Below are 109982 nucleotides of genomic sequence, written 5' to 3' on the forward strand. Positions count from 1 at the left end.
CGATGTGGTTTAAAAAAATAAATAAAAAAAAAACGATTCAAAGGGAAAACAAGTTTGATATGTAAACAACATAGTTCAGTTTCATATCACCCATCTCTGCAAACCAACACTCACTGCCTGTTTGCACCAGGAGCAGCTGATGGCCACAATATCTTTACTGTGGAAAGAGAACTTCTGCTGGAAACCCTGTAGATGGACAGTTAAATTAAGCCATAAATATATTTTTGATGATAACATGTCTCATATTTTTATGAGTGTTGGACTGATGTCGGTAAAAGACCTTTCCACATTGCCGGCATTTTCCATCTTGCCGTCTCCTGTGGACCCAGTGATGTCTCATGTTTGGGGTCTGAAAAACAAAAACAACTTAGTTGCTAACCAAACTTGTTTATATATATATATATATATATATATATATATATATATATATATATATATATATATATATATATATATATATATGTGTGTGTGTGTGTGTGTGTGTGTAACGTAAGCATGTTTTGTTTTTTGTTTGTTTTGCTTTGTGCCTTCTTGCCTCTCTGACGTTTCTCATCCCTGGATCCTTAAATGATGGCTTACACCTGAAGTTAATCTGTAGAGAACAGTACATTTGATTTTTTTAGCTAAAAATGTAACATCATTCTGTGATTATTCAGTATTACAGCAAACTTCTAACCTTCTCCAGTTGATCCATACATATAGTGTGAACAGATATTTTGCAGGATGCACATTTGTGACGAGGAAGAGACTTTTGCTGAAAAAAATATTAAATTAAATACAAAATAAAACAAACAAAATCTGCCATATTTGCAATGCCTATGGATCTGTAATTACAACCTCTGAACAGTAGAGGGAGCGCTTGTGCAGGTTTTTGTATAAAATGCAAGCAAACTATTAAACACTACTTAATTTTCTGTCACAAAAACATTTTGTTGTAAGAATGAGAACATAGGTCTACCAGGGACTTTGCAAAGCAATACGTCTCTCCAACGTAACAGAAGTCTCCAGATGGACTGGTCTCAAACCACACATGTTGACCAAACTGGGCATTTTCCTGTGGGATGAAAGTTAACGAGTAAGACACACAGAAGTTACAGTACATGAGCTGGAGTTTCATTTTAAAGAACTGTTGTTCATAACAGGTACATCAGAATAAAAATAAATAAATAAACCGATCATCAAGTTAAGACAGCAAAGAAAACCATACAAAAAGATGGACAGATTTCAACCGGCAAGTCAGTACACCCAGCGGCGTACCACAAAATATTTTCTATCTTTCAAGATTTCTGTCATTTAGAAAGTGCAAATCTAGTGGGCTATAGCAAGTTTACTAAGATTTAAACTTTGATCCAGTCAGTAAATAACTGATTGTGACTTAAACGAGAGAGAAGCGATTGTGCAATTCCAATCCATGTGTAAATACATTTAGGCCGCCTCTGAGCACCATTAAAATGTCTGTGTAAATACACAGTATATTTATTGCATTGATGTTCCTTCTATGCACAGTAAAGTTGCTCTAGCTAATGTCACAGTAATAAAATTGGCCCATAAGGCCGTGAGGGGCATCCCCTACACCACTGTGTGTCATTATGAAACGTTCGAAAGTCAGCAAAGGAGTGACTTACAGTCCAATCGACAGTGCTGCAGATCCCTTTGCTTGGTTCACTTTTGCCGGGTATTGTGGCACTGGACTGGGCAGCAGTATTTGGCACACCAGCCTTGGCGATGGCTTTCCTGAGACAAACACAATCAGAGAGACATTAAACAGACTGAACAGACTGCCTGTGTCCATCATATCTTAACTTAGCCAATCATAGCATTAATCAAAGCCAATAAAATTATGAAACGTTTGTCGTGAAAGGATGGCATGTCTTTCCTTTATCTGATAACAGGTATTTAAGACATAGGCCAAATAACATGCACACAAAACAGAAAAGAAACAATAAGAGCCTCGGTTTGTAAAATTAACAGGTGTTCCCATGCTTCAGATACAAAATTTGTGTGATTTAATTTCAGTTTTCAGATGGTTATTTCTATTAATCCAAATGGTAGCTTTTCACACAGAATGCCTTGGGGTCTCTTTAGGTTGCATCTGTTTAACGCCCATATCAATCAATAAGACTATTTTCACCAGCCACCTACACAGAGCATTATAGAGCATGCAGATCCGTTTTTAAAACTGTAAGAAATGGATGCGTGCATTGCTGATAGATACAGCTGGGTCCACTAGAAAATACATCTATTTAGCATTTTTGTAACTTAATACAACATTTTCATTACAAATGATATTATCAGCATAACAAATAGTGAAAAGTTAAATAAAAAAAAACAATTAATATGAATATTAGAAATTCTTAGTATATAGTATGTCCTGTCCCCCTTTTGTTTTAATAACAGCATGCACTCAAGCTAGCACTGACTCTATTGACAGCATTGAAGTTTGTGGAAAAAATTGATAATCCATGTTATCATGATTTGAGAATAATAAAAGAGCATCTTACGTGCTTCAATGGAAGCAAGGAAATCTGACTTTTTGTATGAGTTAAAATGATCCATGTCACAAGTTTTTCAAAATCTTACTTTTTCTGTTTATTTCCAGGTTTAAACCGGATTATAAATCCCAGATTTTCAATGTGGTCACAAATGTTTGGAGCCCCCTGTATTGGTTATATTAACAATATGTCAGGTGCAGAACACAAAGTTGTGCTAAACAAAACTACACTGACTAAAAGGTTTTATTCAGATCTATGATAAATCAGAGAGTGCCATCTCTGTACAGCTAAATTTTAAAACAAGGTTAACACCCAAGCAAGTAAATGGCCACACAAGAAACTTCATGCAAAGCCAACAAATAAAAACTGCAAGAACACAGAAAACACATTTATAAAAGGCATAAAACCACAGTTAGCTTTGAGTGGGGTATTTCCAAAAAAAATTTTTTTTTATTCTTTTGTAATCAAAACCTTGCTCACCCTGACCTTTGTGTCCTAATCCCTACAGAGTGAATCAGTGAAGCTTAGCAACGTGTTGGTGCGAAGCCCACTGTGTGATGAGTGGCGTTGATGAGTCACATTACCTCGCTATGGTAGCAGCAGCACTAATGAGTGCACGCCATGGAGCTTGTATCCACAGGATGGATAATGAGAAGGTCAATGCAGTGAAAAACCCGCCATTACGACTGCCTGCTCTTACGTGCCATCTAAATGTTTGATCACTTGAGAAATGTCTACAGATATTGCCTTTAAAGTGCAGAGATTCTTAAAAGGTGAAGTGTCATTTTTTCCTTGTACCCAAGCTTAATATGCAGAGACAACTACAGCCAAGGCCAAAAGTATTGGCAGTGACATACATTTTGTGTTTTGCCAAGTTTGCTGCTTCAGTATTTGTAGATTCTTTTTTCACATGTTTCTATGGTATACTGGAAAACAATAAGCATTTCATAAGTTTTAAAGGCTTTTATTGGCAAAAACATTCAATATATGCAAAGAGTCAGTATTTACAGTGTTGACCCTTGTTCTTCATAACCTCTGCAATTTGCTCTGGCATGCTGGATATCAGCTTCCAGGCCAAATCCTGATTGATGGCGATCCATTCTTGCCTTATTAGTGCTCAGAGTTGATCACAATTTGTGGGCTTCCGCTTGTCCACTCGCCTTTTGAGGATTGACCACAGGTTCTCTATGGGATTAAGATCCAGGGAGTTGCCTGGCCATGGATCCAAAATGTCAATGTAATGATCTCCGAGCCACTTCATTATCACTCTTGCCTTGTGACATGGTGCTCCATCATGCTGGAAAACTTAGAGATCATCACCAAATTGCTCCTGGATTGTTGGGAGAAGTTGCTCTTGCAAGACGTTTTGATACCATTCTTCATTCATGGCAGTGTTTTTGGGCAGAATTGTGAGAGAGACCACTCCCTCGGATGAAAAGTAACCCCATACATGGATGGTCTCAGGATGCTTCACTGTTGGCACGACACAGGACTCATGGTAGCGTTCACCTTTTCTCCGGACAATTGATTTTCCAGATGTCCCAAACAGTCGGAAGAGGGTTTCAGAGAAAATAACTTTGCACCAGTCTTCTGCTGTCCAATCCTTGTACTTCCTAAATAATTTCAGTCGGTCCTTGAAGAGAAGTGGCTTCTTTGCTATCCTTCTTGACACCAGGCCGTTGTCCAAAAGTCTTCGCCTCACTGTGCGTGCAGATGCACTCACACCCACCTGCTGCCAATATTGAGCAAGCTCTGCACTGGTGGTGACACGATTCTGTAGCTGACTCCTCAAGAGGAGACGGTCCTGGCGCTTGCTGGACACTCTGGGACATCCTGAAGCCTTCTTCTCTGCAGTTGAACCTCTCTCCTTGAAGTTCTTGATGATCCGGTAAATGGTTCTTTCAGAAGCAATATTCTTTGCAGTAATTTCCTTGCATGTGAGGCCATTTTGATGCAACGCAATGATGGTTGCATGTCTCTCTTTGGAGGTAACCATTGCTAACACGAACACAATGATTGGAAGCACTTCTTCCCTCCTTTTATAGCAATCAGTCTGCTTTTATAATCCAATCAGAATGATAGAGTGATTTCACCTGACTAGTACTCGTTCACACTTTCCCAGGTGTTGCTGATATGATTAGTGAAATGATGTTAGCTGGTCATTTTGTGCCAGGGCCAAAAAAACAGTGAAATTTGGGTTTTTGTGATAAAGTTCATTTTATTGGCCAATTAAGCTTTTTGCAATAATTTAAAATGCATCTGATCACTCTGCACAATAATCTAGAAACAATGTGAATCAACACCATAACAACTGAAGCAGCAAACTTTGCAAAATGCAAAATTTATGTCACTGCCAATAATTTTGGCCATGGCTGTATACTGTAAGTAATATTTGTAAATTGATTAATTGAAGTATAAAACATTTATTTACAAAGAACATTTAAACACAGCTCTGCACATAGAGTTACAGTTGGTCTTTACTAGATTATAAATGCATGAGGGCCATTTACACTATTCATTTTCAAAACAAGTTTGCGATATGAGGTCACGTACATGAGCAACTGTTTGGGATTCAGAAACAAATGTGTAGAGTTTAATGTACTGCAAATGTGCAGCAACGATATTTAGGGTGCAGACAATGAGGTGCCACCAGTTTGATAAAGCAGTAGGATTAGCATTAGCATTTAGCAAACAAAAGTAAAACTACTTTGCAAACTCCAGTAATTTAACTGCTGTCAGGGTGAATCCAAGTTAAAGTTAAGAACCAAAAGAAACCTATTTTATGCTTTTGTGTTACCAGGGGTGTAAAGTAAAGAATTACAAATACTCTTGTTATTGTAATTGTGTAGCTTTCTCTGGAAATTAGCATAATAAGAAGCCAACAGTATAGCAACCTCCGGAGATTTAATCACTGCCAGAGTGAAAACTATTTTAAAGTTAAGAGCCAAAAGAAACCTATTTCATGCTTTTGTGTTGTCAGAAGGTGTAAAGTAATGAATTAAAATATATTCTTACTTCTTACAGTAATTGCATAGGTTTTCTCAAGAATTTTATTAAGTAGTTTAAAAAGGTTATACTTGTACAGTACTTGAGTATGTGCTGTAACGGTACATTTACTGAGATTTTTGCCTTCCAATTCTGTTTGCTTCCTAAATGTCCTGATTTCTTTTAGGGTTGTTGTTTTTTCTTTTTATTCTTTCTGGAAAACAGCCATAAAAGGCAATGTGAAGTACAGTGTCTAAGCTACAATTTTAAATACTATACAATAAAATGACTCAAATGGTCTTGATTTCCATCTACTTTGAGAGCACAATTCAAAATAGTGACTTTTAGACTCAACTAAAGAAAAGATTTTACATACGACAGGAATCCACTCCAAGTCTCCAGGCTGGGATCATAATAGGCCCCCATGAGAGGACTGAGAGATGATTGGCCCCTGAAGCAGGTGGAGCTTCTTCGGTTGGGAAGTGGCAGGCCTCTCCCTGGCCAGGGGCTTCCCGCTTTAGAGATGGTCGAAACCCGTCTACGACGCCTCCTCTGGCTGCTGCGGCAGTAGCGGCCGCGCTGGCCTGGCTCTGCATGCCCATAATGCGACGAGTTCCTCCGAAGGCAGCGTGGAACTCGGATCAGTGGGTGGGCCTGGATTCGCTCTGCCACCACAGCCAGAGGAAGGCAGTCCTGCTTACACAAGATGGTGGATTCTTTCATTTCCCAGTCCAAGACATCGGCCTCCTCCAGTCGCTCCTTGCAATGCTCTGAGTGGTGACTCTCATCCGAGTCGCTTCTGGAGTCCTCGCTATCGCTGTCCCCCTCTGAGAAAAGCATATCTGTTTGACTCCTGAACTTTGGGCTGCTTCCCTTGAGTTCCACCTGCCCTGGCAGTGGGCTACGGCCTTCCTCTTCCTCCTCTTCTTCCTCTGTCATCTGGATCAAGCTGGCCAGCAGCATGGACGGGCCCAGGAGGTGCGTATCGATATTGCGGAGCTTGCCTACCTTCTTGCGGCGAACGGCAAAGCGAGGATTGGCCTTTGGGGTGGTGGTGCTGGATCGGCGTCTACCATTACTTTTCTGTGCTGGTTGACTGGCAGTGATTCGGGGTAATGACTGTAGATGGACGCTTGAGCGTCGTCGTTGGGCCAACGCAGTGGATGGAAGGCCTATGCTGGAGCGCCGACGGGCGCGGCTAGTTGGCACAGCAATGCTCGGCCTCCTGTGCCGACAGGCTTCAGTTAAATGCCCATCGTTCGCAGCTTCTCCGGTCTCTTTCCTCTTAAAATGCCGGCGGAAAAAAGTGTCCATGGTGACTGGAAGGATACAGTTCCCTTTTTAAAGTTCCCCTGAGGCTGTTGGTTGAAAATTGAGCCCGTCAGAATAGATAAAACATTTCAAGTTCCAAAACTACTGAAAGCTTGTCACACTAACCCAATAGATCAAGACTAATCCTTGTAGGATCATTTCACCCAAAAATATAAAATTTAAAATTTAAATATTTAAAATTGAGAATCTTTCTAAACTCGACACATTCAAAACACACTGCCATAGCTTCACAATATCAGTAAATCTAGACAACACTCAACAATAGACTTTACAGCCCTGCTGGAAAGGTCAATTTAGACCAGCATAAATTTCTAGGCTGGTCTAGGCTGGTTTATGTTAGTTAGAGCTCATTTGGTGCTTGTCTAGAAGGTGTACCAGCACAGCACAACTTAGCTGGTTAAAAAAAAAGCCTGATGGGGAAACCAGCACACCGGCATCTAAAATACAACACATGCTGGTCTTCCGAGCATGGGATACTGGAAATAAATATGGAAAACTACCTCTGCCTAGCCTAGCACAGATTTTCCAATGGTTTAGACCAGAACAATTTGCCTTCTAAATCGTGTTAGTACTAAAAAAGCCAGTTGTCTACAAAAGTGCATTGTGAATCCATGAGCATTGACATCATGTCATAATGACGTGCAAGACAATTAAGGAAATGAAGCTCTACTCGGCTCATGGATGTCCTGATTAACACACAGGGATGTCCAGGGCAGATTATAAGAGCTTTCTAACCCTTCAGTTGTGGCTGCCTGTACTAATTATAGCAACCTAACTAGTCTCTATCTCATTCAGAGGCGGGCATGACCCAGACAAATCTACCAGGATAAAGAATGATACTTATTGCTGATTTTCCAAGTATTTCATAGCATTATTTACAGTTAACCTGTTAGCGTTGTCTAGATTTAAAAATATTTTACCTTAAAATATTAATTGCTATACAAAAACAGCAAACTGTAGCTAAGAGAATTCTTGTACCATCAAAACATGTCTCTATGGAAAAAGCATAGTTCTTTACCAGGCAGGCAGGGTTAGAAAGTGTCAATCACACAAGACTAATTTATTAACTGATGCACTTAAAAACACAGCCTGTGTTACATTAACTTCACCGAAATTTTCAAAGGGGGAAAAATTACATCACTCAGTCATGATTGAACATTATGTTTGTCACTGATTAGCTGAAGATTAGTGGTTCTGCTTGCTTACACTGCAAACAACTTAATTAAACAGCAAAGTCTTTGAAAGATTTTAAATGCTTCTATCCTGCATCCCACATGCCTGATAAACATTAAGCACATATAATCAAATCATCTAATCAAAACTCCATAAAGGTTATGTATTTTTTGTTCTGTTATGTTTTGTTATGTCAAATTATAATATTGTCGGCAGTTTGTAAATGTTGTCGGAAAACTGACATCATTCAAAAAAATTATTCTTGGCATAAATAATATTTAAACAAATTATTTAAATTAGATTTATTTAAATAGGCTTAACTTTAAGTACAAATAAGTTCAATTAATGCCAAAGCAAATGTAGTTGTGTTGCCATTTACCAAATTGAATTGTTTAAAACGTACATTTAGTTTACTACGTTTTTAAAGCTTATACTCCTCATTAAGGTTAAATACTTCACATTTAATCTGAACTAAAAATCTGCACACTATTTACATATTACTCAATTCAGTTTTCGGGAAATTTTTCATACAACTTAAATGTGTAAATGTTAAAAATAGACTAAAATATGTTTTTGTGATAAAATCTGTAGGAAACATTGATAGACCAACATATCAACCAGGACAATTAATTGGCCGATATTTGACACATCTGCCCAACCGATTAACAGAACTGTGCCAGTTTCAATATCCTCCAAAGCCTTGTTAATGGAAAATGCAAATTTTCTGTTTAGAAATATTTTTCAGTGTATACTAAGTATATGTATCATAAAATAAAGTGAGAAAAAAAATTTATTTCAGTGATTTTGAATTCAACACATTTGCTATTAAATTGCAGTACATCATATATACTGGTATTGTATCGATCATTGGCCACTTTGCTCTATTTACATTACATATCTGTCCTGTTATTAACCAATATCCAATAAAAAGACATAAGACATTATACGACCTGAGAGATCTGCTCCCTGTCTCCCTCCCTGAGTGTCTGCTCACAATGAATTGACAGAGGAAGTCCAAGTGTTAAACAGGTGAGTGTGAGATAGCCCACAAACACAGAGGAACTACACACAATTCAAGCCAACAGGAAGAGAAGCCTCAAATTCACACAGAAACACACAGCCCACTGGGAGAGCAGCGCCACACATCACAGAGGAAAGAGGCATCAACTGGGCAGGAGGTAGACAGCGGGGTGGGAGGGGGGGTGCATCGAAGACTCTGGTTTAAAATAACGACCAATTATCAGCTTAATGCTGGGAGACACACACCAGCACAAATGACTCCTGCTGGAACTGTTGCCTGTTTTCACTTCCTAGACTCATATTTCATGCTATACTGCCTTGTTGGTACACATTAGGTACATGTGGTTGACATCAGGTGCTTTTTACACTGCAAAAATCATTATTTTAATCAGTATTTTTTTCTTGTTTTCCTGTAAAAATGTCTAAACATCCTTAAAACAAGATACATTTACTTTATAAACATACATGCACATGATTAAATATAATAATTAATATTAAATATTTAATGTAAAAAATACAAATGTAATGTTAAAATATATAAAATAATATATATATATACACAGTATATAATATAATATATATCTTCTATAAATAAATGAAAATTCTATTTTACAAATTCTATTGGCAATTTGTTCTTTTTTTTTTTCTTGTTTTAAGCATAAATGTAATAAAAGGTATGCTTATGACAAGAAAAACATGCTATATATTTTTACTGAAAAACAAGGCGTTTTTTGCAGTGTAAGGAACACAACTAAAGGCTTCATGATAATTATTTTCCTCATGAAAACTTTGCAAACCTGCTTCTGCTTTTGAGCAAACCGTTCAGCATATTGCTTATGAAAAAGAGGACATAGCACCAATTCTGGCACCAAACAACCTGCGGCATGCGACACCAACAGCTGTGAAGATGATGCATGTGGTTTAACCCACGAGACATACATTTTTAACCACTGTAAAGCTAATTATAAAGATGACAGTAAATTTGGCTTCACTGAGGACATCTTAGTGTCTCGGTCCCCTTATTGTCTATTCACATACCCTAATAAGAAGACATGGCAATACCACTCCACCCCAAAAGCACAATGCGTGTCATTTCCATTTCAAGGCCCTTGTGCTGTTGCATTATGGATCAGCGCGAGAGAACACGGGCGAGGGGTGAATGCGCTTGAATATCAATTCAACAACCTGTCTTCTGGACAAAACAGACCAAAAATATTGATGACTCATCTTGTATTGACAGGCTTATATCAGTTTTTTGTCCAGTAAAATGCTCTCTAGAATGAGCAAGTCCCACCCCCAAAACCCACTTTATTCCGTCTAGTAATAGCAAGTAACAAATGGTAGTTAACGGCTGTGAGCTACTTAAAAAAGGAAAAAGCATGATATGTCCTGTCCCAATTTCCTGTATGAATAGGAAATAAGTCAATAGAGGAAAGAAAACTGAGCTCGTCAAGCAATTTAATGGGGTCTGTAAGTGATTTTTGTTGTTTTTACTGCAGACGGATCTCACTGTGAATTCCGTAACAGCAGATCAAAAGTTCTGCTGCTGATATCAGTCTGTGCTTACTGAAATTTGACTTACTGCGCCCAGTGGCCAAAGCTGGAAGTGTTTTTGAACATATGGGCACGTGTGAGCTCCAGTTTCTGGGTGAAATGTCCATAGAGTGGCGCCAAAACGTGAGTATAGTAAATTGTTTTTAGTTGTAAATGATGTAATACAGTCAACGGGATATGCATTTTTTTTATGCAACAGCATGCATATTTTTTTTAACTGTACCCCCTTACCCAAATCCCAACCCTAAACCTAACCGTTAGTGGAACGAAAATGCAACCTCCAAATCCCGCTCATTGCATATGTGAATGTCATTATTACTTCCTGGTTCCTATGGGATCAGAACCCATGTCTCGGAGGTTGCTCATGCACTGCGCTACCAATAGCACAAGAGGGAAAGGTTTGACTTGTTAGTAATTTGGCAGAATGGGGTCTGTGTGACCGTGTTGGCAGCAATTGCAGATACGACAGTGGTCTTGGACTTTATACTGACAACTACTGGTGATGCAACATAATACAAAAAAATATTTTAAAAGATTTCTGTTACTAATGCCATTTAAAAAATATTTTCGGAGGCATATTTGTCACCCAACATTTATTATTCTACAATTTAAATTGTCCCATAATAGGCAGGTAACAGAGATAACGGGAGTAGCATTCGTCTAGACATGTGACTAACATGGTGGCCACTATGAGGTGGTAAACTGTCCCATTTAGCTCATGGATCAACCCTTGTGGGGTTTGAGCCTACCTGGATCTATAACCACTAGGCCACATCACCCCTATTATTATGAGCGATATTTAACATATAAAAAGATTAGAATTAGAATTCTATTAGAAATTAGAATTGTAATCATTTGTTTTGATTGTATGTGACATGACTAATTTTGGATGCATTAAACAGACAAAAGGAAGAGGTAGATAACATAATGAAATGTAGGCTGGATTCTAAGGCTGACTGTAAGTATGAATGTCTGGATCAATAAATAAGTCTCTGATGTTGCAGCTAATGTTTGATCCAAGGGGAATTGGATGGCAATGCCACCACCTGCTGGATACAAAACACTGAGACTGTGAATTAAACACATCTAAAGGTGGTATATCCACATACAATGGAGTCTAAACCTCTGAGTCCACATTGAAAATCAAAATCACAATTTAATTTAAACCTGACAATAAGTCAAAAGTTTTAGGATGTAAACCAAACTATCAATAGAAACAAAAAGAACACTCAAAAAATATTTCAGTCTGTTTTTAAAATGTAAACATTTCAATTATATGAATTTTTCATCTTTTTTAAAACAAAATATATAAATTAAGCATAAATGTGAAGTATTTAAGTTTATTTAAATACTTCAAACTATGGCTAATTCATAATATGTAAACTCTGGTTAAAGATGACTCAATTCAGTTTGATGGAAATTGCTCATACAATTGAAATGTGTACATTTTAAAGGAATATTCCAGGTTCATTACAAGTTAAGCTAATTCAGCAGCATTTGTGGCATAATATTGTTTACCACAAAAATTGATTTTGACTTGCCCCACCATTTCTTTAAAAAAAGAAAAACAATCTGGGTTACAGTGAGGCTCTTACAGTGAAAGTGAATGGGGGCCAATTTTTGAACATTAAAATACTCACTCTTTCAAAAGTACAGCCATAAGACATAAACAATATGTGTGTAAACATGATTTTAATGTGATAAAATCACTTACTAACCTTTTCTGTGTAAAGTTATAGCCAATTTTACAACTTTGTTGTCATGATGATCTCAACAAACCCTAAAATGACTGTAAAAGTGTACATTTAAACAACTTTACAGCTCAAATAATACACTAGTTTTAACAGAAGAATTAATGTAAGTGCTTTTATAAAATTATAAGCTTCACATTTCTGCCTTAAAACCCTCCAAAAATTGGCCCCATTCACTTCCATTGTAAATGCCTCACTGAAACCTCCATTTTTGCTTTTGTTTTTTTTTTAAGAAAAGGAGGGACGAGTCTAAATAAATGTTTGTGGTAATAAACATTATGCCACCAATGCTGTTGATTGAGCTTAACTTGTATTGAACCAGGAATATTCCTAAAGAAATAGATTATTTATTATATTTAATTTTTAAAAAAAAAAATTTTGTGAATGAAAGGGGAAATTTAGATTGTCCTCTGCTTATGCAAAGAACTAAAAATGTTTAGAGACATTTGCAAAATGTCAACAGTCATGCCAATTCAGGATTGGTCAGAGGAAAATCCCTCTTTCTGTCATATGTATCTTTTTCCATTCCATCTTTGTTCTGCAAAATCGATTAGTTCCTATCATTGTACTTCCTCCACCACAGTGGTCAGACCACAGACACAATACCTCATCTCTACAGACTATATCTTTACAACAGTGGTTCTCAACTGTTTTTGCTTCAGGATCTGGATTTTACATTGGGCTAGAGGTCGTCCGATAGTGGATTTTGTCAATACCAATAACTAAAGTGGAGGGAAAGGCAGATAATAGATTATTAAGCCATTCGTTTTTTTAATATTGATTTAAAGAAGGTAAAATGTTTTCTTATTGTATCCTTACTATGACGGGCACAGACCCAAGAGTCCAATATGAATAAAATCCAGATTTACTTTATTATGCAACCAAAATCCAATAATAACAAGAATAAAATTGAAGATTAGGTGTAGTTTGTGGGACTTTTAACTATAAAAAAAGACCGAAACGCACAGGGGACTCTTATTATGAAAAGACTTGGCCCTGTTTCAATGCTCTATGTGAGGTATTAACCGAATTAAAAATACCTCATGTATTACAATAGACTAGGCCTCAACAATATGCAAAATTATTAACATATGACATAGGATGAATAGGATAAAATTGACAACTTAAATGGCAGTTCACCCAAAAATAAAATTTCTGTCATCATGTACATCCCGTATGACTTTTTTCCTCTTCAGTGGAACACAACAGGATATGTTAGGTAGTACTATGTTAGACACAGTCATCATTCACTTTCATGAAATTCAAAGCTCAAAGTTTTTTTTTTTCTTTTTTTTTTCCATCATGTTTTGGCATTGAAATGTAGGTTATGTTTAGAGCCTATTTGAGATTCCAGTCTAATTATAGTTGCATGACATCACTTCCTTTCACTTCCACTAATCTCTCCACTGGCCCTATTACTGTAAATGGTTGGGTGTATCCTGGTACCCCAAAGGCTCTCACAAAAGCCACACACACACACACACACACACACACACACACACACACACTCACTACACACAAATTCAATCACCCACATACAGATCTCCACTAACCCACACAGAGACACTGACCCTGATCTATACATAGCTCCAGCATATAACAAGACATTAAAGATAGCTGCAGAAATGGGTCTCTTCCTCCACGGGGTGGAACAGCCATGCAATTGAGAAAGTTGAGGGAGCTGGGACGTTGGTCATGGGAGAAATCTGCATCTACCTACAACCTGAGAAAACCTGGTGAAAGGCTTCAGTTGATGCAATCAGGGCTGTTTTAAAAGGTCGTTAGGATGTGCAAAACTTCCTGGACGTGTGGAATCCAGTCGGAACTCTTTGTACCGTGGTGATACACAACCTGTGGGCCTCAGGTGTCCAAGCTGTGTGTGGCATTATCAGATTACAGACATCAACACAGCCACTAACAGGTGCCTCATCAGCACATAGAACAGGTTGAGCAAAGATACACACACACACACACACACACACACACACACACACACACACACAGTGTGGATGGAGGAGTTTATATATGTTTTGAAATATTGACAGAATAATGATTATCTGTCCTCTTTATGAGGGTGTGTGTGTGAGGCTATGGCAGCATGTGCTTTCACACTACGCACTTGTGAGTATTTTATAAAGAATCTTCTTTAAAATCAGTTCTATCCTACGCAACTAAATATTGCACTTATCTATTCAAAAGCTTATAATCAACCAAAAGTATTTTATATAATGTATCTAGCCCAAGTCAAACTCGATTTTTTTCAAACTCGAACATGAGTTTTGCATGTCTGTGTAAAAGTCGCCGGGACATTAGGATGCTTTGGGCGGTTGCCAGGGCGTTACTACAGTATGCAGCTGCAAGGGTGTTTTGGTAATGTTGCCCTTTTCTACTCTCCTGATAGCCATGAATAAAACACTGCGTTTATGTTGTGTTGGAATTATGAGATGGGAACTCAGAGATTCTACTATGAGCTGTTCTATATGTTCTCGCAAAATGTTTAAGAACAAAGAATGCGCTCCAGGAATCAATGGCATAATAAAATGTCCCTTGAGCATTTCGCTTGTTGTATACGGCAAAAAAGAAGTCACTTACGGGACGACATAATTTCTGCCAAAATACCGGACATCCTGGCTAATTTGGGAAAGCTACCATCCCTAAATGGGATATCAAACAGAAATGTGTTCACCATTCCCTTTAACCATTGAGGCCGCTACCATATTGGTACTTTTTACTTGTCACGACTGTCAAGTCGGACATTTTGTAGAATTCTGAGTTTGCAACATGTAATACGAGTTCTAAGAAGTCGGAATTGTGGAATTATATCCCGACATGACGTGAACACACAAAGTAAATATCAAAGATGCCAACATACATAACACCAGCAAGCTTAATAACAATTGCTGATGCTTTATTAAATAAATTAGTCCAATCAAGGCATGAGTTCATGTGTCAGATCTTAATTAACCAACAGCAGCTTTGAATTGTTTTATTTTTTATTTTTAAGTTGAATTCTAAATTGAGTCGCAAAACGAGGGTTGCCAACTGTCTTATGTTTTTTGGCTGAAATTTTGTGGTTCGGTAAAATGTTTAGAAGGCTTTGTGTCCCGTACTGAAGCCACGAAAAGATGAATGTGTGAATGTTCATTTATAGAATGTGGTTGTCAATCATTTTTATATCCAAACTGTGAGTGAGCGTAATCGTAAGCAGGACTCTAAAACAACCAACAACTGTATTTTCCTGCTGTGTGAACACTGCCTTAGAAAAGACATAACAAACCTCTAAATCGCATGATTTGAGGTTTCATTCGTGTCCATTGCACAAATGGTGCGGGACTAGTTAATGTACATGCCTAGTTTAATACTTATGGTTAGGGGTTTGTTCACATCCTTAAACCTAATTATCAGGCAAGCTTATAAGCTAAGGCAAGCATCACTAACTAGCCAATTACATTATCAGTCAAAGCAAATCAAAACCTCACACTTAAACACATCCTTCATTCCACAAATGAATGAGCCCCTCACCCAGCCAGACTACAAGTGGATTCTGCTCAAAGTCTCATTTGGAAAAACTGGTTTTTCATGTTCATAAATAGAGCAAAGGAACTTCCATTGTCTGTAGTGCATTTAAAGCCAACTGCAAAACCTGAAAACATTCCAGAGACAAACTTAAAACATTATCTGCTTCCGGTCCGAGTTACTTGATGTGTTTAAAATGGATTGGATACTTGTTAAATCTTGATTAGGCATTTTGTGTAATATTGTGTTTGCTACAAAACGCTCTAATTAGAGACAGAAAAAGTACTCGTATGTCAAAGGTCTGTGAAGCACCAAGCTTACTTTAAAACAAAATTATTAGACTGACACGAGGACTGACACAATCCTGGGGCTGATGGACCAACTCTGCCCCGCCCCTAAATACCACACTTAAGCATGCCAGTCAATCAATCAAACTAAAAAAAATACAAGGTCAAGAGTTGAATGTATAACAAAATACAACAAAGCTATGCAAGAGAGGAAGTCTTCGAGGTTAATTACTTTTTTCTCTACCTAAAAGAAATTGTGTGAAACCACCAATAAAACTCGACCTAGCAGAGCCACGCATTTACTAGCAAAATGGGCACATACCATAAACTTCAATATAAAGACAATTATAATTACAACATGCCAATCCAAAGCCTAAAGGAAAACATTTTGATTTTCAAAACAAAACATTATTTGCTATATGAATCATTTTTACCTTTGTGGGTGTCCCCAAAGGGATGTTTGTTAAATTCAGCTTACTTCCAGAAACACTTTTTCCCCAAAGTAAAAAGAACCACAACATACATACTCACACACATTCACACGAATACACACTGAGGTTTGGGTTATGCAACAATCATTATCCTCATCCATGATACAAGACAGTGGTGAAATGAACAGATGCAAAATAATAATAATAATAATAATAATGTTCTGTTTTCTCTGGTATTTCATATCCTCATATTATTAATTCCTTCTCTCAATCTTATACACAAAGCATAGAAAAAGTTGATATCAGATAGATCTTAGCTATAAAGTCAACTCAAGGTGCACGAGGTCAGAAGTGCAGAGCACAGGTACACGGTTTTCCCAACAGGTTGGACAATTATAGTGCATAATTAATTGCTTCTCCAATCCATTAAAGGCATCTATTTTCAGATAACCACAAGAGATTGTAGATTAATTTAGCAGTCTGATGAAATTCGAAAGTACACGTCTTAAAAATAACCTGATGGAAAAAAAACATGCCATGGGAATTGTGAACATGTCAGCATTTTTTAAACTGTTCAACTGCTTTATCGAAGGTTTTGAACAGACACAGATTTAAGGACCTTAGGACAACAGGTGGTGTCTTTTGCCACAGGGTATTTGCAAGCAAAACACAGTTTTAAATTGCAAATAGACAAATTCATGCATGCTGTTTTTCAGTCACAAACATTTGCATTTTGGGTCTCAAAGTTGGTCAAATGAAACTATTAGGCTACTTATTTTAACTCCAACATCGATTTCTGTATTTAATAGAAGTAGAAGTTGAGGATTACATTGTCCATGAAGTTCTCACATACCCACACACATCTCACCCACCTTCTACCAAAGATCCGCAGCCCTGAGAAGCTCTTGCTGCTGTTGGGACACGGTTGGGCAGCAGAGGCTGAGATGGACAGGTCAGAACAAGATGAGGAGGCTGAATCTGGACCTCCGGCATCCTCACTATCCAGTAGAGCCTCCAGTGGTCGGGATAGCCCCTCAATCTCTCCGTCCAACTGCCGGTCTGACTGCTCCATCTCAGATGTCCAGGTTGTCTTCACTTTTCACAACTTTAGACTCTATGATCGCAAGAAGCCAGTCCATTGAGGTCTTCATAGCAGACAAAAGGAGTTGATGGGCAAAACGAAAAGTAATACAAAGATAAGAATAGTGGAGAGCCTTCTAAGAAACCCATCAGAGAGGGAGAAGGCAAATATGTAAGAGGAACCAGAGACCCTTTAGTTGAGTAACCATCCAAGGTTTTGTGGTGTGGATGAGTTCCACAGAGTGCAGTTTACTTCAGCACAGCTTAGTCAAGCAGTCGTGCAGAACAGCACAGCACCAGGAAGTAGATCTTGAAGTGTGTTTACAGCTTTGACAGTTAACAATCCTTTTCCCTTGTCCATGTGCTACAGCCAGTTGACTTCCTCCTCCACGAGTCACCTACTACAACTCTGTTTGTTTGGCAAGAAGCTTCCCCTTGGCCAACTCTCTCTCTCTCTCTCTCTCTCTCTTTCAATTTCACCACTGACAGTTACAAAAGGCACTCTATCCAGGAAGTGTCAAACCCAGTGGAGACAGGTGTAGGACTCGTAGACATGTAGCTACCTGCCTTTCTCGTTTTCGCCCCTACAGTGAGATCTTTACCGCCCCTCTCCTGTGGTGCCAGCACTACTGACTCAATAAGGTTGAAACACACACTTTTATCAGGTCTTCTCTCTCTCTAACACCTCCCCCACATGCTCACCCAGCACTAGCCCAAGTTAGGACAGGAGTGTGTTGCCATCTATTGGTAGACCCTGGGAAATGGTAAACCATTTGATGGCTGCCAGTTGTCAATGCACACAATTTTACCTCTAACCTTGTTTGATGGTATAACATAAATTTCTTCTGGTCAAGAAGGTTGATATGAATGTTTTTTTTTTTTTTTTTTTTTTTTTTTTTTAAATAAAGAGGATAAAATTGAGAAAGAAGTGTGAAATAGAGCCAAAAAATTAGAAGACAGGAGCTTTTCTGCATTATATCGTCAGAGTGGGTGGATTCGTTCACATTGGACTAAATCATCCTTGGCTTTAGTGGTATTTCTGCAGTACTGTTCTAACTCGGGAACAGCAGAGAGGATCAGGCCTCCCTCCCACTCAGACTTTACATAAAGACGGGTGGAGTGAGGCCCACGCCATGCTCACTAAACTATGCAGAGATCAGTTCATATACGATTTTGTTCCATACAAATGCTTTTGAGCTGCCAATGCATTTATGGTTTAGCTCAGTTATCTAATAAATAAATGTGGAAATGAGCATTTTTTGGGGATCGCTGTCTTCATAAGTAACCCCCACCACCACCACCCCAAAAAAAGAAAAATAAATGAAAAATAAATAGTATTTTGCATAAATGTACAAAAAAATTTGCATTGCCATTTACATCCCTTCCCCCATTTCCCTGTAGAAAATAATCTCATTCTCATAACTGTAATGTTAAAAAATGTTATAAGTATATTGTATATACGGTATATTTGTTTTACTGACTTAAATTTAAGCTAAAATTAAAACCAAAACAAATATTCACTCAAAAGTAAAACATACGGATACATTACAATAATAAGATTTTTTTATTATTATTATTATTATTATTTTGGGGTGAAATATGACCCAGACATGTTTTTTGTGAGATTTACTCTAAAACTGAAAAAAATAATGCTCATGAAGCCACTGAAATATTACTATGAAATTTTGGCAGAAACTTTAAAATTCTTAAGGTTTAAAACAATAGATAACAGAACAGAAGCCGTTGCACCATGCTCTGTTCTTCTCAACATGTGAAAGGATCCAGCAACAGATAACTTTGTCCTAGATACCGTGAGGTCAGAGTTCACCGTATTTCACGCATGTTCAAACCTCCACTGGCATGAAGCGCAGCAGAGGAGAAGAGAAGAGCCCTTCTGCTATGCACCATCCACAGAGATAATATTCATGAGCACATGGATATCATTCCCCTCCTACACATTGGGTTGTGTTAGATAACATACTGGGATGCTCAGGTAAGGAAAAACAGACAAAAAATGGGGAGGAAAAAGGGAAAAAGAGGAAAGAAAGAAAGATAGGAAGAAAGAAAGAAAGAAAGAAAGAAATGAAGGAAGCAAGGAAGGAAGGAAGGAAGGAAATAGTGGGAAGGAATGATGGACAAAATGTACGGGAGGGAGGGAGGGAAGGAGGGAAGGAACGAACAAATGAACGAAGGAAGGAAGGAAGGAAGGAAGGAAGGATGGAGGGAAAAGATGAGCAGGAAGAAAGGACATATAGAAAGAAAATACATTGATTTTTTTATAAACTCTTGACAGACAATATTTTCAGTGTGGAAATAAAAGAAAATAACAATAATAATAACAACAACAACAATAATGGTATTCATCATCTCATAAATTGCATGATAAATACAGTTGTGCTCAAAAGTTTGCATACCCTGGCAGAAATTGTGACATTTTGGCATTGATTTTGAAAATAGGACTGATCATGCAAAAAAAAAAACTGTCTTTTATTTAAGGATATTGAACATATGAAGCCATTTATTATCACATAGTTGTTTGGCTCCTTTTTAAATCATAATGATAACAGAAATCACCCAAATGGCCCTGATCAAAAGTTTACATACCCTTGATTGTTTGGCCTTGTTACAGACACAGAAGGTGACACACACAGGTTTAAATGGCAATTAAAGGTTAATTTCCCACACCTGTGGCTTTTTAAATTGCAGTTAGTGTCTGTGTATAAATAGTCAATGAGTTTGTTAGCTCTCACATGGATGCACTGAGCAGGATAGATACTGAGCCATGGGGAGGAGAAAAGAACTGTCAAAAGACCTGCATAACAAGGTAATAGATCTTTATAAAGCTGGAAAAGGATATAAAAAGATATCCAAAGCCTTGAAAATGCCAGTAAGTACTGTTCAATCACTTATTAAAAAGTGGAAAATTCAGGGATCTCTTGATACCAAGCCAAGATCAGGTAAACCAAGAAAGATTTCAGCCACAACTGCCAGAAGAATTGTTCGGGATCCAAAGAAAAACCCACAGGTAACCTCAGGAGAAATACAAGCTGCTCTGGAAAAAGATGGTGTGGTTGTTTCAAGGAGCACAATACGACGATACTTGAACAAAAATGAGCTGCATGGTCGAAAGAAGCCTTTACTGCACCAATGCCACAAAAAAGCCCGGTTACAATATGCCCGACAACACCTTGACACGCCTCACAGCTTCTGGCACACTGTAATTTGGAGTGACGAGACAAAAATAGAGCTTTATGGTCACAACCATAAGCGCTATGTTTGGAGAGGGGTCAACAAGTATTGTGCTCCTTGAAACAACCACACCGTCTTTTTCCAGAGCAGCCTGCATTTCTCCTGAGGTTACCTGTGGGTTTTTCTTTGTATCCTGAACAATTCTTCTGGCAGTTGTGGCTGAAATCTTTCTTGGTCTACCTGATCTTGGCTTGGTATCAAGAGATCCCTGAATTTTCCACTTAATAAGTGATTGAATAGTACTGACTGGCATTTTCCAAGGCTTTGGATATCTTTTTATATCCTTTTCCATCTTTATAAAGTTTCATTACCTTGTTACGCAGGTCTTTTGACAGTTCTTTTCTCCTCCCCATGGCTCAGTATCTAGCCTGCTCAGTGCATCCAAGTGAGAGCTAACAAACTCATTGACTATTTATACACAGACATTAACTGCAATTTAAAAAGCCACAGGTGTGGGAAATTAACCTTTAATTGCCATTTAAACCTGTGTGTGTCACCTTGTGTGTCTGTAACAAGGCCAAACATTCAAGGGTATGTAAACTTTTGATCAGGACCATTTGGGTGATTTCTGTTATCATTATGATTTAAAAAGGAGCCAAACAACTATGTGATGATAAATGGCTTCATATGATCACTTTCCTTAAATAAAAGACCGTTTTTTTGCATGATCAGTCATATTTTCAAAATCAATGCCAAAATTTCACAATTTCTGCCAGGGTATGCAAACTTTTGAGCACAACTGTATATTAAGAAAATGCAATTGTCACTTTTTTTGCACTCTCGGGTCCTCCACCAGATGCAGAGGATGTAAATGTAACTAAATCTCTTTTAGTGGCAGCACTTATAGTATTCAGAGCTTTCATTTTGTTAAGTGAGCTGAGCACACAGATAACACATAGTTTGAGGAACTCCTTGTCAGTTAATTTGATTGCTGCTGTTTAAGCCTGAATCTGAGATTAAAACTGGGTGACACCTCACAGAGGTGACAACACAGCTGGTTGACATTCTCTGAAACATTTTTGTGGTCAGTGTTATTTTTAAACTGCTACTGATACCTAACAATGCAGAGTGACTGATGTGATGAGAGGAGATATATGTTACATTATGTTTGTCCAGAGGCAAGTGCTGTTGCAGAATATGACATTTAAAATAGCCCAAGGGAATCTCAGGGCATCACTGGGCATTCTGAATAGGGGCCTCAGAGCATGCCAGGCCACATGATCTATATAATGCATTCTGATTTGCTAATGATTATTTGTGATCATAAGGAACTATGGCAAGTAAGATGAATTAATAAACTGCATTCAATGCTACATACAATTTAAAACTTCTTCAATTTTAAATGTTGTAGGATTTTGAAAAATTTAAACAAAGGTTTTGTAAAAATAAATTAAGGAAGATGATCTTTAGAACATTCACGGAAGGAAGGAAGGAAGGAAGGAGAACTGGAGGGAAGGAAGCAAGGAATGTACAGTGGGGTTGAAATGTCTGAAATCACTTCTACATATGTTGTAGGGTTTTGAAAAATGTAAACAAAAGTTTTGTAAAAAAAAAAAAATTAAGGAAGATGATCTTTGAAACATTCACGGAAGGAAGGAAGGAAGGAAAAGGAAGGAAGGACAAGCGTAGGAGAACGGGAGGGAGGGAAGGAAGGAAGGAAGATACAGTGGGGTTGAAAAGTCTGAAATCACTAATTTTGATAGTTTTAAAAATCTAAACAAAAGTTTTGTAAAAAAAAAAAAAAAAAATGAAGGAAGGTGATCTTTGGACCATTCATGGAAGGAAAGAAGGAAGGAAGGAAGGAAGGAAGGAAGGCAGGGAAGGAAAACTTTAAGAAAGGAAGAACATACTGTATGAATTATGTATCATTTTTTCATTTAGCAGAGGTCCTTTTCAACAACTGTCTGGAGGACATTTTGAATTCACCACAAAGTCAATTCAGGTAGCAGAGATGTCATCCGAGGGCAACTAACAAGCACATCCACACAGGGAAGGAAGCAAGGAAGGTAGGAAAGAAGGAAGGAAGGAAGGTACAGTGGGGTTGAAAAGTCTGAAATCACTAATAAAAAAGTTGTAGGATTTTGAAAAATGTAAACAAACATTTTGTAAAAAAAAAATAAAAAATTACGGAAGATGATCTTCACGGAAGGAAGGAAGGAAAAGGAAGGAAGAAAGGAAGGACAGACGGTAGGAGAACAGGAAGGAAAGAAGGACAGATGGCAGGAGAATGGGAGGGAAGGAAGGACAGACGGTAGGAGAATAGGAGGGAAGGACAGAAGGATAGACGGTAGGAGAACGGGAAGGAAGGAAGGAAGCAAGAAAGGAAGGACAGACGATAGGAGAACGGGAAGGAAGGAAGGACAGATGGCAAGAGAATGGGAGGGAAGGAAGGAAGCAAGAAAGGAAGGAAGGAAGGTACAGTGGGGTTGAAAAGTGTGAAATCACTTCTAAAAAATTGTTGGATTTTCAAAAATGTAAACAAAAGTTTTGTAAAAAAAAAAATGAAGGATGGTGATCTTTGGAACATTCATGGAAGGAAAGAAGGAAGGAAGGAAGGCAGGCAGGAGGGAAGCAGGGAAGGAAAAATTGAAGAAAGGGAGAACATGCTGTATGAATTATGTATCATTTTCTCATTTAGCAGAGGTCCTTTTCAAACTCTTCTATCTGGAGGACATTTTGAATTCAAAGTCAATTCAGGTAGCGGAGATGTCATCCGAGGGCAACTAACAATCACCTCCACTCAAAAATTACCACCTCTACAGAAGTGCTGTGACTGGTGTAATTTTTTCAAAAGTAAAAAAAAATAAAAAAAAGAGTAAATCTAAAGTCATTTTGACCTCATGCCTAACAGCCCTTTCATTCACGCACCTTCACAGATGTGACACATTTATGGTCAAAGTGTTCTCAGCTGATACAAGCCTTTTTTGGCAGGTGGACAACCGAAAGGCAGCTATTTGACTTTGAAAGCATCATAGTTTTTATAGTTTAGAATTTTTCATTTAGTTTTTATTTCCATTTTTAATTTGTCTTTTCAGTTTAGTTCAGTTTTTGTTAGTTTTCACTTTATGACTGTTAGTTTTACTTTAGTTTTAGTTTTTTTTGGTGTGTGTTTACTAGATCCATTTTCGTTTAAGATTAGTTTTTGTTTTAGTATTTTAGGGCTCCCAAAGATAAGGCGTTAAATGATACCATGAAAATATTTTTAATTCTGTAAAATGTATATATAACTTTTATATATAACTTTAAAAATATAACTTTATACAGGTAAGGTTTGTAAGTGATTACACAGTGATTTAAGGTTAGTAAGCGATCACATCAAATTATTAACAGATTTTGTTTTTTTTATATAGTTTTCATTTTAGTTTTTGTTAACAATAATAACACTGTAAAGCACAAAACTATGAGTCAGCCCAAATTTACTAGCCTACCTTTGTCAATGTTTGTGTGTATAGTAGTAGTAGGAATATAGTAGCAGGTTTTGGAATTGTGAATCGGACTGGCAGAACAGGTAAGCAGGTGATCCTAACCACTACAACAGACCAAAGAACAGTCCGTGAGCTACAGCTCATTTGCTTTTATGCACCAGCTTTCATGTCGGCTTCACAGCCTGCTTTGAGGCTTGGCAGTGCCAGGACACTAACGTGATCCCGCTAGATGAATTCAAAGTTATTTAGAGACGAGTGTTTTTGATGTAGCAGAACAGGTGTGGCTGGAAAACACTTTGTTCAGACAAAACAACCTCCCTACACACAACCAGACCACCAGCTATGAAACCACATGTGGAAAGAGTGAGTGACAAGACTGCATGATTATAGCAACAAAACAAAAAAAAAAAAGAGAAGAGAAAGAGAAAGAAGAGAAAATGCATCAGGTACTTACATTTGCAACACTTAAAAAGAAAGTACTGTGGCCATACCCTGGTATTGAAAATTCAGGATTAAATATCTCTTTTAAATCTAGAAATTAAAGAAAGTGATTTTGATTTTTTTTTTTTTTTTTTCAAAACAATGATATAAAATGAATAAGAAATATTTAAGATTCTTCACTATTTCTAGGTCACTAGTGAAATATCAGCATGTTAATTTTTCAGTAAAAATTTGTGCAAATTGTTATGCTTTTTATATTATTTGTAGTGATTTTATTTATTTATTTATTTTTATTAAATTGCACTGTAAAAATTGTCAAATATAATTTTTATACATTTTTACTTGTGGTCTAATACTTTTGGACATTATATTTCAAATAATTACTTGGTATTTGCATAGTGAATGACCAAAACCCCTGGTTCCATATCTGCTCAGCCCTAAGAATTTACTTCTGGCAACTGTGGCGTTAAGAAAATTTCCTTTTCCTTCTTTTAGGGGTCATTTGTCAGAGAAGAGGCGCACAGTAGATTTGAAGCGCTCTGCTCAGTATAGTCTATTTTGTCACATAGCCTACAGCATAACAAATTTATGAAAACTCAGGAACTCATTTAGCCTGAAAGGCTGGACTAATGCCATTTGATGCTTTTTATTTGGGGCTGATTACAGTGGCCTGTTTAGATTCAACACAAAACATCAAGAGGCGAGATTGTCCATTACAATTACACCACAGGAATCACAGACGGGCACAAAACAGACATCAACAGGTAATTCAAGCTAGATCGGAAACAAACCTTGTGGTTTGTAAATCTGTTTAGCAGTGTGCTGGTCAGATTAGTCCCAAAACCATTAAAGGGATAGTTCACCCAAAAATAATAATTCTCTCATCATTTACTCACTCTCATGCCATCCTAGATGTGTATGACTTTCTTTCTTCTGCTGAACAAAAACAAAGATTTTTAGAAGAATATTTAATATCTGTTGGTCCTCATAATGCAAGTGAAAGGTGGCCAGAACTTTGAAGCTCCAAAAAGCACATAAAGGCAGAATAAAAATAATCCATAAGACTCCAGTGGTTAAATCGATATCTTAAGAAGCGATATGATAGGTGTGAGTGAGAAATAAATCAATATTTAAGTTCTTTTTTACTATAAATTCTCCTTTCAGCCCAGTAGGTGGCGATATGCACGAAGAATGCGAATTGCCAAAAACAAATGAATGTGAAAGTGAAAGTGGAGATTTATAGTAAAAAAGGACTTAAATATTGATGTTTCTCACCCACACCTATCATATCGCTTCTGGAGACATGGATTAAAACACTGGAGTCTTATGGATTACTTTAATGCTGCCTTTATGTGCTTTTGGAGCTTCAAAATGTTGGTACCCATTCACTTGCATTGTGAGAACCTACAGAACTGTTTGGCTGTGTTGATTATGTTTTATATAGAAATCTTTTTTATCAGGTGCAGTATTTGTAGATTCCTTTTGCCACCTGTTTAAAAACCCTTACACCAACTACAACTCAACTCAATATAGAATCTGAGGCAGGTTAACTAAGTAAAGATGGCTTGGGCTACACTTAAAAAAAAAACAAAAGGCTGCAACAGCACAAAGTTAATATCTGGTTTTCTATTCTTTGATTGTACGCCTTCAGAACTGTGGCCCCAACAGCTGTTATCATCTTCCCCAATTATGATCAAGATATTTCTTCATCCACTGACAGTTGTGAAATGCCAGAATTCACAAATCAATGCTTTCAGGAGCGTGATCCGTGTGGCATGGCACAATAGACTTTAATAAGAATGCATAATGATAGAGTAACCAAGTTCTTTCATAGTTGGCAATTCAAAGCTTCACTTTCCACAATGCACTGCTACCCAGTTAACAACATTTGGTTCCCAGAACGTTCTGGGAATGTTATTTAACTGTATAAAAAATAAAGCCTAAAAAGAACCTTCCTAGCATGTTAGGAATTGACCTCCCGTCCCCATACACTAACGTTAAGGGAATGTTCTTTATTTGCTGGGATGTAAGCCCCATGCATACACATTGTGTTGAATATGTTTCATCATCTCTAAGATTCAGGGGTTTTCAGTGGGGTCCGAGGTCCCACAGAGGGCCTCAAGGGGGCACTAGTGGGTTTCTAGAAATTAGAAAGAAATATTTCGGTAAAACAATTTCGAAAACTTTTACTGAATTTGACATTATTACTGTTTTAATCTGCTTTGTAAAGACTAGGTTTATACATCTAACATCAGTCTAATATTAGGTAGAAAAAGATGCCAACTTATTATTCAAATACAGATAATAATTTACTAATTTCTTTTGACTTTAGTATAATGACAATATAAAAGCTATTCATTTAATTTTGCACGGCACAGTTTTTCTCACGCACAATGAATGGGTCTTTATACGTGAAAATATACAGTATAGTAGCGTTTTTATTTTAGGAAGGGGGTACCTTGCTTGCAAGAGGATCATATCTGGGGGTCCTTTGCATCAAAAAGTTTGAAAACCCTCTCTAAAATTCTTGCACTCTAACGCCCTCTATTGATGACAACATGACACTGATTCGATATGAGGTTTCACTCCTGATACAGCACTATCCTCCTAGTTCTTCTACATATGAAGCCTCCACATAACCCGGACCTTGACTCACCGACAAGATGTACGAGTGCAAAAAGCGTGTAGGTGAAAAGGAATCTTACACCGTTGCTATTTAAAAGACAGCCTACTCCATAATTATTCACCTGAACTTTTTCCCCATTTGAGAGCATCAGTTTCCTCGGTGTGCCCTTATTAGGCAAGTCTGCCTCAAAGGAAATGCGACGATGGAAAACCTCGCCACCTGAAAATGCAAAAGAACAAGAAAACACTATATCAGATCATGGTCCGACTTACCTCAAGAGTGCAATGTTTCAGCGTTCACTGATGCGGATGAGCCAGTGCATTGTCGCCATCTACTGTTCAAACAAGACAGAGCACCTACACAAACTAAAGGGCTGAGATTCATCATGTTCTGAACTTATTACATCATAAACTGCATGTGTAGAAACTTACAACATTCAGGAATCCAGGCCAGGCTGCAGATGGACCTTGTTTCACAGCATCCCTGACTTTTATTTGAATGTAAATGACAGCAGATTACATGAAAGGCTACAAACTGATGTCTTGATCAGCAGCAGGTTTAAAAGAAAAAGCCATAATGGATGAATTTTGACATGAGGAAGAATTAAAGACCCTCAAAGCTAAAATCCTTCATTTTTTCCAACTTTTTTCCACTTTGTGAATCCTTCTGTAAATTGTGCATTTGTGTGGTGGTGGCGTAGTGGACTAAAGCACATAACTGGTAATCAGATTGCTGGTTCAATCCCCACAGCCACCACAATTGTGTCCTTGAGCAAGGCACTTAACTCCAGGTTGCTCCAGGGGGATTGTCCCTGTAATAAGTACACTGTAAGTCACTTTGGATAAAAGCATCTGCCAAATGCATAAATGTAAATGTAATGTGTAGACAAGCAAAAATAAATAAATGTCTCACGCCACTTGCTGTGGGTGGACAGAAGTTCTCGGATACATTTGAAGATTGATTTTAGGTTTGAATTCGCAGCTTCTATATGTGAATTTGATGGCGTGGTGACATTTAAAGCTTTGCTGGAGAACATTATTAAATTGGACATCCTGAGACCAGTTAAAGGTGGCAGCCGTATATGACAGTACAGAGTCGAGAGGAAAAAGGTCAGGCTGATGAAATTTTTAAAGCCACTATAACAGTATAAAACCTGACACTTATTTTCCTGTGATATTATTTACTTTATATTTCTGTTCTCCACAATGATGTGAAGTTTTGCACAGCAAAAGCAATCGGCCCTGCATACACTAACCAAAAAGTAAATGTACCACACTGGGGGTGCTTTTCACTGTATTGTTGTATAATCACTTTAAAGGACACATGATGACTTAAAGTTCATCAGTAATGGCCCATCCAGGAGCAATAATGAATACAGATGTAGAGACACAAAACACCACCTGAGTAAAATAATGCAAAAATTATTCATTAAAACTACATAAAATATAACAAACAGCACCCTAATAATAATAACTAATATTCAAAATAAGAAGAAATGTAACTGTTCCCATAATATATAATGAAATGTAATGGGTCACACAGGGACTTCTGGGAACGCCTGATTATTGTTTTTTGCCGTAATTTTAACAGTAGTTTAAAAATAGTTTACCATACAAAGTACATGTATTCTCTTGTTAAACACAGTATACATTTTTACCATCAATTATTCTGTAAAATCATACTTATACTTCTAGATAATGTCATTTTTATAATATTTTACCGTAACATTACATATACAGTATTGTCTTGTTAAATATATTCTAATTTTTACCATATATTTTAAGGTAACTACCATTTAACCGATAAATTTTTTTTTACTGAAGCATTTTTACATTCTTTACCATTAAAATGTGACTTTTTTTATTTATTTATTTTTTTTTTTTTTTGGACATGCTCATAATACTTTAAAGTACAATTGTATTTTTTAAAGGACTTTGGAGTACCAATATGGTAATTATTCTGTACAATTGTGTACATCAAAGTATGGTAGTATAAGTGATATACAGTGCTGAGTAATAACAGATTCCATGTAATCTGGATTATGTAATCAGATTATAAAAATCAAGTACTTGTAATTAGATAAAATTACATTTTAAAATACTCTTACTTATTAAAAATAATAAGATTACATTTACTTTTTATGGATTACAAGATTACATTTTAACAGTGGCAGAGCTAGGGGGTGGCCAGGAGTGGCCGTGGCCACCATGGACCGAAGCCTGGCTACCCCATTGGCCACCCCACTCGCAACTGCCGCTTTGGTCATTTTTTATCTTGGGCAGAATTTAGTTTTTAGAGGTGGAACTGTCTCTGTACAACCGCAACACACAGGAGTCTTAACATGTGCGCACACCAAGGTCGCTGCACCTCTCTGTCCCGGGTGTCACTGTATCACCCCCCTGTGGGTACCAACAGTCTGTGCTACTACAGACTGATCGCTGGCCCCTGCCAGGCCACCCCTGTGAAAAACTCCTGGCTCCGCCCCTGCGTATTAATCAGGCAAAGGCAGTTAATTGTTCATAATTTATTGCACACAAAGACCTGATACTAGCCACTAGCCAAAAGTGAAGATGGAGCTGTAATCCACACATAAATGCAGAGAAGATTGCATTCCTGCAGTAAAGTTAGTTAAAGTTTTGCTAATTGCTTACATACACTTTGGCTTTTATGACGACTTTTGAGCCGGTTTTTCTTACATTAGCTCACAGATATAACTGGTCTGATTTGTTATCACACATGGATGGTGTGTGTAATACCAAAATTGCCGGAATAAGAACATTTGAAGTGCCTTTAATAATTTAACTCAGAAACAGACTAATGGTGAGCAAAAAATCGTGGCAATTCTCATATTCTGATCCATTAACTAAGGTTTACTTAATGCATTTAAGCAACAGTGTTTCAAAATTGTACAAATTTATCCTACTCAAATGCATGTGACATCAAATTAACAAGGTCAGAAGTAATCCAAAAGCAATCATATTAGATTATCTGACAAATGTAATCCAAGAGACTCCAATTTTAGTCATGTAATTTGTAATCAGTACCAGATTACAATTCAGAAGTAATCTACCCAACACTGGTGAAATATTATTATATAGCCTAGTACAATTTATTTAGTTAACTGATAGCCTATTGATTCATTTTAAAAGTTTACATTTACATTTGTATGTACTAATAATTAGGGGTGCAGATTTGATTTGTATTTTTGTTTTTATATTAAATATATGTATTTATTATTTACTTCATTGCAATATTTTACCTTTATATCTGTCTAAGCTAATAAACAGTCCTTTCTCTACACGGACTTTGTTTATTTTAGGCGAGATTTACATTTAATAGTTTGTAAAGCAAGAAGTAGCATATCGTTCAAACCTTAAACTGGGGTTAACTTCGTATTAAAGCTCAATTTAAATAAATAAAGCAATTTCTGTCGATCCGGCAATTACAGACACCTTTTGATTCGGGGTGTGTTGATTCAGCACAAATTCAGCAAAAAGCCTTTATTCCGGGCAGCCTCAAAAAATATGTCATGGCGGCCCAGGAAAAACTATTGACTCCCGACTATTTCATTGGTTAACGGAGCGGCCACGTCTTTCATAACATGGTAGCACCATTCACTTGCGTGGATTATTCTCTGTAAAATCATTTCTCACTCTATTATAACAGACATAAAAAGCATCGTGGCGGCGGTGGGTGCACGTGCGCTCGAGTTAGTGTGATGATCAAGAACTGGAGAACACATCGAGCCATTTATGAAGGTGGCATTCACTTTGACTTGACGTTATTGGAGGAGTGAAGTGGTGTCAGGCAGACATGGTGGTCGGATGGGGGGGACTGCATTCACTTCTTTTGCTGTCTGTGATTGTGAGTGCATGAGTTGGAGTGAGTTAGGTTGCCACTTCTCTCCAGATGAGTTTCGCCGAGTTTACATCCGGGTTTTTCCCTAGGCAATGGGAGTCGCACTACCGCTGTTCCTTAGGCAAAGTGAAATAAATTCGCCGCACCGTCACAAAAAATAGTCCTCTTCCCAAACACGTTTTGTTGAAACTTTACGCCCACTTCCCCGCCAGGATTCTGGCTTTAACGGGAATCGTGATGTTTTTGAGTCGCTTGGATGCGCGTTTGTGAGTATTTACGCTTTCTGACTGTTACTTTTCTCACCCCCTTCGTCTCCCTCTTCCTGCGCGGATGAATCGCTCGGTGCTGCGGCTGTGGTGAATGAGATTGAAGAAGAGTTCTTCTTGTTTTGTATCTCAGTTTCTCTCTTTTCAACACACACTAATTAAATTTAAACAAACAAAAAATAAGGTCGGTTAGCCTAGCGAAACCGAGCCTAGCGTACCGCTACAGCGATGTGAGCGATCGCATCGGGGGATTCTTTGCCGAGATCTCGGAGTGTTTGTAAATATTTATTTAAATAATTTGTGGGGGGAGAGAGAGAAGCACTACCGCTCAAGTGAGTAGAAGGAGGGTAAGTGCACCTTGGGATCTTTTTTTATTATTATTATTATGAATGCAACTTTTATGCGCCTCGTTTCTGGACTTTGATCGTCCATTAACTACTCGCCGCTTTTCCACGTCTAAAGCCCGTCGCGATCGGGTAGGTGAGAAGTCAGGAGCCCGATGGTTTTGAAGCAAAAAAATCCCCCCTTATTTCTAGGAGTTGTGCGGTGTATTTCTAAGTGCGGCGCGTCGAACGTTCCGCGCGTATTGTTATTTTGTAACAATTTAAACTTCGCTGGATACATTGTTGCCGCAACGGTTCTTTCCAGCTCAGTGGAAACAATGTATCCGATGGAAGCGAGGAGGGGGGGGTGTAAACGGGGGGGGGGAAATGAACATCTTTTGCTCGTGCATGGCTTGAATTAGTGGTTGCGGCTCAGTCGAGTCCATCTAACTGTAATTTGTGCTGTTGGCCTGTTAGCTTTAGCTGGGTTAGCCGTAGCACAATGTGAAAGCTCCTTATTTCCACTAGCAGCTTATAAAAAAAGATCAGTACTATTTTGATAGTTTCCAGCGCTTTTAGTCCCTGAACTTGTCGTGGGTGGATGATAAAGTGATGCCTTTTGAAGCAATGCGATTTTATTTTGCCTTGTTTGGAAAGTGATTTTGTGTGTGTGTTGCTTTTTTTCTGGTTGGTGGAGGCAGACTTATTCTAGAGCTGATGTGTTGTAGCTTGCACCAACTAAAACCAGGTTCTTTAGGAGAGTAAATGTGCCATATGAGGGGGGGAAAAGACACTCAAAACCCGTTTACTCTCTAGTTTGGGTGGATTTGTCTTTACTTAGACGAACTCAAGCAAGCATGTTCCCCTCTAGGATGAATCTTAGTGAAAGTATGCTGTGGGTAAACAGCACTGCATGCATCTTCCGTGTTTCCCTGAGGTTTTTAATAGTGGCCTAATCAAAGTGCTGCCGAACTTTTCCTGTGATTTGCACATCCCTGGTCAGATCCAGAGAACTAAAGCCCGGTTTAATGCATAGTTTGGGCTGGTTTTTGAGGGTCAGGCTGCAACCGAACCGCCTGTCAAAGTGGTTTAGCTTTGCAGTCTTTTGGTGTAGATTTGCAGGTGCCAAATTAAAGCACTTGCATAACAGATGGAGCACAGCATATGCCACACTAATTTGGGGTTCAGTTAGGGATACGTGTTTTATAGATAAATGCCTTATTTAAGTTTTTTTAATTTATTTTTTTATTATTATTATTATTTTTTTTTGTGTGTCTTTGATGTCCTTTGATGAGTTTGTAAGGACTTTTGTAAACACAAGGGCTCATTCAAAACAGTTTTAGTGTTAAGTTATTTTTTGAACTGATTGTTTATGTTTGTCAAACGTTAGCACGTGTTTACCCCCTGATTGTTATTGATTAGCTTTTTATTTTGGGGTTGCTTTCATCTTGTTTGAATGCTGAACTATTTAGTTTTGCATCATGTTTATATATTGTGATTGGTACTAATTGTTGATATTTGACATGTTCTTTAAACTTTTGAATGTGTTTGATCCCTTCTTTGATTGTTATTGATAATGTTAGCTTTTTGTTTCTTTTCTTTTAACTTTTGTTTTCCTTGCCTAGGTAGTTTCACTTTAATGGTTTCATTCTTGCAATCAAGTAATTTGGGAATCTGTCGTTCCATGTAACCGTGTATATGATGAATAGAACATTTTCCATCCATAAACAAAATACGTGTGCAGTTGTTGATTCCTTTGTCTATCAAAGAATTATGCAAAACCAAACGCTGCTGGCTAATGTAACATGACACTGACAGTATTTTAGTAGTACTGTACAGTTTGTCAGGTGTAGTGGTGATATTTTGTTACCTCACCCAGGCCAGGATCCTATTTATAAAGGACAATAATTCACATTACCCTTTTATGTGTAGTTTATTTTTTAGCTGTCTAATGTCAGTTTGGTTTGGTTTAACTAAAGTTTATTATCTATTATCAGCACTCAAATGAAAAAGTTGTCAATAGACGCATTTAAACATAAAATGTTTTTTTTTTTTTTACATTATGGGTATGTAAAAAGAAGTTTAAGGTGTAATAATCACCTCTCCGTAGAGTGAAAAACTCATATAATGTACTAACAAGACTTATACTAATAACTTCAGTTTATTTAATGTACAACTATTTTCCTTGTTGAAAAAAGATATAGAATTGGCCTGGACTATATATACTTTTTACAAAGAACATTTCAGCAAGTCACTTTTGAAACTTTGCAGGGACAAGAAAATTGCATTGTTACTGTGATGTACAACTTTACTATTACAAATCTCAATGTGATTTGATTTATAAACTCAGTTTTTATTATACTGAGGCTTATTTTGTCTGGTTATCTTATCACTGATTCCTGAGATAAGGGACAGTTTTTATTTTTTAATACTAAATTAATTTGAAATGAATATATATGTAGACACAGGTCTCGGCTAACGAATCATGTAAGGGAACAGGTTTCTATAAAAACGCTATTTTCTGAAAATTGACATTTATGCAATTACAACTCAGACACACTAGCATGTTATATTAATTTGATCCATCCAATAAGAGTGTGAAGTCTTTAATTATCTAATAATGGTGTTCAGTAAAGGAGTTAAATGATAAAAAAAAAAAAACATTCTATATATTTTTTTTCTGTTTTCACACTATTCTGAAAATTCTGATTGAGTTTGCAAAATTGAATATTCTTTTCCTTCTTAACCATGTAATGCCAAAATCACTCCACAATTCTTAACAGAAATTGTCGTAATGGGATGACAGAGCTGACATGTTGAAGCTGTGACGGCAGAGACTTAAACATTGTTTGATTAAAATTTGCTAGACCATGTGACCTAATGTTGCATCCACCATGAGCTGGAAGTGGAAAAGGGGTACTCAGAGTAATAGCTGACTGTGACATTGTCTGATTTATTCAGGATTATATAAAAAAAAAAAGAAATCTGATAGAGTTGACACAAAGTGAGGACACAACTTTGATAGGCAGTTTTTTATGGAAAATATAATTTAAAGTTTACTTTATTTATTGTTTGATATCTTACAGATCCCTACCTTTCATTTCATATTTATATTTAGAATTTGCTGCATTTTTAAACACCTTGTTTGTCATTTTAACAATGTGACCTTGTTGAGGACAGGTAAAGTTCCATGTGCATCCAAGTATAGAGCATGCGTTTAAAAAAAATATCTAATGTAATTATTTAAAAATATAAGTAATGAATGCCCGAGTATACACATTTCCTTTAGACTTAACTTTTCAGTATTTTTATTATTATACATTTCTTGATTTTTAACATAGAGGACTTTTTATGATTTTTATGTAGGACATATTTTGTCCCTTCTTTCAAAAATCAGTGTTACATATTAATATGCAGGGTGTTATGAGAGACCAGACAGAGCAGTTGCATGATGACGAACATAACAAAATATCTTATGAGATGGTAATTGATATGTAATTTTTTCCCCCAGGACACTTCTAGGTAGGTGTTTTGTGTATAGTTAGCAGTGTTTCTTCTGTTTGCCTCTGACCGGATTTAATGATGATTATTTTATAATATTTTTTTATTTATTATACTGTAAAATGGTTTTTTTTTGAGTACATGAGCTTGTTTACATGCATACCAGAAAGCCATTTTTTGCAAGAAAGCTGCACAAGGCTGGAAAGCAGCGTTCCGTTTACATTCACTGTGTTCGCGGCTTTCTCTTTACTCTCGTTTACATGCGGCTCGGTCAGTAAGCCGCTTTTTCCACAGCAATGTAATTTCCCCACAATGCTTGTGTAAATAAAAAACATGGCATTTGTAGTCTCTTGCTACTTAATATTGTTAGTTTTCAAGAATATCAGCTTTACCTGGCTGGTATGAATTTATTTAGTTTTTGCTCCACGGGACTTTATCATAAACATTTTGCTTATAAAATATGCTGAAGAAAAAGTACATAATCAGACTGTTTTTTTGTCCCAATTTATTTTGAACACCCAAGACCTGGAATTGCAAGTTAGCCAAATATTGGACATGGTGCCTTTCCCAAAAATTATGTGAAAGTCAGATTTAATTGTGTTTGATTGGAGACTTTATACGATCAAAGACTCAGTGAGTGACTCATAGACACGTAGACTTGAGAGGGTGTCGTTTCCTGTCCATTGTAGACTCAAGGTCCTTAGATGTTCGACTGCTGCGTGGTCATGACAGATGTCATCACTGGCGAATTTAGGCTTGATTTAAAATCACACAATTCCATTTGGCAGGAATGCACAAAGCTTGAGTTTTGAAGAAGTTATTTTTGGGCCTGTAGAGATGCAGTGAGATGCCAGAGGGATGCAAGACTTCTTGTCGCGTAGTTCATAGACGGGATGAGCAGTTAGATGGCTACTGAATGCTGTGCTTGCAATGTTGCCCCCTTTTTCACAGACTGCGAGAGAGAGAGAGAGAGAGAGAGAGAGAATTGGAGTGTCTCTACCCCTTCTAATAGGTTGTGTGTTTGTGTGCGTGTGTGTGTTTTATTTTGTGCAGGGAGTTGGAGAGAGTAAACACCAGTCTCAGTGCCAGCTGGTAAGTCCTTTAATAGCCTTTGTTATAATTGTCCTCTTGGCACAGAGCCACCCACCAAAATCAATGAGAGTGAATGAATGTCTGTAACACTGCCTCAGTTTCGCTCACTGTTACGCAAAGGCTTTGCATTGGAGTTGTTACGATTCGTCCAACAGGCATAACAAACTCCTCATGAACCATCTCCTCGATTGTCTCAAGTTTTCATCCTCCGCCATCCCCACTTTTTTTCTAGCCTGAAAATAGCTTTTCAGCAGCTCCTCTATTAAGTTTCTTCCTATTAGCCGCATTCGGCCAAGATACTTTTTCGACCTTAAACAAGAGGTTCACCAATATCGTGCAAGTACAGTGTCGCCAAAACATCATGCATCATACCTAGATTTAGAAAAGTGCATTTTCCTCTCCAACTGTATTAGATGCTGACTTTTGTTCTCCCTTGAGGTGGCATCGAATTAAGCCAACCTCCAAGCATCTCAGACGGCTCGCGGAATAAAGGTTAAATATATAAAATGGAAGAAAAAAAATCCAATAAACCTCCAAAACCGCTCTTTCTGATTTTTCAAGACAGGCTGAAAGTTTCCTGGGACTCTCTTTCCGCCGAACTGGATCAATGATGGAATTGCAAACATTACAGGAGGCCCTGAAAGTGGAAATACAAGTCCATCAGGTAGGAGATCTTGCAGATGGCTCGGCAAGTGGCTCTAATCAGTTAAATCATTTGGGAAACCTTTCCGAAAGTGTCAGTATACCCTTATTAATACAGTAAGCTACAGTGTGCCACAATCACAACAAAGAATTTCCAGTGGCGGAATACACATATATAGAGTCATCTGTTGCTATATTGACAGAGTGTTTTAAGTGGGGGCCTTTTAGAATTTTCGGAAACACTTTACAGTAAGGTTGTATTTATTTACATTAGTAAATGTGTTAGGTATGAGCTAACAATGTTATAACAATTTCCAGAATTTGTTAATCTTGGTTTATGTTAATGTATTAAATACTATTGTTCGTTGTGTTCGAGTTTAATATTGCATTAACTAATGTTAATGTATACAACTATTAATGTAAACAGTGTGTTAGTATACGTAGAAATTAAAGGGATAGTTCACCCAAACATGTTAATTCTCTCATCATTTACTCACCCTCATGCCATCCCAGATGTGTATGCCTTTTCTTCAGAAGAACACAAATTAAGATTATTAGAAGAATATCTCAGCTCTGTGGGTCCATACAGTGCAAGTGAATGGTGATCAGACCTTTTTATGTGATTTTTGGAGCGACAAAAGAAACATAGAGGTAATCCATAAGACTCCAGTTGTTAACTTCATGTCTTCAGAAGCGTTATGATAGGTGTGGGTGAGAAACAGATCAAAATTGAAGTGCTTTTTTTTTTTTTTACCCTAAATCTCCACTTTCGCTTTTACATCTGAAAGTTAAAGTGGATATTTAGAGGAAAAAAGGACTTAAATATTGTACTGTTTTCTCACCCACACCTGTCATATCGCTTCTGGTGACATGGATTTAACCACTGGAGTCATATGGATTACTTTTATGTTTCCTTTATATGATTTTTGTAGCTACAAATGTCTGATCACCATTCACTTCCATTCTGTGGATCTACAGAGCTGAGATATTCTTCTAAAAATCTTCTTTTGTGTTATGCTGAAGAAAGAAAGTTATAAATATCTGGGATGGCATGAAGGTGAGTAAATTATGAGAAAATTTTCATTTTTGGGTGAACTATCCCTTTAACATTAACTGAGTTTAATAAATGCTGTATTTGCATTGTTCCTTCTTAGTTCATGTTAAGTATTGCATTAAGTAATTTTAACGAATACAACCTCATTGTAAAGTGTTTTCTGAATCTGCCAGAACGGGTCTTCAAGTCATCTATTTTCCTTCTTCCTGAGTGATACTCGCTGGATCAGTGATAAATGAAGATAGGTTTCCTTTCGTGTCTCTCGTAGTCAGAGGCGGCGTGTCCCAGCAGGCAGAAAATTAGCTGAGCTGCCTGGGTGGGGAATAGAAAAAGGAAAAGACAGGGAGGGAGGAAGGAAAGTAGAGAAAGAAAAAGAGGAAGAATAGGGGTCATACTGGGGGGAGAAAGCGTAAGCCATTACTTAAATTGTAAAAAATCATCTCAAGCAGGTGTTCCTTTTCATACTAGTGGTTTTTTTTTGTGTTGCCGTCTGGTTTTGTCTTAATATTGCTCTGAATATTTGACAAGCAGGTGGAAGAGGGATTTCAACCCCATCCAGGGCAGCAACAGCCTAAAAACACGGTGTTTTGTGCTTTTGGATGTAGTGTCCTGTGACGACTTTGAAGAAGAAAAAAAGGGAATTTTTAAGGGAATTGATGCATATATTTTTACATTCCTTCTAAATAATTGTCAACCAACTGAATTTGAATTTAATCACATACAATTCAAAGTGCAATTTAGATTAATAAGAGTCACAGTGTTTCCATGCTCACACACACAAGGAATTTGCATTTGGTAACTTAAGCATTGAGTACTCACAGCTTGATGGAGAATAATTGAAGTAAAAATAAAATAGCACTTGTACAGAGAAACACAGACCAAAGAGAACGTGGGTCCAGAAGAGTGTTTAAATTACATTTTCATATAAATTACACTTGTCAGTTGCACATGGGAAATATTCACTCAAGCTCATTAAACTACATCCCCACAAACTGTTGTAAACTGGAAGAAGCTGTTACCTCTACAGAAAGCGGTAGGCGGTCTGCCTGCTGCTCTGTCGGCTTTTGTCTTGAGTGTGAGACAGGTGCAATAGGCTGTAGTTTCACATTTAGCCTGTAGATGGCACACTGTGTCTGTGTCTCCCTCCAAAACTGTTCGCCTTAACAGTTTCTTGTCTTTTCTCCTGTTACCATAGAAACTTGTCGCCCAAATGAAACAGGACCCACAGGTAAATGTTTTTTGTGACTTTGCGTTTCTATAAATGTTCCTCTGATCTACTTAAACATGAGTTTGTTTATTTATTTGTTTAGGGTAGGTTGAATATGTATTAACGCAATAGTTAAAGGAATATTCCGGGTTTAATACAAGTTAAGCTCAATTGACAGCATTTGTGGCATAATGTTGCTTACCACAAAAATTAATTTTGACTTGTCTCTCCTTTAAAAAAAAGAAAAGAAAAAGCAGCAGCAAAAGTTTAGGTTACAGTGAGGCACTTACAATGGAAGTCAATGGGACCAATTTTTGAAGGGTTTATAAGCAGGAAAGTGAAGCTTGTAATGTTATGAAATTAACTGCACTTTAATTCTTCTGTTAAAACTTGTGTATTATTTGAGCTGTAAATTTGTTTAAATCATAATTTTTTACAGTCATTTTAGGGTTTGTTGACATTAATCGTCATGGCAACAAAGCTGTAAAATCGGGTATTACTCAGAAATGGTTATTAAGCCATTTTATCAGACTAAAATCATGTTACACGCATGTGGCTATACTTTTTTGAAATTGAGTATTTTAACTTTTACGGATTGGCCCCATTGACTTCCATTGTAAGTGCCTTACTGGAACCCAGATTTTTATTTTTTGTGGTAATCAACAGTATGCCACAAATGCTGTCGACTGAGCTTAACTTATATTGAACCTGGAAAATTCCTTTAACACAAACTTAACAATGAACAATACTTTTACAGCATTTATTAATCTTACTTGATGTTAATTTTTTTCACATCCAAATACATTTTCAGTTGTATGTTAACATGAGTTAATGCATTATGAACTAATATGAATATGTAAATGTATAAATTTACATTAAATGAATAAATGGTGTAAACAGTTATTTTTCATTATTAGTTTGATGATACCTAATACATTAGGTAATGTTGACATACCCATAGAACTTTATTGTTAAACAAGCGTTACCGAATTGCTAAAAACGTTATTTATTTATACCCTTCTAATAGTTTAATGATCTAGTTCCGTTCTTGCTCAATTTTTTTTTTTTATATATGATTCTTACACTTATTAATGCTGTTTTTTGTAGAACGCAGATCTGAAGAAGCAACTTCACGAGCTCCAGGCGAAAATCACAGCTCTGAGTGAGAAACAGGTAAGATGATTCACAAGTATTGTAATGTCATTCTCTGCTGCAGGTGCTGGGAAGGACATTGTTTATGAACAGCGAAATGCATGAAACACGTTTAATTGTGTTTTGATATGCAAAGTCTGAATTGAGAATATCAGGTCTTAAAGTCAACATGAACTCAATATTGACCATATTAACTTTGATTCATTGGCGCACATTTTAATTTTCTATAAAAATGTAAGAACCTCAGCTTTCCTTTTTGGCTGTTGGACGAATGGCTCTTTTTCAGCCCCTCCACTTTTCACAATCCAATCAATTCCTGATGGGGAAAAAAAAGTACCATTCCACATTTTATTACTGTCTTTATTATCTTATTGAATATCCTGTATCCACTTTGAAATATGTCACATTACTTAAGTAAATTGGATTGCATGCATTGCTTCAGTGTTGACTTTGAGCTCTGACACTGATCAGTGATGGAACCGAAAGGTGACGTGATTGGTTAACATTGCATGTTTTCCTGACACATGTTTTCCTGCAGATATTATTTGGTCTTTTTAGGAAAGGGCAAAAAAAAAAGAAAACATTGTTTTGGCACATTTGTGTTCAAGTTCCATCTCCCGGTCCAGTTCATTTTTGTTTACTGGAGCGTTTTTGAATCGTTTTCTTTAGTGGTCTTGATTCCCTACATTAGGAGCTGGATCTTCTGGGAATGTTAGATTTTAATGATGTAATGACAATAGAGATAAGCAAAGATTGATATGTTTAATTGTTTTTTTTGTTTTTGTTTTTGAGAAAAGAGCAGTCAGCAGTACAGGCATGTACTGAAATGTCTGTGCATTTCACAAAACTGTGGCAGCAGAGCAAAAAAGTGTGTGTGTGTGTGTGGTCTGCTGGTGGGAGGTGAAAACATTCCAGATTGCCTGATATTGCACTTAATTGGTTGCTTCTTGAAAAGTCTCGATTTTTAGCACAGCTGTTATGGGGCAATGTTTCACTTCTTTCTACCTCGTCTTGATATTCTCCAGTTAGTTTCATCAAAGAATCGTCCCAGTTTACTGACTCAAGCTGATCTCCGGCTAAGCTTTTATCCTAGAGATGGAGAGCTAGACGAGGATTAGAGCCAGTGATGATGTTCATTGAATGCTAATTCACGTCTGTCTTTTGTAAGGGTGAATCTCCCTAAACCTGTCAAAAACATGTCTGGGTCACATTTCACCCCATAATCAAAAGAGAAAAAGTTTATTCTATTTTAGTAACATTTCTTGGGGATGTACTGATTTTAAAGGAATAGTTTACCCAAAAATGAAAATTGTGTCATTTACACACCCTCATGTAGTTCCAAACCTGTATGAATTTTCTTTCCTAAGTGGAACATAAAAAGAGTCCTTAGGCAAAATGTTACCTCAGTCTCCATTCACTCTCATTAAATGGATGAAAAAAAAAGATGCAATAAAAGTGAATGGTGACTGAGACCAACAAACTGCCTTACACCCCAATTCCACAGAGGAAAGAAAGTCATGCAGGTTTGTATTAAAATTTGTAGGGTGAACTACTGTTTTAAAATTCTGGCCTGTACTGATAAACCATTAATTATTTTCATGTCATGACTGATAACCGTTAAATCTTGAATCGCTGGAAAGTCCACAGTTAAATATCCAGCACCGGCTGATAAATATTCAATATTAACTTATATCAGTATATTAAATGTACCAACTGATAACTGAGCATCTCATGTCATACTATCTGTAGACTTAATTGCATTGTGACATTATTTTCATGACAATTAAGCAACCCCTCCCCATTACTATAAAGTAAAAAAAATATATAGAATATTTAAACGGATAGTTCACCCAAAAATAAAAATTATCTTATAATTTACTCTATCTCATGCCAACCCATATGTGTATGACTTACTTTCTTCTGCTGAACACAAGCAAAGATGTCTAGAAGAATATATCAGCTCTATAAGTCCATACAATGCAAGTGAATGATGGCCAGAACTTTGAAGCTCTAAAAAGCACACAAAGGCAGTATAAAAGAAATCCATGTGATTCCAGTGGTTTAATCCATGTCTTCTGAAGCGATATGATAGGTGTGGGTGAGAAAAATATCAAAGTCATTTTTTACTATAAATTCTCCTCCCTGCCCAGTAGATGCCAGTATGCACGATGAATGTGAGTAGCCAGATAAAAAAGAATGTGAAAGTGGAGATTTATAGGAAAAAAAGGACTTAAACTTGATCTGTTTCTTACTCACACCTATTATATCATTCTTAAGAAGCTTTTAACAAGATGAATTGAACCACTTGAGTCATATTGGATTACATTTATGATGCCTGTATACAGTGTATTCATAAAGTATTCAGACCCCATCATTTTTTTCACATTTTGTTATGTTGCAGCCTTATGCTAAAATGGTTTAAAAAAAATAAAATAATAATTCACATCGGTCTATACTCCATTCCCTATAATGACAAAGCAAAAACTAGATTTTTTCTAACTTTGCATAAACTGAAATATCACATTGACATAAGTATTCAGACCCTTAACTCAGTACTTAGTTGAAGCACCTTTGGCAGTAATTTCAGCCTCAAGACTTTTTGGGTATGATGCGAAAAGCTTTGCGGATTTGGGGATTTTCTGCCATTCTTCTCTGCAGATCATTTGTCAGGTTGGATGGGGACCATCGATGGACAGCCATTTTCAGGTCTCTCCATAGATGTTTGATTGGGTTCAAGTCCGGGCTCTGGCTGGGCCACTCAGGGACATTCACAGAGTTGTCCCTAAGCCACCCTTGCATTGTCTTGGCTGTGTGCTTAGGGTCATTGTCCTGTTGGAATGTGAACCTTCCGCCCAGTCTGAGGTCCTGAGTGCTGTGGACCAGGTTTTCATTAGGATATCTCTATATTTTGCTGTGTTCAGTTTTCCTTCAACCCTGACCAGTCCCCCAGTCCCTGCCTCTGAAAAACACCCCCACAGCATGATGCTACCACCACCATACTTCACCGTTGGGATGGTATTGCGAAGGTGATGAGTGGTGCCTGGTTTCCTCCAGACATGATGCTTGGAATTGAGGCTGAACAGTTCAATCTTCATTTCATCAGACCAGAGAATCTTGTCTGAGAGTGCTTTAGGTGCTTTTTTGTGTCTTGCACTGAGGAGAGGCTTCCGTCTGGCCACTCTGCCATAAAGCCCAGATCGGTGGAGTGTTGCAGTGATGGTTGTCCTTCTGCAAATTTCTCCCATCTTCACACATGATTTCTGGGGCTCAACCAGAGTGACAATCGGGTTCTTGGTCACCTCTCTTACCAAGGCCCTTCTCCCCCAGTTGCTCAGTTTGGCCTGGTGGCCAGCTCTAGGAACAGTCCTGGTTGTTCCAAAGTTCTTCCATTTAAGAATTATGGAGGCCACTATTGGGAACCTTCAATGCAGCCAGAATTGTTTTGTAGCCTTCCCCAGATCTGTGCCTCAACAATCCTGTCTATGAGCAGACAGATCCTTTGACCTCATGGCTTGGTTTTTGCTCTGATATGCATTTTCAGCTGTGAGACCTTATATAGACAGGGGTGTGCCTTTCCAGATCATGTCCAATTGAATTTGCCACAGGTGGAGGTCAAAGTGTAGAGACATCTCAAAGATGATCCAGAGAAATGGGATACACCTGAGCTAAATTTCAAGTGCCATAGCAAAGGGTCTGAATACTTATGTCAATGTGATATTTCGGTTTTCTCTTTTTAATAAATTTGCAAAGTTATCAAAAATCTGTTTTTTGCTTTTTCATTATGGGGTATGGCATGTTGATTGATGTGAAAAAAAATTATTTAAGCCTTTTAGCATAAGGCTGCAACATAACAAAATGTGAAAAAAATGAAGGGGTCTGAATACTTTCTGAATGCACTGTATGCTTTTTGGAGCTTCAAAGTTCTGGTCACCATTCACTTGCTTTGGACCAACAGAGCTGACATATTCTTCTAAAAATCTTGTTTTGTGTTCAGCAGAGGAAAGAAAGTCAGACACATCTGGGATAGCATGAGAGTGAGTAAATGATGAGAGAATTTTCATTTTTGGGTGAACTATCCCTTTAAATGGCAAAGTGTTAATACATCACAGTAGTATTTGTTTTACTGCCTTTTAATCTATGTTGATTTTAATAAAAGAATCATTAAATTACATTAATGGCAATCATCATTCAGAATATGTAAATTACAAAACCACTCATGGGTAAAACATCTGGACACATTACAGTAATGAAAATTTGAGGGGAAATGTGCTTAATTGTCATGAAAATAGTCTTTAAATATGTTTCAGTTTCTTTATGCAAAATGTAATTTCATGCATTTTTTCCTTTTTGGGGTGAAATGTGAATTATTCATGTGAGTCATCTGTGAGATTTATTCAGTGTATGTGTCTTTTGTATATGTCAAACTCTGTCTCAGTCCAATCGGCCATGAATAGAGTTAGTCTGCCTTACAAATCCCTCTTCATTTCATATGAATTCTCTATAGCACTTTCCACATCATGAATTTATATTTATGTGATTTAGCCTATATGTGCAAAGCCCGAAGCTGGCACGGTGGTCTGTTGTGTATGTAAACTTTCCGCTTGAAAATCTAAAGCCAGTACTGTGCGATGGATCATCCCCTTAAAGAGAAATATTGTCAAAATTCATTTTGCATAAGGGACTTCATTTGATGTTGTGCACAAGGGCTTTGTTGGGGAATGTGTGAGTGTGTATGTCAGAGAGAGAAAGGGTGAGAGTGTCTGTATTTGCACTCTCAGAGGTACGCTTTGGCCCCAGAGGACTCTGAGACAGCAGAGTGTGTGAGATGAATTTCAATCATGTGTGTGTGTGCGGACGCACAGCGCTCAGTAGGCCTTTATAAAAGCTTTTCCACTGTAGTTAAAATGGACTCACACCTGAAAGGTCTTTAAGATAGACTGAATAAAAGCCACGACTGGGCTAAACACACTGAATAAAGAAAACCGGGAAATTTGGTGACTAATGACCTATTATTAGAAACCGCTGAAGCCAGATATAAACAGAACATTTGAAAAGACGAGATGGGGTCTTTTCATTTTCATTTCTCAGAAAAAGTGCAGACGGATGTTTCAGGACAAATTGACCTGTTCTGTTGTTTTCAGCAGTCACCAATTCCTTTTAACTTGCAATCATAATGTGAAAGAGAATGGTTTTAGTGCTTCTTAGTAATCTCTCTCTCTCTCGCTCTCTCTCTTTAAGAAAAAAGTGGTTGAGCAGTTGCGGAAAGAGTTGCTGGTTAAACAGGAGCCTGAACTGAAGATGCAGACACTCCCGGCAGTAGCAGATGGTAAAACCATTCTGCTCACACCCACCTGTACCCCAACACAGCCACCCACAGGGCCTCCACACAACCAGGGGGTGCCACAGGTACTGTTTTATACAACAAACCGTTTACTAGTGGTTATTTTGATTCATCCCAGTGATTTGAATCTTTTGATTCAGTTCACCAAAAACATTAGTTCAAGATTTTTTCTGTAGGTTGCATCATTACACCAGTGAGTGGCTTTTTTTCTTTTTCTATTAGGACTAAGTCATAGACTTGAGAGGAAAACAAGTCTTATTGCAGGGTTCCCACAGTAACGAAAAACCTGAAAATATCAGGAAATGTTTTAATTGTGTTTAATAGGCCTTGGCATATAGAAATTTCTGTAGTTAATATATATATATTTTTCTAGTTTTTCTAAGCTCTGAAATTTTAAATGAGCTAGATATTTCTCTTGTGTAGAGTAAAACTCTACAAGACACAGTGATGTCTGATTTGTCAGGGAATTGTTCTTTTGAGTCAGTTCTTTTCAATAAATTAGTCGAAACGGTTCACAAATCGGTCTAAACAATTAATTAGCAAATCGACCTGAATCAAAATGATTTAAAAAAATTAATCCAGTTATCACAAATGCCTAGAAAGGTCATGGAAAAATCATGGATGTTTATTAATCAAGAAGGGTGGGAACCCTTTAAGCAGTCTATAAGTGGTGGTAACTGATTGATTCCCAGTTATTCAAATCGTTTGAACAAAAACATAACTTTAAATTAGTTACTGATTTGTTCAATGAGACTTTCTGTAGGTTACATCATTACACCAGTAGGTGGCGATCTGTTTTGAGTTTCATTTTGTCTACTAGGAGTAAATCATGGAGTCATTCACACAACAGATTCATTTAAAAACCCGAAACAAGTCTATCTTTTATGTAAAAAAATAAGTTGCATTCCTACAGATCTACAAAGAGACTCAAATTGTGTTTAAGCACAATAAGTATTTTCTCTAGAACTGAAAGTGAATGAGAATGATTTGTTCACTTAAAAGATTCATTTAGAAACACCTTTCCCTTTTATTGTAAAAAAAAGAAAAAGTTTCAGTGAAAGTAATTAGTGACTGAGCCTTACATTCTGCCTAAAATAATCTTTTGAGTTCTATGAAAGAAAGCCATATGTGTTAAAACAAATTATGACAGAACTTTAATTTTTGGCTACTATCCCTAAAGGGACAGTTTTGAATTCATACTGAGTTAAATGTCATCTTTTCTGTCACTCAATTTTACCCCTTCCCTGACTAGAAGACTCTCACAGTGACGCCGGTCATCACCGCAAAGACTCTACCTCTCGTGCTCAAAGCTGCCACCTCCATGCCTGCTTCCATGGCAACGCAACGCCCCACCGTCGCCATGGTCACTGCCATCAGCAACCCCGCCAGACCCGGCACCAATTCCGACTCCCAGAGCACACCAATCAACCTTCATGTGGCCAGCAAACTACCCAATCAGGACACAGACACAACCACACGGATCGTGTCCAAGAATGTCATTGTCGTGAGTGTGAATCGCTTCTAAAGATTTCTCCTCCTGCAACATCCTCTTCAATAATATTTACTCTCTTGCTTAAATGTAGCAGTCTGACATTGATTTAGAAATACCAATCTTTGTCGTCCTCTTTTTTTGCATAGCTTGCTGTAGACTAGTTGTTAGATTGCTTTGAAGTGATTAGAACAGGATGTTTATGTCTCACGTTAGAATGAAGATTTGAAATGACTACCTTTCTGACAATTATGTGCTTGGCAGTGGTGTATGGTGACATACTTCTGTGATGTAACCAGTTGTAGTAAATGAGACTTCTCTAAAAGCAGGCAATGTTCTTATTTTCCTTCATTTCACTTGCTGAGTGCCCAGTAAACGGCTGATTTTGTCACAGATGCAGGCCACCACCACCTCTGCCCAGCCTATCAAAGTTCCCCAGTTTGTCCCTCCTCCTAGATTGACGCCTCGACCCACTTTTCAGCCACAGGTGCGTCTCTGTAAGACCTGCCCCACCCTCTCCCTTCTAAGTACATGCAATTCCACACCGATGCCACCAGACACACAGGCCTAGTTTCAGAGGCCTACATATTATAATGAGGGGGTGTCAAAGTCACTAGTTTGAGACACCAGTAATGTCTCAGATCCAAGTCAAGATATTTTTTAAACCTCATCTTAATTTTTAATATAGGAACTGAAATCGCTGGATTGCAGTCAGCACCCAAACTTTTATTAAGATATCATACAAGTTAAACATTGTTCCATACCTAGAGACCCAAGTTCTGGTTTTTCCTCATAAAACTGACTCACCTTCTCGTACCTAGCACTGGCTGTTGCTGTGATACTGTCTGCTCAAGTTTTTTTCTTTGCTTTAGGGCACCTACACACTAGAGTTTATGCTACGTCAAATAATGCTTCTTCCGTCAATTTGAATCCATTGATTTCAAAGGAGATGGTGCATCACAAGACAAAATCCAAGGGTTTGTGGAAGTGATGTTTTGCCATTCTACCAAAATTTTAACACTCTGACATAGGCATCCATTGACCATTGAGAATTTTGGAGAAGCGGGTCTAGGTGTGCTTTCAAAAATTCTCTGTAAACTGGCCCAGCTCTTTTCACACCCTCAAACAGATCTTAACGCATTCCAATCCTTCAAATGCTCCATCAGAGCTTTCTCTAGTGTGTAAGCTCCCTTGGTGTGTAAGCTCCCTTGGTGTGTGAGAGTAAGAGAGAAAGCGTGTTGCTATTTGTTCCTTTGTAACAATGTACAGTAGTTGCTTCAGTTGCAGCATTTGTTTTCTGCTTTTTTTCTGCCCCAATGCTATTAACTCCTTTTTATACTGCTTTGGCTGACTCTGTCATTAACCCCACCACCTTCAAGAGTGACATCACAACACCTTTTACCTTACAAAGTTACGTAATGCTAAAAAGAGCTCAGCTGAACCCATTCAGTGGGCTGTGGTGTTTTCCAGATCTACAAACTAGACAGCTGTTTCAGAACAACAACCAGGAGAGCATAATCTGAATAACAGTAAGGGAAAAGATTGCTGCAATTGCAGTTGATTACTGTAGGGTCAGATAAGCATGGAATGATTGGTTTCCTTGAACCAACATAAGTTTTAATATCAGCTTTGGTAGATGGTGTCACTGACTATGTTTACATGGACACCAGAAAGTGGCTTATTGCAAGAAAGCAGCATTCCCGTTTACATGCACTGTATAAGCGGCTTTCTCTTTACTCCCGTATACATGCGTCTCGGTCAGTAAGCAGCTTTCTCCAGAGCAGCGTAATTTTCCAGCGACGCTTGTATAAATAAAAAAACATGGCATCCGAGGAAGACTTCGCTATTTTATTCTCCGTTGCTACGCTTTATTTCCAGATATTCCAGAGTTGTTGCTGTTTCTTTCCTGAACTTTCCATCATGACCTGCAGTGGAATTGCACAGCAATAGTGAAGTTTTCCTCTTACGTAAAACTCTGGGATTCCCTCGATGTGCATGCACATATACGTGAATGTGAGGAACAGTCAATATTTTACATTGGTGTGTATGAATGCATATACTGTACCCACTGTACTCCCAGAAATGTTGAATTCTTTCCGCTGTGTTGACTTTGTTGGGCTCCATCCTATGACATTTGTTATCCAGTCCGTTCACACACGAGCACTCAAAAACCTGTAAGAAAGCCGCGTATGCATTTACTTGACAACATAAGCCACGTTCTCCAGGAGAAATCTGGGTGTGTTAAATCGCTTTCTCTTAATTCCTTAAGCAGCATAAGGAAAACGGCATTCTTGTATACATGACCTTTCAGAAGGACGCTTTCTGCAAGAACTCTGAAATAAACTATTTTCTTAAGTGCATGTAAATGTGGTCAATGAAACCGGCCCCTCTAAAACATGATGATTCATGGAAGAATACAGATCCTGCGATAAACTTGGGATAGTTCACACAAAACTGATTTTGGGTTAACTATACCTTTTAAGAAAGGTTTAGAGCAACAGGTTGAGATACATTGTGTGGACAGAATGGGTGATTTTGAGAGCTCAAACCAGAGCTCAGTGTTGGCATTACTTACAGCTGAGATTGCCTCTTAACACAAACCAGCATGGCTGGAAGGGCATGGAAACAGAGTGGCTTTCATGACCAATCAGTCTGACAAGACTGGACCTGCTTTCTCACCCCCCTTCCACCATTCCACAGGTTCGGTCGAAACCTCCCACGCCCAACAATGTGCCCATTGCTCCAGCTCCCCCTCCCCCTATGGTGGCAGCTCCCCTGATCCAGCGGCCCCTGATGCTCGCCACCAAACTGACGTCATCTCTGCCTGCCTCCGCCGGACCCATCCATCAGGTGCGCATTGTAAACGGACAGCAGTGCACCATTGACAAGACCATGGTCGCAGTCACAGGAAGCACCACACAAGTCACAGGCATCGTCATCAGCCCTGCCCAGACGATTCAGATCAGCAACCTTAACTCGGACACAAAGGTAGGAACAGAGGGCGGTACATCTGCGATTAAGAATAATTCAAGGGAGGGGCTTTCTTTGCTCCAGGGTCATGCAAAATTATCATAGAAATTATAAGGGGTAGAGATGGTCCACTTCTTGCCTGTGACATCACTATAGATCCTGAAAAAAGTTTAAATAGTACATAAATAAACAGCAATGGTGTTGATGTCAGAGTTGCTGTTGTGGCAGCAGGGCTATGTAGCAGCTAGCCAGCTAATACTTCCTAACTGGCTGACTTTATGATTGTGATTCAGTTAGCTAGTTGTGTGTATAACTTTGCAAGACTGCCTGCATTTTTAGAGACACATACCTGTTTCGATCATCTAGATGCAGGACATCGGCTAAATATTGAAAATTACAAAAGTTTATCATCACAAATCACTGTCTTTTATCGCCCAGCCCAGATGTGACTGCTCTGTGATACTTTTAAGATATAGACTTCATGTAGTGGCACACAGAAGACTGAAGTGTACATTAGCCTTTACAGTTAAAAGAGCCTATCTTCAGAGGGGCCTGGGTAGCTCAGCGAGTATTGACGCTGACTACCACCCCTGGAGAAGCGAGTTCAAATCCAGGGTGTGCTGAGTGACTCCAGCCAGGTCTCCTAAGCAACCAAATTGGCCTGGTTGCTAGCGAAGGTAGAGTCACATGGGGTAACCTCCTTGTGGTCGCAATGAGTGGTTCTCGCTCTCAATGGGGCGCATGTTAAGTTGTGCCTGGATCGCAGAGAATAGCATGAGCCTCCACATGCTGTGAGTCTCCACGGTGTCATGCACAGCGAGCCACGTGATAAGATGCTAAGATAAGATGATATGATTGACTGTCTCAGAAGCGGAGGCAACTGAGACTTGTCCTCCACCACCCAGATTGAGGTGAGTAACCACGCCACCTCGGACCCAGTAAGTAGTGGGAATTGGGCATGCCAAATTGGGGAGAAAAGGGGATAATATAAAAAAAAAGAGCCTATCTTCTGTTTGTTTACTCTATAATGGTTATATGCATTAGGTGGACCAGCCTGAAAAATACTGCATTTTTGTGTGAGCTAAAGCAGCACATACACCGATCAGCCACAACATTAAAACCACCTGCTTAATCTTGTGTAGGTCCCCCTTGTGCTGCCAAAACAGCACCAACCCTGTTCTTCTCACCACAGTTGTACAGAGCGGTTATCTGAGTTACCATAGTCTTTGTCACTTCGAACCAGTCTGGCCATTCTCTGTTGACCTCTCATCAACAAGGCGTTTCCATCCGCAGAACTGCTGCTTGCTGGATGTTTTTTGGTTTTGACATCATTCTGAGTAAACTCTAGAGACTGTTGTGCGTGAAAATCCCAGGAGATCAGCAGTTACAGAAATACTCAAACCAGCCCGTCTGGCACCAACAATCATGCCACGGTCCAAACACTGAGATCATATTTTTTCCCCATTCTGATAGTTGATGTGAACATTAACTGAAGCTCCTGACCCGTATCTGCATGATTTTATGCACTGCACTGCTGCCACATGATTGGCTGGTCTGAGTATTTCTGTAACTGCTGATCTCCTGGGATTTTCACGCACAACAGTCTCTAGAATTTACTCCGAATGGTGCCAAAAACAAAAAAAATCCAGTGAGCGGCAGTTCTGTGGACGGAAACGCATTGTTGATGAGAGAGGTCAACAGAGAATGGCCAGACTGGTTCGAACTGACAAAGTCTACGGTAACTCTGATAACCGCTCTGTACAATTGTGGTGAGAAGAATGGCATCTCAGAATGCTATTCTGCGATGCGGGTTGGCGCTGTTTTGGCGGCACAAGGGGGACCTACACAATATTAGGCAGGTGGTTTTAATGTTGTGGCTGATCGGTGTATATGATACATTTACTGTCAGATTTTTCCCCATTTTTAAATATGTTAATGGCATGTATGTAATCTTGTCCAGTTTCTGAGATTTAGGTCTGTCCCCATTTAATTAGACAAGAAGTAGCTGTCCGGGGACATTACCAATATAGTTAGAAATTATTCAGGACAGCATAGTAAAGCTGTGAAGTTTTTCCATTTTTCTCGCTGGTGTTCTTTCATGATCTTTCGTGCATTTATTGTCTTCATCAGACTGTGAAACCACAGGGGGGTTCAGAACCGGTGGTCACGAGTACACCACCCTCATCCTCTCCTCCTCTTCCTCCTCCTCCTAAGGTCAAGCGAGAAGAAAGTCCACAGGTACCCTGTGTCTTTAGACTTCTGTCTGAAGCCTAACTTTTACCTAACCAATTAATAAAAAAACGGATAAATTTTTCCTCTTTCAGAAACTTGCCTTTATGGTCTCTCTCGGGTTGGTCACATATGACCATCTCGAAGGTAAGTCCTACTGTTTGCAAAGCTGCACTGCGAGTTTCTAGTGTTCTGCTACACAATTATAGTGAAATTTAAGTTATTTAACCAACAAACATGACATTTTGTAACCAAATGTGCTTGGGATGTCATTTCTCTGCAGAGATTCAGAGCAGAAGACAAGAACGCAAAAGGAGAACAACAGCTAACCCAGTGTACAGCGGAGCAGTGTTTGAACCTGAGGTACAGACAAATGTTCTTTAGCTCTTCCTCCATGGATGTAATCCTAATTTTGAGAGCTCAAATTGTATTTAGATATCTAACAGTCTGACTTTTCATGTATCTCAGAGGAAAAAGAGTGCTGTCACCTATTTGAACACTCCACTGCATCAAGGGACCAGGAAAAGAGGTCGGTTCCTGCCTGCCTACATACCTAAAGTGTGCTTAGTTGCTTAAGTTGATGTACTGTAGCCTGCTGCTTCTGTGTATCATCTAACAGACACCTAATAGACTCTCTACTTTCTCTTGCAATTCTGCTTTGTGTCTTTGCCAGGGTTTAATCTCTCTGCAGTTCTACAAATGTTCAGTAGACCTGAGCTGGCATGTATAATGTGTTGTAGAATAAAAGTTGTGGTGAAGGAACAGCTCTTCTTGGTTTTATAGTTTCCAGAGATGGAAACTCAATTTCCACTCAAGTTGCAAAAAAAATTACTTCACTTTTCGAGTTGGACTTTACCTCAAGGACTTTTTGTAGAATCCCTTAAAAGTTAAAGACCTTAGGCACTTGAGATTTGACTTGATGTGGTTGCTCCCTAAGGGACTTGAGATTTGACTTAAGCTTAACCTTCAGGACTTGAGACTTGAATTAGATTTGGCCTTGACTCGGACTCCACCTCAAAATGTTTACACTAGCCTTGACTTTAAGGGCCTAAGACCTGGCTTGGTCTTTTCCCTAGGGACTTTAGAAGAGATTTGGACTCCACCTCAAAGACTTGGCTTTGACTTTCTCAAAGACTTCAGATTTGACTTGAACTCTACCTTAGGACTTGAGGTTTGACTTAGACATGGCCTTTAAAGACTTTATTAGATTCCACCTCAAAGATCTCAGACTAACCTTGACCTTAAGGTCTTAAGACTTGACTTGGTCTCTGCCTTAAGGGCTTAAGACGTGTTTTGGACTCCACCTCAAAGACTTGAGGTTTAACTTGAATTCCATATGAAAGACTTGAGGCTTGACATGGTCTCTGCCCTTGGGAGTTGAGACGTGATTTGGATTCCACTTTAGGGACTTGAGACTTGACCTGTACATAGAATTAAAAGACTTGACTTGGACTTCACCACAAGGACTTAAGGTTTAACTTGGACTCTGCCTTAGGGACTTGTGAACATATACATTTCTATTAATAAGAAATGGCAGGCAAACAAAGTGCTCTGATATTAAATAGATGACTGAAGGTCCTGATGCTCTTCTGTGGTGAATCCAGCGGTTGAATGTTGTTGATCCAACCCGGAGCTGAAATACCATGTAGTTTGTTAAAAGCTGTAAATAAATGTCATGTTTGAGTTAGATTCATTTGTAATGTTTTGTCTGTTAGTTTTCTAGTAGTTAAGCACACTTCACATTACCTTACAGTAGATGTTATTTTTTAATGCTATGTTGCCTTTTTTTTCTAATGCATGAGGTAGTTAGAGTAAATGATTGCTAACTTGTTCCTGAAGGAGGCTCATACAGGGAAATGTATTGATATTTTTCTTAAGTTTTTGATGTGAAGTACAGTTCAGTCGGATGTCTTGAAGGGAGATTAAGTGCCTGTCTGTATGTGGCTTTGGCCTTTCTTTCTTTCTACCTACCTTTCTTTCTACCTTTCTTTCACTTAAAATTCCCTGCATGCTGCTGTGGTCGTCTGTTGCACTAACTGCTTTCTGTGACCCTCCCTTCCATTTTCTTCTTCCTCCTTCGCTTTCTCCCCCCTTTGTTTCCATGCTAGCCAATGAGGATCCCCTCTCTAAGGTATGTTGCAACCAGAATATGCCATTATTTATTTCATCTTTGTGTTCTATTTTTCTTTCTTTTCCCTTTTTCCTCCTCCATTTTTCTGTTCCTTTTTGTTTTGTTTGTTTTTCTTTTCTTGTCTGTCTCATTTCACTCAGGTCGCCCTCCCAAATACAGCACCACCACAACCAGCAACAGCAGCACTGCAGTGCCGGAGCTGGGCTGCAACCCCCTGCTCTCCCCCACCAGCAGCCTCCCTGCCTCCCCAGCCCCTGAGCGGCCTGACACAGGGGGCTTTCCCCTCTCTGTCCACCCTCATTCTGTCCCCCAGCCCAGCCCCAGCTCCGGGGATGTAAGTAGCCACCAGCAAAGTCTGGGCGACAGTGTTGTTGACAAGACCCCCCTCCCTCCACCCTCCTCCCCCTCCCAAAAACATCCCTCATCCCGTACACCTTGAAGTGTACTGGAGCAAGGTAACACTCTGTTTGTTAGAGTACAGCATCTACCCTGGAGAGAAAAAAGATGACCTACCAGCACTGTCATTCATGTGTTTATTTGTATTTGTTGTATGTGTTTAAATGGAGCCAACAGTCTTACAAAGTGAACAGTCTTTAACTACTTTTCCTGCAAATATCAGACCTGAAGTTATGCATTATAGTATACAACTTTTAAAATCCTTTTTAAATAACCTTTTAACATCTTAGCATTCATATGCCTAAATGCCCATCTATTGATAATTACATGATATAATTATAATAACAAAACAAACTTTTACTAGGTACATATCCAGTACCCTGGCTAAGTGAGCAATCCAGTTACCAATAAGCCACTAGACAAATCCCTCTAATCAGAAGTCAGCTCCTCCCTGCCTTTTCCATTATCTGATTGGTCCAGAATAGAGGGGGGCGGTGGTACTGACACCTGCCGTTCTTCCCGACAGGGAGACATCCATGAGGATTTCTGCACTGTGTGCAGACGCAGTGGACAGTTGCTCATGTGTGACACATGTTCGCGTGTCTACCATCTCGACTGCTTGGAGCCGCCCCTCAAAAACATTCCCAAAGGCATGTGGATCTGTCCTAAATGTCAAGACCAGGTAAACAGCAGCACAACGAGGTCTTGGGCAACTCCTTTCCCACCCTAGGCAGTGTGTTCTCCTCCTAACTGAAATTACGTAGTTTTAAAGGGATAGTTCAACTTTAAATGAAATCTGTCATCATTTACTCACTCTGATGTTTTTCCAAACCCAAATGCCTTTTTTTCTTCTGTGGGACTTAAAAGGAGATGTTAGGAAAAATGAATGGCGACTGAAGCTAACATTCTGCCTAACTTCTCCTTTTGTGCTCCACAGAAAAAAGGTCAACATTTGAATCTACATTAGGATGTCTGAGTGATTGTGAATTTTCGATTTTGGATCTGTCCCTTTAAGCACACATGATTATATAATTAGAAATGGGAGATCAACTGAAAGATCAAACCCCTCTTTCCCTGCCAAAGTGTTCATTTTTCCCCTTACACAAAGAGAGATTCTTCAGGCGCGAGGCTGTTTCGACCTTTGTAAGCTCTCACATGGTTCAGTATTGATTGTGCCTTTTTTCCACCCATCATGTAAGTGTAAGACAGCATCCAGCACTCCCATTGAAGTTCTGTTGTTCATCACTGTTGCCATATACAGTTTTTCACAGTTTCTCTCTCATGGTTTTCCAGAGGTCAAGTGTGCACAGCACTGCTGTTATTAAGATAATTTCTTTTACAGATTCTGAAGAAGGAAGAGGCCATTCCCTGGCCAGGAACCCTAGCAATTGTCCATTCTTACATTGCTTACAAAGAAGGTAGATGCATTTTGATTTCAATTGTAGATAGTGAGATTAATTTTACTCCAATTTTATATTAAAGGGGTCATATACCAAACAAAAAAATTACAAATAGACTTCAGCCTCTCTTTCTTAATGTTGGGATCCTGTAGAAGTCTATGCAGGTGCTACACCACAACTAGAAACGGCACAAATCTCAAGATCAAGGAAAGTTAGATATTCTATGATTAGACCCCTTTAGTACACTGTACCCCAACTTTGCATGCCCATACAAGCCCCAAATGACCTGTTCAAGTCTTGTGAGAGGCTGGAAGATGTTTGAGCCCATGGAATTTAAGTGTTTGTTCCTGTCTGACAGCGAAAGAAGAAGAAAAACAGAAGATAATGAAATGGAGCGCTGAGCTAAAGCTGGAACGAGAGCAACTGGAACAGAGAGTAAAACAGCTCAGCAACTCTATAACGGTGAAATGTTTATTTATTTCTTTTCTTCGTGTCTGGTGCTTTTCTGTATTTAAGATTAATCTTATTCTTGTGCTGCGCCTCATTGTGAAAGGTGGTTTGCCTCAGAAAACCAATTGTAAGGCAAGTTCAGCTTAATTTTTCGGTTTCAGCTCTGAAAACATAAAATAAATAATTCGCCCAAAATGATAATTATCTCATTATTTACTCAATCTTATGACGTCTCAAACTCGTATGACTTTCTTCTGCGGAACACAAATAAAGATATTTTGATGGAGATATGAGGTGTTTTTGTACATACAATGCAAGTCAGTGGGGTCCAACACTTTCAAGCTCCAAAAAACAAATAAAGGCAGCATAAAAGGCAATCTACACTCACCAAGCACTTTATTAGGAACACTATGGTCCTAAAAAAGAGCCCAACGTGGTCTTCTGCTGTTGTAGCCCTTCTGCCTCAAGGTTTGACGTGTTGTGTATTCTGAGATACTATTCTGCTCACTACAATTGTACAGAATTGTTATCTGAGTAACCGTAGACTTTGTCAGCTCGAACCACACTGGCCATTCTCTATTGATCTCTCTCATCAACAAGGCTTTTCCGTCCGCAGAACTGCCGCTTGCTGGATGTTTTTTGGTTTTGGCATCATTCTGAGTAAACTCTAGAGACTGTTGTGTGTGAAAATCCCAGGAGATCAGCAGTTACAGAAATACTTAAACCAGCCCGTCTGGCACCAACAATCATGCCACGGTCGAAATCACTGATCACATTTTTTTCCCCATTCTGATGGTTGATGTGAACATTAACTGAAGCTCCTGACCCATATCTGCCTGATTTTATGCACTGCTGCCACAGGATTGGCTGATTAGATAATCGCATGACAAAGTAGGTGTACAGGTGTTCCTAATAAAGTGCTCGGTGAGTGTATACAACAAGTGGTTTAATCCATGTCTCCTAAAGCGGTTTTGGGTGAGAAACAAGACAAAACGGATTTCTTTTTCTAATTTTACCATCTGCAGTCGCATTGGCGGTCATGATTTGAAGCTCGATTACACTTGCTCAGGCTTGACAGCTGTGCACAGTGAGTATACATGCGGATGCATCAGATGCAAGGAAGTGTAATCAAGCTCCAAATCATGATTGTGCCAAAGTATCTTCGTTTGTGTTCCACAGAAGAAAGTCATACGAGCTACCATGGCTATACCTTAAACCATCAGATTCATCCACACAGAAGAGCAGTGCAGAAGCTCAACTGTCGTAAAAAAAATAAAATAAAAAGAATTTTATGTTTCAACCACAGATGTTGATACAGAGCCCAGAATTCCATAATGGTTCATTTTATAATGTTGTGTAATTTGCTGTTACATAACATTTTCCCTTCTTCAACAGAAATGCATGGAGACCAAGAATAGCATACTTGCCCGTCAGAAGGAGATGCAGGCCTCTCTGGAGAAGGTGAAACATCTTGTCCGTCTGATCCAGAGCTTTAACTTGTCTCAATCCATGGAGACGGACATTCTACAGGATTCCAAACCGGACTGCACGGAGTCAGGGAGCCTCAAAGACTCAAAGGACACTACTCAATTCTGTTTGCAAGAGAACCCTGCCGAGCCTAGCGTGCAAGTACCTGCAGCGGTAGCAGTCCCAGAAGTGCAGGCAGAGCCAGAAGTGGGAGAAATCGCAGAACCTGCAGCTGCAGTCACACCCAAAGCTGTGTCAGGTGAATCGGGGGTCATGGAAATGCCCGAAGCCACGGTTAGCGAAGAGATGTTGGGTGCGGCGAAAGCGGTAGAGCCAGCAGAATTGCCCCCGATCAGGGACGTAAAGGCCAACGGAGGGACGGACTGTGTTTGTACCGGCTTGAACCCGGAAGTAGACAAGGGTGTGGTTGAAACCGCGGACTCTGAGAACATTCCTCCCAATGACGGCAGCTGCGCAGAGGAAGCTGAAAAGATGGAGGTGGAACGGCAAGACGATGGAAGTCACGGCGTCAACAACAACGGCAAAACCTCAGAACCTTCTCAGCAAGCTTTGCCAGCCCCTCTCAGCAATGTGGACATCCCAAAATAGTTATCAGCCTCATCCTAAACACACTTGCATCACCAAAACATTTAAAACAGATTTCCTATCGCACCTTGGACTGGTGCACAAAGTTGCCAATCTATACGTATATATATATATATATATATATATATATATATATATATATATATATATATATATATATATATATATATATATATACATATACATATATATATATATTATACATATACATATATATATATATATATATATATATATATATATATATATATATATATATATATTAACTATATCCAAATAAATGTTGTTGTTTTTTATTTTATTTTCTTCTTTGATACATATGGTAAAACTGTGTCAACAGTACATCTATTTCCAAGACAAACTGGTCTTGGTTCATGTAGACCAATAGAGCCCAAACGTCTGGGTGAAAAAGGATGACTTACGAAAGAGTGTCATGCCAATTATTAGATTATTAAAAAAAGAAAATAATAGTTTAACGAACAATAATGATGGTGATAAAGAAGATGATGGATTATTCATCACATCAGACCAGTGTGTGCCTCCAGTATGGGGTTTGTTCCATAGGTTGTCTTAGTCGTCTTCTCTCCAGGGTGAGGAAGACAGGGCAGACATGTCCAAAGACTGCATGACTATGCCCACACCCTGTGCACCTCCAGCCAGGCCTGAGTGGACTGGCAAAACCAAAAGCTTCTCTTTCCTAGCAAGACAAATGGATCAAAGTGTCAGTATTCGCCAGTGACAAGGCAGAGGCTTGAGAATCCTGTTGCTAGCGCAAGTTAAACAAAATCAGGACTCGGCCAGGACTGTCTATAGCAACCCCTCTAACTTCTCTCCTCCACTCTGCATCCTCTTGCATTTAGCAGTTAGAAGTAGGAAGTGTCCAGTCTAAGGACCCGTTTCCAAGTCATCTCAGGCTAAACAATGGTAGAACGCAAGGATAAGCCTCACAAGGTCTTTGATTAAGGGCTGGAAGAGAAAGCGACACCAGAAGCCGGATCAAATCATGTGTGGTAGATTAGTTTGAAAAGCGGTGTTGGTTCTGTGTATTGAATGAGTCTTGTTCGTAAGTCTGTGTGTCTGTATTGGATGCTATTTGTGAATTTTTATTTATTTTTTTTATGAGAAGGTTAAAGGGAAAAAATGACAACCCTGTCTATATCGAAGTATTTGTTGTTTTTTTTATAGGAAAATATATTCAGGTCTTCCTAGTCTTCATTGAAAAAATAAGTGCTTTTCTGTTTCAGGAAACAGTCGTTTGTTATCAAAGGTGTTTAACGGCATAAATTATGCAAGCAGCTTTCTCAGTCTCGCAGAGATGCCCGTTGCATAATGAGTGTCTGTTTTTGTTCGAATTCTGAACTGCCAAATGCTTTCGTTTTTTTTTTTTCATCCTAAATAATGGATATATCCTCTTAACTGTGTGTTCCATTCTATTCTAGACTGAAATGTCACATCCCCATTTTTCCAAATTCCTAATTTTTCCTCTATCTCTAAACAATAATGACAATGCGTCACAATTTGCTGTCTTAAACTCGAGGGTTTGATGTATGAGCCAAATTGAGTAATAAGGAAACAACAGAGAACCCTTCAATTAAAGCACAAGCTTTATTGCAGATAACTAAAGCAAACGCACTAAAGAACCACTGAAGAGACTTTCCATTCGGTGGAGCAAAATCTTCAATGGACTCATCCATTGGTTTTTATAATGCTTGCCAACATAACCTGATAGTTGAAACAACAGCCGATTGCTAACGTTCCTAACATCTCTGTCGCACGTAATGTCTTAATAGCAATGCAAGATTGGCACCACTTTGTGTTCGTCAGGCCATTCCAAAATAACATATCCGTTTTACCTTTATGGTGACAGCCACTCAGGCTAGGATTGAACAATTTAAGCATATCAAATTCCACGTATTCATTTAGGACATACTAAAAATATATATGATGTTATAATGATTGTTGATTCCAAACAGACAATGCATAGCTAACTCTGACTGTTTAACCATGAGGTATAACCTACCAAAATATGAATTCTATACATTGTGTTTTTAGTGTTTTGTTTTTCCTTTATGATGAATTTGTCTTAAGTCAGGATTTCTTGGATTTTGTGGTGGTTATTTCCAAAATGTGCTGCAATTTCTCACAATCTACTGTGAAAATTTTACATTCTCATCCTTGACACATTCCCATAGTACTCTGCTACCCTTTGAGCCAGGATTGGGTAATGATAGATAAACATTCATATCGTGGCAGCCATTATGTTGGCATAACATACCGACATGAATTTTGAAGGCCTTCCAGAAGTCACCATTTTAAATCTATAAAGAATTTCTAAACAAAACTACTTTACTCCTTCCTGTACAGGTGCCCAGAGTGCCTTCAGCCTTTTCCGTACTTAAACTAATCACTCAGCCTTCACCTTCATGTCTTTCCCTGAAAGTATTGAAAGAAAATGGCCATATATCTCATGTCAATTAAACTCAATTAGAAGCACATTTGCAGGTTGTAATTTAATTGGTTAAAGTGAACTGGTTGTAGTGATGTGCTTGTGTTGGTCTGGTCTTGTCTGTCTTTTTAAACCTAGTTATCTGCCGTGAAGTTCCCCTCTAGAGTATATTTGGTTAAGGAGTTGCCTTGAGAGTTTTTAATGCTATGAACAAAAGTTTATCTTAGTGATTGCCCAAAATTGGTCTGTGAAAAGAGATGTTCCCTCATATGTTTAAATTGATTTATCTGAGCACTCTGGTGCCACCAAAATATTAAGTGTGTGAAACTTGTGAAAACAAAATGCATTTTTTGATTGACATTCATTGGGGTTTATATGCAGAAATTGTTTTAGGAAGTTTCCTGTCTTTATGCACTTTTTATAGGAATGTCCTAAGTATTACTCTGGTTTTGTTTTCCAAAATACTAATGTGTCTGCTTGTTTTTACATTCTCAATTGGTGTGAAGTGCAGGAGTTTTGGGGGGGGGGGTTCCCATTCTTGAGTATCACAAACCAGGACTGTTCAGGCTAGTGACTACTATGAAATGTCACAATGCCCTGCTCTTAAAACTACACACATTTCTTTCACTGGTTCATCTCTCCAACACGACTGAATCAGGTATTTAGATTTCAGCATCGGCTATTAGCAGGGCTTGAAAAGAATCAAACAAAACCTGTAATCTGATTGGATAGACTCGGTTCAACAAAAAGCATGCCGCCTTATGCAAATTTTTTATAAGTTTTGACTTTTTAATATGCATTTAGCTTTGAGTTTATTTTGTAAAGATTTTAATGTGAACTTTTGTGTCACTTTCCTTTTCTCATGTCTGGCAAAATGAATGGCCAAAATGAAACATTATACATATGTACATCTCTTTGTTTAAATAATGAACAATTTACACTTTCACAATGGCATCTGTATAGTTCATTCATGTACAGTTAGAAATGGAAATGAATTGCTGGCCATAATCCTGGGCTCTTGTGCGACATTTGCGCTGAAAAACATGGAAATGTGAAGTTTCAGCTGTGTACGAAATCTCATGGACCGTTACTTGTCATTCAAGACTGCCTTTGCTAGCACACCATGCTGAATGTTATTGTTATCTTGGGGCGCTGGGTGGGAATGGGGGGTACCGGATATCGTGAAAAGATATTTATGGTCTTAATATGGCTGATTTTGCAGATTGCATGTAATCTGTTGTGGGTGGGGCCTATAGAAGGAAGGGGAGGGACTTCTGAAAGCCACGCATTCAAGTTCTAAAGTCAGTATACCCAAAGAGATTGCAAACATGCATTTTGCTATTTGGAAGCCTTTTTATATGCATTCAAGATACATATCATTCCAAACTTCTGTCACTGTTGATTTCTGCTCTAGCTTATTGTTGGAAACGCTTTACGGCAGCTTTTTAAGGTGTGTCCGACAGTCTGTATGGCTTTGCAATATTTTGGTTTTAGAACTTTTGAAAGGCTAAAGGTGTCAGTGTACATTTTATGCATAAAATGTAAACCCATTCCATTTGTTCATCCAAGCACCTTGATCTTAATAGTGGGTAGACCATCCATATTCTTTATGGTGCATCATAATTCCACAGTGACAAGAAGTCATTGTAGTTTCAATGTAGTTTTTGTTCACTTTTCAAACTATATACTCAGTCATGATGATTGTGGCCTTCTTGTACTGTTGATGCATTTCATTCCTTGTCGTGACTTCCCTGGTGTTGTGCACTGTGTGTGAGTGTGTACGTATGTGTTTAAGCAGGAGTGTGTGTGTGTGCGTGTGTGTGTTACCTCATATACAGTCAACTGTTCAATTGGAAAACATTTTTGTTTACGCGTGCAAAAAAAAACAAAAAAAATGAAGAAAAAAAAATCTTCCACTTGATGAAACACAAAACAGGATACATTGTAGCGACATGGGTTATTTAAAAAAAAAAAAAGTAAAAGAAATAAGTTCACCTGGTGTGCTGAACTAAGTGTAAATGATTTATTACACAATATGAATATTTGTAAAATTGTTTGTATTTTTTCATAATGATTTTAAAAAGGAGTGTGTTTATTTTTTGATTTTTTTTTTCTGTTACTGAGCTCTCTCTTTGGTCTTTTTTTCCCTCCTCGTTTGTTCGCCTGACATTGTGAGTGAGTCAGTTGGTTCTTACCTCTTTCTCCTGTATTGAGCCTGTGATGAGTCCTTTGTATGCAGTGTTTTGACAATACTGTAGGGAACATGGGAAGAAATTGATATTAGGAGCATTTGATCAATTTGTATTTATTTATTTTATCATTTTGTTAATAAATTGACAAAAACAAGTTTGCCTCTCATTTGTCTTAAAATATGCAATGACTGAATGTACTAAAAGATAGATTAGAGATTAATCTATGTCTAAGAATCTAAGTGATCTTGTTTTTGTATAATTGTATAAAGTATGCAAAGGCTGAGCTTATCTACAAAACAGAGTTTGAATGTTAAATGTGATGTAAGCGATTCATTTTTTTTATTTTTATTATTTACAAAAATGACAAGCTGAAAAATCCCCATTTCCTGAAAAATATAAATGAAATAAGTGCAATGAAATATTATGAAATGAAAGAATAGTCTCTGTAAACAGTGGAAAAAATAAATTGGCCGTGGGCAGTTTGGCGGTTGTTAATACACGCTAAGTTAGAGAATGCTATTTTGGTACTGTTGCTTTTTGCTACGTGAAGTTCTAGAACTGTTACAGTTTACAGCACCTTTAAAAGGATATTCCGGGTTCATTACAAGTTAAGCTCAATCGACAGCATTTGTGGCATAATGTTGATTACCAAAAAAATAAAAACAATTGACTCGCCCTTCCTTTCTTTTTTTTAAAGAAAAGAGCAAAACTTTGGGTTACAATGAGGTACTTACAATGGAAGTGAATGGGGCCAATCCGTAAACATTAAAACGCTCACTATTTTAAAAATATAACCACAAGACATAAACAATATGTGTGTTAACATGATAAAATCACTTTCTAACCTTTTCTGTGTACAGTTATAGCCAATTTTACAACTTCGTTGCCATGGTGATGTAATGTCAACAAACCCTAAAATGACTGTAAAGATTACCATTTAAACAACTTTACAGCTCGAATGACACTTGGGTTTTAACGGAATTAATGCAAGTGCTTTTATAAAATTATAAGTGTCACATTTCTGCCTTTAAACCTTCCAAAAATTGGCCCCATTCACTTCCATTGTAAGTGCCTCGATTTTTTATTTTTTTTTAAAGGAGGGACGAGTATAAATTATTATTATTATTTATTTTGTTGGTAATCAGCATTATGCCATTATGCTGTCAATTGAGCTTAACTTGTACTGAACCCGGAATATTCCTTTAAGTAGATGGAGATGGATACATATCAGGAGAAACAAAAGTGTGGAATGAATTAAACATATGAAGGGAACGCATGGATTTTTTTGTTTTGTTCTTTTACAGTGAAAACTTGGCACACAACCGTTGCTTTATGCTCCGGGAGGCGCGTTCCACAAACGAGCACGTGAACCCGCTGCCTCATGAAACTTTACCCATCTAACTTTCTCTGTCCTGAAATTTTGTGCCCGGTCTGCACAAACACCGCTTTCTTCCGTTTTCCATGTCATTTCCTGTAATAAAAAGATGGTGGTCATAGCAGAGAGAGAAGCAGCTGACAGTGTTGCAAACATTTGGAAATGATAAACTTTGTATCGCCCAGGACTAGTGAAAGCCCCCCATACCGTTGCGTCACCGCCGTGTTTCTCGAAGCGGCCGAAGACGAGACGCACCGCGGCTGAAGAGGACCACCGAAGACCCCCGACGCACTGCGTATATTCTACAGACGGTGAGTTGCATTCACTAGCCAATGTGGCCAATGAAAATGGCTTCCGAAAGCGTTAGGCAAATTGCCAGTAGCTTTGCAGACACGAAACGGAGGTAGAGCTTGCGGAAAGCGTTGCGTAACAGTCATCGACATCACCTTCACTTTGCAACTTTTGCCTCGCAGTCCTTTGAAGAACATAACTTAGTTTTTTCTTTAAAGACATCAGCGTTGCCCTATCTGTATTACTGCACTCGTCTCTTTCCACAGCTCGGGGTAGATTGTGAGCGACGGCCAAGTTGGCCAATCACAGCGCTGCTCTCTGACCAAAATATTTTGGAAGTATGGAACGTTTGGGGATTCTCGCGGTCACTTCCCGCGGTTTCCCAGCATGCTGTGCGGCTCTAGCGCCAGTGTTTGTTCACTTTGCTGATTTATAGTAGGCTGTGTAAAATCAATAAATCACAAATTAAATGAGCTGGTGAAACGATCATATTTGTGCAGTTTGTAGTAACAACAACAGCTCTCAAACTGTAGGGGAGCTGTAGTAGCCATTAGTTGTAGTAAATAACTATAATTTAAAGGTTTTAAAGGAATATTCCGGGTTAAATACAAGTTATGCTCAATCGACAGGATTTGTGGCATAATGCTGATTGAAAATTAGTTTAAACTCGACCCTCCTTTTCTTGAAAAAAAAAAAAAGAAGAAGCAAAAATCTGGGTTACAAGAAGGCATTTACAATGGATGTGAATGGGGCCAACTGGTAAACTTGAAAATACCTGCTGTTTCAAAAGTATAGCCACAAGACATAACCAATATGTGTGTTAATATGATTTTAGAGTGATAAACTTGCTTACTAACCTTTTCTGTGTAAAATTATATCCAATTTTACAACTTCGTTGCCATGACAACGTAATGCCTTAAACCCTGTAGTGATGATTTAAACAACTTTACAGCTCAAATAATACACTAGTTTCAACAGAAAATTAATGAAAGTGCTTTTATAAAATTATAAGCTTCATATGTCTGTCTTTTAAACCCACCAAAAATTGGCCCCATTCACTTTCATTGTAAGTGCCTCACTGTACCCTCGATTTATTTTTTTTCTTTCTTTTTCTTTTTATTTCATTTTTTGAAAATTGAGCCACGAGTCTAGACTGGTTTTTGTGGTTATCAACATTATACCACCAATGCTGTTGATTGAGCTTAACTTGTATTGAACCTGGAATATTTCTTTAAGTCAAAATTCCAGCTATACAAATGCATATTTTCCATAACAATTACTTCAGAACTGTCTTAAATTATAATAATTCTTGTACATTTTATGCTCCAAGCTAAAATGTTAATATCAAATTTAGTTAAATGTAAGTAAATGCATATGAATGAGATATGAAAGGAGATGACCTTTCAACAATTAGTCACAAAATACTGTCTCCCGCAGAAACATTTTTTTCAAATATTTACAGATTAGGAGTTATGTACATTCTCAGATAAAAACCTATTTGGAACCCCACTCTCTACCCTAGAACAAACCACCTTAAACCACATGAGTGGCAGGGAAATTATTCCCTTGTTTTATAAAGCTCTACTGGTGGTATCAAAGGAAAACTCTTTGTCATACCTCTCAGCATGGCAGAGGGACCTCCAGGTGGAAATCTCTAGAGAAGAGTGGGAGAAATCCTGCCTTCTGGCTCAAACTCAGTCCATCAATACTAGATGCAAATTACTACAATATAAATGGCTTCTTAGAACTTAGATTACCCCAGTTAAGCTGCACAGGTTCAATCCCAGCATTCCAGACAATTGCATTAAATGTAGTGAGGAGGTTGGCACACTTTTTCATTGTATGTGGGAATGCAGAGAGTTACAGGTGTTCTGGAAAAGATTCTTGATGTGATCTGTGAACTAAATGAAAAGAAAATTCCATTGGAAGCTACGTTGTGCGTGTTGAATATTTACCCTGTGAATGTTGTTATAAGTGCAAGCAAATGTAAGCTTATAGATTTTAGTTTAATACAGGCTAAATGGGTTATTGCTTTAACATGGAAAAATACCCAGAGACCCTCCTTTTCTCAATGGATCAAAGAAATGTCTTGCAATCTTGCTCTGGAAAAACTGACATATATAATCAGAGGGAAAGTGGATGTATTTATTTCCTATGTTAATTTATTATTATTATTATTACTAATTTATTCCTATTTGTATTTCTTATTACTGTTAATTTACCTTAATTATATATATGTTGGGAATTATATAGAATAAAAAAAAAAATGTAAGTAAATGCAATAAAATCATATTGTATTATATTCAGGCAAAAGTCATTTATGACATTTATTAAGGTACATTTTAACAGAAAGGTTGTGTTCTTAAGTTTTTACATGTATGTACATGTCAGGTTGGGGCAGGTTGTTACATGTTTTATATGTTTTAATTTATATAAATTATTAATTACATTTTCCCTTGGCCAGAACAATTGTTTGATTGTTGTATGTTATCTTTTACATATTTACTATTGATCTGAATGGTTTTGTGCTTCATAATTATTTTACGGTTTTAATTGAGCTGAAAAGCCTAGAAAAGGCTATTTAATGACATGGTCCCATGTGACAACATGCCCCACTAATCTTTTCTGATTAATGGATAATGTCTCGTCATGATTTATAATTCCCCTCTCTTACTTTACCTTTAAGATGTTGCAGTGAAAAGGGGCACACAGCAACCTCCCCGTCCTGCCCATATCATGACAGATTCCTCCACTATTCCAGCCAAGCAGTCCATGGAAGTTGAGGCCAACTGCAGCTCCAGGTAAGCCTTACAAAATGTAATATATTTTAATAATACTAATAACAATAATACTAGTAATATTTAAAGTGCATTGCCTGAGAATGAAAGTAGCAAAACAGTAGTTTTGCCTTATTTTTCCCCAGTTCCCCAAATGACATGCCATCTGAGGGACCAAACAAAAAGCGAAAAGTTGACCATGAGCACCGTGCCAATTTCTGGTGTATGTATCATTTACTTGAACTTAAATAGAAGTATTGTGTAGGTCATTGAAAATGAGACATCAGATAATATAGGTGTTTATTGTTATTTTGTATAAAAGTGCATAAGTTAAGCTATAATAGTGTGGAGTAGCATTTTGCAAAATAAAACATAGTTTATTGTTATTACTCATTATTGCTCATATGTTACACATGCAGTCTGTGAAGAATGCGAGGAGTATTTCTTGGAGAAATGCCCTAACCATGGGCCCCCTGTGTTTGTGCCAGACACCCCTGTCCCATCAGGGGTGCCCAACCGGGCAGCTCTCACTGTACCCTCGTGCTTCGAGATTCTTAGAAAACGTGATAAGGTGGATGTCTGCTGTAGGGATGAAAACATACCAAAGGGAGCATTGTTTGGCCCTTATCAAGGCCAACTAATGGCCTCTGATAAACCCTCAGGGCCATACTCATGGATGGTGGGTTGTGTTGTACGTTTAAACACCTTAATTAGTATTAATATTTAATTCATATCAATCTCATATATTATATATTTTTGTGTTTTTGTATGTATTTGAGTTTGTGCTTATTGGAAAAAAAGTACATTTTAATGTAGATTATATTTATTTTAGATAGTTAATGAGGACAACACATATAAATTTATTGATGGGAGTGATGAAGCTACAGCAAACTGGATGAGGTAATAAGGATACTTATCATAATAGTTTTTCACATAGTTGTGTGCAAAATGTTATTTTAGTCACTCTAGACACATTAACATTTTAATTAAATGTGTTTCCTGTTCTCAGGTTTATTCAGATGTCCTCTGATAAGAGCAAAAGTAACCTGAGTGCTATTCAACATGGCGAGCAGATCTACTTCCAAGTGTGTCGGAGACTAACAGTGGGCGATAAACTTTGCGTGTGGTATAGCAGCGACTACCTGAGACAACTACAGAGTGTGTCTCGGTACAGCATTGACTGCAACCTGGACACAGGTGAGACACCTCTTGCTGATTGGAAAAAAGTTTAAATTATGCCAAAGTATCAGTTGAAAGGTTTTGAAATGAACTTACCTTGAAATAACAGTGGTAGCCCAAAAGGGATCTGGGCTGCTAACACAAATATTGCACTAGAAATATAACTAATATCCTTCTGTTATCCTATCAGCATTGTGTGCTTAGCAAGACATTTTACCCTGGTTTGCATTGACTCTTCTAATAGACAAATCACAAAGTGTTAATCCTTAACTAATTTCAACAATTATGAACCGCTCTATATATATATATATATATATATATATATATATATATATATATATATATATATATATATATATATATATATACAGTTGAAGTCAGAAGTTTACATACACTTAGGTTGAACCACTCCACAGATTTCATATTAGCAAACTATATTTTTGGCAAGTCGTTTAGGACATCTACTTTGTGTGTGACACAAGTATTTTTTCAAACAATTGTTTACAGACAGATTGTTTCATTTTTAATTGACTATATCTCAATTCCAGTGGGTCAGAAGTTTACATACACTAAGTTAACTGTGCCTTTAAGCAGCTTGGAAAATTCCAGAAAATTATGTAAAGCCTTTAGGTAATTAGCTTCTGATAGGCTAATTGGAGTCAATTGGAGGTGTACCTGTGGATGTATTTTAAGGCCTACCTTCAAACTCAGTGCCTCTTTGCTTGACATCATGGGAAAATCAAAAGAAATCAGCCAAGACCTCAGAAAAAAAAATTGTGGACCTCCACAAGTCTGGTTCATCCTTGGGAGCAATTTCCAAACACCTGAAGGTACAACGTTCATCTGTACAAACAATAGTACGCTAGTATAAACACCATGCGACCACGCAGCCATCATACCGCTCAGGAAGGAGACGCATTCTGTCTCCTAGAGTTGAACGTAGTTTGGTGCGAACAGTGCAAATCAATCCCGGAACAACAGCAAAGGACCTTGTGAAGATGCTGGAGGAAACAGGTAGAGAAGTATCTATATCCACAGTAAAACAAGTCCTATATCGACATAACCTGATAGGCTGTTCAGCAAGGAAGAAACCACTGCTCCAAAACCTCCAGACTACAGATTGCAAGTGCATATGGGGACAAAGATCTTACTTTTTGGAGAAATGTCATCTGGTCTGATGAAACAAAATGTAATTGTTTGGCCATAATGACCATCGTAATGTTTGGAGGAAAAAGGGTGAGGCTTGCATGCCGAAGAACACCATCCCAACCATGAAGCATGGGGGTGGCAGCATTATGTTGTGGGGGTGCTTTGCTGCAGGAGGGACTGGTGCACTTCACAAAATAGATGGCATCAAGAGGAAGGAAAATTATGTGGATATATTGAAGCAACATCTCAAGACATCAGCCACGAAGTTAAAGCTCGGTCGCAAATCGGTCTTCCAAATGGACAATGACCCCAATCATACCTCCAAAGTTGTGGCAAAATGGCTTAAGGACAACAAAGTCAAGGTATTGGAGTGCCATCACGAAGCCTGACTCAGTTACACCAGTTCTGTCTGGAGGAATGGGCCGAAATTCCAGCAACTTATTGTGAGAAGCTTGTGGAAGGCTACCCAAAACAGTTGACCCAAGTTAAACAATTTAAAGGCAATGCTTCCAAGTACTAACAAAGTGTATGTAAACTTCTGACCCACTGGGAAAGAAATAAAAGCTGAAATAAATAATTCTCTCTACTATTATTCTGACATTTCACATTTTTAAAATAAAGCAGTGATCCTAACTGACCTAAGAATGTTTTCTATGATTAAATGTCAGGAATTGTGAAAAACTGAGTTTAAATGTATTTGGCTAAGGTGTATGTAAACTTCTGACTTCAACTGTATATATATATATATATATATATATATATATATATATATATATATATATATATACACACACACACACACACTGGCTGCCAAAAGTTTGGAATAATGTATATATTTTGTTGTTTCGGAAGGAAATGTGTAATTTAATTCACCAAAGTGTCATTCAGCTCATCACAAAGTATAGTCAGGACATTACTGATGTAAAAATAGCACCATCACTATTTGAAAAAAGCCATTTTTGATTAAATCTAAACAGGCCCCATTTCCAGCAGCCATCACTCCAACACCTTATCCTTGAGTAATCATGCTAAATTGCTAATTCGGTACTAGAAAATCACTTGCCATTATTTCAAACACAGTTGTTTTTGAGTTGCCACATTATACAATAGACTGACATGTCTTAAGGTCAATATTAGGTCAAAAATGGCAAAAGAAAAAAGAAATGGCTTTCTCTAGAAACTTGTCAGTCAATCATTGTTTTTTTTTTTGTTATTAAAATTTTTTATTGATTCATAAATTAACACAAGAAATACAACAACATCTATATAATGAATCAAAAACGTTTAACATTAAACCCCCACTATATCCCCTCCCCCTACCAAACTCTCAAACCACCCTGACCCCCCCACGATCACCCCTGTGGTCAATAAAATATAGACACACACACACAGAAAACTAAAACAACAACATAAAATAACATACAATAATCAAGTATAATAATAATAAAAATAATTTTTTTCTTTTTTTTTTAAAATAAAAAAAACAACTTTAAATTACTCCCTCCACCGCCCCACCTCGAGATTCCCTCAAAAATGCTAAATAATTGCCCCATTTCTTATTGTAAGTTTCCCTAACCCCCATCCTAATACTCGACCCCTCCTCGAAGGCAGCCACCCTCCCCATCTCCGCGCACCACTCCGGGAACGAGGGTGCTCCATCCGACTTCCAACTCCTCAAAATAACCTGTCTACCAATCATCACACCGGTCAAAACCCAGTCCTTCATGTGCTTATCTACCAAATCCATGACCTCCCTATCACCCAAAATAAAGACCTGAGTGCCCAACACATCACACACAAAACTTTGCATCTTCAGCCAAAATTCTTGGATCTTAAGGCACCCCCAAAAAACATGGATGGTGTCTCCATCTTCAGTATGGCATCGCCAGCAGATGGGTGTGTCCTTAAGACCAAGCCTATACAATCTAGAGGGGGTCCAATAAAATCTATGTAAAATCTTAAATTGCATAAGGCGAACCCTTGCATCTCTAGATGCAGACTTTATGTTTTTTAGAATCCTTGCCCACACTCCCTCCTCCAATACCAAGTTTCAATCTTTCTCCCATAATCTTTTAAGAGAATTTAAAGCTCGGTCCCCCAGACTCTGAATTAACAAGGAGTAATACACTGATGCCTCATGACCCTTCCCAAAAGCAGCAATCACCACTTCCAGAGTATCTGCCGCTCTAGGGGGGTGTATGCTACTCCCAAAAACAGAGCAGAGCAGGTGGCGCAGCTGTAAATACTTATAAAACTGAGATCTGGGAATCCCAAAATGTTGAACCAAATTTTCAAAAGATCTCAATACTCCACCCTCATATAGGTCACCAAGTGCATTAACCCCCCTCACAATCCAATCTGACCAACAGAAAGGGGACTTATTAATGCATAGTTTAGGGTTCTGCCATATGCTCGAGGCAACATTTAAATAAATATCAGAATTAAACACTCTGGACACTTTTGTCCATATCGAGTGTAAATGCAAAATAACGGGGTGCGACTTAACCTCTCCAGCTAGTTTAATCGAAAGGCTTTGCAGTGGCGAGATAGAGGCAAGAACTTCCTTTTCAATACAAAACCAGGGAGGGGCTCTCTCAGGTGGAAGCGACCAATGAACCAAATGTCTAAGACTGAATGCATAATAATAAAATAAAATCTTGGGTAAGCCTAACCCACCTTTGTCAATCGGCCTATGTAATTTATTGAAATTTAACCTGGGACGCTTACCATTCCAAATGAAGGACTTCACTATGCTATCAAATTGCTTAAAATAAGAGAGAGGGACATCTATAGGGAGAGATTGTAGCAGATAGTTAAATTGTGGAATGCAATTCATTTTAATAACATTAACCTTCCCAATCATCGATAAGTGTAATGAAGCCCACCTGTCCACATCATTCGAAAACCTTTTTATTAAGGGATCAAAATTAACTCTGACTAAATCAGACAAATTTGCTGGGAATAAAATTCCCAAATACTTAATTCCCTGTTTGGGCCACATGAAGGCGCCCGGCTGGAAAGCCGTTTCTGGACAGTACGCTGTCAAAGCCAAAGCTTCGGATTTAGACCAATTGACTCTGTATCCTGAGAATTTGAAAAAGGAGTTAATAATTTTGTGGAGGCAAGGCATGGATCTAGTGGAGTCAGAGACGAATAATAAAATATCATCTGCGTAAAGCAGAAGCTTATGCGCTACACCTCCCGCCGTCACCCCTGGAAAATCATCCTCCTTTCTTATCGCGGCTGCTAATGGTTCCAGGGCAAGACAGAACAATAATGGGGAAAGAGGTCAACCCTGCCGGGTGCCCCTATCCAGAGTAAAATAATCTGAAATTAACCCATTTGTTTGTACCGCTGCTACAGGGTGTCTATAAAGTAACTTAATCCAACCAAAAAATTTATTCCCGAACCCATACCTTTCCAAAATCTTGAAAAGATAATCCCATTCTACCATATCAAACGCCTTTTCGGCGTCAAGAGACATGGCAGCAACCGGAGATTGTTCATTTGCTACTGACCACATGATATTGATGAAACGCCTAATATTATCAGAAGAATTACGGCCTCGAATAAACCCCACCTGATCTATATGTATAAGAGATGTCATAACTTTACTTAATCGATTAGCCAGAATTTTGGACAAAATTTTTACATCTAAGTGGATCAGCAAAATTGGGCTGTAACTTTTATACTCGCTTGGATCTTTATCCTTTTTTAGAATCAGACTGATCCGGGCTTGTGTCATGGTTGGCGGAAGCTTTCCATTCTTTAATGAATCAGTATAAACTTCTAACAAAAGTGGCGCCAGTTCTGTAGCATAAGATTTAAAAAACTCAGCGGCAAGGCCGTCAGGCCCTGGAGCCTTGCCTGTAGGCAGGGACTTAATTACCTCATCAAGCTCCTCCAAGGTTATCTCAGAATCAAGAGAGATTTTTTGCTCATTTGTCAGTTTAGGGAGATCTAATGGTTCCACAAAGTTCCTAATATCTTCATCAGTAGACGAAGACGTGGACCTATAGAGATCAAGATAGAACTCTTTAAAAGCATTATTAATATCAATAGCCGAGGTAAATATTTCACCACAAGCAGATTTCACTGAGGGAATGATAGAAAAAGACTCTCTCTGCTTTATATATCTAGCCAAAAGTTTTCCTGCTTTATCACCTGATTCAAAGTATGACTGTCTTGCCCTGAATAACCAAAACTCCACTTTCTGTGACAGAATAGTATTATATCTGTATTTCAAACGAGTCAATTCTCTGAGGCCATCAGATGACATACAGCGCTTCAGCTCTGCCTCTGCACTTTTAATATTTCCTTCCAACTCCACAAGTTCTTGTGCTTTGGATTTTTTGATGAATGAGGCCTACTGTATGATCCGACCCCTAAGAACCGCCTTAAGTGCCTCCCAAGCCACGCCCACAGAGGATACCGAGGACCAGTTGGTCTCCATATAAACACTGATTTCAGTCTTTAACATTTGTTGGAAATCAGGATTTTGCAAAAGGGACACATTAAGGCGCCAACTATAAGATTTATTTTTCATCACCTCTAAACTCACCAGGGCGTGATCTGAGACTAAGATATTTCCAATTGAGCAATCAACAACAGATGAAATAAGGGATTTGGATATTAAAAAAAAATCTATTCTAGAATAAATCTTGTGGACTGATGAAAAAAATGTATAGTCCCTACCAGATGGGTTCAAAAGTCTCCAAATGTCTGTAAGACCAAGATTTTTACACATCCTGTGAAGCATCAATGTTGCTCTAGGGGATTTGCACACTTTTGCTTCACTATGATCAAGCACTGAGTCCATTAAAAGATTGAAGTCTCCTCACAATATTATATCATGAGGGGTGCCAACGGTTTGCAACATCCCTTCAAGATCTATAAAAAAGCCATGATCATCAGCGTTAGGTGCGTAAATATTAGCCAAAATCAACCTTTGCCCTTGAATTTCAGCTAAAACAATAATGACTCTTCCTAATTTATCTTTGCTCTGTTTGAGACATTTGAATTGTAGATGTTTATTTACCAATATAATGACTCCCTTGCTCTTACTTGAGCCAACACTAAAGAAAACATGTCCACCCCATATCTTCCCAAATTTTTCAGCTTCCTGCGGGGAGAGATGTGTTTCTTGAAGAAACACTATATCATATTTCTTACGTTTAAGAAAAGTAATAACCTTCCTTCTTTTTATGGGGTGCCCCAACCCATTCACATTCCATGTGGAGAGAGATAGTACGCTCATATTAACATTTGACATTTTGATATATTAAAAAAAATAAATTGTGTGTCAAAAACAAAATTATATAGACCACATTCCCCAATAGTGAAACAATCAACCCCCGAACAAAACAAACAGAAAAAAAGAAAAACGTGCGCATTAACCCCGTGCACGACAGCGCCAATCGGCGACAGTACCTCTAAACTCAAAAGGTCCATGAACGCCCACGAGTCCCCATGACAACTTCGCCATCGGATTGCTCAATTTTGCCTCACAAATTTGTGAGGCAAAATTACATAACAGAAAATACTTTGTAAAATAAACCCAGTCAATAGGAAGAATGAACACTAAGAACGTGTAGATTCATTCACAGAACTGTTTTAAAGGTGTGATCTTCCACAAGACAAATTCCAGCTGATATAAAACCATTCATATTCCTCGGACAGACAAACGAATGTTCAGTGAGCCAGCTGTTATGAGTTCAGCGGATGACGTAACCATTCCAATGTCCCATAAAAAAAACTAAAAAAAAAAACTCAACAAAACAAACTACAGCCAGCAGGAGGAATAAGCACGAAGAACGAACAGATTAATCCACAGCTGTTCCAAGGAGTGTTAGTCAATAGAACAAGCTCCAGCGGCTAGGCGGAACCAATACAAAAAGAAACAACACCGGCATCCTGGTTCCCCAGATGGTCAAGTCAATTCACTCGGAGGCTGCATAAAAGTATATACCATGACTTACATAATCCGTCGGCTTCATAAAAAACATCCTTTGTGTGAGCAGCATGTAGATATTTTGTGGTCATCCGTAGTGTCCATTCTCAATCTGTCCGGGAACTTCAATGCAAAAGTAATCTTTTATCAATGCAAAAGTTTCTTTAAGGAAAAGTGTTATTCACAAAACAAGCTCCAGCCGCTCGGCGGAGCCAACGCAAAAAATCAAAAATGTCGCCCAGCATCCTCAAGAGTTAGTACAGCGTGTCAGGCCCACTCACATGAGAAACATCCAATGGTTTACTCAGTCATTGATTCTATAAAAGACATTGCCAGATTTGGACATGTGAATACTTTGCAACCGACCTTCATTTCTATTCTCAGTTTGGCAGGAAACATCAGAGCAAATGAGATGTTTTTCTGATGTAAGAGTTTCTTACATTCCTTGAACCGATCACGTTTCTCTCTTGTCGAACTCGCAAAGTCCGGGAACAAGAAAATATTATGGTTCTTCCAAGAAAGCTTCCCTTTGCTCCTCGCCTGGCACAACACAAGATCTTTATCGGATGATCTCAGAAATCTGGCCAGAATCGATCTGGGCCTGTCTCCCTCAGCAGATCTGTGAGACGGGACTCTGTGAGCTCGCTCAATTTCCAGTTTATGGCCTGTTGTGTCGAGCAGACTCGGGAAAAACTCGTCTAGGAATTTCACCATATCTCTGCCCTCCTCAAGCTCAGGAATTCCAACAATTCGAGCGTCTTCTATTCTCAAGATCTTCAAGCTTTTCAAGGAGATGTTCCAGATCAACTTTGGTCGCGGGTGGATTAGCGGTTAATTCCCTCTCCGAAGATTCCAGAAAATCGATTAGTTTTTCAACATCAGTAACTCTTGTACCTAACTCGGAGAATTTTATTTCCATCGCTGTGATCGATCGACGTATTACAGCGAGATCCTCCAAGTCAGCAAGAATCTTCGTTAACATCACCGACATGTTGGACAACTGACGCTGGATCTCCTCTCTCGCCGCGCCATCCAAATCGAGTCCCTGGTCTGTAGGCCTGTCGGGCTTTCATCCTGAACACGTAAGTGTCTTTTAATGTCTCCCGAGCCCGAGGATTTTGACTTCTTTGCCATGTTTTGCAACAAAAGGCAAATGTGTAACTGGGTGTAACAAATTTCACCAGATTAAAATATGAAAATAATCGAAAATTCAGCAAAGTGCACAGAGCTCGTCGCTCACACGTCTGCTCCTTGCATGGCGTCCAGGGTGTCTCAGTCAATCATTGTTTTGAGGAATGAAGGATATACAATGCTTGAAATTGCCAAAAAACTTTCATACAAAGGTGTACACTACAGTCTTCAAAGGACAACTGGCTCTAACAAGGACAGAAAGAGATGTGGAAGGCCAGATGTACAAATAAACAAGAGGATAAGTACATCAGAATCTCTAGTTTGAGAAATAGACGCCTCACATGTCCTCAGCTGACAGCTTCATTGAATTCTACCCGCTCAACACCAGTTTCATGTACAACAGTAAAGAGAAGACTCAGAGGTGCAGGCCTTATGGGAAGAATTGTAAAGAAAAATCCACTTTTGAAACAGAAAAACAAAAAGAAAAGGTTAGAGTGGGCAAAGAAACAAAGACATTGGACAACAGATAACTGGAAAAGAGTGTTATGGATCTTAACCCCATTGAGATTTTGTGGGATCAGCTAGACTGTAAGGTGCGTGAGAAGTGCCCGAGACAGCCACATCTATGGCAAGTGCTACAGGAAGTGTGGGGTGAAATGTCACCTGAGTATCTGGACAAACTGACAGCTAGAATGCCAAGGATCTGCAAAGCTGTCACTGCTCATGGAGGATTTTTGGATGAGAAATCTTTGAAGTAGTTTAAGAAGTTCTGATTTCTTTTTTTTTTTTTTCAAATTGTAATAGTAATTTTTCACGTTATTAATATCCTGACTATACATTGTGATCAGTTGAATGCCATTTCTTTCCATAAGAGCAAAATCTGTACATTATTCCAAACATTTGGCCACCAGTGTGTGTGTGTGTGTGTGTGTGTGTGTGTATACATATATATATATATATATATATATATATATATATATATATATATATATATATATATATATATATATATATATATATATATATAATATAGGAATATAGTCCTCTGGAATAGATGTGTTGGCAAATGCTAGCCTACAAGAGTGAAAATGCACTGCAAGATTTCTGTCGCTCTAGTAGATATTAACAGGGTATTTAAAAATACAAACACTACTATAAGCAGCAAAAAAGTATCATCATCTCTGGGAAATGGGTGAATCTCATGACAACATTGTCCAGGTTGCATTCATCCCAAAATCTAATGGGAAAAAAATAACAAATGATATTTTGCATAAAGAAAATTTAGGATCATCACAATTAAGCACATTTTCCTTTCAAATTTTCAATTCCGAGGATCAACTGTAAATGCTTTTTTAATTTATTTAAATCAGCATAAATTCATGACAATACAATAAAAACTACCATGATCAGTGATTACATAATTTAAATATGTAATTACGGTAATGACAATTGGGGGGGTGCTTAATTGAAAGTTAATATTAAAAATACTGTTACACAATGTAAAAAAATGTTCTTTAACTATGCTTCATTTTCTAGCCAAAAATAATGTATTTATTTATTTTGCTTTTGGGGTAAAATACTGTATGATGCAGACAAGTTCTTAAAAGGTTTCATGAGATTCACCTAAAGATTAAATCATGTTATATCTAAATCATTACAATCCATACGTTTCATATTGAGCATTTTCGATCCACAAAAATGTACCCAGAAGAGATGTTCCAGACCATCAGTGGTTCACCAGGTAAGTGAAACAGGTTAATATTCCTTCCTTTATACCAGAATTTGCAACTCACCCTGCCTTAGCCTCTATATTTTATGATATTTCAGTACACAGATTTTTAAATATCCTGATAGTGTTGCATTAATTCCCCTTAATGACACGTAGCTCTTTTGTCTTGCAGCTCTGAAACTGGAAGACCAACATCAGGAGGAGCCTAGAGGTCCAGTGCTGAGATCTGCCATGCATGGCAGAAGAACCCTCAGTAAGCATGGAAATGATGAAGGAGAAAACCAGCCCCAGGCCAAGAAAAAGAAGATTGACCTCATTTTCAAAGATGTCCTGGAAGCATCTCTGGAGGCCAGTCAAACTCAGAACAACCCCTTAAACAGCACCTTGTCTTTTCCAAGAGCAAAAATGAATGTCTGTCAGGTTTTCAGTCAGCCTGACTTAGATTCGAAAGAGTCCGTCTTCACCTCTGGATTGGCTTCCATGGAACATCTTGAGAGTAGCTTTGATGTAAAGTGTATGAAAATGGAAAACACAGAAGAAGAGGTGACTCTGAGCAGTGATAGACCATCAACATCTTTCTGCCCGAACTGTGTAAGACTGAAAAGAAGAATTCGTGAACTGGAGGCTGAATTGCTTCGTCTGAGAGGACATGGGCAGACCGAAAATATGCGTGCAACGCCATCTGAGCCCCTTCCCAGTGAAGATCTCAGAGGTAGGTTTGCACCTGGGATGGAACATTGCCATGGATGAGGGCTTTTCTGCAATAGATTTTGATTTATATATTAGGCTTTTGTGATACAGCTTAAGTTTCTTAGTCAACAGATGCTTAATCTTTTGTTATTTTGTGCTTCTTTTTTTTTTGTGCCATTGATTGTGTGTTTGCCATACTTGTTGACATGTTTTCAATGGAAGTGCGAATCTAATTAAAACTTTTATTAAAATCATTAGTGCGTGTTTTCTTTTCGAAACCTGCAATGTTTAAATGTGCCTGCTGCTCTAGTTGATTATGAATTAAAAATGTGTGTTGAGATTTCTTTTGTAAAGAGAATAATATTAGTATCTTAATTGGTTTGATAAAGAACTTAAGATAAAGGTGAGCAGTTTTGAGAATGAGGTATGCTTTCAGTAGGTATGAACATCCATTCTCTAAATGAGAATTTCTCTGAAACCTTTATTTATACCGTCACTAACAAGTAAATTGTTGTTTCTTGAAAAAAAAATAAAAATAATTGTTTTGCATTGGTATTGGTGTTCAATTTAATTTTGTGCTCCGTTTGCTTATTTGTTGTAGAAGCCATGACGTCCATCCAAGTCGTCCTTGAAGAGGATGACCAGGACGTTGATTCTGCTGATGAATCTATTTCTGCTGATCTCATGGTGACTACCGATGAGTCTACAAAGCTCTCTGCGAGCTCAGGTCGTCGGATTCGCCGCTTCAAACAAGAGTGGCTGAAGAAGTTTTGGTTTCTTCGATATTCGCCCACACTGAATGAGATGTGGTGCCATGTCTGCCGGCAATACACCGTCCAGTCCTCCCGTACCTCTGCTTTTATCATCGGTTCCAAGCAATTCAAGATCCACACTATTAAACTGCACAGCCAGAGCAACCTACACAAGAAGTGTTTGCAGCTTTACAAGTTACGCATGCACCCGGAGAAGAACGAAGAGATGTGTCGTAACATGATGACTCTCTTCAATGTTGCCCACCACCTGGCTTTGGAAGGACGGCCGTTTTCCGATCTGCGTCCCCTGGCGGAGCTCATGAAGAAGTGTGAACTGAAAGTGGTAGATCAATACATGAATGAGAATGACTGTCAGATTATAATCCAGCACATTGCTCGAGCATTAAAAGAGGACTTGGTGGAGAAGATCCGCCTTTCGCCCTTTCTAAGCATCATCATGGACGGACAGAACGATGACCTCTTGGCTGACACCATTGCCGTTTATGTGCAGTTCACAACCGCAGATGGGTTGCCTGCCACAGAGTTCCTCTCCTTACAGAAGCTATGCGGAGGCAATGTGGAAGGCTACGTCCAGGCAGTGGATCGTGCCTTTGGTGCTCTCGGTTTGAGACTTCAGGACATGTTAGTGGTTGGTTTGGGAATAGATGGTTCCAACATCTCCTCTAGTTTGAGGGCCAATCTTTACATAGCCATGAGAAAGACAATGCCTTGGGTGTTGTGTCTACCTGTGATGATCCATCGTCCCCATTTAGAGGTACTTGATGCCATTAGTGGCAAGGAGCTCTCTTGCTTGGAGGATTTGGAGAACAACTTGAAGCAGCTGCTTAGCTTCTATCGGTATTCACCACGTATGATGGCCGAGCTGAGGTCAACATCACCAACTCTGTCTGAGGAAACAGAGTTTCTTGGGGATATAAGGGCGATTCGTTGGATCATAGGGGAGCCAAATGTCCTTAATGCCCTCATCAAGGATTACCTGGAGGTGGTTGCTCACTTGAAGAGCATAAGCAGCCAAACCCAGAGAGGTGATGCTGCTGCCATTGCCTTTTCTCTTCTACAGTTCCTGCTGGACTACCAATCAATAAAGCTGATCTATTTTCTGTTGGACATCATTGCTGTCTTTTCAAGACTTGCCTTTATCTTCCAGGGGGACTATCTGTTGGTGTCCCAGGTGGATGCAAAAATTGAGGATGCCATTCATGAGATTGGGCAGTTGGTGGACTCCCCAGGGGAGTACCTCCAGGAATTTGAGGATAACTTTCGGGAGAGTTTCAATGGTGTGGACCTCAAGAACCTACGCGTTGCAGAGTCAAAGTTCCAGTCGATCCGAGAGAAGATCTGTCAGAGAAGCCAAGGGATTCTGGCCCAACGCTTTGAACGACGCAGCCGCACATTGGTCCAGGCTTGTCAGGTACTTGACCTGGCCTCTTGGCCTCTTAACCGGGATGATCTTGGTGCATATGGAGAGAAGGAAATCCTTCTAATATTTGACCACCTGGACACTATCCCCTCATCTGGCCGTGAGATCTCACAAGAAAGAATAGATGCCAGAGGAAGCCTTGTGGTTGAGTGGAGGGATTTGAAAGCCGATTATTGTAGTGTAAATGGTTTTAAAGAGGTAGTGAGTCACATCTTCAGATACAAGAGACGTTTTCCTCTGCTTAACCACATCCTGCAGGTGGTCAGGGTCTTGCCAACATCAACGGTATGTTGCGACAAAGGAAGAGGGTCCTTGCAGAAAGTGCGCCGAAATAACCATTCCAGACTGACTCTGGATCAGACAAATGATCTGCTCACTTTGGCTGTTAATGGTCCCCCTATCGGCAGATTTGAAGGAAAGCGAGCATTGGACAGCTGGTTTGAAGAGAAATCGGAGAACAGTTGTTCACACTCGACTGCCGAACAAAAGTCCTCGTTGCACAATATGGAATTGAAGACAGAGTTGTATGCTGATATTTGACTGATTAGAGCCAATTCCTCAGCCAACATAATTCCAAAAAGCCATCTTATTGAAAAGGGCTGATCGGGACTATAATGTGATAGGCCAAGTAGTTTGACATTGGCCCTGCTGCTAAAATGGCCTGGATCAGCATCTTCTCTAAGAGTAGGTAGGAATGCCTTTGCAGGTCACAGGCACATGACATACTTTAAAATGTTCACATAAATGGTTGTGATGTGTTGATATTCATGATGTGTGTGTTCCAAAGAGAAAGAGGAAGATTCTTATTTCCCAGCGGTGAAGATTGTTGTCATTATGTGAATGTTCAACTGAGTTTTTATTAAACAAGATTTCATCGTTTTATCAGGCATTGACAAGTGAAGCCTTTTTAATCTCTGAAAATGTCACCGCCTTGCAAACCTACCAACTAGAAAATAGTTTTATTATTTCATCTGCAGAATAATTACAATAACAAGCACTTCATTTTTATTGCATGTTCTTTATATTCTGGTAATCACTAATCGGAATGGAAATAGTCACTGTTTTGCCATGCAGTATGTTTCTATAAAAGATATATAAAAGACATTTTATACACAAAAACACTTTTTTATATACTCTTTAGGTTAACCATTACTCTTAAGATTCTGTGTAAATCTTGATTTAAAAACATGTTGATGTGCCATAATTCTAGATGCAATCTAGCTGCAGTTTACACCCAATCTAAAAGCTGATTTATAGATTTCAAATACATAAATATGCAAAGAATGAATGCCTTCCAGCAATTTGAAAAAGTCTGCATTACCTACCAGTCCTGGTTTTTTGTTAATGTATGCCAATTTACTGCTGGAAGAGATTCTAAGAGATTTAAGCACCTAAAAGAAGAGCTCTTTTGAATAAAAATCATACAAGAACAAAGCTTCAGAATTTTCGATTGCGTTGTTATGTGCTCGACACTTTGAAGTATTTTATTACTTTACCAATGCATGTCTTATAGCCAGCAAATTTGTTTCTTGCACTGTCCACTAATTTCCATTGATCATACTTGTGCAATATATATCTTATCTTTTGACTCAAATTATTTGTATTAATGTTCTTTTAAGCAAAACTGTGGATTTTAGAGGTTTCCAACATGATAGAGCACGTTTTTATAAGATGCTTATATGTTCACCCTTTTTCTTTTTTTTTTTTTGTAGTTTACACTTTTATAAATAACCATATTTTTATTTTTTTCATTTTAATTTCATAAAAATGGTTCGTTGTTTTCAAATGGTTTCATCATTTTCAGTGTTGCAGATGAAATGTAATTCAAATTCAAATTAAAATGTTCAAATTTAAAATGTTAAAATTATTTCAAATTTGTTCATGTCATTGTTAAAGCATTATTTTATCACTTTATAAAATATTGTAATCTGTGGTATATCTTAAACTTTAACAGAGAATACATGCAGTCCGTAATATTTAATAGGCCTAGTATTGATTGTACTCACAGTTTTTATTCATCAGTGTAGAATAAAATAGTTAAATGCAATTACCTCTGAAGTTATGTTAACCATCAACTATCCAAATGCACTGTTAAGGCTGGAGTACTTTCCATGTGCAACGACATGATGCATTTTTTTTATATATTAGTCTTGCAAAGAATTTTTGTGTCATCAAAACAGCTTGTCTTTATTTTACAATAGATTTAGATTTTGCACGTCAAAAAAAATATTGCATGTGTTTAAAGCCTCAAAAAAATTGAGGTGTTTTATGGAAATAGAATGCCTCTGTCCTCTATTCCAGTAAATCCAATTTTAGGATGTTTTAATAAAATTAAACAGACAGTCCAAATGTACAAAAGCAATGTTCTAACCAATTGATTGTTCACTTTTAAATTAAACTAATAAGCTTCAATGTAGTTATATTTCACTAGCTTTTTTTGCTCCAGTGAACAATTTAACATCATAGCATACCCACATCTGAACTCTTATTTCAGCAGCAATGGCATTGCCTTAAGAGTTAATATGTGAGCTACCGAAAATCAGATCTATTTTTTTCTCATATTTACTTACGTGAATTGCCTTATGCGTTTGAATGTTAGACTGTTACCTCACAGTGAGGTATGTTATTGGGTGAATCGTCTTTTATAGTGCGTGTTTTCTTTTTCTGGATGAGTGCTGAAATAGTTTTGAATGTTTGTAGGACTTGAAAGGAATGAAAGCAGTTCGGGTTTATTTTTGTCTGTTAAGACGGATTAGTTTAGTTTCCACTGTATTTCCAGTTTAGTCAGTGATTGTTTGTATCCTTATTTGTTTTGGATTATATAAAACAAATACTTGTTTGTGTTTGCACCTTCTATGTCTTGTACACTTTTTATTTCTTCTTTACTCATTTTTTTCTTTTAAATGGTGAATTTTGAAACAATGAGCCAAAGCAAGCCTGTTTTTGTTTTAAAGCTTTAATACATTTTTCTTATACAAAAAATTCTGTATACCAAAATGTACATTTTAAGTCAATAGTCATAATTTTGTATCGCCTTGATTTATTTTTCAGTAGATTTCCTGTAATCACAATAATGTGTATTGTTGTCGTATCATGAATTATTATTATGTTTTTCCCTAAATATTATTGATGATCTGTTTGCATCTGGGAGACACCTGGTAAAGCCTAAGGAACAAAGTCACTTCTGGTTTCAGTTTATTTTCAAAAGTTAATGTAAGAGTTAATGGGTAGCTCTAGATTCTTATTCCATTTCTTCTTGTAAAGACAAATGTCATTATAGTTACATTTATACATCATACACACTTTGCATATCTTCCTGAAAACATAACACTGGAAACTCAAGAATATGAACTACAAGTGAATTTCAAGAAATATCTACCTGGAGAATGTGGACTTGTATAATAGAAACCCACTTAAAATGACAGCATATGGAATCTATATTCAACAAATACTGGTTTAATAAAGGTTTTATTTTAACTACTTGTCATCTTGTGATTTTCTTCTGGTGCTACTAATCATTTCACCATTTATATATCACAAAGTCTTTGAGTCAGTTGAAATAGTGACTTGTTCTTTTCCAAGGGGAATATGTGAACTGATATTCAATTCACTAGCCGAATGTGGCTCTTAGCTATTAGTGTTGGTCTGCAGCATCCTGGATAAGCCAGACAAATACAAAAGTTTTAAAAAATGTTACACTGAAAACCACTGACCAAACAAAGATCAAGTGCTCTTTGTTGCTTGTCTGACCATGGCTTCATTGTTTGCCTGTGCCTAGATTTGGTGCTTTCAACACAGTCCCATGCCTTGCATGGGTAAACAAATAAATAAAATCTCCCCTTGATATTTGCATTCTGACATGCAATGAACAATGCTATTTTCCCTTTCATAAATAAAGAGAAAAACAACAAGATAAGGACTTGTTTGGGGTGCCACACAAACATCGCCATGTCACTGTCTTTAAAATACCAACAAATCAATTCACTAAACCCTGACTGTTGTGCTGTCATGAGATACAGATTCATACTTGTGCGCTGTGGCTTTTAGATTCGGACTGAAATAGAAGGGGCATTGAAATGACAGTTGAATTGAGTGCATCCATGACTGCAGAAAAGGACTGGGAAATGTGACACAGGCCTTATTGTCGCCACCAGCTGCAGCGTTGGAAAATGCAGCAAAAGGATACTGGTTTAATTCTGGTCAATCGGTATGCTGTACTGATAGAGAGACAATTTGATTGGACTAAAGAAGTTTGTGAACATTAAGTTAAGATCTTTTGTTTGCTGAGATTCTGGTCTTTGTAAAGGCAAATCCTGAATGTGCTCTATTGTTATATGCGACTTTGTCGCAACAAGCATGGGCACTGAGTAAAATGCACTAATTATTTTTAAATGTGTCTAAAAATGTGCACATATCTCTGGGCTGTAGACAATACATTTCATGTTGAAAAGTCATTGAGGGGGAAAAAAACAAATATAAATGCATTCTGACTGCAGAAGAATTGCATGTTTAATCAGATCCCCCCCCCTTAAAAAAAAAAAAAGCCTTACTGTTTCCCATGGAATACATTGAAAACATAAAAGCTATTGCTATAACGATCATTACAAATAATGGCCATTTTTTGGGATCTGTTCAATCTGTCTTGGCATTTAGGAGAACCACAATCAATGACATCATTCATGCAGGGCAAGGGTGAGGTTGGGCGAGAGCTTGAGCAAGGAAGAGGCGGCGCGAGGAATGCTTTTGGATAGTTGATACACACTACCCTGGACATTTGTGATATTTTAATACTTTGAGCAGGGTAAGTGATATTTTATTTTAGATAGTTTATACATTAGTTTTCCAATAAGTTCCATGTAAGTAGTCTATTGCAAAGATAGTTAAAACCACTCTGTGCAACAACTCTTTTCAATGTTTTGTTTTTTTGTTTTGAGAGTCACTGTAACATTTGCTTTTTCACTTTCACTAGTCTGTTTTAAGAATTAATTTTCAAATCTCTTATATCAGCACATACATAAATCTGATTCATGGCCATATATGAACATTTTAAATGATAGTTCATATGTGTGGCCATTTCTGAACATATTCAAATTCCATGATTATTTGGGGAAAAGTATCTTACATACTGTGTATGAGAACTGACATTTTTTTTAGTATTTTGACATATATATATATATATATATATACATGTATATGACTTTTTATAGCAGTGAGAAACATACATATTATATATGTGTTTTACATATATTAACATATATCAGATTTCTGTTTGGGATGAATCATTTCTCATAATGAATTGCTCTAATATTTCCATTAACTTTCATGAATGCACTGTAATGTAGTTAAACACTTCTTTGTGCCAATAACTTGCAACTGATTTAAAGAAACGCAAATGGAAATGTTTTCTTTGTTAACCTGTTGAAGTTATGTTTAATTTCAGTTTATTTTTATTCGTTTTCAGTCTTTTAGGTCAGGAAGGGTTTTTCTCATAATGAAGTGCTCTTTTGGACTTTTTTTAGTGGTCTGTTGTGTGACTCTTAGCTTGGGTAAGTTTAATGTTGATTATTCTTCCATTGGTTTTATGTGTCTTTGGTTCATGACCTCAGTGCTTTTTATTTGCAACAGGCGTTAAGCATTATGGAATGCGATTCTCCTCTGCAGGATCGTCTCTCCGATGCTACAAGTGTGAGGATTACTTTGGTGGCCAATGCAAAGTACATCAAGAATGCTCGTATGAGGATGCATGTTTATATCTCTATGAGAAAGGTTTGTGGATATAGGGTTATGTATGTAGTATGTAGCAATATCCTTCTGAGATATTATAAATTATGTTATGTTATGTTATATAATGTTATGTTATATTATATTGTATTGTATTGCAGTGAATTTTATCCATCTAGTCAGGGTAATTTTTAGTTTATGTATGAAATCAGTTTCCCTCGAGTTCACACAAGTGTCCTTTCAGGGTAACCACGGGTCTATTCTCATATTAACTATGGACATGTCCGACTAACGTTTGACAATAAGAACGTTTCCAAATACTTTTTGTCATAATTTTGAACAGTATATTTATCGTTTAAAAACCACAACAACCTTTTTTTTTTTTTTTTTTTTTTTTTGTAAACTACACTAAACTGTGCTTGTGCTGTCTTTAAAATAAATTGCCTTTTGGTTTAATATTTTGTTATATAATGCAATCACATTCACAATTTTTAAAGGAATAGTTCACCCAAAAATGAAAATTCTCTCATCATTTACTCACCCTTATGCCATCCTAGATGTGTATGACTTTCTTTCATCTGCTGAACTCAAATGAAGATTTTTAGAAGAATTTCTTAGCTGTTTTTGGTCCATACGATGCAAGTGAATGGGTGCCAAAATTGTTAAGCTCCAAAAATCACATAAATCAGCATGAAAGTAATCCATAAGACTCCAGTGTTTTAATCCATGTCTTCTGAAGCTATATGATAGGTGTGGGTGAGAAACAGATCAATATTTAAGTCCTTTTTTACTATAAATTCTCCTCCCTGCTCAGTCAATCTCCATTTTAACTTTAACATTCTACCTCTGAAAGATTCACATTCTTCATGCATATCGCCCCCTACTAGGCAGGGAGAAGAAGTTCCAGCAAAAAAGTACTTAAATATTGATCTGTTTCTCACCTACACCTATCATATCACTTCTGAAGATATGGATTTAAACACTGGAGTCTTATGGATTACTTTTATGTGACATATGTGATTTTGGACAGAAATGAATTGCTGGCTCTGAGGAGGATATATTTCGACAAATTGTCTAATTAAGTTATATTTCTGCGTTACAGGTGGGAAGACTGTTCGCAAGTGTATTCGATACACCGACTGTGACAACTCCCGACTATCCCAGCAGTTCCCGGCAATATCAGAGTACACTTACAGGTGCTGCCACACGGACCTGTGTAACAGCAGTCCGGCGACCACAGCGGGCGCCTCGTTTCTGTCCCTGCTGACGGCGCTGACCGGCCTTTGGTGGAGCTGCTTTGCTGCATGAGAGTTATTTTGCAAATTTGATCTCAGGCCACGTCCAAACTAGTCCGTTTTCACATTCCCAATGTCATTGTTTTTCAAAGTAGGTGTTAAAAGAGAGCGTTTTCGAAACACTCAATTTTCGGCAGCAGAAAATTCTGTTTCAGTGTGGTGTGGATGAGAGGCGCAAACGTAGCGAAATTAGTGCGAAAACGTATTAGTGTGGATGTGGCCTCAGCCAAAACATAAGTTCACTCTCTAGAATGTCAGCTGTTTGTTGTTGTAAACCTTATGGATATAGGTTATAGACCTTTTTCAGAGTAGTGCTATATATTTGCACCCAGTTGTAAATAGCACCTGCCACACAGCGCATCTTTTTGCACCACAACCGTCTAGTGGATACATAGAAATTTATGACAAATTGCTTTGTAACCATCTCTGCAGTGGGGTGGGACATAATGCCGGTGCAAAAGTGCTGCAAATGTGCCTTTTCAAGCAGGCGACCCTGGTTCCAATCCCCCTTTGTCCCACTATTTTTTCTATTCTGTTTCCTGTCTTCATTGTTAATATTTTCTTTAATACTACTTTTAATAAATAAAAAATGAATATAAAGATAGTTTTACTATAGTAATATTGTAGTAACCATGTTTTTTGGCAGAAACCATAGATTTGATGCAATTAACTATGGTGTTATTACAGTAATATGGTGTTAATATAGTAACCATGTTTAATTTTGTATGATTACTATATTAACAGTGTGTCTATTGTGTTATTTAGAATCCCACAGACACTCTACACCAACCCCTATCCTTAAACCTTACCCTAACCCTTCCTTTATTAAAATTACCATGGTTTTACTACAAAATACCATGGTGATACTATGGTTTTTGTAGTAAAACCATGGTAATTTTAATAAAGGAAGGGTTAGGGTAAGGTTTAAGGATAGGGGTTGGTGTAGAGTGTCTGTGGGATTCTAAATAACACAATAGACACACTGTAGTGATGACCCTATACCGTATGTTAGTGTTAAATTAGGGGTGCAGATACCATCAACCGTTATTTGTACCAGGGTTGGGGTGCAAATAACAATTTGCCACTATTAGCATTGGTGTGTGAATAGCATCTACCTTTATTTGCACCAGGCTGCACATAGCATTTGCCTTAATTTTTTATGGGAATGAAATCGAGGCTGTAATGAATGGACAGTCTCTTCAATTGGTTGTTCTGTTGTTTAAATTGGCGTTAATAGCTGACGAAACATTGAAAATACATCTTTCCAAAAGAAATTAAGTAGACAAGAAACAAAAACAAAACACAAATTTCATTCCTGTAAAAAATTCAAATATGGCGCTGTCCTGAAAAAGGTCTCTATATTTACTATATACTGTCTAGGCCATTATTTAGCGAATATTTTGTTTCAACTAACTGCTGTAATATCGTGAAGCATTATTTGTTGTAAACCATTTTTATTGTTGGATTTGCTCTAAGAAGTGTTTTTGCCGTTTTCTTTAAGTACTATTGTTTTACCCATTCCATCTTTTTTCAATTGTTTTTTATTTATATCATTTTGGCTAATGTTTTAAAAGAATGCAGGGAAATGCTAGATTTTTCCGTATATGACTTTTGCATGTGGTGCATATACATTTAGTAAAATAACCAGTTAAAAAAACAAACAAACGTTGTTTTGCTGATGTTTATCAGTTCTGTTTTGGGGTTTCTTTGACAAACTCTGGTTCATGACATAGGAAGACACCTTACCAATTTAAATGTCCAGTTTCAAATCACGTGCAACAGAAGGATCAATTCAGCACCATGGACAGCTCCTCGTTAACTCTTTATATATACACATTTACCTATTCCCTGCACCAGACATCAATGCAACAGAACACTGGGTTTAAAAGAGGGAAAATTTGAATTAAAAAGGTAAGGGAGATTATATTCAGTCCTTCACCGTATGTCCAGCATGGCTCTTTAGGTGCCAAACACTATTAGTGTATGTCTGTTCTTAGAAATGTCTTTTGGGTGAGTTCATTAAAGTTTACAGTAACTACATAGACATCTCTTGTAAATGGAGAAGAGATCTCTCTAATCTCAAACAGTACAGTTTACCCAGCTGTCGACCGCTAATCCTGTGATATAACACATTGTTTTCCAAACAGTAGAAAAACTCTCGGAATTCCTTCAGTCAGATATAAAATATCATACGCTTTATTAAATACATGAAATACACAAAATAAATTAACCCACTGATATGTTACAATGTAAATAAAAATGGAATGCATCATCTTATTGTCACTGAGTTTACAGCAGCGAACAACAATCGAGGACAAAAACACCGTAATGGAATGTGTGTAAAGGGTAGAGGTCATCTAGTTCACAACACACAACTGCACAAGCCCACAATACAATGTAAACACCCACAATGCCAATACAACAGCCACATTAAAAACAAAAAATGTCACATAAACAGTCACATCTCATCAAACATGATGAAAACACAAAAGGCAAAGAAAATAAAGAAGATGAACAAAAGTTGAACATTTTAAAAAGGTTTTATGCAATTAAAACCCAACATACAAACAAATACAGCTGCCTCATATTTGCTTCAACAGGGACAGATATGACTTGACTATTACTGTCAAGATAACCTGGAACAAGAGTGGGGCCACTCTTGTTGTTAAAACAACCCTGAAATACATTATTAGTTATAAGGAAAACAGGACAAAATTGACAAGAAATGAGAAGAAAAATTCCATTGTCGTAATAAACAATACAGCAGTTGCCCATGTTTTGACAGTTTACAAAAAATGTATAGTATAAAACTAATTTAAAACTTTACGATTAGTATTATGTTCGAATATAACGCAAACTCGTCACAAGTAACTGGGTGAATCTCAAAACATTTCAAAAACATGTCCCGGTGATATTTCACCCGAAAATCAAGAGGAAAAATATTCAGTTAATATTAATAATAAATTGGCTAATTATATTTTGCTCACCCCATATTCTTATTACCGTAATGCAACGAGATGTGTCACTTTTTAGTTTTTTTTACAGTAGTCCTTTTCCAGTAATGAGAATCAACTTTGAGAATAATTAGAAAAACAAATAAACTAAAAAATGAAACATCTGGGTGCACTACAATAATGACAATTAAGTAGGAGAATTTACTAAATTGTCATGAAAATGATGTTATAATGCACAAAATTGTAATGGTCCAAAAAATAGGCTTAATTTTTTAAATATTTTTTAAAATATTATTTACTATGTTTTTCATTTTGAGTTTGGGGTGAAACGTGACATGGATATGTTGTATGTGCTATATCCAAATAGGCCATTTCTATGCCTATGTCTTAAATATCACTCATGTTCTTTCTCTTTAATCACTCATGTCCTCCATCGTCTCCTCTTCAATCTCCCTGCCTATCTCCTCCAGTTTCACTGTTTTCTTTTGACCTTTCTTCTCCTTCCCTTCCTTGTCCTCGTCTTTCTCAGCTGCCACATACCAAGGCTTGGCTGCCGTGTCATCACAGGCCCTGCCGCCACCCCTTCTGTACCCACCTCGCCCTGCCCTCACCAGCCCCCAGCCCTGGGGTTTGCCCTCATGTGGTCCGCTGTCCTGCACGCCCCTAGTCTGGTCCAGCTCCTTAGCGCTGAGAGCTGGCATTCGAACGGGGACGGTATTCCCAAATTTGGAGTAGTCGACTGAGTAGCGGCCATCTTCCTCAGTCATAATGGAGACGAAGCGGCGTCCCCAAAAGATCTCCTCAGGCGTGTAGGATGTGCGCGCCTGCATTGTGATTCCAGTGGTCTCCACGACACCTGTTAGCAGAACAGACACATTGGCTCGGTTCCGAAACCTAGTGAGTTGCTTAGCTGTTTACTGTCAACAGGTAGTATTTAGCTATCTTCTAAGGGGCCGTTCACACTGAATGCTTTTCTGTGTCAGTGCTCTTTTCCATTGTTTTTCTACGTAAACATGCACTAGACGGATGTCTTTGACCGCTCTGCCGCATTCAGCTGTTATTTCAGCATCTCACACAGGAGTGCTGCATTGTTTAGAGGCCGTATCAGGTAAAAAGGATTTCAACTTTTAAAAGAGCACCACGTGACACCAGCATTCTGTTATACCAAAGTCTTTCAAGCAAGCCAGTCCACTGGCGGCCATCTTTGGAACGCTTCTGGGAGACTATTTCCAGTCATGACAGTGCAGCTCCTATCTACTGGAATGGGAGAACACCAAATCTCAAAAACTGTTTGCCAAGCTTATGTTTAAGCTACATATTTCAAATCAGCGGTAAAATCAAACAATAAAGAATTTTGCTTCTTTACCTCAGATTACGCTGAAAAACACAATTTTCCCAGCTTGTCTTGCTAATGCACATGCGCATTCTCAAACTGATTGACAGGTGATGTCTGTATCTAATAAGTGATTGACTCTTTTACCTGTAAGGCGGGACTTCATTTCTACACCCGTTGACTGTTGGGCGCTAGAGGTCCTTGGTTGGGCGTTCCAATTTCTCCCATTCATTTAAATAGAAGTGGCCCGTCTCTGCTAAATAGACTCTGGTTATAGGTTGTGCTGCATCTGGATGGACATCTTTGACTATTGTGCCGTGTCCAGCTGTTTTTTTCAGTGTCTTCCACAGGAGCAGTGCATTTTTTAGATGGCGTATAAAAAAAAAAGAATGTTTCGCGACACCTGCGTTCCAGTGGCGTAGCCAAGGGTGGGCCAGTGTGGGCCAAATTAGACCCGAGCCCACCCAGAATATTAGAGATTATTCTTTGACTTCAAATATATATTTACAAAATAGTTTAAAAAAATACCTAAATTCTGATTTCTGAAAGTGTGAAAGAACTGTTTCAATGCGGCTCTTCTCTGTTGGTAAGGAAAGTTTGATTTAACAAAAAAAAAAGAATGTGGACGAAAACTTGGCCCATCCATTTTTATTGAGTCCCACCCAAAAGTAATTTCTTGGCTACGCACTTGCTGCGTTCTGATATATGCATTGCATTACATCTAGCTTTTTTTGCACAAGAATGTATTCGGGCTGAACGGACCCTAAGGCATCATCCTAACTGATATCGAACCTCATAAGCCAGGGACTGATTTGGAGCATTCTACATTGGCAGCAGCACACAAATTGTGTGCTGCACGGGAGACTCAACTCACAATTGTTTCCAATAGACATTAGCCTGTTACTATGCTATCAACGCAGTACTCTGATAAACATAAAAATCCATAGCGCACACAGATATTGAGTTAAATAGTCAATTTTTGTTTATGTATATTGGACTATTTATTCTACACTTTTAAGCTTTAAATGAAATATATACTGTATGTAATCAATATTTCTCACACTTTGTCCACAACCATGGATTTATTTTTTCGTTAAGTGTGATGCTGCCTTAAGGCCAAAGTCTACTTCGGTTTTCCATGTGCCGCTACGTCTTGTGCACAATTTTTTGTGCATGCAGCCCTGTTTTTCTAGACACACGTACAGTTCGTATCTGTAAACATTGCCTGCGCATTCGCCTGTCGTTGAATGTACTAAAGAGTATCACAAAGCAAAGTGTGCATGCATCAAACACGTCCATACAGGTTTGCAGTCCAACGAGTATACTTTGAAAGGCTAAAGCACTTGAATATGAGTGAGACGTAATGGCACGCAGAAAAACAAAGGAAGATTTGGTCAAGATGAGGTATCTTAAGAGACTGCATAATTATGCTGCCAACCCTTGTGAATAGCCATTTCACTGGGACCATACCATGGATCCCAATTATAATCAAAACCTCAAGTTTTACGAAGTGCTCTGCACTCACCTTCCAAAATGACAATGATCTCAAGGTCTTCAGTCGCCAGTGACTGTGCTGAGACCTCGTACAGTGGGCTTCCTCTGTCAATGGTGTGACTTATTATTAGAGGAGAGACGAGGAATATGCCATTGCTCCTGAGAGGGTTTTCAACCTGGATATCTAGCTGACAGACAGGAATAACCTCGCCTTCTGCTGTTACCGTCCGACGAATTACCTGATCAAGATCAGAATCGTTGTCCAGATCATAACAAAAAACTCCTCAGCATGTGCACGACAGAAAATTTGTTCTAACTAATGTGGATTCACAAAAACAGTGGGTTTCTCACCTGTAGCTGTATTGTGGCTGAGATGATCATGCTTTTTCTCAGGTCCCCAACGCGGAACATGAACGTGGGTCTGCCATTGCGAGGGGCAATAACAGCGTTACGGGAGAAGATGAGGGTCTCTGCTCGCCGATTGGCCTGAGCAGTCTTCATGAACACACAGCCAAGCATGATGGCATTGATGATCAGGCCTAGAATGTTCTGGATGATGAGGACTATGATGGCCAGTGGACATTCTTCTGTCACCATTCGTCCTCCAAAACCAATAGTCACCTGATGTTATGAAAAACATTATTATTTTTTTTTTATCATCTTAAAGGAATATTCCAGGTTCAATACAAGTTAAGCTCAATCAACAGCATTTGTGGCATAATGTTGATTACCACAAAATTTATTTAGACTCGTCCTTCCTTTTCTTTAATAAATGCAAAAAATATGGGTAACAGTGAGGCACTTACAATGGAGGTCAATGGGGCCAAATTGTTTAAGGGGCTTAAAGGCAGAAATGGATAAAAGCACTTACATTAAATTCTTATGTATTATATATGATTTGAGCTGTAAAGTTGTTTAAATCATTGTTTTTACGGGATTATAGGGTTTTGTCATTACGTCGTCATGTCAACGAAGTAGTAAAATTGGGTACAACTTTACACGCAAAAGGTTAGTAAGCAATTTTATTACACTAAAATCATGTTAACACACATATTAAATGCGTCATGTGGACATACTTTTGAAACTTTTACGGACTGGCCCCAAACACTCTAACTTCAAGAAAATAGTTTGAGGTGGTGCACATTTAGAATGCTCACCGTATTAAACAAAGCAATGGCATCATTAGGATTCAGATCCATCCAGACTGTTCCTCACCTGCACTTCAATGGAAAACAGGAAAGCAGAAGTGAAAGAGTGAATGGAAGTGACACAGGGCACTGGTCCGGGCTCATTGGGATCTCGAGGCTCCAGGTCACCATGAGCGAAAGCCAGGAGCCACCACACCATAGCAAAGAGCATCCAGGAGCAGAGGAATGCTGAAGTGAAGATGAGGAGGGAATGCTGCCACTTCAGATCCACCATAGTAGTGAAAACATCCTGGAGAAATCGCCCCTAAAAGGCAAAAAAAATTAAAAAATATAAAGTGCTATATTGCACGTGATTCTTGTAAATTGTAAAAAAAAAAACAAACAAAAAAAACATTATAATCCTCATAAAATAATACATTCTGTGAATTGACTTAAAGGGATAGTTCACCCAAAAATAGCAATTCTGTAATAATTTGTCTTTCTTTCTTCTGTGCAACATAAAATGAACGTTAGCCTCTGTCACCATTCACTTTCATTATATATAAAAGATGCAATGAAAGTGACTGTAGCTAAAGTTCTTTAGTGTTCCATGAAACAAGGAAAATCATAAAGTATGGGTTTGGAACAATGTGAGGTTAAATAAATAATTTTTGGGTGAACTATCCCTTTAAACATTCAAAACAAATGCTTGTTGTTGTGTTGATTTGCATGCACAGAATCCCACCTGTTCTCGTATATTTTTGTGAGCAACATTACACGAGCCGCTCTTGGTGATGAAACGTGCCCTCTGTGACTTTGGTCGGATGCGACTGGGTTGTGTCGCATCCTCAGCAAGTCGAGTCAACAGGTACCCATCAGGCATAAGACCTTTGCGTGCCAACATTTTGATAATCTGTGGCCGTTTAGTGCTCCACACTACAAATAGACCCACAAGAAGGTATAGATGTATTATAAATTAATTATTTTGCGAATTACATTAACACGAAGGTCTTAAACAACAACATTTTAACAGTTGCATTTGTTTGTAGGTGAAAACATTATTTTTCACCTAGGGGAAGATTATATGAATTACAATGGGGTCCACACTAGTGATGATGCTACTATTTTGCTTTTTTTTTTTTTCTAATTTAATAATAAAAAATAAAAAAAATCATAATTATATTATCAGCATTTTGAATGAAATGGGGAAAATTTCAAAAATCTTCAGAGCATTGACGCTGACTACCACCCCTGGAGTCACGAGTTCAAATCAAGGGTGTACTGTGTGACTCCAGCCAGGTCTCCTAAGCATCCAAAGTGGCCCGGTTGCTAGGGAGGGTAGTCACATGGGGTAACCTCCTCGTGGTCGCTATAATGTGGTTCTCTCTCGGTGGGGTGTGTGGTGAGTTATGCGTGGATGCCGCGGAGAATAGCATGAAGCCTCCACACGCACTACGTCTCCGCGGTAATGCGCTCAACAAGCCACGTGATAAAATGCGTGGATTGACGGTCTCAGACGTGGAAGTAACTGAGATTCATCCTCCGCAACCCGGATTGAGGTGAGTCACTACGCCACCACGAGGACTAGAGCGCATTGGGAATTGGGCATTCCAAATTCGGGAGAAATGGGGAGAAAAATAAAATAAAATAAATAATTACTGTATTCTTCTTTGTTTTACATCATAGGGTATCACGGGGCTAAAGGCCGAGATAAAAAGGCACTTTTTATTATATTTTCTCCCAAAACACTAAACAGCAACAAAAACTACCACAGAACTTTCCTAAACACCTGTTTGTCACTATGCACTGCAAAATATTCCTGATGCATGAGATCATTACATGCAATGTCCAAAAGTTTGATTTTGAGTCAATCTTATCTAATATTTAATAATTTTTTAAATGTTGCAAATTAATGCAGCTATTGAGAATCCCTGACATGATCACATTTATTTTGAGACAAAATACTTATTTGTCATTATCAGTTTTGCTCAAGGTGAAAAGTTTTTTAATAACTGTCCAGGGATAGGTGCAACTTTTATCAGGGATAAAAGTGAAGGGATAGTATTTGGGGTACAAAGCCCTCCGTTGCAGGGGCTAAAGGCCATGGGGTGAATGGATTTGTTATGAAGAAAGTTCAAAGCGGGCTCACATTGACTGATCCAATCACAATGGAGATTAATTTGTTTATAGAATACTTGAGATGTTATGAAATGCCAAATGTGATTGAAATTAATAGGAAATGGAGCGATTTGTTACTCAAAATAGCATCTTGCTGTCCCCTTTTTTCAAAACATCCTTGTGTTATGATTTCTTTTCACGCAAATGATCTTTGTTAATTATATTAAATTAAATAAAAACGATTTTTTTTTTTTATCTTGATACACTTTTTTGCTTCCTTAAAGCTAACTTTGGTTTAAAAAAATGTCAGTCTTAAAAAAAAAAAAATTATTTTCATGTTTTAATGAAAAACATTCAGTAAATGGATACCTCAATGAGATATTTCATAATGAAACTTCTAAAATTCTGTGATAATTGCATTTGTACACTGAGAGTCTCATTTAAATGCCTAATAAAATCATAAGTCGATATGAATTAAGTCTTTATAAATGTATAAAGATCCTACATTATTCAAGGTAAGTGCACTCCTCAAAAGGCAATAGTTGTCTTGACGTGAGTGCTCATCAGAAGTCTGAAGGAAAGATCCATTCTTCACAAGCATTGAAATGTCACATATTCCCCTCCTGCCAAAACATAAACATTAAAATAAGACTTAATGACGATTAAAATCTCCATCCTAATATAAAATCCTCGTGTTGTTGTTGTGCACCTGGAAACGGAGAGTCCTGGGATGCTGATATTATTCAAAAAAATGTATGCATCTTTATTATATAAACCATAACCAGTTAGTCATGCAAATATAATTTATATCGTTGTTGCGCATCTGCTGCTATTGCTTTTTGATATTTGTCGTAATAGAACAATAATGTCGGAAAATAATGGTTATGCATTTTAAAATTAAAAATGCTTACCAGCACAATAGCGGCATCCACGTTTTATTTCATACAGAAATTATTTAAAAAATCACACAAATCCTTAACAAAATGTGTGAACAAATGCAGGCAGATTCAGATGGCTGCTTGGCAGCTGGAGACCTTTTATGCAACCTGACAGTGTCCTTATGATAGAAAAAATGAATGACTACTACAAGACAAACAAATCCCACAATCCTCGCTGCTGCTGCGCAGCTACATTGCTCGCTTCGTGGCAAATGTGCCCTTATTTTAATATTGCCGATGGTTCTGTTGAATTCATATGTGCAGATTTGTTTTAGAAGTCCTTTACAGTAAATGTGATACGTTTTTGTTGGTTTTAGACGCATTTTGGAGCGTTTTTGAAGGGTTATAAACCGACTAGCTCTTTAAAAATGGCTGATCCCTGGAATCGAGGTGAGTGAGTGACACGTAGCAGTTTGTGATGTTTTCTTTTGAAACGCTCTTTAATTTTCGTTTCAACTGTTGTATTCGTACATCTAGATATTTTAAAGTGTGTATGGACTAAACAGAATAGCATTCATGGTGTCTAAATGATTTAGTTCACTTGTTTCCAGTGTAAGCATGAATGTGAAGGTGACCAGGGTAGGTTTGCACAAGCTGTGCGTAAGTTGGGACGTAAAGTTCACACTAAGGGCTTAGTAACTACTAGTTAGTTTGTAACTAAGTCAGTGCTTAATTTGGTTGCACCACCTGTTCTTAAGGCAAGACTTAACTAGTAGGTCGTAAGCTCCCCGTAAAGTAATGCGTAGTCGCATAATATGACGTTTACCTGTATTGATCCAATAAGCAGCCTTCAAATTTGTAAACAGAAGTATTAAAAAGCGGTGTATTTCAGTTTTATCTCATTACGGTTGATGTTCAAACCTTGTTTGCTCACGTAAATGTCAGCTGTAATAAATTAAATCCCCATTAAAATATGATATGTAATAAAAGTACATTTTATAAATAGTATATTTGCCCTGTGTAAATAACAATAAATAGGAACTGTATCTAAAATAAATTAGGGGTGATAAATAAATACTAATACAAAAGGCTGGAAAAATAGACATTTATTCATTTTAATGTCTTATATATTTCGTATATGTTGACACTTGACACGCATCCTGAAAACTGCACCATTATATCGGGTTCATGCAGAAGAGCTGCTTAAAAGTAAGTTTTATTTTCTCTCTCGTAAATGTAAACGAGTGTAAATGCCAACATCATCATATATGTCGAAAGGATTGAAGCCTGTCACGCAAAACATGAGCTCATTGATGTCATTAAATGAGTCTGCTTTTTTATTCCATCAGTTACTCCTGGTCGGAGGCTGCCGTAAATATTTAGTTTATACGTAATGTTACGTCCTACCTAAATTTAATGGTGCAACGCTCAAATATTTAGTAGTGCGTAACTTAGTCCCCATTTATGCAACAACTAGACTGAGTTGTAATGTACGTATAGCTGGTGCAACCGGCCCCTGATGTGATGTCATGTTGGTGTAACTTTTCTCGAAATGTCTAAATATCAGTATATTTTGAATAATGCACAGGACATGGCGCTGTGGAAGATATGCTGGATGCTGAAAACAAGCTTTTGGCAGAGAATCTAGCAAGTAAAGTCTCTAGACTGAAGTCTGTAAGTCAGTCTCACATTTAAGTGACTTCAGTTATATAATGTGTTTTAGTATTAAAAGCTCTCTTTTGGTGATACATAGTACTTTGGTGTTTAAACAAGGCTGTAAGCACCAAATATTTGATTGACCAATCTGTGGTTGAATCTTAGGGTGATTTCACATACATTTGAAGTCAGAAGTTTACATACACTTAGGTTGAAATCATTAAAACTCATTTTTTAACCACTCCACAGATTTCATATTAGCAAACTATAGTTTTGGCAAGTCATTTAGGACACGTGCTTTGTGCATGACACAAGTAATTTTTCCAACAATTGTTTACAGACAGATTGATTCACTTTTAATTGACTATATCACAATTCCAGTGGGTCGGAAGCTTACATACACTAAGTTAACTGTGCCTTTAAGCAGCTTGGAAAATTCCAGAAAATGATGTCAAGCCTTTAGGCAATTAGCCAATTAGCTTCTGATACGCTAATTGGCGTCAATTGGAGGTGTACCTGTGGATGTATTTTAAGGCCTACCTTCAAACTCAGTGCCTCTTTGCTTGACATCATGGGAAAATCAAAAGAAATCAGCCAAGACCTCAGAAAAAAAACTGTGGACCTCCACAAGTCTGGTTCATCCTTGGGAGCAATTTCCAAATGCCTGAAGGTACCACGTTCATCTGTACAAACATTAGCACGCAAGTATAAACACCATGGGACAACGCAGCCATCATACCGCTCAGGAAGGAGACACATTCTGTCTCCAAGAGATGAACGTAATTTGGTGCGAACAGTGCAAATCAATCCCGGAATAACAGCAAAAGACCTTGTGAAAATGCTTGAGGAGTATCTATATCCACAGTAAAACAAGTCCTATATCGACATAACCTGAAAGACTGCTCAGCAAGGAAAAAGCCACTGCTCCAAAACCACCATAAAAAAGCCAGACTATAGTTTGCAAGTGCACATAGGGACAAAGATCTTAATTTTTGGAGAAATGTCCTCTAGTCTGATGAAACAAAAATTGAACTATTTGGCCATAATGACCATTGTTATGTTTGGAAGAAAAAGGATGAGGCTTGCAAGCCGAAGAACACCATCCCAACCGTGAAGCATGGGGGTGGCAGCATCATGTTGTCAGGGTGCTTTACTGCAGGAGGGACTGGTGCACTTCACAAAATAGATGGCATCATGAGGAAGTAAAACTATGTGGATATGTTGAAGCAACATCTCAAGACATCAGCCAGGAAGTTAAAGCTCAGTCGCAAATTTGTCTTCCAAACAGACGATGACCCCAAGCATACCTCCAAATTTGGGCAAAATGGCTTAAGGACAACAAAGTCAAGGTATTGGAGTGGCCATCAAAATGTTCTGACCTCAATCTGATAGAAAATTTGTGGGCAGAACTGAAAAAGCACATGCAAGCAAGGAGGCCTAAAAACCTGACTCAGTTACACCAGTTCTGTCTGGAGGAATGGGCCAAAATTCCAGCAACTTATTGTGAGAAGTTTGTGGAAGGCTACCCAAAACGTTTGACCTAAGTTAAACAAAGTTTAAAGGCAATGCTACCAAATACTAACAAAGTGTATGTAAACTTCTGACCCACTGGGAATGTGATGAAAGAAAGAAAGAAATAAAAAGCTGAAAGAAATAATTCTCTCTTATTCTGACATTTCACATTCTTAAAATAAAGTAGTGATCCTAACTGACCAAAGACTGGGAATGTTTTCTACGAATAAATGTCAGGAATTGTGAAAAACTGAGTTTAAATGTATTTGGCTAAGGTGTATGTAAACTTCTGACTTCAACTGTATAGTACGTTTTAAGTGAACCAAACCCAATTCGGTTAAAGTGAACCAGAAAGGGAACCAGCCGCAGATGACCTCAGTGCTTTTGGTGTTCACAATGTAAGTGGACTTAAAAGAGGACCCAGTATCTTTTTTTTGGTCCTCTTCACATTATTGTGGTCTCAGACCCCTTGTTGTTCACACCACAGCTCCTTAAGAACTAAGACCCCATTGCAGCTAGGGCTGTCACGATTATTAAATTTAGCTGACAATAGTTTTTAATAAATAATTGCAATTATTATGATAAGCAAGTGTCATACTTCTTAAGGTGTACATATTCTTATGACAGATATGCCTACACCTTAAGTAGTAATTTATTGATATTTAACTTGAAATCATATAATAAAATGGGGCTATATGATTACTTTTAAGGCTTTAAAAAATATTGAATTTTTCATTAAAAATTATGGCACAGGGATAGAATTACATAAAAAGTAAATGTAACCCAGACAACACCACCAATTATATTACAATATGCAATAGTAATAATGTATACTGTATTTCTGTCCTAAATTCTTCACTCTCTCATGATAAAACCTACAAGCCCTTATTTCGCATAAAGGAAAACATTTGAAATTCTGTGTGCATTTGAAAATATGTTTCTTTATCATCTCGAGAGTAATGGAGCAAGTGTCTCCTTCTGCGTGTCATTTACATTGTGTGTATGAGCCAAGAACATTTGCCATTGCCCAAATAAAATTAAGTGAAACTATGAAAATCCTCGCTTGTATTTTTGTGGGAGTTTGGCGCGAACCTCCGTAGACGGTACGCCCATCAGAGAACTTTAAAGCGGTTCATCTTAATTCGCTGCTCTGCTCTGAACCGTACTCAGACCACCACCTGTGCTGATCTGAGTACGGTTTGCTTTTGGGTCCTTTTAGTGGGGTTTGAGACCACTTGGGTTGTTCACATATACACGTTATACCGCTCTGAGAGCACTTGGAGTGCTCAAACGAACTAAGTGTGAAAACGCCCTTAAAGGTACACTCAGAAATTTTGAAATGTGTGTTTAAAATCATGAGCACACACATGAGATGAAGACTCCAGTCATATCAGTAATGTTTTAAAATCTGTTTTATTCTACTCCAGCTCTAAGATGTAAGGTGGACCATAGGGCCCGCCAGGTGGGCGTAGGTGTAGTTCTCAAGGTGGGCCAAGTTCATGATTGGTTGGGCCAGGCCCCCACTGTGGAGCCGGGCCTGCATGGAGAGGGTCCGCACATGGGGGATTAGGATCACATGACCAGCCAAATGCAACACACTTAATCTCAGTTACTGCTCCGTTATTGGACATTTTAACTCATGAATTAAAATAATCATGGCTCACTGTGAATGACATTGGCAACTGAAAACGATTGCATTGAATAATGCTGTATCCATCCCAGAATTTGTCTCAGTAGTCCAAGATAGCATAAACAGAACAAAAAATACTGAGTGCACCTTTACATTTTGTCATTTGGTCCCCCTAATCCTGAATATGTGGTTACATTCTTGCATTTAAATGTGTTTTGTCTCATTCACAGTTGGCATATGACATTGACAAAGAAGCCGAGGATCAGAATACCTACCTGGATGGCATGGTGGGTGTTAACACAGTGTTAGTGTGTTTGAAATGTTGGCACATTGGTGTTGTTTCTTTGTAAATAAACTATGTGGCATCTCTCTAAACGCAGCAGATGTTTGACTTTCTTATTTGCTCAGGACTCCAATTTTCTCAGTGCAACTGGCCTGTTGACAGGAAGTGTGAAGAGGTTTTCTACGATGGTACGGTCTGGCCGAGACAACAGAAAGATCCTGTGTTACATTTCTGTCGGCCTTGTGATGGTCTTCTTCCTGTTGTACTATTTAGTGTTACGGATGCAGAACTAATGGGGCATTTGCTCTAGTTTTAGACCAGTTTCTGATTTCTCAGTTCTATGAGAATCATTTTTTCCCATGAGTTGATGCTGTGTTTGTCCCTATAATAAGGAGATTACACTGAAGTGGACAGCGGGTACTTTCTCAATAATATTGAAAGGAATGACTGCAATTGGAGGGTGATTTATAATTTTGCTTAAACAGAGGTAAATATTATGTTTACACTCTCAAGAGTGATTATTCAATGTATATATTTTTGTCATTAAATAAAATATGACGAGGACCAATGTCTTATTTCAAGTTTATTAAAAACATATTTTTTCAATCCCCTTGATTTATATTTGTATCAATGTGAAGTATGTAACAAAATGTAACAATTGTTTTTTGTTAATTATGTACATTAAAGTGATTTTGAATGGTAATGTTCATTATTTTTGTACATCTTTGAACAATTATATATTTATAATAAGATGGCCACAATTTTGCAGCAATCTGTCCATCCTTTTACAGAAACTACAATTATTTATATTACATACATATATTTAAACTGTGTTGTATGTATACTTTAGGGGAGAAAGGGGCTAGTTATCACACTTTTTACTCCAGTGAATATTTCTCAGGGAAGGTTTATTATCAAAAATATCAATTTCTGTTGACTTGGCCCTTAGACCCAGCCATGCGATGGACAACCATTAAAACGGTGACGTAGGTTTCAAGGGAACATTGGAGGGGACACATTACCTCCAAAACAAAGTTAAATAATTAAAAAAAGTAAAACTATTATGAGGCACAAAACTATTCATAAAACAACTAAAATATCAAAACATTGTTTTGGTCAACGAATATTGCAATGGATACATTGTATGAATTTATGACATTGAAACCTGTCCCGACCTGACTTTAATGAATGAATGAAAAGAATGTCCTAAGAACACATTTAAACTTTTGCCTTAATCTATGCCAGAGTGGTTTGATTATATTTGCATGTTTACCCCTAGAGCAACAACAAAAATAATATGATAGTGAAAATTTTCTTTGGAGATTCGAATTTTTAAATGATTCTAATTTAAAGGTGCACTCAGTAATTTTTTGTTTGTGTCATTTTGGACTTACACCAACACCTAGTGGCTTGGATGAAGCATCATTAAAAATCAATAGTTTTCAGTTTCAGATGCTATCATAGAAATTTACCATTCACAGTCAGACATTATTACTTAAATGTATTAGTTAAAGTGACAAACAACAGGGCGGTTAATGAGATTAAGCGAGTAGTATTCGGCTGGTCATGTGATTCTAACATGGCAGCCCCCATGAGGAGACCCTCTCCATGTGGAATAAAACAGCTTTTATAAGGTTACTGACATGACTAGAGTCTTCATCTCATGTGAGTGGATATGATTTTATACATATATTTAAATATTACAATGAATTTCTTTAGGAAATAAAATGTTTTTAACGAGGAAAAATGACCGCATGCCCCTTTAAAAATGCGTTGATCTAGCTGTTTGAAACCAACCTTCAAAATCACTGCTAGAGAAAACAAACATTTGCGCAACTGCAATTATGACCCAAATGTTATCGTTATAGAGATATATCCCTAGCGATAATTTCCCCTTTTGACATCTAGCCCCAATCTCACCGTACACATTTTATATTTCCATTTGAACAGATTTCAAAGTGTCATTGCACCTCCAATGCGGTAGATGACAGTGCAGCTCCAAGTTGATCCGTAAACCGCGTCTTCTTTCTCGCAAATAAGTCATTTAGTATTTTCTAGAGAGCAGTCGCATCAGAAGACAGATAACTAACAATACCAACAGACAGCTCGCTCAGAGCGAAAGAAAGCCAAACGCCCTCCTGTTTTTTTGTTTTATTTTGTTTTAGCATTTAATTTGCGTCATGTCCAGAGAAGTGGAGGCGTGCACAGAAGAGCAGCAGGTTCGAGCATTCAAACACGTTTTGCATTATGAGGCCTCGGCAGCGAACCACAATGTATTTGAGTCGATTTAATAACGCAGACCTAATTTATTAATGCCAACTTAATATTAGAAATATGTCTGGTTTATTAAATGGAGAATGAAGGCTAGCTGGTGCCTTGAAATCTCAAAGGGTTTGGCATTTATTAGCTAAATGCATGACTGCTACACCATGTTAAATAACATGTTACCGTGTATTGAATTTTACTTAATTTTTATCGGTATTTTAAACACTTGTATTTTTGTATGTACATACATTTTCACATGCTCTTTGTTTTCTGCATTTATGTGTTTAGTTATAAAGGGTCAATAAGCTGAAAATCATGGGCCCCAATGTAGCTTTAATGACTTGAATGCACCTTTGGTATCAGAAATGTAATTTTAAAATTGTGTTCTTCTCCACATTTTATGTAGGAGATGCATGACACGGTTGTGAGTCCAGAGAAAGCTGAGGAGGCCAAGCTGAAGCAACGTTACCCACATTTGGGCACCAGACCTGGTGGGTCAGATCTGTTACGGAAGAGATTACAGAAGGGTGTAAGTACACACATCGACCCTTGAGCCTTCATTTCAATCAATAACGAGAACTGATTCTACTCTGATAATGGGAGAAAAAAAGCTTCATCCTATTGATTATATATAGCCATCTAATGCTTTCATGGCCACTTTTCCACTGTTTGCAGCAAAAATACTTCGACTCGGGTGACTATAACATGGCCAAAGCCAAGATGAAGAACAAACCTCTTCCGACAACTGCGACAGAGAAGACAGAGATAACCGGAGACCACATTCCCACCCCTCAGGACCTGCCCCAAAGGAAGCAATCTCTGGTGGCCAGCAAACTTGCAGTCTAATGAAGACTGTAAAGACTTGATGCCATTCCAGCTGTTTCCAACTTCATTGTTTTTTGTTTGTCTTTCTTTTGGTGTTACCACCATCTTACTATTTTTGTATTTGGTTGTAGAAATACTCTCAAAAATACAGATGTGTTGACTGCTGATGCCATTGCACTTGGATTTGACTGTACTGTCAGATGAATTTACATCATCCACGGCAAATATGCATTAGCATATTTTAGGGTTTTACACTTTTTCACCAACTTTTTCGATGCTTGTTTTGAAATATGTCCTAGGTGCTTGACCAAATGGACTGGACTTTAAAACAATCCACCTCTATTAATACCTCCAAAACTGTGCTTCTTAGAAGAAAAGAAAGGCCGGACCTCATAAACATTTGTCGGTTGAACTGAAGAAAAGCTAAAAGCTCTTTCATTTTTCACCTCTTACCTGTGAATTACGAAAATGGCCTTGAAATGTTGTTCTGTCTCTATTGGGTGATGTCTGTTTGACCACACTGACGAGAGCCTGTTGACCTCTCCACTGGGTCGTTTAGGTTATGTTCTCAGCACAACTTAAATGATTAAGCTGTACAAATGTTTACTGTCAATCACAACTGTGCCATTTGTTTTGTAAATAAAATACTTTTGCACATGTCAAGTTTTTTTTATTTTTTTATCTGAGATCTGCACCTTCTTTTGTCTTTTTCAGGCAATTCAATAGCTGTGAATAATCTTAAATAGAACCACAGTATTTTTTTTTCTTCACCCACCCAGTATTGGACCAAATGAGATGATTACAGATATTAGGGCAAATATAATAATGCATCAAGCATTGTGGAGTTGTTTTGCAACATGTTAACGGGAATAACGATTGAGTTTTCTAGACCAAATGTACTTTTAAAAAAAGCTATTCATTCATTACACATACATTAAACACATTATAATTCTCAAACTAAAGTCTAGTTATTGGTCTAAAAACCTGCTATTGAACGTCTTGGTTGATCAGTTCATAATCAACCATGGCTATAATTTATTTGATCTCAAACCGTTGTCAGACTAAATATTCAGTAAATAGTTGATTTTGTATTATTTATATTTGTATTATTAATATTTATATGTATAATATAAAAAGCAATGTATTAAAGATATAAAATTTACGTTTTGAAATGTATTAGTTTAAAAAATGCAGCATACGCTTTGACAAAGCGCAGAAAATCAGGATGGCCACGAGGTGGCGCTGTTTCTGTATCAAGAGGATTGCCTCGTAGAATGGGAAGTAGCGTCAAATCAATTTACGAAATGGGCGTGGCTTATCGGACCGGGAGTTGTCTCTAATTTTTCAGGTATGAGGGATTTGAAAATGTTGATCTTTTTTTAACTCATCACTATGTATTTTTTTATACAACAGTGATTAAAGTTTTACAGTGTCATTGTTTAGGTGTAAATTGTTCTTAAACAGCTGCTAAAGCAGCACGTCGTTAGTGTTGTCACATGTTCTCTAGTTACTTTTCACAGCGCTAGACAGAATCGACCAATCACAGTCGTTTGTGATTAATGGACGGATCAGAATGAGCTTCATTGCCAAGTGTTCTCGTGTACACAAGGATTTTTTAAATTTTTATATATATTTTTTTTTTTGGTGAATCATGGCCCCTAACCACATCCTCCACAGTTTTAGCAATAAATGCGTTGAGTTAATATGCATTATTAATAAAAATAGTATATCCTTTCTTATATGCTAAAATGAGAACTTTCCTGACTCATAACATGTTAAAAATATATTTTTCGATTATTTGTCTTCTTTATCTTATTTATGTGTACATTTTGGATGGTTTATACATATTTTTTAATTTATTTTTTATAATTTTTATTAATTTTGTTTATTTTTTTCCTTCACCTGTACTTGTCTTTATGATTGTATATATACATTGTTTGATCTTACTTAACATTTATATAGAAAAAACTCACAGTTTTACCACCATTTGTGGACTTTTCAGACGGCCCCTTACCACACCTTCTACAGTATTAGCACATTTTAGCACAATGTGTGGACTTTTCAGATGGTCCCTTACCCACCATAGGCAACTTATATCAATGTTAAATTGGCGATCTGGAATGATTTCACAGTGATGCCATCTGACCAGCTTAAATAAGGGACAAATCACGCTCCGTATTGATTCAATATGGGATGCATAATTTTATCTTTAAATATGGGACGATCCCGTATTTTACGGTCTCCCTACTGGAGACGTACAGGTCTTGGAAGGTGGGCAGTAGGGCACCAATAATCCTCTCAGCAGTCCTGACTGTCCATTGTAGTTTCCTTCTGTCTGATTTGGTGGCTGAACCAAACCAGACATTTATAGATGTACACAGGACAGACTCAGTGACAGCCAAGTAGAACTGTGTCATCAGCTCCTGTGGCAGGTTGAACTTCCTCAGCGGGCGAAGGAAGTACAACCTCTGCTGAGCCTTCTTCACAATGGAGTCTATGTGGGTGTCCCACTTCAGGTCCTGAGAGATGGTAGAGCCCAGGAACCTGAATGACTCCACTGCTGCCACAGTGATGTTTAGGATGGTGGGGTGGGGGGTTGCGGGGGGTGGGGGTGGGATTTCTCCTGAAGTCCACTGTCATCTCCACTATTTGAGAGTGTTCAGATCAAGGTTGTTGTACCGCACCAGACAGCCAGCTGATCAACCTCCCGTCTGTATGCAGACTCGTCACCATTGCGGATGAAGCAGATGACCGTGGTGTCATCTGCAAACTACAGGAGCTTGACAGAGTTGTCCTTTGCAGTGCAGTCATTCGTGTACAGGGAGAAGAGCAGTGGAGAGAGAACACATCCCT

The 109982-nt window shown here is 37.9% G+C and overlaps 7 protein-coding genes across 19 annotated transcripts in view; 5 read left to right on the forward strand and 2 right to left on the reverse strand.

Annotated features, from left to right (window-relative positions):
* LOC127437582 (diacylglycerol kinase zeta-like) overlaps positions 1-18258 on the reverse strand; it is a 39854-nt gene extending 21596 nt beyond the window's left edge. For 2 of the 3 annotated variants that reach the window (XM_051692597.1, XM_051692596.1), the window contains exons 1-8: positions 8933-9048; positions 5854-6835; positions 1626-1734; positions 959-1054; positions 677-754; positions 536-592; positions 281-349; positions 115-186 (exon numbers count right to left, since the gene is read on the reverse strand). In XM_051692597.1, the coding sequence (XP_051548557.1) occupies positions 115-186; positions 281-349; positions 536-592; positions 677-754; positions 959-1054; positions 1626-1734; positions 5854-6791 (1419 nt within the window). In that variant the 5' untranslated portion in view covers positions 6792-6835; positions 8933-9048. Of the gene's footprint in view, positions 1-114; positions 187-280; positions 350-535; positions 593-676; positions 755-958; positions 1055-1625; positions 1735-5853; positions 6836-8932; positions 9049-17413 lie in introns of those variants that run through there. The other variant, XM_051692598.1, reaches the window with a different exon arrangement.
* Positions 18259-31545: 13287 nt separating this feature from the next.
* LOC127437389 (PHD finger protein 21A-like) lies at positions 31546-59058 on the forward strand. 7 transcript variants are annotated; one of them, XM_051692222.1, is made up of 18 exons: positions 31546-31833; positions 36364-36402; positions 36964-37066; positions 39294-39326; positions 40413-40478; positions 45696-45863; positions 47051-47302; positions 47682-47774; positions 49988-50275; positions 52388-52495; positions 52582-52633; positions 52770-52849; positions 52955-53015; positions 54758-54951; positions 55540-55695; positions 56356-56431; positions 56772-56875; positions 58259-59058. In XM_051692222.1, exons 3-18 carry the CDS (start codon positions 37010-37012, stop codon positions 58937-58939), a joined length of 2469 nt encoding a protein of 822 aa, XP_051548182.1. In that variant the 5' UTR covers positions 31546-31833; positions 36364-36402; positions 36964-37009; the 3' UTR covers positions 58940-59058. The 7 variants fall into 7 exon arrangements, with proteins under 7 accessions (XP_051548182.1, XP_051548186.1, XP_051548183.1 ...); XM_051692226.1 differs by having other exon boundaries at positions 47054-47302; XM_051692223.1 differs by having other exon boundaries at positions 36968-37066.
* Positions 59059-65129: 6071 nt separating this feature from the next.
* Positions 65130-85515, forward strand: LOC127437388 (zinc finger protein 862-like). 4 transcript variants are annotated; one of them, XM_051692218.1, is made up of 8 exons: positions 65130-65260; positions 67927-68041; positions 68164-68240; positions 68437-68708; positions 68850-68917; positions 69027-69214; positions 79328-79867; positions 80447-85515. In XM_051692218.1, exons 2-8 carry the CDS (start codon positions 67977-67979, stop codon positions 82576-82578), a joined length of 3342 nt encoding a protein of 1113 aa, XP_051548178.1. In that variant the 5' UTR covers positions 65130-65260; positions 67927-67976; the 3' UTR covers positions 82579-85515. The 4 variants fall into 4 exon arrangements, with proteins under 4 accessions (XP_051548178.1, XP_051548179.1, XP_051548181.1 ...); XM_051692219.1 differs by having other exon boundaries at positions 68437-68696; XM_051692221.1 differs by lacking the exon at positions 79328-79867.
* Positions 85516-86752: 1237 nt separating this feature from the next.
* LOC127437562 (CD59 glycoprotein-like) lies at positions 86753-89835 on the forward strand. 2 transcript variants are annotated; one of them, XM_051692556.1, is made up of 4 exons: positions 86753-86839; positions 87500-87584; positions 87664-87804; positions 88862-89835. In XM_051692556.1, exons 2-4 carry the CDS (start codon positions 87530-87532, stop codon positions 89065-89067), a joined length of 402 nt encoding a protein of 133 aa, XP_051548516.1. In that variant the 5' UTR covers positions 86753-86839; positions 87500-87529; the 3' UTR covers positions 89068-89835. The 2 variants fall into 2 exon arrangements, with proteins under 2 accessions (XP_051548516.1, XP_051548517.1); XM_051692557.1 differs by having other exon boundaries at positions 87700-87804.
* A 1392-nt stretch (positions 89836-91227) lies between these two features.
* Positions 91228-99138, reverse strand: LOC127437677 (ATP-sensitive inward rectifier potassium channel 11-like). Its single transcript, XM_051692741.1, has 7 exons — positions 98992-99138; positions 98586-98703; positions 96708-96898; positions 96051-96287; positions 95187-95456; positions 94867-95074; positions 91228-92864 (listed from the first exon to the last, which is right to left on the reverse strand). Exons 3-7 carry the CDS (start codon positions 96864-96866, stop codon positions 92422-92424), a joined length of 1317 nt encoding a protein of 438 aa, XP_051548701.1. The 5' UTR covers positions 96867-96898; positions 98586-98703; positions 98992-99138; the 3' UTR covers positions 91228-92421.
* Positions 99139-99263: 125 nt separating this feature from the next.
* Positions 99264-104735, forward strand: LOC127437679 (BET1-like protein). Its single transcript, XM_051692744.1, has 4 exons — positions 99264-99408; positions 100547-100632; positions 103987-104043; positions 104165-104735. The coding sequence occupies exons 1-4, from the start codon at positions 99387-99389 to the stop codon at positions 104330-104332; spliced, it is 333 nt and encodes a 110-aa protein (XP_051548704.1). The 5' UTR covers positions 99264-99386; the 3' UTR covers positions 104333-104735.
* A 1330-nt stretch (positions 104736-106065) lies between these two features.
* LOC127437678 (cAMP-regulated phosphoprotein 19-like) lies at positions 106066-107792 on the forward strand. The gene is made up of 3 exons (XM_051692743.1): positions 106066-106258; positions 106711-106833; positions 106980-107792. Exons 1-3 carry the CDS (start codon positions 106220-106222, stop codon positions 107148-107150), a joined length of 333 nt encoding a protein of 110 aa, XP_051548703.1. The 5' UTR covers positions 106066-106219; the 3' UTR covers positions 107151-107792.
* Positions 107793-109982: the final 2190 nt, after the last annotated feature.

This window comes from Myxocyprinus asiaticus, chromosome 48, assembly GCF_019703515.2.
Source record: "Myxocyprinus asiaticus isolate MX2 ecotype Aquarium Trade chromosome 48, UBuf_Myxa_2, whole genome shotgun sequence".
NCBI classification, from domain to species: domain Eukaryota; kingdom Metazoa; phylum Chordata; class Actinopteri; order Cypriniformes; family Catostomidae; genus Myxocyprinus; species Myxocyprinus asiaticus.

Excerpts from the sequence above, each read along its gene's own strand:
- LOC127437677 (XM_051692741.1), bottom strand. The coding sequence starts at position 96,866 with ATGTTGGCACGCAAAGGTCTTATGCCTGATGGGTACCTGTTGACTCGA. Across the intron at positions 96,288-96,707 it reads ACAAAAATATACGAGAACAG|GGGCGATTTCTCCAGGATGT; the intron begins GTGGGATTCTGT and ends TTTGCCTTTTAG. Across the intron at positions 95,075-95,186 it reads CAGCCACAATACAGCTACAG|GTAATTCGTCGGACGGTAAC; the intron begins GTGAGAAACCCA and ends GATCTTGATCAG.
- LOC127437678 (XM_051692743.1), top strand. The coding sequence starts at position 106,220 with ATGTCCAGAGAAGTGGAGGCGTGCACAGAAGAGCAGCAG. Across the intron at positions 106,259-106,710 it reads CGTGCACAGAAGAGCAGCAG|GAGATGCATGACACGGTTGT; the intron begins GTTCGAGCATTC and ends CATTTTATGTAG. Across the intron at positions 106,834-106,979 it reads GGAAGAGATTACAGAAGGGT|CAAAAATACTTCGACTCGGG; the intron begins GTAAGTACACAC and ends CACTGTTTGCAG.
- LOC127437562 (XM_051692556.1), top strand. The coding sequence starts at position 87,530 with ATGAAGTGCTCTTTTGGACTTTTTTTAGTGGTCTGTTGTGTGACTCTT. Across the intron at positions 87,585-87,663 it reads TTGTGTGACTCTTAGCTTGG|GCGTTAAGCATTATGGAATG; the intron begins GTAAGTTTAATG and ends TATTTGCAACAG. Across the intron at positions 87,805-88,861 it reads TTTATATCTCTATGAGAAAG|GTGGGAAGACTGTTCGCAAG; the intron begins GTTTGTGGATAT and ends TCTGCGTTACAG.
- LOC127437388 (XM_051692218.1), top strand. The coding sequence starts at position 67,977 with ATGACAGATTCCTCCACTATTCCAGCCAAGCAGTCCATGGAAGTTGAG. Across the intron at positions 68,241-68,436 it reads GCACCGTGCCAATTTCTGGT|TCTGTGAAGAATGCGAGGAG; the intron begins GTATGTATCATT and ends TTACACATGCAG. Across the intron at positions 68,918-69,026 it reads GCTACAGCAAACTGGATGAG|GTTTATTCAGATGTCCTCTG; the intron begins GTAATAAGGATA and ends TCCTGTTCTCAG.
- LOC127437389 (XM_051692222.1), top strand. The coding sequence starts at position 37,010 with ATGATGGAATTGCAAACATTACAGGAGGCCCTGAAAGTGGAAATACAA. Across the intron at positions 47,303-47,681 it reads TGTCCAAGAATGTCATTGTC|ATGCAGGCCACCACCACCTC; the intron begins GTGAGTGTGAAT and ends ATTTTGTCACAG. Across the intron at positions 56,876-58,258 it reads AGCTCAGCAACTCTATAACG|AAATGCATGGAGACCAAGAA; the intron begins GTGAAATGTTTA and ends CTTCTTCAACAG.
- LOC127437679 (XM_051692744.1), top strand. The coding sequence starts at position 99,387 with ATGGCTGATCCCTGGAATCGAG. Across the intron at positions 99,409-100,546 it reads GGCTGATCCCTGGAATCGAG|GACATGGCGCTGTGGAAGAT; the intron begins GTGAGTGAGTGA and ends AATAATGCACAG. Across the intron at positions 104,044-104,164 it reads ATACCTACCTGGATGGCATG|GACTCCAATTTTCTCAGTGC; the intron begins GTGGGTGTTAAC and ends TTATTTGCTCAG.